The sequence below is a fragment of the Bufo bufo genome, chromosome 8, assembly GCF_905171765.1.
Source record: "Bufo bufo chromosome 8, aBufBuf1.1, whole genome shotgun sequence".
Lineage (NCBI taxonomy): Eukaryota > Metazoa > Chordata > Amphibia > Anura > Bufonidae > Bufo > Bufo bufo.
In genome coordinates this window covers 20,140,283-20,284,461 of record NC_053396.1, presented here as the reverse complement: position 1 = coordinate 20,284,461, position 144,179 = coordinate 20,140,283, and the positions used below count along the sequence as shown (strand labels likewise).

At 45.5% G+C, this 144,179-nt stretch overlaps 2 protein-coding genes, 1 long non-coding RNA gene and 1 pseudogene across 8 annotated transcripts in view; 3 read left to right on the top strand and 1 right to left on the bottom strand.

The window, feature by feature from the left end:
- Positions 1-8,943, top strand: part of ST6GALNAC4 (ST6 N-acetylgalactosaminide alpha-2,6-sialyltransferase 4) — a 14,915-nt gene extending 5,972 nt beyond the window's left edge. For both annotated transcript variants that reach the window (XM_040404978.1, XM_040404977.1), the window contains 3 exons: positions 3,648-4,057; positions 6,646-6,753; positions 7,714-8,943. In XM_040404978.1, the coding sequence (XP_040260912.1) occupies positions 3,648-4,057; positions 6,646-6,753; positions 7,714-7,900 (705 nt within the window). In that variant the 3' untranslated portion in view covers positions 7,901-8,943. The remainder of the gene's footprint in view (positions 1-3,647; positions 4,058-6,645; positions 6,754-7,713) is intronic.
- Positions 8,944-71,058: 62,115 nt separating this feature from the next.
- ST6GALNAC6 (ST6 N-acetylgalactosaminide alpha-2,6-sialyltransferase 6) lies at positions 71,059-122,733 on the top strand. 4 transcript variants are annotated; one of them, XM_040404972.1, is made up of 6 exons: positions 71,063-71,316; positions 110,757-110,814; positions 113,874-114,050; positions 114,353-114,762; positions 117,348-117,455; positions 121,781-122,733. In XM_040404972.1, exons 2-6 carry the CDS (start codon positions 110,800-110,802, stop codon positions 121,977-121,979), a joined length of 909 nt encoding a protein of 302 aa, XP_040260906.1. In that variant the 5' UTR covers positions 71,063-71,316; positions 110,757-110,799; the 3' UTR covers positions 121,980-122,733. The 4 variants fall into 4 exon arrangements, with proteins under 4 accessions (XP_040260908.1, XP_040260906.1, XP_040260905.1 ...); XM_040404971.1 differs by having other exon boundaries at positions 71,065-71,599; XM_040404973.1 differs by lacking the exon at positions 71,063-71,316 and adding an exon at positions 100,705-100,845.
- On the bottom strand, positions 100,113-100,211 carry LOC120978306 (annotated as a pseudogene).
- A 1,336-nt stretch (positions 122,734-124,069) lies between the features above and the next one.
- LOC120977175 lies at positions 124,070-127,417 on the top strand. 2 transcript variants are annotated; one of them, XR_005773838.1, is made up of 3 exons: positions 124,070-124,926; positions 124,987-125,110; positions 126,963-127,417. It is a non-coding gene; the product is annotated as an uncharacterized LOC120977175 (long non-coding RNA). The 2 variants fall into 2 exon arrangements; XR_005773839.1 differs by lacking the exon at positions 124,070-124,926 and adding an exon at positions 126,684-126,714 and having other exon boundaries at positions 124,969-125,110.
- The last annotated feature ends 16,762 nt before the right edge of the window (positions 127,418-144,179 follow it).

The following is a 144,179-nucleotide window of genomic DNA, read 5'->3' as shown; positions in this document are numbered from 1 at the left end:
GACATGGCATCTAAAAACCAGTCCAGCAAAATCTGCCTTCCAAAAACCATACGTCGCTCCTTTTCTTCTGCGCCCTGCCGTGTGCCCTTACATCAGTTTACGACCACATGTGGGGTGGTTCCGTAAACCGCAGAATCAGGGTAATAAATATTTAAGTTTTGTTTGGCTATTAACCCTCTTTAATTCTTGTGGAACACCTAAAGGGTTTAACAAAGTTAGTAAAATCAGTTTTGAGTAACTCGAGGGGTGTAGTTTCTACAATGGGGTAATTTTTGGGTGGTTTCCACTAAGTTAGCCCCACAAAGTGACTTCAGACCTGAACTGGTCCTTTTTAAAAAGTGGGTTTTGGAAATTTTTGTTAAATTTTAAGAATTGCTTCTAAACTTCTAAGCCTTCTGATGTCCTAAAAAAATAAAATGACATTTACAAAATGAAGCCAACATAAAGTAGACATATGGGGAATGTTAAGTAATAAATATTTTATAATGTATCATTTTCTGTTTCAAAAGCAGAGAAATAGAAATTTTTAAAATTGCAAATTTTTCAAAATTTTGGGTAAATTTTGGATTTTTTTCATAAATAAAGGTGAAATATATTGACTCATTTATAACTATCATGAAGTACAATGTGTCACGAGAAAACAGTCTCAGAATGGCTTGGATAAATAAGTGTTCCAAAGTTATTACCACATAAAGTGACCCAGAAGGGTGAAAACTGGCCCGGGGTAGAAGGGGTTAAGGGCTCATGCACACAAACAAATTTTTGTTTCCGTTCATTTTTTTACAGGTCTGTATGCAGAACCATTCACTTCAATGGGTCCGCAAAAAAACACGGAAATGACTATGTGTGCATTCCATTTCCGTGTGTCCGCATGTCCGTTACACAAAAAAAAGAACATGTCCTATTCTTGTCCGTTTTGCGGACAAGGACAGGCATTGTTAAAAAAAAAAAAAAAATGGATGCAATACGGATGTCATCCCTTTTTTTTTTTTTTGTGTTTTGCGGACCGCTAAATACATACAGTTGTGTGCATGAGCCTTAACAAAAATGTTGTCTTGCACCCTTAATTGCTGGCCACTAGGGGTCTCCCTTCAGGCTAAGGGCGGGTTCACATCACCGTTATGGATTCCGTTACTGTTTTCCGTTATAACATGGTTATAACTAGAGATGAGCGAATTTCCGCTTATGAAATTCGGTTCACACGTCGTTTGGTGGTAAAAGGTGAATTGCCTTATGGAATCCACTACCACTGACCGTAACGCAATTCTATGACGGAATGCCTCTAATAGAAGTCTATGGGCTGCAAAACGGATCCGTCCCGTTTCTGTTATGCAGGGGAGGACTCCTGCATAATGGAAACCAGGACGGATCCGTTATGCTGCCCATAGACTTGTATTATGAAGGATCAAAACGGAATGCCTCTTATAGGCTTCCGTCTTTTGGATTCCGTTATTTTCCATTATTACGGAAAACAATAATGGAATCCATAACGGTGATGTGAACTCCACCCCTAATTTGTGTGTGCAGTGAAGGACAGGAGCTGGAATGAAGTAGATGATGACGACGATCTGGGGGAGAGAACTGTTCACACTCCTCCATCAGTCCCCAGTCTATGCTCCCAGTATGTGCGATCACTAACCTCCGTCCCTTCTGTACATCTGTCTCCCCCAGATCTTCCTTATCTCCTTCTTTCCTGCTTACTTCAATAAAATCCTCTGAACGGCTTATTGCACACGTGTGTGTGCGCACTCCGTGGCCGTATTGCGGACCGCATTTGCGGATCCACAATACAGGGGCGCCGTTCCGTGTGCATTCCGCATCACGAATGCGGACCCATTCACTTCAATGGGTCCGCAAATCCGGAGATGTGGAACGGAAGCATTACGGAGTGCTTCCGTGGGGTTTCGTCCCGTACTTCCGTTCCGCAAAAAAAGATGGAACACGTCCTATCTTTTTGCGGAACGGCCGGATCGCGAACCCATTAAAGTGAACGGGTCCGCGATCCGCTGCGGCTGCCCCATGGTGGGTGTTTGTGCATTGCTGCCTGCAATTTGCGGGCCGCAGCACGGCCACGGGGCGTACACGTTTGTGAGCAAAAGGCCTAAAGAAGGAGATGATAAGGAGGAGGATCGGGGCTAGAGAGCTGTATAGCAGTGATGCAGTTTAGTGATCGCACATACTGGGAGCATAGACTGGGGAGTGATGAGTGAGTGGGCAAGGTCACTCACCTCTCTGCCTGTGAACAGCTCTCTCCCCCAGATCGTCACCATCCTCTGCCTCATTCCAGCTCCTGTCCTTCACTGCACACACAGCATCTGCAAAGTTAATGCACTGTGGCTGTTATCCTGACTGTAATATAGCAAAGCACATACAGGCACGACAGAGGAGAAGGCTACCGCCCTGGCACCTCTGCTGATCAGCTGTTGGAAGGGCCTGATGGGACTGAGCTGCAGTACCAAGCCCAGCCACTATACAATTTACGGCACTGTGCTTGGTATACAATGAAGTGGCTGCAGCGCTCGCCCAATCGCCATGGACCCTAAGGCTGAGTTCACACGGGCTAGTATTCCGCGCGGGTGCAATGCGGGAGGTGAACGCATTGCACCCGCACTGAATCCCGACCCATTCATTTCTATGGGGCTATGCACATGAGCTGTGATTTTCACGCATCACTTGTGCGTTGCGTGAAAATCGCAGCATGCTCTATATTGTGCGTTTTCCACGCAACGCAGGCCTCATAGAAGTGAATGGGGTTGCGTGAAAATCGCAAACATCCGCAAGCAAGTGCGGATGCGGTGCGATTTTCACGCACGGTTGCTAGGAGACGATCGGGGTGGAGACCCGATCATTATTATTTTCCCTTATAACATGGTTATAAGGGAAAATAATAGCATTCTGAATACAGAATGCATAGTACAATAGCGCTGGAGGGGTTAAAAAAATAATAATAATAATTTAACTCGCCTTAATCCACTTGCTCGCACAGCCCGGCTTCTCTTCTGTCTTCTTCTTTGCTGTGTGCAGGAAAAGGACCTGTGGTGACGTCACTCCGGTCATCACATGATCTTTTACCATGGTAAAAGATTATGTGACGGACCATGTGATGACCAGAGTGACGTCACCACAGGTCCTTTTCCTGCACACAGCAAAGAAGAAGACAGAAGAGAAGCCGGGCTGTGCGAGCAAGTGGATTAAGGTGAGTTAAATATTTTTAAATTTATTTTTTAACCCCTCCAGCGCTATTGTACTATGCATTCTGTATTCAGAATGCTATTATTTTCCCTTATAACCATGTTATAAGGGAAAATAATAATGATCGGGTCTCCGATCATCGGGAAATAATACAATCTACAGAACACTGATCCCAAACCCGAACTTCTGTGAAGAAGTTCGGGTTTGGATACCAAACATGCGCGATTTTTCTCACGCGCGTGCAAAACGCATTACAATGTTTTGCACTCGCGTGGAAAAATCGCGCATGTTCCTGCAACGCACCCGCACCTTTTCCCACAACGCCCGTGTGAACTCAGCCTTACAACTATTGATTCCCCCCCCCACCCATCTGGTACTGAAATCTGTAATGCTGCGCCACCAACCCTCCTCCTGACCTTGTCTGATCAGCATTTTCCTTTTGCTCTTTTCTGAAGCCTCTGGTCAGGAATCCCTGTAAAACCTGCGCCGTGGTGTCCAGCTCAGGGCAGATGCTTGGCTCCGGCCTGGGGCCACACATTGACCAGGCCGAGTGCGTCCTGCGCATGAACACAGCTCCTACTTTCGGCTACGAGTCGGACGTCGGCAGCCGCAGCACCTTGAGGGTTGTGTCTCATACAAGTGTACCTCTACTGCTACGCAACCAGACCTACTTCTTCCAGCACTCCCAGGACACTGTGTATGTGATTTGGGGACCCCCCAGACAGATGGACGTTGACCACGGGATCATGTATCGCGCCTTGGTACGAGCTAAGGACAAGTTTCCTGGAATTAATATCTACACGCTTACTCAGAATATGATGGCCCACTGTGACCAGGTCTTCCAGAATGAGACTGGGAAGAACAGGTACGTGTCCACCATTATGAGTTGTCTATAGATATTCATAGGCGTGACAGATATTACTAGTGGGGCCCCCATGTGGACGTGAGCCTGTCACTTCCTGAGGGGTTACCCAGGATTTTGATATTGATGGCCTATCCCTCTCTTATTCCTACTAGAAGTTTATGAATGAATTGACAGTAGTCTGCAATAAAGGTCCAGAAGGGTGTTACCAGTTGGGGTGTCCCTGCATAGTCGGACAATGGCAGCACTGATTGTATAGTATCATACTGTGCAAGGACATGACCCAACTAGTAACACAGACTGAGCCTAAAAGAGATTTATTTCATATGATAATCACCCATAAGTGTGTATTTATTTATGGGTGGTAGGTAATGGTAAAGGTAGGGTTATGTTTAGGCGCACCTACCCTATGGTGGTGGTGGTATATTAACTTTGGAACAGATTTTTTTAGGTGACAGACTCCCTTTTAAAGTGTTTTTCCGAGTGTTTAATATTGATGAGCTATACTCTGGATAGGTCATCAGTATCAGATCAGCAGGGGTCTGACTCCCAGCACTACTATGTAAGGGCACTAAGGGGGCACTCCACTGTGCGGGGAATACAGGGATCGCATGGCATACTGTAAAGTAAACTCTTGACTCCTCCTGCCAGCGTTAGTGTTATGTTTTCAGTAGGTGGTCTTGACTAGCTGTGGGAGGGGGCATCGGGGAAGGGGGGGTGGCTGAACGGTTCAAAAATTTGCTATGGGGCCATGCCGTTTCTAGTTACTGATTGTAATGCCTGGAGAGCTTAAAGGCTATGTTCACCTTCAGGGGGGCAATTTTTTTTTTTATTATTATTGCATTGTACTCATTTTGAGCTAAAAATCTTTTTTTCAATTGGTCTTTGTTAAATTTTGAGCCCCTTTCTCTGTACAGCCTTGAGATTCTTTAGTAGCGGGCTCTGTTTTTTTGCTGTTTAAACACTCATTATAGCTCAGCTCTTATCTTACTCATAAGGATGTGGCTTAAATAAGTGTTTATGACCTTTTAGTAATTTAGAGATAAGGCAAGTGAAAGTAGGATTCACGCAGCTAGACAAACAGTTAACCCTTTGTGACAGAACAGCTTATTATTTTTAATAAAGACCAATTAAAAAAATTATTTTTAGCCCAAAATGAGCAAAATGCAATCATAAAAAAAAATGACCCTCTGAAGGTGGCCATAGCTGATTGTTGGCAGCTTTGGCTGGTAGGGAGGGGCCCCAACCAGTGGACCTCCCTATGACATCCATATGCCCTATAATGGCTACATCTTTAACCCTTTCAACTGTTGCTAACTATTTATGTCCTGTGCAGTTAGCACTTATATAAACATTGGCAGCGTGGCTTTAAACAGGAGTGCCGTACCTGTACAGTGCCGAAATAAAGCTTTCCTTCTAGCAGGGGCAGGTCAGGTTCCTTAATGTCAGTGACGGTCAGGGACCCCGAGGAGAAGACAGAAGCAGTTTATTACGGCTGCTCCTTTCTCCTGTCCTCGATGCATAGTGCTCAATGAGCCGTATGCAATGAACAGAGGAAGAGGCTATGTTCTCTATTAGACCCGGCAATCACTTGATCACCGGGTGTTTCCGGTATGGCAGAGGTGCAGGGGTCTTAGCAGACCCTGATCAACTCAGCCCATGTAGAATGCCCCATGAAAGGCTGTTTTCCCCTGTAACTAGGGCTCCTTTGGATACCCCAGTTACAGTGGGAAAGTGCAAAATACTAAAAGTCCTGCATGTCCGACTTTATAGTCCGGCGGCCTCTCACCATGAACTGCCGTACTGCGCCGGAGCTCCGCCCCATCCCCATTATAGTCAATGAGGACGGAGCGGCGGTCCGGCGAAATAGCGGAAGGATGGATCCGACAGGGTGAACAGCCTGTCGGATCCGTCCTGCCGCAAGTGTGAAAGTACCCTTAGGCTACTTTCACACTAGCGTTTTTTTGCGGATCCGTCATGGATCTGCAAAAAACGCTTCCGTTACAATAATACAACCGCATGCATCCGCCATGAACGGATCCGGTTGTATTATGTCTTCCATAGCCATGACGGATCCGTTTTTCTATTGTGTCAGAGAACTGATTTTTGTCCCATTCACTTACATTGTGTGTCAGGACGGATCCGTCATGCTCCGCACCACATAGCGGACAGAAAAACTTCTGTTCGCGATGGGGACGCAACCAAACGGAACGCATTTTGGAGCATTCCGTTTAGTTGACAATGAATAGGGACAAAACTGAAGCGTTTTCTTCCGCTATTGAGACCCTATGACGGATCTCAATAGCGGAATTGCAAACGCTGGTGTGAAAGTAGCCTAATCCACAGGATAGGTGCTAACTATTAGATCGGTGGGGATCCTACTACTGGGACTCCCACCAATCACGAGAACGGGGGTCCCGTACCCCTGTTGAAATGAATGTGCTTAATCTAACCGGAATACCCCTTTAAGGTCTTTTCAGTCATGGTCATGAATGAAGAGGCGTTGGTGGGCTTCTAAAAAGCAATAGTCCTCTGTTGGTGGATGCACGTTGGTTCCATATAACCCCCTTCCCTTCATTCTGTGCCCGCAGAGCCATGTCTGGTACGTTTCTTAGCACTGGCTGGTTCACTATGATCTTGGCCATGGATCTGTGTGAGGAGGTCTCCGTGTACGGGATGGTGAGCGAGAACTACTGCAGGTAAGGAGACAGTGCGGACTGGTGCAATCCCCGTCCAGCAGGTCCCTGGAAATGAAAGGGGTATTCCGGTTATATAACGTTATCCCTATACACAGGATAGGGGGTAACCGTTAGATCGGTGAGAGTCCTACTGCTGGAACCCCATACCCTGTGGAGCCCCTTAAAATGAACCGAGCATGTGCCCTGCCGCTCCCTTCATTTCTAGGGGACTTCCGGAGATGGTTAAGTACAGCGTTCAGCTATTTCCGGAAGTCCCATAGAAATGATTGGAGCCCGACTGGCCCGCTCCACAGGGTACGGGGCTCCCGTTCTCGTGACTGGCGGTAGAATCCACACTGATCCAATAGTTATCCCCTCTCCACAGGATAACGTTATATAACTGGAATACCCCTTTAATGTATTAATGCTCGCGTGTGTAAAGAAGTCTCTGCCGAACCTTACAATAGTATTAATAGATCTGGCCCGTGTCTAGTGCAGGGCCTGAGGGGGCGGGGCATGACACTGATCTTTCCGTTGTGTTCATGGAATGCGTGTCACGCTCCGCCCCCTATCCCCCCTTCTGTTTTAGTAACTACTTGCATCCCCCATGGAATAACAATTCTGGAGCATCTATTCTTATTTTGTGCCATACCTCTATTATTCCTTCTAAAAGTTAGGAATGAATTGCTAGCAGTCTGCAATGAAGATCCAGTTGGGGGCGTGTACCTGCACACTGGCAGCACTGATTGGATAGTATCAGACTGTGCAGGGACACGCCCCCGACTGGTAACATCCATCTGGATCTTCACTGCGAACTGCTAGCAATTCATTCATAACTTCTAGGAGGAGTAATAGGGGAACGGCACAACATAGTCATAAGAATAGATGCTCCAGAATTGTGATGCACGTCGTTACTAAAGCAGACTTGTCAGGAGGGCGGACGGTTTGGCCTATAACTAATATAATGCCATCTTCCCCCAGCGACCGCTCACACCCGCCGGTGCCTTACCATTATTATGAAAAGGGGCGGCTGGATGAATGTACAACTTACATGATGCACGAGAGAGCGTCACGGGGAGCCCATCGCTTCATCACCGAGAAAGCCGTCTTCTCCCGCTGGGCCCGAAGGAGACGGATCTATTTTAAACACCCATCCTGGGAGGCTTGAGGCTGGCAGCAACCTCCTTTTTATACTGACAAGCAGACATTTTTTGTATTGGAGGCAGGTAAAGCGGATCTCAGGCGTCAGTCCCCGCCGCTCTTGGCGTTCTGTGGAAATCACAGGAGAAAAGTATTATGACAATCCTAAACCTGCTCATTTATTCGTATACTTTTTATGACTCTTTTAAGACATTTGCCGCTTGCATGTGTTTGGAGGAGGCACAGGGTAAAGGCAAGCGGGTGCACGTACATTAAGTAGGCGTTTGTAGTGAGGCCACGTACAGACGCTACTGTGCTGCTGTGACGTGCACCGAGCAGCATCATGCTGGATTTTGTATGGAACAAGCAGTATTATTTATTTATGTGGTTCTAATCATGGTTTCTGCAGTTCCTCCCAGCACCACCGGGGGGAGCCACAAACCTCAGTGTTAAAACAACAGGTTTTTGTTGGCGTAGCAAATCTTTTTAACAATTCCACTTGTGTACGGCAAGTTCTGACAACCGCAAGTTATTACAGGTACTGGGGACTTTGCTAGTATCACAGGCCACTAAAGGGGCCCTCCGGATTTATTATTTTCTGATATTTGTGCAGGGCTATCTCTGGCAGAGAGATGAATGGAGAGGCAGCGATGGGGATGAGTGGAGTGCAATAGCCTCAAAGACTAGGTTTCATTAAAGGCTATGGACACCTTTGGGGGCTTTTTTTTTTTTTTTTAGGATTGCATTTTACTCATTTTGGGCTAAGTCATTTTTTCAATTGGTCTTTTATGTTCAGCTGTTTCTGAGACACAAGGGTTAAAACTCAGTCTGTTTGCAAGCTCTTCGTGTTTTCTTTGAATCCTGTCAGCTGACAGCTCATGTGTTGCTCTTATCAGACCTATTTAAGCCATATTCTTATCAAGTTTGATTAACATTGAGCCATAATGAGCATTTAGGAGATCAGAGATAAGAGCTACTCATGAGCTGTCAGGTGACGGGATTGAAAGAAAACAGAAAGTGACAGCTTGCAAACAGACTGAATTTTAACACCTGCATCTCAGAAACGGCTAAACATTTTTAAACCCTTTTTTTTAACAAATAAAACATTTTTAATAAAGGCCAATTGAAAAAATGATTGTATTTTACTCATTTTAGGCAAAAAAAAAATCATAAAAAATATGCCCTGAAGGTGTCCATAGCCTTTAATGGGGTTGTCCTGAAGTTTAAGGCTATGTACACCTTGGGGGGCAATTTTTTTTAAATTCATTTTGGGCTAAAAATCTTTTTTTTCATTTGGTCTTCACTAAAAATATTAAGCCATTTTGTCACAAAGGGTTAACGGATTGTCTAGCTGCCTCATCTAATAACCCTTATCTCTAAATTACTGAGAGGTCATACACACTTACTTATTTAAGCCACATTCTTATCAGTAAGATAAGATCTGAGCCATAATGAATGTTTAGGAGGTCAGCGCTGCCTGACGGAAAATAGTGAAAATTCTGAGCCTGCTACTGGAGAATCTCAAGGCTGTACAGAGAAAAGGGCTCAACATTTTTAATAAAACCAATTGAAAAACTGTTTTAGCACAAAATGAGTACAATGCAATAATACAAAAAAAAATGTTTAGCCTTTAAATATTGATTAGCTATCCTCTAGAGGTCATCAATATCAGATTGGTGGTGGTCCGACTCCCACTGAACTGATACCCTATCCTGAGAGTCCTGGACAACCCATTTAAAACCGGAGATCCCCTATAAGTTGCTTTTTTTTTTTTAGTACTCCACGATATAGTTGTACTGAGGAACCCTTTGTTTACAGTAGTCACGTTTTACCTCCTTTTTGGGGGTGCTCCAGATTTTAACCTCTCTCGGCAGCACATTGGACCTTGGCTAATCTGGTTACTATTAATTGCAGTAAGTTTACATTTTCATACAGATTTATACTGTACTGCTGAATTATTGTTACGGAAGCGAGTACAAGAATTCCAAGACTAAGGGTACGTTCACACGCGGCAAAAATGCGTTGGATTTTCCTGGAAAATTCTGTGCAGAATTTCTGCAGCATTTCCATTGATGTTCATGCTGCACGCCGTCTCTTTTAGGTCTCTGTATCTGAGACTGCAGCAGTTACGGTATGTTCACACTGTGCATCTCGGCATGGATACCCGTGCTGAAATTTCACCGCTGCCTCCCACTGAAATGAAGGCAGAAAGGACACAGCTATCCTTTTGATGTCCGCTTCAAAATTTCACGAAACAAACGCAGTGTGAACGGCCCCTTATTGACGGATGTGATAAGCCGCCTAGTGAGACTGCAGGGATCAGCAACCTCCGGCACGCCAAGCTTTTGTGAAAGTATAACTCCCAGTATGCACGGTTATTTGGCTCTTCCCTGAACTTCCGTAGAAGCCAATGGAGCATGCTGGGAGTTGTAGTTTGACAACAGCTGGAGTTCTGACCCCCTGCTGCAATGACTACATCATGGAAGTACTGGGCACAGTGAGCGCTGTATACTGGTGTTAAGGCCGTGGTCAGCAATTCTGCACAATACAGAGATCCCGCCCAGTACACCTGACTGTCACCGAGCGTATTATTCGGCTGTTGAACTACAAGTCCCAGGCTTCCGGTAATAATATCTATTGTGCAACGTGACAAGTACGTCAGTTATTCGCTTCTCGTCTCTGCCGTTCCAGCATCCGTTGCTATGGATACAGACAGTATCTTTCCTCGGACTGATTTCATAAGAAGAGGACGTAATACGATGACATGTTCTGACATTAGACGGGGTTCCGTTGACAGATTTCCTAGCACATACTTAAAGTGACGCCGTCACCAATTTGAGCAGCGAATAGATTTCTTTGAATATCTGCCGCTGCCAGGTTTTGGATTGCATCACTAAATCCGATCCTCTTCTTCTTCTCCTTGACAACCGCACAGTGACAGAAATCTGCTCCGGGAGGGCTCTGCGGGCATACCCCTCCGGTGCTGAAGGGTTGCTTTGGCAACTAGACCGCCCTGACACTCCATCCATCACTCATGGTGGCAAATTTCATTGAGAGGTGTAGCAGCAGCGTCTATGTAATACCAGCAAGGCTATAAATAATAAGAAAACGGCATATTATAAAGCACCGATCAATAGGGGACTTGATGCTGGGACCTCCCCACTGAGGCCTAGAATGGAGAGGAGGCTGCACATATAGGATTGCACGCCACTAAAATCAAGTGTAGTACATCAGCTGAAGGGCGAGCACGTTTAAAGTCCATACTGTTGGCATTTACATTTATTTTGCAGTTTGCTACAAATCAAGCGAACTGTACTTGTGTGTCTCCCAAGTACTTTGAGTACACAAGGATGTACTGTTCAGCAGTAGGTATTAATGGACCCATCTGTGCCCGACTAATTTAGAATTGCACACTTCTATACACTCCAAGTACTCTACTATTTGCTTCCAGGTTGCTGCTAATTAAGGTAACTGTACTTATGCATTTCTATCAAGTACTTTGAGTGCACAAGGGTGTACCGTTCAGCAGTGTGTATTAAAGTGTTAATGAACCCATCAGGCCCCAACTAATTCAGAATATCACACTGCAATACACTGAGCACATTACCGTTGGCTTCTAGGTTGCTACGAATCAAGCTAACTGTACTTATGCATTTCCATCAAGTACTTTGAGTGCACAAAGGTGTACTATTATTTAGCATTGTGTATTAAAAAGTGTTAATGAAACCATCAGGCCTCGACTAATTCAGGATTGCACACTGAGTACATTACTGTTAGCTTCAAGGTTGCTACAAATCAAGCTAACTGTTCTTATGCATTTCTGTCAAGTACTTGAACAGTACACCCTTGTGCGCTCAGTGTGTACTAAAGTATTAATGAACCCATCAGGCCCCTACTAATTCAAAATTACACACTTTTTTACACTCAGAGTACTTGGTAGAGGTTAAATAGACCCATCAGTGTTATGCCGCCTTTTTCCACGCGGGCGCAATGCGGGAGGTGAACGCATTGCACCCGCACTGAATCCGGAACCATTCACTCCAATGGGGCTGTGCACACGAGCGGTGATTTTCACGCATCACTTGTGCGTTGTGTGAAAATCGCAGCATGCTCTATAGAAGTGAATGGGGCTGCGTGAAAATCGCAAGCATCCGCAAGCAAGTGCGGATGCGGTGTGATTTTCGCGCATGGTTGCTAGGTGACGATCGGGATGGGGACCCGATCATTATTATTTTCCCTTATAACATGGTTATAAGGGAAAATAATAGCATTCTTAATACAGAATGCTAAGTAAATTAGGGATGGAGGGGTTAAAAAAAAAATATTTTTACTCACCTCATCCACTTGTTCGCGAAGCCCGACTTGTCTTTATTCTTCTTCTTTGAGGACCTAGGAGGCAAAGGACCTTTGGTGACGTCACTACGCTCATCACATGGTCCATGGTGATGGACCATGTGATGAGCGCAGTGATGTCACCAAAGGTCCTTTTCTCCCAGATCCTCAAAGAAGAAGAAAGACAAGCCGGGCTGCGCGAACAAGTGGATGAGGTGAGTTAAATTTTTATTTTTTAATCCCTCCATCCCTAGTTTACTTAGCATTCTGTAATAAGAATGCTATTATTTTCCCTTATAACAATGTTATAAGGGAAAATAATAAAATCTACACAACACCTAACCCAAACCCGAACTTTTGTGAAGAAGTTCGGGTCTGGGTACCAAACGTGCCAATTTTTCTCACGTGTGTGCAAAACGCATTAAAACACTTTGCACTCGCGCAGAAAAATCGCGCATTTTCCCGCGCGACGCCCGTGTGAAAGAGGCCTTAGGTGACCTGCTTGTTGACAGTTTCCAGGTGTTAGAAGAAAGTTATTAAAAGTGAACTGAAAACATTTGTGGAAGAAAATGTCCTGAAAATATTACGAAGTTGTTAGATTTTACTTTTTATTTTTTATATAGCTAACTTTTAATTACTCTCCAAAACCAGATATACATTGTTTTAAAGGTTAACTGTCATGTTTTCATCAAAAAATCAGCAGCAGCATTATGCATAAAGAAATCTTTAGTTTCTTCACTTACCACTGATTTCCTTGAGATTTCCTTTCAGTTTTTCCCTTAGTTACGGCTGTTTATACATTTACAATGAGGATCTTCTCAAGATGGCTCCTCTGCCAGTTCTCAGAGGCCAAAACTGCTTTCCCTCACTTTCCATGCACACTTGCTGTAGCCAGCGGCTCCCTGCCAGCCAATCAGATCGGATTACTGAGAGACACGCCTCCTCACTCTGAAGCCTAATGCAGGCATGCAGTGTGAAGGACCGCCCCTCTGTCTTCTGTTTATACTAAAAGGAAGACAGACGAGCCCTAGCAATGGTCTTTTAAGGGAGCAGTGGAAAGGGACAGGGGACATTAATAAAAGCTGTTATTATAAGGTAACTACAGATCTTTTGACAATCATTAACAGACTAACTCCGGTATACATGCCTAGCTCTAATAAACTAGCAAATAAAATAAAAAATATGACAGTTACCCTTTAAGGGCTTGAGCCTGTGCCAGGACAGGCATTCACTTGCAGCTTGTCTGCATTTTGTATGCAGTATCCTTGCTTAGATGGCTCAACATTCGGGTTGGGCTGTTACATCACACGACAGCTTTTCCTGGACCCTAAGGACATTTACGCGTTGCACAGTGCCTTAAAACTATCATCGATATTTAATCCAGTTGCTTTCACTATATTTCGATATGGTGCCAACTTCAGTGTGGTGTCAAGCTCTCAAGAGGCTGGCCCCTTCCCTCAATAGGCATTTTATTGCTGCAGTAAATACACTCCATACTGCACAGTCATGGCAGCTCTGGCATGACTGCGCAGGCGCTGGAATAGAAGTGACTGGTGACCTCTCACCTTGATTAGTATTTGCCGGTCTACGGCGGGCTGATGGATCAGACATATCCACAGACCTCTGGATTAATGTTGTACTTTTTTTTTCTGGAAGTAGAACATGATTTCACGTGTGTAAACGTATAGTCACTTTTTTATGTTCTCTTTTAGGTTTTTATGTTTTCTATGTACATCTCAGTATTCTGCAGTGTTGACATTTTATGTGCCTTTTACCTGTGGATGATGCTAAAATATTTCGTGTGGTTTCTATTACTTTGCAGTAAAATGATGTTTTATTATTAGAGTGTGACGTGTTTTTTGTTGTGTTTTTTTTCTTTACACCTGCAGTATAGATACCACATTCTGCACTGCTCAGACTATTTAGACTCTTACACACGCCAGGATCTACGGATGAAAGGTTTCTTTTGTGAGATTTCATTTACCTCGCAGTCACCTCCATGCACTAAATAGTGCAGGGTAAAGGAAAAACAAGAACCCTGCTCTGTTACTTGTTTACTACAATGATATTAGACTGAAATATGTTTTGGTTTCACTTCTATTTAGTTTAGACTGCTGCAGTAGATGCCCTGGACAGCCCTGATTCTGCAGACCTGCTGTTGTAGATGCCCTGGAGAAGGGCAGTGACTCCTACAATGCATCTAGGATGGCAGGACTAACCCTGGTATTTGACCCAGTCAGGCTGTTGTGTGCAGCAGCGTCTATAAGTGAAGAGGACCTGCGAGTGATTGATAGATAGATATATATATATAATCTGGTCTGAGGCCTGAATTAATATTTTAGCAGTCTTGTTTGGGGTAACATAGCTTATAAGGCCGAAAAAATACATTTGTCCATCCAGTTCGGCCTGTTATCCTGAAAGTTGATCCAGAGGAAGGCAAAAAAAACCCTGTGCGGTAGAAGCCAACCTTCCTCACTTTAGGGGAAAAAAAATTCCTTCCCGACTCCAATCAGACATCAGAATAACTCCCCGGATCCCCGACCCCTCTCTAGTAGCTATAGCCTGTAATATTATTACACTCCAGAAATACATCCAGGCCCCTCTTGGACTCTTTTAGTGAACTCCCCATCACCACCTCCTCAGGCAGAGAGCTCCATAGTCTCACTGCTCTTACCGTAAAGAATCCTCTTCTATGTTTGTGTACAAACCTTCTTTCCTCCAGACGCAGAGGATGTCCCCTCGTCACAGTCCTGGGGATAAATAGATGATGGGATAGATCTCTGTACTGACCCCTGATATATTTATACATAGTTATTTGATCTCCCCTCAGTCGTCTTTTTTTTCTAAAGTGAATAACCCTAATTTTGATAAGCTTTCAGGGTACTGTAGTTGCCCCATTCCAGTTATTACTTTAGTTGCCTTCCTCTGAACTCTCTCCAGCTCTGCTATGTCTGCCTTGTTCACAGGAGCCCAGAACTGTACACAGTCCTCCATGTGTGGTCTGACCAGTGATTTGTAAAGTGGTAGGACTATGTTCTCATCACGGGCATCTATGCCCCTTCTGATGCAACCCATTATCTTATTGGCCTTGGCAGCAGCTGCCTGACCCTGGTTTCTACAGCTTAGTTTACTGTTCACTAACATTCCTAGGTCCTTTTCCATGTTAGTGTTACCGAGTGTTTTAACATTTAGTATGTACGGGTGACTTGCATTATTCCTTCCCTTGTGCATAACCTTACATTTGTCAGTGTTAAACCTCATCTGCCACAGCCTCCAATCTATCCAGATCATTCTGTAGCAGTATACTGTCCTCTGTAGTATATATACAGTATACTGTCCTCTGTAGTATATATACAGTATACTGTCCTCTGTAGTGTATATATACAGTATACTGTCCTCTGTAGTGTATATATACAGTGTACTGTCCTCTGTAGTATATATACTGTCCTCTGTAGTGTATATATACAGTATACTGTCCTCTTCCGTGTTAATTACTTTACACAGTTTAGTGTCATCTGCAAAAATGTATACTTTACTATGCAAGCCTTCTACAAGATCATTACTAAATATATTGAAGAGAATAGGGCCCAATACTGACCCCTGAGGTACCCCACTAGTAACAGTGACCCAATCTGAGTGTGTACCATTAATAACCTCTGTTTTCTATCACTGAGCCAGTTACTGACCCACATACAGACGTTTTCTCATTTTATATACTAACCTTTTATGTGGTACAGTGTCAAATGCTTTGGAGAAGTCCAGATATACGACATCCATTGATTCGCCGCTGTCAAGCCTAGTAGTTTCTTCCTCAAACTTAATAAATTAGTTTGACATGACCGCTCCCTCATGAAGCCATGCTGATATGGCGTTATTTGCTTATTTTCATTGAGGTCCTCCAAGATAGCATCTCCTAGAAAACGTTCGAACAGTTTACCCACAACAGATGTTAAACTTTCTTTTTAAGACGCCGCTGTACTTCTTCCTGGGTCAGACAGGACACTTTTAATGAGGAATCACCTTTTACATTCTGCATTTCATCTGACAGTTTATTTTCCTCAGTGAATACATTGGAGAAAAAAATATTTAATAGCTTTGCTTTCTCCTCGTCGCTCTCTGCGACTCCCCCCTCATTACTCTTTAAAGGGCCGACACCTTCAGATTTATACTTTTTACCATTTATATAATTGTAGAACATTTTAGGGTTAGTTTTACTCTCTTTGGCGATTAATCTCTCGGTCTCTAGTTTGGCTGCTTTTATTTGTTTTTTTACATATTCTATTTTTTTCCTTATAGTTTTTTGGTGCTTCCTGGATCCCTTCCTGTTTTAGTGATTTAAATGCTTTTTTTTTTTGTCATTTATTGCTTTCTTTATAGTTCTATTTATCCACATTGGTTTCTTTTTGTTCCTTAACCCTAAGGTATGTACCTCTCACAATTAGATTTTACGATGCTTTTAAAAATATCCCATTTTGTTGCTGTATTTAAATTTTTGAGGACTTTGCCCCAGTTAGGCCTATGGCCTCGCTTAGTTGGCTAAATTTAGCTTTTTTGATGTTTGGTATTTTTGTTCCTCCCTGAAGAAACGCCCGTTTGAACAATAATTGGAAGGTTATTACTTTATGGTCACTATTTCCCAGGTGTCCCTCAACCTGCACATCTGTTGTTCTGTCAGGCCTATTGGTTAATACTAAGTCCAGTATGGCCGTCCCTCTAGTCGGGTCCTGAACCAGTTGGGAGAGGTAATTGTCTTTGGTTATTGCCAAGAACCTGTTTCCTTTGAGATGTACAGCTTTCAGTTTCCCAGTCTATATCTGGGTAGTTGAAGTCCCCCATAATAACCACCTCATTATGATTTGCCGCCTCGTCTATCTCGTTTAGTAGTAGATTTTCTGTGGACTCTGGTATATTAGGTGGTTTATAGTAAACTCCTATTAGTAATTTATTATTATTTTTGCCTCCATGTATCTCTACCCATAGTGACTCCACATGTTCATGTCCCTCACTTATATCTTCTCGGACTGTGGGCTTTAGACAGGACTTTACATAAAGGCAGACTCTCCCCATCTCCGGTTTTGACGATCCTTTCTAAACAGACTGTAACCTTGTACATTAACTGTCCAGTCATAGCTATCATCCAGCCATGTCTCAGTTATTCCCACTGTCATAGCCATCATCCAGCCATGTCTCAGTTATTCCCACTGTCATAGCCATCATCCAGCCATGTCTCAGTTATTCCCACTGTCATAGCCATCATCCAGCCATGTCTCAGTTATTCCCACTGTCATAGCCATCATCCAGCCATGTCTCAGTTATTCCCACTGTCATAGCCATCATCCAGCCATGTCTCAGTTATTCCCACTGTCATAGCCATCATCCAGCCATGTCTCAGTTATTCCCACTGTCATAGCTATCATCCAGCCATGTCTCAGTTATTCCCACTGTCATAGCTATCATCCAGCCATGTCTCAGTTATTCCCACTGTCATAGCTATCATCCAGCCATGTCTCAGTTATTCCCACTGTCATAGCTATCATCCAGCCATGTCTCAGTTATTCCCACTGTCATAGCTATCATCCAGCCATGTCTCAGTTATTCCCACTGTCATAGCTATCATCCAGCCATGTCTCAGTTATTCCCACTGTCATAGCCATCATCCAGCCATGTCTCAGTTATTCCCACTATATCATAGTCCTCCTCACACATCACCAGTGTTATTAGTCAGGCTTCTGGCATTAGTATACATACAATTAAGAGGTTTATGTATATTTTTTACCCTACACCTTTCCTTCTGAACTGTTCTAGTCCCTCCTTCCATTCCTCCCCCAGTCCCATTACCTCGCCCCCGGTCTCTATCTTCCCCTCCTATAATGTAATTACCCTCCCCCCCAGTCCCCAGTTTAAACACTCCTCCGACCTTCTAGCCATCTTCTCCCCCTTCCCCATTGAGGTGCAGCCCGTCCCTACGATAGAGCCTGTAGGTGACAGAGAAGTCGGCCCCCTTCTCCAGGAACCCAAACCCCTCCTTCCTACACCAGTTCTGGAGCCACTTGTTCCCCTCCCTAATCTCCCGCTGCCTTTCTTGTGTGGCTCGTGGTACAGGCAGTATTTCAGAAAATACTACCTTTGTGGTCCTTGCCCTAAGCTTGTGACCTAAATCCCTAAAATAATTTTTAAGGACGCTCCACCTTCCTCTTTGTCATTGGTTCCGATATGGACCATGACCGCTGGATCTTCTCCAGCCCTCCCAGTAATCTGTCAACCCGATCCGCGATGTGTCGAACTCTAGCGCCAGGAAGACAGCACACTGCTCGGCGATCCCGGTCTTTGTGACAGATCGCCCTATCTGTACCCCTAATAATGGAGTCTCCCACTACCAGCACCTGTCTGGCCTGCCGTGCTCTCCTGGTCCCCTGACTGGCAGAGGAAGGGTCCGGGTGCAGCAGTGCCGTCCCTGAACTGACATCCCCTCATCTGCCAACCGTGCACACTTGTTGGGGTGTGTCAGATCAGGGCTAGCCTCCCTGGCACTCTTCCCTCTACCCCGCTTTCTAACTGTTACCCAGCTAGCTACCTCACTTTCCTGAGCCTCCTCTCTGTCACCCTTCCCTTACATCTACCCCATAGAGCGCTTGCTCAGTGAGCAGCAAACTCTTTTCCAAATTGTCAACGTTTCTCAGTGTTGAAACTCGCCCGGTTAGATACTCGATGTGCGATTCCAAACGGGCAATTTGCTCACATTTTGAACAAAGATATGCCCCCTCAGACGGCTGTTCCAGGACTGCATATATTAGACAAGATGTGCACTGGACTGCGCTGGCAATAATGGAACACATACTAAGTGGGGATTATGCAAGAAAAAGAGAAAAATACAATATAGTGCAGTGATAAGAATCTAACTTACTGTAGTCCCCGTCCTAAAGTCCCTGAATCTGAAGTCACGTAATCACCGCGGGAGGAAGATGGAAGGACGTGCGCAACAAGACAGGTGCAATCGCACTGAAGGGAAATCAAACACGCGAACGCTCACAAACTCGCTTTGTTTGGCTGCTTGTATATGTGCAGCTCTCAAACCAAACTGCTTTTTTTTCCTCTGGATTCAAAGGGGTCTGATAAATTTTAGGAGTTGGTCTGGAGTCTGATTAATTTTAGAGGGTTGCTCTATGGTCTGATTAATTTTAGAGGTCTGGTGTCTTATGAATTTTAGGAGTTGGTCTGGGGTCTGATTCATTTTAGAGGTCTGGTCTGGGGATTTATTAATTTTAGGAGTTGGTCTAGGGTCTTATTAATGTTAGAGGCCTGGTCTAGGATCTTATTACTTTTAGGGGTTGGTCTAGGGTCTGATTTTAGAGGTCTGCTCTGGGGTCTGATTAATTTTAGAAGTCTGCTCTGGGGTCTGATTTATTTTAGAGGTCTGGTCTGAGGTCTAATTCATTTTAGAGGCCTGCCCTGGGGTCTGATTCATTTTAGAGGTCTGGTCTGGGGTATGAATGTTGCGTCACTATATAGCCGTGATGGCGAACCTATGGCACGAGTGCCAGAGAGGGCTCGCAGAGCCTTCTCTATCGGCATGCGCGCCCTAGCCCATATGTATAAAGAGGAGGATCGCCGTCCCGGACTCCAGCGGACTTACATCATGTGCGCCGAACACAGAGGGGAGGGACTGGCATCAGTGCGCCGAACACAGATAGGAGTGAGAGGGGAGGGACTCACATCACTGCGCGCCTCCTGCAATCAGGAAGCAGAGAGGGCGCAACATGTGATATGGGAGGGGCGGAGGCTGTATGGGAGGTGGTAGAGGGGTCCTCCTCCCTAAGGGCCCATGCACACGACCAGTCTAAGGCTAGTTTCAGGCTAGCGTCAGGACGGATCCGACAGCCTGTTAATCCGTCCTGCCGCTAGTTCACGTGTGGCCCCGAACTGCTGCTCATCCCCATTGACTATAATAGGGGGCGGAGTTCTGGCAGCAGCGCTCGGCGAGAGGCCCTTGGACTAAAACTACGACATGTCCGACATTTAGTACGGCAGCCTCTCACCAAGTGCTGCCGCTGGAACTCCGCCCCCATTATAGTCAATGGGGATGAACAGCAGTCCGGGGCCACACATGAACTAGCGGCAGGACGGATCCAACAGGGATCCATCCTGTCGCTAGTGTGAAACTAGCCTGAGTGGGCCATATGTCCCGGACTGGTATTGATCATGTGCAGGGGAGCACACAACGTCATAAGATCTTATGATTGTAGGACATCAGTCCCGCCGGCAGCCCAACAGGCACAGCATCACAGTAACCTATGATGTTGTGTGCTCCCCTGTACACAATCAATGCCAATCCGGGATATCTGGTCCGCTCGCGTTATTTTAATGAAAAAAACGGATCTCCGCCGGTCCCCAATTATAGCGAACAGGGCCAGGTGAACTTCCGGCAGTGCACGTGGTAGTTACGGATCCGGCAGGCTGTTCCCCCACCGGAAAAGGCTGCCGCTAGTGTGAAAGTAGCCTAATTTGGGAAGTGTTCAAGTTACCATTATTTTTCCATGTGACCTATCTAGGAAGGTATATGTACTTGACTTTCTTCACATTGTTAGTTGCTTGAAAAAGACCACACATGTCGAAACGTTGCATTTTTGCTGGTGAATAAACCTTTGGACATTCAAGGCTGGAGAGTGCTGCGGTTTTCTGTACAAATGCATCTATAACTGGGGGAGTTCAGGACTGACTCCCAACACGGCTGGCACCACCACATCAAGGGACGGTATTTATCGCTTTTTCGCTGTGCTGCTACACTTAGTTTTTTTATATGTTAAATGCTGTAAGATGATCACTACAACCCAGGGAGAAGTTCAGTTACCATACCTCAAAGGGAGAATACAATTCCAACAACATATGACATGTGGAAGTAAAAATATTATATATCTACTACAATGTAGTCATCTCTATTACGTAGGCCGTACCACGCAAACACTCAGGGAACAGATGAATGAGCACCGGTCTAACGTTAGTAGAAAGGCCATCACTCGCAGTGTGTCACGTCATTTTTCACTAATACATGAGGGAAATCCCATAAGCCTTAAGGTACCGTATTTTTCGCCCTATAAGATGCACCTAGGTTTTTGCGGAGGAAAATAAGAAAAAAAAAATTTAACCAAAAGGTGTGCTTTTGGTGGGTTTTGAACTAATGGTGGTCTGTGGATGACACTATTATGGGGGATCTGTGGATGGCACTGTCATGGGGGCATATGTGGATGGCACTGTTATGGGGGCATACGTGGATGGCACTGTTATGGGGGCATACGTGGATGGCACTGTTATGGGGCATATGTGGAAGGCACTGTTATGGGGGCATACGTGGATGGCACTGTTATGGGGGCATCTGTGGATGGCATTGTTATGGGTGATCATTATGGGGCATCTGTGGATGGCATGACACTGCTATGGAGGGATCTGTGGATGACACATATATAGCATCTTATCTAATGTGTCATCCACAGATCCCCCCCCATAACAGTGTCCCTGTGTAGTGAATGGGGGCCGGCATCTTTATTCTACTACACCGGGGCCCGCTCACAGTAGTATAATCATATCTACGGTAACTTGTAGGTATTGTTAAACTATTCAAATATCATCTGAAATCCAGCGCTTTACTTACTACTAACTCCGTAGCAGTCAGGAGGCCAGTGCGGGCGCTCGCAGCGTGACTCACTACGTCACGCACCTGCTTCATTCATATAGTGGGCGGAGCAGGCGCGTGACTTAGTGAGTCACACTGCGAGCGCCCGCACCGGCCTCCTGACTGCTACGGAGTTAGTAGTAAGTAAAGCGCTGGATTTCAGATGATATTTGAATAGTTTAACAATACCTACAAGTTAGATATGATGATACTACTGTGAGCGGGCCCCGGTGTAGTAGAATACAGTGACTGCACCGGGCCCCGCTGCCATAACAGAACCAGATGCCGGCCCCCAGCCCCTCCTCCCTCTCAGCCGATACACCCAACGGCCGCAGCATTCGCCCCCATAAGACGCACCGCTATTTTCCCCCCACTTTTGAGGGGGGGGGTGTCTTATAGGGCGAAAAATACGGTAACTCTGCTTGAGCAGATCTCATCCTCCTTCCAACAACTCTGTCGAAAGGAAATGTTCTGGATTTACCCTCACACCCTACGGCCTTAACGAAACATTGGGACATGTCAATTATCAAACACATACCAATATCATCCCACCTCCCTAATTATTAGTCAGGAACTGCTTTATCTTTGGGCGATGTTGTTATTTTATTTCATTTTATTGTATTCTCCGGTGGTTTATTATTATTATATAATTCTTTTAGTGGTTTTAGTGGATATCTTAACTAGATGAACCATTCTATAGGACTCATCTATCATCTACCTTCCCTTTATTAGAGAACCCGCTCTTTATATCAAACTTAAATACATTCCTCACCACTCATCAGTTATATTGACATTTGATTCGCACGTTGTACATTTTATAATATATACAATAACCTATGCCTGTTATTTCCACACTTCAGTCAATACACACCATCACTAATACTTTTATTCCAATTCGTTAGGGCATATGAATAAAGAATATGGAATATTGTCTCTTAGGGTCGGAGTAAGAAACTCATGGATTTTTAGGTAGATTTGTATTTATATCTATATTCATACCTACAGATGTGTCCACACTTAACTGATCACTTATCTCAACATGTCCTCAGATGTGACGTTATATCTAAATTGGATAAATTGCAGTACAACGTTCAGACAGCAGGTGGCACTTTTTTTTACTGTGCAAAGATTACTTACCATATATTTGGGCCTGTGCCATTGTTCACTACAATTCTATATGCCGTATACTATGATTTAGATACACTTGGTGTCAGTATACAGTGCTAATCTAGTATTATATTTATTATATTCAAAATAACACACACCAACCACAGTATTATGCAGAGATTATTATATACTTTTAACAGTCCCATTACATGTTACAAATGTACATAATACAATTCAGCAAAAAAAAAAGGGGGGTTAGTCAGCACCTCCCAGTGCGCAGGTGCACGCCGCCATGGCAAAGACCTAGAGGAAAAAAAGAGACAATGCAGCAGCACCCTGCAAATCAGACAAAGTACAACAATGCTTACAAAAATTATGGTGCTAATACTACGCTTATTTATAAAGCGAGATGCTTGGACAATGCATTTTGTACAAAACCATCTGAGCCCGTCTGCCGCACGTCAAGGCGATCTCTGTTAGACGGGTCCTAACACTAAATACTACCTGTTATGCGCCATAATGACCGCCATAAAATTCAGGGAGTGTTGGACCCACATGCATGTTGGATCCACTTTGCCTTTTTCCATTTTTTGTGCCAAAATGGCCTCCATTACAAGGGATGCAGGTACCAACATGCATGCTGAGCCCACTCTATACCCTTCCCGGTGCTAGACAGCTTCCAATGAATGTAGTGAGAGCAGGCTACAGCTTTATACTGAAAGTAATTAAAATCAGCCTATGGGGCAGACAGGCTAATCAGGAGTGCACGACTCGCTGGAGTGCCACATCTCCAGCATTGTAAATCTGCATAATACTGTGGTACCTGTACGCCCTGTGTCCTAATGAGGTTAAAGGAACCCGTCATCAACGTTATGCTGATCTCACTGAGGGCAGCATAAAGTAGTGACAGAAATGCTGATGTCAGCGGTGTGTCACTCAGGAGCTAAAAGTAAGTGGTTGCTGAGAACCAGCATCATAATCATTGCAGCCCAGGCCTTGAAAAGAGTCACATCTTCCTGAGAAGAGTCCTGGTTATACATAATCTCCTGCTCTCTAGCCCGTCTGCTGATGATTGGCAGTTCTCTCCTAGAGAGAAAGGGAGGAAACTAGGTAGAAGCCGGTCAGTCATCAGCAGGAATTCATCGATAACCAGGACTCTTCTCAGGTGGCCGGGACTCTTCTCCAGGCCCAGTCTGCAATGATTGTGATGTTGGTTCTCGGCAACCACTTACTTTTAACTTATAAATGACAGAACCGCTGAACTCAACTCACCTGTCTCTGCTATAGTCTGCCGTTAGTGTGGGCAGCATAAAGGTGATGACAGGTTCCCTTTAAGAAATAAGCTAAATGTGGAGCACTCACCACCCAGTGGTTGTGATGTGTATTGCAGCTTTTTAGAGTTACAATCTCGCAATATGATGTTGTTTTGCTCTCAGGACAAAATTGACACCACTTCCAGTTTGGAGATCAGGTAAGAGAGGACGTATCTGTATGTATCTGCTTCTAGATGTTCCTCTTAAGATTTTACAATTATATCCCTTATTTTACCTTGGTTCTACCACTATTAGCATAGGTTTCTTTTTAAATATTATTCTTTATCAACCTCCTTTTTTGCATATTTTTTCATATGTATGCAATATTGTCTTTTAACTCATGGATTTAGATTTAGATTTTTATTTATATTTATATCCATACCTATGTATTTGTTTTCTAGATGATCCTTTCAAGATTTTACAACTATATCCCTTATTTTACCTTGGATCCACCACTATTAACATAGGATTGGTTCTAAATATCATCCTCTCCCAACCCCTTTCATGCATATTTCTTCATGTATATATTATATATTTTTTATTTGCAAGTACATGAATATCTAGATATATAGATGGTTCAAGCAATCCTACTCTAACAAGCCACTATACATGTAAGATGTCAAAGTTTACTCTATAGAATTACATTTCTGGCCAGAAGTTGCGTCGCCTCGCAAGTTCCCTGACAACCGCATTAGCATGAGCTCCAGTTTGGAGCGCATCGCACCGGAACTTCATTTCCGGATATGCGCGTAAGTCTCTGAAGCGCATCGCACCGGAACTTCCGGACATGCGCACTGGCGCCGGTGCGTTCCAGGCATCGCCAGTGGCTCTTCTTCCGGTTCTTGCGGAGCGCGCCGGCCCGCTCCTCTTCCAGACATGCACGTACAGGCGCAGATGGCGTCCTCACCTCGGCCACCCAAAGACCTTTCCACTATTTTTGGCGGTCTTTTACAAGATTAATAAGGTATATACGTCCTGTCTATGTATGTTTTATGTGAGCTTCTCCTGAGGAAGGGACCTCCTTGTCCCGAAACGCGTTTAGCCGGATTTTGATTCCAAATAAAAGAATTTTGAACAGAAGCCCCGACTGGTGTTGGCTGCCTTCATCTTCTAATACATCCTACAGGCGATCCAGGCTGGGGGGTTCAAGCTTTACTGGTGTCTTGAGTTTATCCAGATAATTCCCCCCCCCCCCCCATGAAGTGAGTAAGAGCCTACAATATATATTTATTTTTTATATATTTCTTTTACTCCATGTTATTTTAACAATTTAATTTACAATCCTCACATGTGATTTATTACCGCCTGACCTTTTTCTACGGGTACATTCTTTGGGCACAAGTACGTCTTTACCCCACACACGAGATGTCTCCATACTCCGGGTTTTAAATAACTGACCCTACGATCAATAGTGAACTGGCGCAGTACTTTGGGTTGTAGGAGCAGGTTGTATTCAGTAGGTGGTGCTGCACTCAACTTTTTGTCTCCCTTCCACTAATATTGTCCTGCTGATAGTTTGTCCGCATGGTTAACTCTTAAAGGGTTTCTATCACTTCGTATGACATAATTAGCTGTCAGACACTAGCGATCTGCTAGTGTCTGGTCTGGCCAACCATCCTAATATAAGAGCTTGTGGGGCAGCGGTTTTGCTAAAAAACTAACTTATATCTATATGCTAATGAGCCTCTAGGTGCTATGTGGGCGTCATTAGCACCTAGAGGCTCCGTCTACCTTCATACACAGCCGCCGCCCAGCGCGTCCCTCCAGCCCGCCCATGTCCTCCTCCGTGTGACGCAGCGGACGAGTTCTCGCGCATGCGCCGTGCGCGGCTGTATTCGGCGCATTTGAGATCTCAGCTCGGAGCGGTCAGACATTCAATGCGCATGCGCAGCTGTATTCGGCGCATGCGCATTGAATGTCTGACCGCTCCGAGCTGAGATCTCAAATGCGCCGAATACAGCCGCGCACGGCGCATGCGCGAGAACTTGTCCGCTGCGTCACACGGAGGAGGACATGGGCGGGCTGGAGGGACGCGCTGGGCGGCGGCTGTGTATGAAGGTAGACGGAGCCTCTAGGTGCTAATGACGCCCACATAGCACCTAGAGGCTCATTAGCATATTTATAAAAGTTAGTTTTTTAGCAAAACCGCTGCCCCACAAGTGATTATAGTAGGATGGTTGGCCAGAGCAGACACTAGCAGATCGCTAGTGTCTGCCAGCTAATTATGTCATATGAAGTGATAGAAACCCTTTAAGCAGCCTCTTCACTAGTACACTCCACCCGCACAGACCTCTCTTTGCTCGGCTTCGGCCTTGACATTTTTATAATTCCTGTCGAATGTCCGGGCCGTAACGGCACACATTCACTTTATTTATTTTTTTGTGTTCACTGGGTGCACTTTTACACGTTTGTAGTGTCCACTAGGATTTTCAGGGCTGCGGCGCCCTTATGGGTACCCCCCGAGGTCTAGGGGGTATGTGTGTGGCCCTACTGGTTCCTCACACCCCTGCCAAACCCCTTGGGTTCTCCTTTCGGGGAGAGTCCAGACCTTTGTTGAAGCTCCTGGCTGACGCCCTGGGTGTCAGCCTAGGCGAAAGCCGGGAGCGCAGACGGGCGTACCCTTGGCTTCGGCTGAGGGTTGCCATTTGTCCCAGTCCCTTGCTGGAGCTTCGGCCGCGGAGGGATAGGGAATGGTTTGTGGGGGGCCCTTCTCTTATGGAGAGGGCCTGCGATAGACCGCCACCTAGTGCACGTTTTTTGTGTGGCACGCTGCACGATTTTGTTGCACGGGGTGAGAAAGCTCGACTTAGGGCTTTAAAAAAAATAAAATAGTACACTCCACCTGCCTTTTTCCTTCCCTCCTAATATGTTCTCCTAATCCACTGGCGCCTCAAGTTTTTTTTTGTCTTCTGGATCACTTTTCCACAAGATCCGATTAACCCTCAACTTTTTTTTATTACGTATGACTGAAGGGACACTTCTATCAATATTTGTCATATTACCAATCTATATGTGAATCAAACGGTGGATGGTTTTCTGTACATCATTTTTTGAAGTCACTCCATGTATTCTACTGCCTATTCTACATTTTTTATGTGTGAACTTTTAGCATGCCGAACACTCTCACTTAGGCCTCTTTCACACGACCGTATTGCTTTTTCAGTGTTTTGTGGTCCGTTTTTCACGGATCCATTGTTCCGTTTTTTGTTTCCGTTGTGTTTCCGTTTTTCTGTTCTGTTTTTCCGTATGGCATATACAGTATACAGTAATTACATAGAAAAAATTGGGCTCGACATAAAATTTTTAATAGATGGTTCCGCAAAAACGGAACGGATACGGAAAACATACAGATGCATTTCCGTATGTATTCCGTTTTTTTTTGCAGACCCATTGACTTGAATGGAGCCATGTAACGTGATTTGCGGGCAATATTAGGACATGTTCTATCTTTCAACGGAACAGAAAAACGGAAATACGGAAACTGAATGCATACGGAGTACATTCCGTTTTTTTGTGGAACCATTGAAATTAATGGTTCCGTATACAGACCGTATACGGACAGCAAAAAATGGCCCGTAAACGGAAAAAAAACGTTCGTGTGAAAGAAGCCTTAAAGGGGTTGTGTAGGCGGTATATACTGATGGCCTATCCTCTGGATAGGTCAATATCTGACCCCAGCCAATCAGATATTGATGACCTATCGCGAGGATTGGTCATTAATATATACCACCTACGCAATCTGTTCTTCCTGAGGAAAGTCCATCAGTTTAAAAATAAAATAAAATCGGAAAACCCCTTTAAGGTTCTTTATTTTAGTGCTTCAATGCAAAAAGTTGGAAAATCCCTTTAAGAGGTTTAATGAGAGTAGAAAGTAAAGTTTTCATTTGAACATTAATAATAATAATAATAATAATAATAATATGCTATACTATGGGTGGGAAGGGGTCATTTACCTTTGCCTGCTTGGCAGGATATTGATTGTACAAATTCATATACAGTTGGCTCCCTCTAGTGGTGATAAAAATGCAACCAGAATTATTAAAGGGGTTCTGCACTTTCATTTAATTGACTATCTATCCTCTGGATAGATCCTCAGCTTCTGATCGGCGGGGGTCCGACACCCAGGACCCCCACCGATCAGCTGTTTGAGAAGGCAGAGGCGCCGCGGCCTTCTCACTGTTTACTGCCGGGCCGCCGGCCCACTGACGTCACGACTAGTATCAACTAGCGTGGGCGGGGCTAAGCTCTGTTCACTTGAATGGAGCTTAGCCCCGCTCACGCTAGTTGATACTAGTCGTGATGTCAGTGGGCCGGCGGCCCGGCGGAAAACAGGCCGCGGCGCCTCTGCCTTCTCAAACAGCTGATCGGCGGGGGTCCTGGGTGCCGGACCCCGGCCGATCAGAAGCTGATCTATCCAGAGGATAGATCATCAGTTAAATGAAAGTGCAGAACCCCTTTAAGTAAAAAAGATCCCATGAAGAGCTCCCACATACAGATATTGTACATTATGAAATTATCTTTGAAGCGTACCTCAGTTTTCAAAAAAAGTTTGCATAATGGCTGTGCTTCTTTGTACAATCAGAACTGTCAAGGAACTGGTCTCTTTTGGCCTTCCATAATATCTTTTTCTGCCATATTATTCAGTTTCAGCTGCACAGCTGGATGCATTTCACTCAGAAGCAGGAGGCGTCTCCCTTTTGTGGAATCTGCCATCACTGTACTGCTGTGACATCCTTTCCATTACTTCTCACTATGTTTGTTTTCAGATCCAGACAGGTAAGGAGGGGGAAATCACCCTTACAGAAAGGCAAGAGGCTCCTGTGATGTTCGGAAGAAGTTTAGAAGCAGTTCTTTTATCAGGCTCAGGATCTAAGCTACCTCTGACACGCCCCCATTTCCTGGGAGCTGTCGTCTGTGTCTCTAACAACAGGCAGTGGACTCCAAATTAGGTGGAAGTGAGACCCCTAGTGGCCATGACTTCATTCTTAGTTTTTTTTAGGTGGATGCAGGCATACTTTTTATATGAAGTGATTTAGAAATTTGCTCGATATACCATTCTCTAATAAATTAAATTGTGTGAAAGTACAGTGACTCTTTAATTTTGGGCCTAAAATGTAATAGTGGGTGGGGGGCATAGGGAGTTTGGCTATGGAGCTCTATGATTTTTGTGTAAATTCCTGCCTCAAGTCGTCAGAATCCTGGTTATCTTATCTGCTTTTTTATATTGTTCAGGTTTATAGTCATGTTAATAAAAATATAATGCATCTATTAAAAAAAATTATAATCAGTTCCAGTCCAAGGAGAATACAATTTTGTATGAAACGCCAGATGTATCGTAGCGCAGCAGAAGAATGACAATTTCCATAATATGCCTCAGGATTAAAAGATTAATATTCCCAAAATAGTTCTTGTCAAGAGGATGACTTTGTGCATGTTCTGCATTCTCTGCATATTCCGGATGCTGGAGAGAAATATTACAATTGAGTGTCCTCATTTTAGGCTAGGGCTACACATCCATCTTGGCCGCAGCACTGGTCGTGGTCTAGCACTTCAGCTGCTGATCTGAATGGGGTCGCAGTACAACGTGCAAATTGCTGCAACCCCAAAAATCCGGTAGTAAGCCGATTGTGCTGATCGTTCCCCCTCTGCTGTGCTGCAAGGACAATGAGCCATTACCGGCTGCACATTAAAATTAATAAGTTGTCTATGTAATGCAACAGCTTACTGGATCCTTCATACAGAGAGTCACTTGTAAGTGACCAGAAACAGCAAAGTGGGCTATACACATGTAATTAGTATATGCCTGTCAGTTATACGTGTGATCGTTCAAATGATCCTTCAGTCAACATGTCAGACTAAACTAGCCGATCAGGGAGAGGTTTTAAAGGTAGTCTGTCAGCAGATTTGTACCTATGACACTGGCTGACCTGTTGCATGTGCCCTTGGCAGCTGAAGGCATCCTTGTTGGTCCCATGTTCATATGTGCCTGCATTGCTGAGAAAAATGATGTTTTAATATATGCAAATAAGCCTCTAGGAGCAACGAGGGCGTTGCCATTACACCTAGAGGCTCTGCTCTCTCTGCAACTGCTGCACCCTCTGTACTCTGACAGGGCCAGGAGTGATGTTTTCATTGCCTGACCTGATCAACCAAAGTGGAGATGGTGTGGCAGTTGCAGAGAGAGCTGAACCTCTAGGTGTAATGGCAACGCCCTCGTTGCTCCTAGAGGCTTAGGATACCCAGAGCCACTGAGTCCTTGGTCTTTCCAAATGCAACATCTCTCAAGTGCAACTCTTAAGTGCACATACTGAATTATACCAGAATGTAATATTACGGATATGGAATCCACTTTGTCATCACTGCCTACTGACCATCACCCAATTCTCTCATCTCCAGGTATGTCTTGACTGAATAAGAAAAACACAAAGAGGCCGGGTTTGACGACCGGACCTATTTACTCCCAAAAATTGTAGTAGTTATATACTGATCCCCTAGGGGACAGAGGGGTAAAACTTAACATTTAATGTGAGCGAATCTAAAATAGGTGGACACTTGGAGGAGGAGCCTCTGCAACATATACAAACATTACAGCCCTACGGGCCTAGACTGAACAACAAACTATCAGTATGGCAAAAGATGGTAAAAATAGAAGACAGGAACGTTCTCACCCGGTTGTGGATGTGGATCAAGGGTTCTCTCAAAGGTTCTTGAGGAAGAGGACGGACCTGTGTAGATGATGCGCCATACTGGAGAAAACAGGCGTTGGTGCCCCTGTATGTAGTAGGGTGGTGGGGTCAGATAACCCTAAACAACCCTAAGTGAGGGGCAGGGGCTAGTACGCCCTACCTATCTATACGGGGAACTTGCCCCGCAAGGAGCGTCCCCGTCCGGATACCTGACCCTGTTGGGGCGGAATCCCTAATAAACCCTAAAGAGGGTGCTCCCTACGTGTCACGTTTCAATTCGTGAAGGAAAATCATCAGGGGAGAATATGGAGATAACAAGACTATGGATGGGGCTTGTATAACCATAAGAAATAGATAGTGAAGGAGGCAGTATAGTGGTCAGTATATGTCAGAAATAATCAGACAAGGGTATAGAGTCAGTCAGACGTAAGTACCCAAATGGCCACAACAAGAACCTCCTGTTTGGGATATAGCTGCACCAGTGGGTGCCAGCTATTCTGGACAGAGAATGACCACAGGATGGTCAGAATCCAGGGGGGCTGTCAGCAGAGTTTGCTCACCTGTCAGCGTCTTTTAAAGATGCAGAGAATCGCGCCAGTCTGCCCTGTACCGCTCCACTTCCGGTCATGTGACTAGGGTAAAGGGAAGTCACATGTGCGGTGGAACGCAAGGAAGTGAGCGTGCGTTCCAAGGGAGACACAGGCCGTGGTGCGCGGCGCCCAGGAGTGACGTCACGCGTCATGCAAGGATCGCATGAGCAGGAGGCTGACCAAGGGCTGTGTCGGACCAAGGAAGGAACGCCCACCGCTCGTGTCCCAGGGTGGGGACGGTCTGTAGTTTACACAGGGGGCGGGATTAAGCATCAGGCAATGATATTGATGCAAAGTGAATGCAAACCAACATAACTGCAGGAGGGACCCATGGTTAGAGGGTTCCTATGGTAACGAATAATCATTTGGTGAGCCAGACTATTAGAGGCAGGTTCTCACAGGACACCAGCCGCAGGAGAAGAGTAACTGACATAATGAAAGCGCAAGAGAGGAGAAAAGGGGAATGTCTAAATAAAACAGCTAAAATTGAGCTGTTCATTCAAACCCATGGGGGTCATGGTTTTCAGGTAGTATATCCAGCGTAGTTCACGCTGCAATATTGCGCGGTCCCAATCCCCTCCACGTTTTGGGGGCAGGATGCGATCAATCCCCATCACAGAGATGCGGGCTTTACCGTTGTGTTCACTGTGGACATGGTTGGCGACAGGGGTGTCCTTAGCTTTCGCTATGTCGCTGAGGTGTTCCCCAATACGTCTGCGGAGTTCCCGTATGGTTTTACCCACGTACCCCCTGCCACACTCACATGACAGGAGGTAGATGACCCCGTTAGTCCTACAGTTAATGAAATGGTGTATACGGTATTCCTTGCCTGTGGTCGCACTGCTGAATACTTTCCCAGTTTTTATATAGGGACAGGCAATGCAGCCACTGCACCTGTAACAGCCCTTCACGTCAGATCTAAGCCAGGTTGAGCCTGACGGAATGGGGGGCATGAATTCACTAGACACAAGTGTGTCACGGAGACTGCGTCCTCGACGATAGGTGACATGTGGGTAGTCTCCTACCGCTGCTCTCAAGTCTGGGTCTAGTTGAAGGATGGCCCAATTTCTCTGAAGGATGTTTCTAATATCAGCCGCAGCCCTGTCAAAGGTCATGATGGGGCGGATGATACTAGCAGGTGACACCTTGTCAGGTTTGGGGGAGAGTAGAGATGTTCTGTCCGAGTGTAGGGCAAATTCAAACGCCCTCCTCAGGACACTGTCGGGGTAGCCGCGCTGCTGAAACCTAGTGCGTAAATCATTCGCTTGTCTGATGAATTCCCGTTTTGTTGAACAATTTCTCCTTAACCTGAGATATTGTCCTTTGGGAATACCTCGTCTAAGTGGGAGAGGATGGCTACTCTCCCACCTAAGCAAGGTATTGGTAGACGTCGGTTTGCGATAAATCGACGTCTCCAATTCACCAGATGATGTTTTGGAGATGAGTACATCGAGGAAGGGTAACGAGGTGCCCCCAACCTCACAGGTAAAGTGCATGCCGATCTGGTTATCGTTGAGCATCCCCACCATGGAGCGGAACGAGGATTCGCTCCCACTCCATAAGATGAAGATGTCATCGATGTACCGCGCCCACATGCCAACCTGGTCCATGAGAATGGAGCGTTCATCCCTGAACACCAGGGTCTCCTCCCACCAGCCCAGGAACAAATTAGCATACGACGGGGCGCATGAACTCCCCATCGCGGTGCCCCTGAGCTTGTGGTAGAGTTTCCCGTTAAAGGAGAAGACGTTGGTGGTCAGGGTGAACTCCAGGAGAGAAATGACAAATAGGCTGTGGGCGCGGTACTGACAACCACGGGTGCTCAAAAAGTGTTCGACCGCCCCAATGCCCAAGGCATGGGGAATGTTCGAATAGAGGGCCTCCACGTCGACACTAGCCAGAATGCCAGCATTGTCGACATGAATGCCCTCCAGCTGTTTGAGCAAGTGAGTGGTGTCCCGAGTGTACGAGGGCAGGGCGGTAACGAATGGGGCCAAGACACGGTCCACATAAATCCCCACATTTTGGGATAAGTTACCTACCCCCGATACAATGGGACGTCCCTTGAGTGGACGTGTCCCCTTGTGTAGCTTTGGCAAGCAGTAAAACGTTGCCAAGCGGGGATGAGTCGGCAGCATAAATCTGTACTCCTCGTCAGAGATGATAGACGCAGTCCTAGCTTCATCCAAGATGTTCTTAAGTTGTGACCTGAATTTATTCAACGGGTTCGATGATAGAACCTCGTATGTGGATGAATCCCTCAGCAAGGCCTCACACATGTCAGTGTATTGGTCATGGTCCATGATCACAGTGTTGCCCCCCTTATCGGAGGGCTTGATCACTATGGAGCGATCAATCTCAAGGCTAGAAATAGCACTGGCATGGACCTGATCAATGTTGGAGAAATGTGAGGGACGTAAGTTCTCAATCTCCTGCGAGACCGTGCTGAAGAAGACATCCACACACAATAGCTCACCTAAGTTAGGGGGCATTTTATTACTTTTCAACTTAAGGTTGGTAAAAGGCCCCTGACCTTCCTGTTTGTCAAGCTCACCGTCAAGTCCGTACAGGAGACGGACATCTGCTAGGATGTCCAGAGGTATGCCAAGTTGACTGAAGCTTACTGCTGCACCCAACTTTTCCACAGTCTGATATTGTCCACCCCTCTCATCTTTCCTTCTAAATCCTGGTATGTCTTGACTGAACTATTAATGTCTCTTCCCCTGCTGGATTTATGGTGTATTTGTTTACATTGACTATTTCACCCTGTATCTGGTCCTCCTTTGATAAGGCCATATGTAGCCCTCTCCCCTCTTGGTCACACCTGATTGAACACTGAGTGGGATAAATTTAAGGACCTTGGTCTTTCCAAATGCAACATCTTTCAAGTGCAACTCTTAAGTGCACATACTGAATTATACCGAATGTGAACCAGAAGGGGACCACAGGTGATTACAGAAATAGTTAATGCAAACAATGTTTAAATTTTTCATATTACTCTTCCCACTTTTCCACAACCTCCTGCAATACCCGCACATCCATTTACCCAGCAAGGAACTATGCATCTCTTCCTCCATCTTATCTTCTCATCTGACCGCTTGCACAAACATGTTTGACAACATAAAACACTTCCTTCCCAAACACACACAGATACCTCATGTCCTCTCCTATTCTCACCTATTAACACTTTCTCTGCTTCTCCTTACTGCTGGTGATATCTCTCCAAATTCAGGTCCCCCCCCCCCTCAGCAAATCCCCACTATCACCTCCATGTCCCACTACAAATCTCCTTCTACAAATTTCTGCAACCCCTTAAACCTAATAACCATTCCTCTGACCCCTGCTCCTTTGGTTCCTCTTGAAGGAGCATTATGGAATGCATGTCTGTAACAAACTGTCCTACATTCGTGACCTCTTCATTTCTCACAGAAACATGGCTGACACCCTTTGACACCTCCTCCCCTGCTGCACTCTCTTATAGTGGATTTCATTTCACTCACCCCCCCCCCCCCCCCCCCCCCCGGCTGCAAACATGGTGGAGAAGTTGGTCTTCTTCTATCAGACACCTGCTCCTAAAGCCCAACTCCACTGCCACCCTCCATTACACTCACTTCATTTGAAGTACACTCTGTTCGCATCTACTCTCTCTCCAATCTTCAAGTAGCCGTCATTTACCACCCCCCAGGCCCAGCCACCATCTTTCTTGACCACTTTAACACCTGGCTACTACACTTTCTTTCTGCTGACATCCCCACTATCATCATGGGTGACTTCAACATCCCTATTGACACCTGCCACTCGGCCGCCTCTAAACTCCTGTCACTCTCTTCCTCCTTCGGCCTATCACAGTGGTCTTCAGCTCCCACCCACAGAGATGGTCACACTCTGGATCTTATCTTTACCCGCCTCTGCTCCCTATCTAACCTTTATAATTCGCCTCTCCCTCTATCCGACCACAACCTACTCACCTTCTCTTCATTGGTCTCTTCTGCTGCTCCCCTGGTCCACACACTAGCACACCCCCGCAGGAACCTGTAATGACCGGCGTCACGCACAGGGAGGGAAAAGGGAAAGCCCTGCCCAAGGGAGAGGGAAAGGTGGTGACCCCTGACTCACCTTGCGGCTGGCACCTGACTGCCCTGACGTTCCTAGACGGGTTCCTCACCCGTGCGGCGATCACGTGCCTAAACCCTGGCTTTCCCTAAAATGAGCCCTAGATAGTGAACGGGCCGGTGGGATCGCTAGTCCGCACCACTGACACTAAGAGGGAAACACCAGGGAGAGGACAGACAATACAGAGAAACACATACACCCAGGTTGGCGACCACAGCAGACCACAAAGGTCCAACAGGGATCCGGAGGGTAACGTTCTGGACCAACAACCAGAGAACGCAGCAACACAGCTCCAGAGGGTCAGTATAGAAGTCCAGGCAGGAAGCTCTATATCTGGCAACCAGAGAAGTGTGAGAGGGGAATATAAGGAGGTTGGGAGTGCTGGACAAGGAACAGCTGAGGAGAAGGAGCTACGGATCCCTGAGTGAGCCAAAAAGGGTTGCAAAGCAAACCCAGAAAGCTACCATAAGGAAACAGCCCTATCTTACATAGAGCGCGCAGCCAACCGCTGTGACTTCCTGACCCCGGGTATAACGGAGTCAGGCGTGGGTCTTGACACCCTCGTGACAGTACCCCCCTCTCTACGAGGGGCCTCTGGACACTCAGGACTAGGTCTCTCAGGATGAGAGGCATGAAAAGCCCGAACTAGCCTGTCGGCGTTTACCTCAGACGCAGGAACCCACATTCTTTCCTCGGGACCGTAACCTCTCCAATGCACCAGATATTGAAGAGAGCGGCGGAACCGACGAGAATTAACAATTTTGGATATCTGAAACTCTAGATTACCATCCAAAACAACAGGAGGGGGTGGCAGCGGTGACGGTTCTAGAGGTGGAACATATTTTTGGAGTAACGACTTATGAAAGACGTTATGGATTTTAAAAGTCTGAGGTAGCTCCAGGCGAAAAGCCACGGGGTTGATGATGGCTACAATTTTGTAAGGGCCAATGAACCTAGGACCCAGTTTCCAAGAGGGAACCTTTAATTTAATATTCCTAGTAGACAACCACACATAGTCATTCACTCCTAGGTCCGGACCTGGCGACCGTCTCTTATCAGCCATGCATTTGTATTTACCTCCCATATTTTTCAAGTTAGCTTGCACCTTCTGCCATACCGATGAAAGAGATGACGAAAACCGTTCCTCTTCGGGAACCCCAGAAGACCCCCCCTCTTTGAAAGTACAGAATTGGGGATGAAAACCATATGCACCAAGAAATGGTGACTTGCCAGTGGATTCCTGACGATGATTATTTATGGCAAACTCAGCTAACGGTAAATATGATGACCACAACTCTTGGTTTTCAGACACAAAACATCTTAGATATGTCTTCAGGTTTTGGTTGGTACGCTCAGTTTGTCCATTCGACTGAGGATGGAAAGCTGAGGAAAAGGACAAGTGTACCCCCAAACAGGAACAAAAAGCTTTTAAAAATTTTGAAATAAACTGGGTACCTCGATCCGAAACAACCTCGGAAGGGACCCCGTGAAACTTCACGATTTTACTGACGAATACCTGAGCAAGAGTCTTAGCATTAGGTAGTGCGGGTAACGCAATGAAGTGTACCATTTTGCTAAACCTGTCCACTACTACCAAAATAACTGTTTTACCCGCAGACAAAGGTAAGTCAGTGATAAAATCCATTGACAGATGTGTCCATGGTCTATTGGGAATGACGAGTGGTAATAGAGACCCTGCAGGACGTGTATGTGAAACATTTGCGCGCGCACAGGTAGAACAAGAAGACACAAAATCCAATACATCCTGACGCAACCTTGGCCACCAAAAACGACGAGACAATAGCTCCAAGGTTGCTTTACTACCCGGGTGCCCAGCAAGTGCCGAATTATGATGTTCCTTTAATAGTTCGAAACGCAGGTTCAACGGTACAAACAATTTCTCTGAGGGGCAAGAGACCGGGGCGTCCCCCTGGGCCTCTAACACCTTCCCCTCCAGAGCAGAGTGTACCGCAGAAACAACCACTCCTCTTTGAAGAATGGGTACCGGATCACTCACATTACCCCCTCCAGGGAAACAACGAGATAGTGCATCAGCCTTGGTATTCTTTGCCCCAGGACGATAGGTAATAACAAAGTTAAACCTGGTAAAAAATAGCAACCACCTAGCTTGTCTAGGGGTGAGACGCTTAGCTGATTCAAGGTACAGAAGATTTTTGTGGTCCGTAATCACAGTGACGGGGTGGACTGCCCCCTCTAAAAAGTGACGCCATTCTTCAAACGCTAGTTTAATAGCTAATAGTTCCCTATTGCCAATATCGTAGTTCTTTTCTGCTGTAGATAGTTTTTTAGAAAAGAAAGCACAAGGACGCCATTTGCCAGGAGACGGACCCTGAGACAGCACTGCCCCCACTCCCACCTCTGACGCATTGACTTCAACAATAAAAGGCTGAGAGACATCAGGTTGGACTAGTACAGGTGCCGAGGTAAACCTCTCTTTTAGAGAGGAAAAAGCAACTTTAGCGGCGTCAGACCATTTAGAAAAATCAGTCCCCTTCCTAGTCATGTCAGTAAGGGGTTTTACAATAACTGAATAATTTTTAATGATTTTCCTATAGAAATTCGCGAAGCCCAAGAACCGTTGCAGAGCTTTGAGGTTCTCAGGAAGATCCCAATCTAAAATTGCCTGGACCTTCCTAGGATCCATACGGAAACCTGACGCAGATAAAAAATAACCTAGGAATTGTATCTCCTGAACGGCGAAGACACATTTTTCAATTTTAGCATATAATTTATTCGTCCGTAGGACCTGCAGTACTTGTCTGACATGCACCTCATGTGTTCTCAGATCAGACGAATAAATTAAAATATCATCTAGGTATATTACCACAAACCTGCCGATTAGATGACTAAAAATGTCATTAACGAAATGTTGAAAGACGGCAGGAGCATTGGTCAGACCGAAAGGCATAACTAGATTTTCATAATGCCCCTCAAGGGTGTTAAAAGCTGTCTTCCACTCATCCCCCTCCTTGATACGAATCAGATTGTAGGCCCCCCTAAGATCAAGTTTGGAGAACCACCTAGCACCCGCAATCTGGTTAAACAGGTCAGGAATGAGAGGAAGAGGGTATGGGTCTCGGATGGTTATCCGATTTAATTCGCAAAAATCTAGGCAAGGACGCAGGCCCCCATCTTTCTTTTTAACGAAGAAAAACCCTGCAGCCACGGGTGAAGAAGAGGGTCTGATGTGTCCCTTAGCCAAGCTCTCGGAGATATAATCCTTCATGGCTTGTCTCTCCGGACCTGAAAGATTATATAACCTGGTCTTGGGTAATTTTGCGCCGGGAATAAGGTTAACCGGGCAATCATAAGGACAGTGAGGTGGTAACTTCTGACAACCCTTTTCAGAAAAAACGTCCTCAAAGTCCGAAATAAATGTAGGTAGGGTAGTTATGGAGGCGACTAAGCAATTGCTATTTAAGCAATTTTCTCTGCAATGCTCACTCCACTCCGATATCTCCCTGGCCTGCCAATCCACCACTGGATTGTGCGCTACCAACCAGGGAAGACCCAGCACTACCGGAGTGGGAAGCCCCTCCAGAACATAACATGAAAGCATCTCGTTATGGTGGTCCCCTACCCGAAGGTGTAAATTATGAACAATGTGGGTGAGGTTTCTCTGAGACAGAGGAGCAGAATCAATAGTGAATATGGGAATAGGTCTCTGTAGCATACAGAGAGACAAACCCATAGTGCGGGCAAAATGGGCATCTATCAAATTTACCCCTGCTCCACTGTCTAGAAAGAAGGAAATAGTCTCCGTCTTAACCCCAAAAACAATAACTGCTGGCAACACAAATTGCGATGTACGTATGGAGGAAACATATACCCCCCGGCTGACATCCTCCACACAGCCTGGGGTTAGTAGTTTTCCGACGGTCTTTTGTTTCTGAGGAAGGAAGGACAGACATGAATGAAATGACCCCTCTCCCCACAAAAAAAACAAACCCCACGCCTACGGCGAGCCTCAGGAGGACGGAACTGACGAGTAGTTCCTCCTAGCTGCATAGGCTCGTCTAAGTCTGTACAGACTAACTGCTGCTTGGGAGGGGTTACCAATTGCTCCGGTTTTTTCAACCTGTCCCTATGGCGTCTATCTATTCGGATAGAAAGGGACATAACTGCATCAAGGGAAAAGGGGGTCTCATAATGCAAGCGCATCCTTAACGCTTTCGGATAACCCAGAGCAGAACTGACTCCTGAGAGCCGGGTCGTTCCATTGGGTATCCGTAGCCCACCTACGGAAGTCAGAGCAATACTCCTCTACCGGCCGCTCTCCTTGTAGGAGTCTCCGTAAACTTAATTCAGCCAGTGCGACTCGATCAGGGTCGTCATATATGAGACCCAAGGCCCCGAAAAACTCATCCACTGACCGAAGAGCCTGGGAATCAGTAGGTAAAGAGAACGCCCAGGACTGCGGGTCCCCCTGCAGCAGGGAAATAACAACCCCCACCCGCTGTTCCTCATTACCAGAGGAGTAAGGGCGCAGTTTAAAATATAATTTACAGGCCTCACGGAATGTCAAAAACTTGTCCCTTCCCCCAGAAAATCTGTAGCAACCGCTGGGCTTGCGGTCAGTTGTAATTGCTGCTGTTGCTGGAGGACCGACGCCTTCAATCCTGCCACCTCCAAAGACAGGCCATGAAAATGTTTGGACAGAGCAGCAATTGGATCCATACTGGATTCTAAGTAGGTAAAAAAAAAATTTTTTTTTTTTATCTACACAAAATAAGGGCCAGATATAATGTAATGACCGGCATCACGCACAGGGAGGGAAAAGGGAAAGCCCTGCCCAAGGGAGAGGGAAAGGTGGTGACCCCTGACTCACCTTGCGGCTGGCACCTGACTGCCCTGACGTCCCTAGACGGGTTCCTCACCCGTGCGGCGATCACGTGCCTAAACCCTGGCTTTCCCTAGAATAAGCCCTAGATAGTGAACGGGCCGGTGGGATCGCTAGTCCGCACCACTGAACTAAGAGGGAAACACCAGGGAGAGGACAGACAATACAGACAAACACATACACCCAGGTGGGCGACCAAAGCAGACCACAAAGGTCCAACAGGGATCCGGAGGGTAACGTTCTGGACCAACAACCAGAGAACGCAGCAACACAGCTCCAGAGGGTCAGTATAGAAGTCCAGGCAGGAAGCTCTATATCTGGCAACCAGAGAAGTGTGAGAGGGGAATATAAGGAGGTTGGGAGTGCTGGACAAGGGACAGCTGAGGAGAAGGAGCTACGGATCCCTGAGTGAGCCAAAAAGGGTTGCAAAGCAAACCCAGAAAGCTACCATAAGGAAACAGCCCTATCTTACATAGAGCGCGCAGCCAACCGCTGCGACTTCCTGACCCCGGGTATAACGGAGTCAGACGTGGGTCTTGACACCCTCGTGACAGAACCTTAAAGGGGTATTCTCATTTGATTAATCATAGTTTATTCTATTAAATGTCCCCCAATAAACTTTTTACTAAATATACATATTTAAAAAAAAACTACTATTCTTCTTATAATTGAAATTTGTTGTTGATCAGCGGTGCCCATGGATACGGCCACCGCTCGCCGGCCGCATCCATGGGCCGCGCTTGCGCACATTATTCCCTGGTGATCTAGTGCCGGCCTCCATTCTCCTTGAGATCACGCACGTCGCCGGCCGGCCGTGCATGCGCAGATCTATTTTCCTTTGAGCCGCGTTGAAAATAGAGCTGCGCATGCGCGGCTCCAACGCAGAACAAAGGAATAGATCTGCACATGAGCGGCCGCCCGATCAGTTCGTGGAAGGAAGTAGTGCAGACGGCGTGGGAGGGACAGCGGGGTGAGTATTTGTTATATATGCGATTGGGGGCTGATGGGATATTTGCGATTGGGGGCAGATGGAGGCACTTGAGGGGGCAGATGGAGGCACTTGAGGGGGCAGATGGAGGCACTTGGGACAGATGAGGGCATATGGAGGCACTTGGGACAGATGGGGGCAGATGGAGGCACTTGGGACAGATGGAGGCACTTGGGACAGATGGGGGCAGATGGAGGCACTTGGGGGCAGATGGAGGCACTTGGGGGCAGATGGAGGCACTTGGGACAGATGGGGGCAGATGGAGGCACTTGGGACAGATGGGGCAGATGGAGGCACTTGGGGGCATATGGAGGCACTTGGGGGCAGATGGAGGCACTTGGGGGGCAGATGGAGGCACTTGGGGGGCAGATGGAGGCACTTGAGGGGGCAGATGGAGGCACTTGGGGACACTTGGGGGCAGATGGAGGCACTTGGGACAGATGGGGCAGATGGAGGCACTTGGGACAGATGGGGGCAGATGGAGGCACTTGGGGCAGATGGAGGCACTTGGGGGCAGATGGATGCACTTGGGGGCTGATGGAGGCACTTTGGCTGCTGATGGAGGCACTTTGGGGGCTGATGGATGTAGCAGAGCTGAATATGCTGCTGTTCAGACATAGTTCGAGTGGGGAAGGGAATAGACAGATGTCAATGCTGGTGAAAGAGAGAAACAGATGTAGCAGAGCTGTATATGTGGAAGGTAAGCATCAATGCTGGTGAAAGAGAGAAACAGATGTAGCAGAGCTGAATATGCGGGTGTTCTGACTCAGTGCTGGTTGAAGAGAGAAACAGATGTAGCAGAGCTGTATATGTGGCAGGTCAGCATCAATGCTGGTGAAAGAGAGAAACAGATGTTACAGAGCTGAATATGCGGGTGTTCTGACAGTGCTGGTTGAAGAGAAAAACAGATGAAGCAGAGCTGTATATGTGGCAGGTCAGCATGAATGCTGGTGGACGAGAGAAACAGATGTAGCAGAGCTGTATATGCGGCTGTTCTGACACAGGTCTGGTTGAAGAGATAAACAGACAGATGTTGCAGAGCTGTATATGAAGCTTTTCAGACACAGTGCTTGTGGGGGAGTAGAATAAAAATGTAGCAGGGCTGTATAGGAAGCCATTCAGCCAAAGTGATGTTAGGGGACTGGAGAAGACACATGTAGCTGAGCTGTATATGCATCTACAAAGATACATAGTGTAAGGTTTATACACAACTAGAGTGCAGTTGTAATGGAAACAAATCTGCATCAGTGCTGGTGGGTGGGAGTTGGTCAAGCTTTTGAGCTAATGTATGATATGGAATTATAGTTTTTGATGCACAGAATGGGTTTGTAAAAGATCAGACTGAGATTTTGTGTGTAAAACTGCAGAACAGCCACGTGTTACTGTACACTGAGCTCACTTCACATGGCTCTCTGAGTGACCATTCCCCTCACACACTCTGCAGGCTGCCAGACTGATGAGTCATACTTTTCACATGAACTAGCACGCAGGACTCAGCTCTCAGTGTGATGTCATAAGGAGGCAAGGCCGGCCTTCACTCTAGCTGCCTAAGCCCGCCCAGCCTTAGCTGCAGAAAACCAGGAAGTGAACAGCTAGCTGGCAGCAATTGAGGATGAAGTAGCAAGATGAGAATACCCCTTTAAACATCTCGACTTTCGCTTGCTTTCTGACTCTATTCTCCCACTCTCTACCATCTGTTCCCTCCAAGACCCAGATGCTGCTACCACCCTATATAACACCACAATAAGTACAGCTCTGGACACTGTTGCCCCCCTCACACACAACAAAACCTGAAAAATTAACAGACAACCCTGGCACACCAACCTGACCAAAAAACTCAGACAAGCTTCCAGGGGTGCTGAGCGGTGATGGAATAAATCCCATTCTAAAGATCATTTAACCGCATACAAGCAATCCCTCCTAATATTCAAATCCTCACTCGCTGATGCAAAACAGGCCTACTTCTCATTTCTCATATCTTCCCTGTCCCACAGCCCTAAACAACTTTTTAACACTTTTAACTCCCTTCTCCGTCCCCCAGTGCCCCCACCCTCTCCTCTCTTCTCAGTTGAGGACTTTGCCAAATATTTCAAACAAAAGATAGTCAACATCAGAGAAAGCTTCACTACACATTCCCCACAGACCCTCTACACAACTGCTCAGTCCTCTTCTCCCAAAACCCGCTTCTCCACCATTACAGAAGAAAAACTTTCGACTCTACTCTCCAAATTTCATCTGACCACCTGTGCACTTGACCCAATTCCATCCCCCCTCATTCCTAACCTCACCACAGTGTTTATCCCAGCCCTAACTCATCTCTTCAACCAATCACTAACTTCTGGTGTCTTCCCCTCTGCTTTTAAACATGCTACCATTACACCCATCCTCAAAAAGCCTTTACTTGACCCATCTTCTTTGTCCAGTTATCGCCCCATATCACTTCTTCCGTATGCCTCAAAGCTACTTGAACAACATGTCCATTCTGAACTGTCCTCTCACCTCTCCTCCTGCTCCCTCTTTGACCGCCTACAATCTGGCTTCCGACCCCACTACTCGACTGAGACTGCCCTTACCAAAGTCATCAATGACCTACTAACAGCCAAAACCAAGAAACAATACTCTGTCCTCCTTCTCCTTGACCTGTCCTCTGCCTTCGACACTGTTGACCACTCCCTTCTTTTGCAAACTCTCTCATCTCTTGGCATCACTGACCTGGCCCTCTCCTGGATCACATCATACCTCACAGACCGGACTTTTAGCGTCTCCCACTCCCGCACCACCTCCTCGTCTCATTACCTCTCTGTTGGTGTCCCACAAGGCTCTGTCCTAGGACCCCTGCTCTTCTCTATCTACACTTTTGGCCTATGGCTTTCAGTATCACTCCTATGCTGACAACACACAAATCTACCTCTCTGGTCCAGACATCACCACCTTACTATCAAGAATCCCACAATGTCTATCTTCTATATCATCCTACTTCACCTTTTGCGTTCTAAAACTTAACATGGATAAAACAGAATTCATCATCTTTCCCCCATCTTGCTCAACCACCCCAACAGACATATCTATCACGATCAATGGCTGCACACTCTCCCCGGTCAACCAAGTCCACTGCCTTGGAGTGACCTTGGATTCTGCCCTTTCCTTCCGACCACACATCCAAGCCCTTTCCACCACCTGCCGCCTCGAACTCAAAAACATCCCCTTTCCTTAACTTTGACTCTGCGAAAATGCTTGTACATGCCCTCATCATCTCCCGCCTAGACTACTGCAACACTCTCCTCTGTGGCCTTCCATCTATCAATCTCGCACTCCTCCAATCTATCCTCAACTCTGCTGCCCGACTAATCCACCTCTCACCCTATTACTCCTCTGCCTCTCCCCTCTGCCAATCCCTTCACTGGCTCCCCATTGCCCAGCGAATTCACTTCAAAGTACTAACAAATACATACAAGGCCGTCCATAACCTGTCCCTTCCCTACATCTCTGAGCTACTTTCCCGATACACCCCCACACGCACTCTCCGATCCTCACAAGACCTGCTTCTCTCCTCTCCTCTTATCGCCTCTTTCCACAATCGACTCAAAGATTTCTCCCGTGCATCCCCCATACTCTGGAACTCGCTACCCCAGCATATCAGACTCTCACCTACAGTGGAATCATTCAAAAGAAACCTGAAAACCCACCTCTTCAGACAAGCCTACAACCAGTGACCCTGCTGCCTCTATACTGCCATGACCAACTTCACCCGCACCTACTGTGTCCTTCTCCCATACCATGTAGATTGTAAGCCCTCACGGGCAGGGCCCTCTCTCCTTCTGTACCAGTTTGTAACTTGTCTTGTTTATGATTATTGCAATTGTCTGTATTATGTATGTATACCTCTTCTCATATGTACAGCGCTATGGAATGAATGGCGCTTTAATAATAAATAATAATAATAATAATGTGCATTTCCGATCACCGCCGCACGGCGGGCAGTGATCGGAACTGGGTGCCTGCTCAAATCATTGAGCAGGCACCCTGGGACAATGCGCCGGGGGGGAGAGGGGGGGGTCCTATTAGGTATCGCCGCGTCTGTAAGAATCTGCTCTATAAAAATACCCCATGACCTAACCCCTCAGATGAACACGGTAGAAAAATAAAAATAAAAACTGTGCCAAAACAGCAATTTTTGGTCAAATTTTTCATTTTAATCAGTTTTTTTCTAGTAACAAAGCAAGGGTTAACAGCCAAACAAAATTTAATATTTATTACCCTGATTCTGCAGTTTACAGAAACACCCCATATGTGGTCGTAAACTGCTGTATGACCAAACGGCAGGGCGCAGAAGGAAAGGAACACCCTATGGTTTCTGGAAGGCAGATTTTGATGGCCTTTTTTTTGGGCACCATGTCCCATTTGAAGCCCCCCTGATGCACCCCTAGAGTAGAAACTCCATAAAAGCGACCCCAAAATCAGTTTTGAATACCTCGAGAGGTGTAGTTTCTAGAATGGGGTCATTTTTGGGTGGTTTCTATTATGTAAGCCTCACAAAGTGACTTCAGACCTGAACTGGTCCCTAAAAAATTTTTTTTTTTTTAATTTCTGAAAAATTTCAAGATTTGCTTCTAAACTTCTAAGCCTTGTAACGTCCCCAAAAACTAAAATCGCATTCCCAAAATGATCCAAACATGAAGTAGACATATGGGGAATGTAAAGTAATAACTATTTTTGTAGGTATTACTATGTATTATAGAAGTAGAGAAATTAAAACTTGGAAATTTGCACATTTTTCAAAAGTTTTGATAAATTTGGTATATTTATATAAATAAAAATGATTTTTTTTTACTTCATTTTGTCATGAAGTACAATATGTGACGAAAAGACAATCTCAGAATGACCTGGATAAGTAAAAGCATTTTAAAGTTATCACTACATAAAATGACACCTTAAGGTGAAAATGAGCCCGGTCCCTAAGGGGTTAAAACCTCTCCCTTATCGGCTAGTTTAGTCTGGCATGTTGACTGAAGGATCATTTGAACGATCACACATATAACTGACAGGCATATACTAATCACATGTGTATAGCCCACTTTGCTGTTCCTGGTCACTTACAAGTGACTCTCTGTATGAAGGATCCAGTAAGCTATTGCATTACATAGACAACTTATTAATTTATATGGGATCAACAGCAGCCATGCGCACTTGTGACGGGTCAGCCAGTTTCATAGACACAAAACTGCTAACAGATGCTCTTTAAAAGAAAAATGTGAACAGAGTGGGCTTGTGCATGGTGGCAAATGATTGGTCGTATTCGGGCCGTCATGACATATGTACACATGTAAGTTTCTTCCCTCCTAGGTATTCCATCACCTGTGAGCGGTATTATTGCAAAGTTGGAAGAGTTTAAAGGGCTTCTGTCACCCCACTAAAGTGATTTTTTTTGGGCTAGTTAAATTAGTTATATTGCGATATATGAAAATATAATGGTGTTACTTACTTTGATCCAGCAGTTTCTTCCAAAAACGAAGTTTTATAATATGTAAATTAGGTCTCTACCAGCAAGTAGGGCGGCTACTTGCTGGTAGCTGCTGCAGAAAACCGCCCCCTCGTCATGTTGATTGACAGGGCCAGCCGGGATCTCCTCCTTCGGCCAGCCCTGTCGGCATTTCAAAAATCGCGCCTGTGTTCATTCGGCGCAGGCGCTCTGAGATGAGGAGGCTCGTCTCCTCAGAACTCCCTCAGTGCGCCTGCGCCGATGACATCACCGTAATAGAAGACGTCATCGGCGCAGGCGCACTGAGGGAGTGCTGAGGAGACGAGCCTCCTCATCTCAGAGCGCCTGCGCCGAATGAACACAGGCGCGCGATTTTTGAAATGCCGACAGGGCCAGCCGGAGGAGGAGATCCCGGCTGGCCCTGTCAATCAACACGACGAGGGGGCGGTTTTCTGCAGCAGCTACCAGCAAGTAGCCGCCCTACTTGCTGATAGAGACCTAATTTACATATTATAAAACTTCGTTTTTGGAAGAAACTGCTGGATTAAAGTAAGTAACACCATTATATTTTCATATATCGCAATATAACAAATTTAACTAGCCCAAAAAAAAAATAATCACTTTAGTGGGGTGACAGAAGCCCTTTAAGACCCACAGCAGCTCACCTACGAAGTGGAGACTACGTAAAGTTACAGATCGGGGTTGCCAAGTGCTGAGGAGCATAGTGCATAAAAGTCACCAACATTCTGCTGACTCCATAACTGCAGAGTCCAGACCTCTTCTGGTATTAACATCAGCACAAAAACTGTGCTGTGCAGGCAGCTTTGTGGCATGGGTTTCCAAGGCCGTGTGGCTGCGTGCAAGCTTAACATCGCTAAGCACAATGCAAGGCGGCAGATGAAGGGGTTTAAAGCTTGTCACTACTGGAATAGTGCAGGGTCCCAGGGTGAAGCACAATAAGCTCTTTCGCAAATCCTACAAGCATTTGCTTTTTCTCTCTTTACTTCTTATTTCAGGGGATATCTCACCTAACCCCAGCCCACCCTCTTACATTGTCAACCACGTCCCCACCTCACATAGAAACCCTGCTAACCTCATTAACATTTGTTGTCCGCCTTCTCTTACCTCTTTTAATTGTGCACTCTGGAATCCACGTCTGTGTGTAACAAGCCCCCTACATTCATAACTTCTTTCTTACTAACTTTCTTAACCTGCTGGCCCTCACTGAAACCGAGATTCCGGAATCTCACACGGCTTCCCCTCTGCTCATTTCTACGGTGGCCTACACTTCTCCCACACCCCCAGACCTGAGATCATACATGGTGTTGGAGTCAGCATGCTTTCCAGGTCACCCCCCCCCCCCCCCCCCCCCCCAGTTCCATCACTCTCATTCCCTTATTTTAAGGTCTAGACTCTCAGGCTCTTCCATCACCTCTCCCTCGGAGTTGCGGTTGTATACCGTCCCCCTGACTCACCCACCAGGTTCCTGGATCACTTTGCTGCCTGGCTGCCACACTTCCTGTCCTCAAAAATACCAACCCTTATCTTGAGAGACTTCTATATCCCCATAAACAGACCCATCTCCCGCCTGCCTTTAACAACTTTCTAACTATCAAACACATACACGTCACCTGGTCTTCTTCTGGCTCTATTCAATCTCCAACTTTTAATAAATCATCTCTTCCGCTCTCTGACCACGACATCCTGTCCTTCCGCCTAACAAATCCACACCCATTCCAGCACACTCCTACTTATTACACATACAGAAATCTACAGGCCGTTGACCCTCATACACTTACAGACACTCTTCACTAATCATTGTCCCCAATCTCTAACATCTCTTGCCCTGATCTGGCTGTAAATCACTATAATGACACCCTCGAAGCACCCTAGACAAAGTAGCACCCCCCACCCTCAGAACCTCCAAACACAGACCAAAGCAGCCCTGGCTTAAACCGCAATCTCGCTTTTTCCAGTGTTGCTCCAGGAGTGCAGAATGCCTATGAAAAAAACTCACACACCAGAAAATTTCCTACATTACTAATTCATGCTAATAACCTATAACTCTGCTCTCCACCTCGTTCACTACCCTAATCTCTGACTGTCCAACAACCCAACAAAACTCTGACACTTTTCATTCCCTCCTCAGTCCTAAAGTGCAGACGCCTATCACAGACCTCTGTGCTAAAGATCTGGCTGCCTACTTCACAAAGAAATTAGAGAACATCCAGCATGAAATCTGCTCCCAGCCACTAAGTGTCATCGATCCCCTTCCCCCAGCATCTCCTGTGGCTCACTGTCCAAGTTTGTCCCAGTCACGGAAGAAAATGTCTCCAGGCTCCTCTCTTCTTCTCATCCTACCATGTGCACTTCTGAGCCCATTCCTCACACCTACTCCAGTCTCTCTCTCCGGCCATCACCACTCACCTAACAAAAATCTTCAACCTCTCTCTCTATTCTGGTATCTTCCTCTCCTTTTTTAAACACTCCATTATTACTCCATTATTTTTAAAAAAACAAAAATACTTTAAAAACTAACTACAGACCAGTCTCCAATCTTCCCTTCATCTCCAAACTCCTGGAGCGTCTGGTCTACTCTCGCCTCATCCGCTATCTCTCTGCTCACTCTCCTTGATCCATTAAAATAAGGTTTTCACACCCTACATTCTAATTAAACTGCCCTCACCAAAGTGACGACCTCCTAACAGCAAAATACAAAGGTGACTAGTCTCTGCTCATTCTCCTGGACCGCTCTTCAGCTTTTGACACTGTAGGCCACCATCTCCTACTCACCTGCTCCAATCTATCAGCCTAAAGGACACTGCCCTCTCCATGTTTTCTTCATATCTCTCTGACCGATCTTTCAGTGCATCATTCGCTGGCTCCACTTCTTCTCCTCGCCCTCTTGCAGTTGGGGTTCCTCAGGGTTCAGTCCTTGGTCCTCTCCTCTTCTCTCTCTACAAAGCCCCAGTTGGACAGACCATCAGCAGATTTGGTTTCCAGTACCATCTTAAGTCGATAACACCCAAATATATACTTCATCCTCGAGATCATCCCTGCTGTATTACAAAACACCAGTGACTGTCTGTCCGCTGTCTCTCATATCATGTCCCCTCTCTGTCTGAAACTGAATCTGTCAAAAAATGAACTTCTTGTGTTCTCTTCATCTACAAACCTGCACTAACCTGATATCTCCATCTCAGTGTTTGGCACTACTATCAGGCCTAGGCAGCACACCCACTGTCTCGGTGTTATGTTTGACACTGATCTTTCCTTTAATCCCTTTATTCAATCTCTCGCCCGTTTATGTCGCCCACACCTCAAATACATCTCTAAAATCTGCCTCTTTCTCACTGAGGAAACATCAAAATCTGTCATTGTTGCCCTGATCCATTCCTGCCTCAATTACTGTAACTCACTATTAATTGGCCTCCCCCTCACCAGACTTTCCCCTCTCCAATCTATCCTCAATGCAGCAGCCAGGGCCACCTATCTGTCCGACCGCTTCTCTGATGCCTCCGCCCTGTGCCAGTCATTACACTGGTTGCCCATACAGTCCTTACCCACAAAGCTCTCCACAGTGCTTCCCCCCCTACATCTCCTCCTTCTTTTCTGTCTACCCCCCTACCCGTGCTCTACGCTCTGCAAACGACTTACGACTGACAACCATCATAATCTGAACTTCTAACTCCCGGCTCCAAGACTTCTCCAGAGCTGCACCATTTCTCTGGAATGCCTTACTCCCAAGCAATTAGGTTAAATCACAATATATACAGTTTAAGGCGCTCCCTAAAAACACATGTTTTTAGGGTGGCCTATCCCATCCCCTGACCTAACTCCTCTCCATATATTGACCATTTATAATCATTTCCCAAACCTGATCCTCCACCAAACTCTCCCCTGCACCCTGAAGCACTACAGAAATCGGCTGGTGATGGCTCATGCAGCTTTATATATACTCCCCTATTTTCCAAAGATCCATTGCACAAAACAAGCACTTTTACCTTGTGTCACCCCTTTCCTCTCATAGATTGTAAGCTCTTGTGAGCAGGACCCTCATTTCTCTTGTTCTAATTATTGACTTGTCTGTTGCTATGTTATTTATGACTCTACATGAACCCCTGAATTGTAAAGCGCTGCGGAATACGTTGGCGCTATATAAATCAAGATTATTATTATTACTATGTTGTCAGTGTCTGACCTCAAAAATGTTACTCTGGATTAATGAGCAAAAATCCCCACAGAGAGCCTCCAAAATCTTGTAGAAAGCCTTCCCAGAAGAGCAAAGGAAGAAACAACTCCATATTAATGCCTATAGATTTAGAATGGGAGGTCATAACAGCTCCTATGAGTAGGTGTCCACATGCTTTTGCCTATATAGTGTAGCTTTAGACCAGTGCTACATTTTTGTGCTTTTTTTGGCTTCCAGGGTTCCTGGAGAAAAGTTCTCAAATTTCCAGATTTTATTTTTTGCACTTAATTTATGAAACATCGGGAGTCGGCGCCTTCTTTTTGACTCTTGCCTTTGTTCGTTCCTTATTAGAGCGTCGTGGAGTGCTGCCTGAGCACAGCTGCATCCTTCCTCTGTTAATCATCTGCATCTACTCTGCTTTAAAACCAACGAAAACAGGACATCCTGTGGCCGTGAAGCATCGGCAGCAGCGGGAGATGAGTGTGCTGCTCTTGTGAGAGGAAGTATAATAAGGCGATTATGTGTGCGGCACGGGTAGTGGGGTGAAGTGAAAAGGGCGATGGCAGCAAACGAGAGAGTATAGACTGCGTATTAGAGAAGGTAGGCTAAGGAGCAACAGCAGCACAGAGTATTTGAGGAGAATGTATACTACACCAGACCTCATGGGGTCACTGCCACAGAAAGGGCACTTCCGATGATGTCACCCCCCCCCCCCCCTTCTCCCCCTGTGAAGCATTTATATCTATAACAAGTGTGCATAGTCATGGCTGGTAAATATAGCAGCCATCCACAAGGACAGCAAACAGATCCTCAGTGTCTGGCAGCACATAAGTGTTATTTGACTCGATATCAAATTTAAAGAGGCCATGTGTAGATGGGGTAGATGTGGGGTAGGGTGGTAGCATGGAGACTCAGGAAAGTGAGGTAGGTAGCTGGATAACAGTTAGAAAGTAGAGTAGAGGAAAGAGTGCCAGGGAGGCTAGCCCTGATCTGACACACCCCAACAAGTTTGCAAGGTTGGCAGATGAAGGGGATGTCCGTTCAGGGAGAGCACTGCCGCAGCCAGACACTTCTTCTGCCAGTCAGGGGAATGTCAGCTCCAGTAAGGAGAGGACCAGGAGAGCAGGGCAGACAGGTGCTGGTAGTGGGAGACTGAATTATTAGGGGTACAGATAGGGCAATCTGTCACAAAGACTGGGATCGCCGAACGGTGTGTTGTCTTCCTGGCGCTCCATTCAGACATATTGTGGATCGGGTTAACAGATTACTGGGAGGGGCTGGGGAAGACCCAACAGTCATGGTCCACACTGGAACCAAAGACAAAGTTAGGTAGGTGGAGGATCCTTAAGGCTCCATTCACACGTCCGCAATTTCATTCCGCAATTTGCGAAACGGAATTGCGGACCCATTTATTTCTATGGGGCCGCACTTCCGGGTCCGCATTTCCGTTCCCGAAAAAAATAGAACATGTCCTATTCTTGTCCGCAATTGCGGACAAGAATAGGCATATTCTATTAGTGCCGGTGATGTGCGGTCCGCAAAATGCGGAACGCACATTGCCGATGTCCGTGTACAGTACGGATGTGTGAATGGAGCCTACAAATTGGGTTGCTTAGGTCACAAGCTCAGGCCAAGGACCTCAAAGGTAGTGTTTTCCGAAATACTACCTGTACCTCGAGCCACACCAGAACAGGAGATTAGGGAGGTTAACAAGTGGCTCAAGAACTGGTGTAGGAAGGAGGGGTTTGGGTTCCGAACTGGGCCGACTTCTCTGTCGGCTACAGGCTCTATCATAGGGATGGGCTGCACCTCAATGGGGAAGGGAGAGAAGATGGCTAGAAGGTTGGAGGAGTGTTTAAACTAGGGACTGGGGGAGGGTAATTACAATATAGGAGAAGTGTAGAAACTACCTTTCCCAACTGGTTCAGGACACGACTAGGGGGATGACCATACTGGACTTAGTACTGACCAATAGACCAGACAGAACAACAGATGTGCAGGTCGGGGACACCTGGGAAATAGTGACCATAAAGTAATAACCTATCAATTGTCATTCAAAAGAGGGTTTCTTTAGGGAGGCACAAAAATACCAAACTTCGAAAAAGCTAAATTTGACCAGCTAAGGGTACTTTCACACTAGCGTTTAATTTTTTTTGACAATGAATGGGGACAAAAGTGAAACGTTTTTTTCCGGTATTGAGCCCCTATGACGGAACTCAATACCGGAAGAAAACTTTTCACTTTTGTCCCCATTCATTGTCAATAAGGACAAAACTAAACTGAACAGAACGGAGTGCTCCAAAATGCATTCCGTTCCATTTAGTTGCGTTCCCATACCGGAGAGCAAACCGCAACATGTTGTATTTTGTTTTCCGTCCTGGGATGCGGAGCAAGACGGATCCGGCATTACCCCAGTGCAAGTCAATGGGGATGGATCAATTTTTATTGCCATAATAGAAAACTGATCCATCCACTATTGACTTTCAATTGAGTTCATGACGGATCCGTCTTGGCAATGTTAAAGATAATACAACCGGATCGGTTTCTAACGGATGCAGATGGTTGTATTATCAGTAACTGAAGCATTTTTTGCTGGACTCTCCCGGATCCAGCAAAAAAAGCTAGTGTGAAAGTAGCCTAAGAGAGGCCACTGGCCTCAACAACTGGGACAAAGTCCTTAAAAATAAAAATGCAGCCACAAAATGGGATATTTTTAAAAGCATCCTACACTCTAATTGTGAGAGGTACAAACAGTGGACATAAAAAGTCTACACACCCCTGTTAAAATGTCAGGTTTCTGTGATGTAAAAAAATGAGACAAAGATAAATCATTTCAGAACTTTTTCCACCTTTAATGTGACCTATAAACTGTACCACTCAATTGAAAAACAAACTGAAATCTTTTAGGTGGAGGGAAGAAAACAAAAAAAAAACTAAAATAATGTGGTTGCATAAGTTCAACTAAGGATGTAGCTGTGTTCAGAATTAAGCAATCACATTCAAAATCATGTTATATAGGAGTCAGCATACACCTGCCATCATGTAAAGTGCCTCTGATTAACCCCAAATAAAGCTCAGCTGCTCTAGTTGGTCTTTCCTGAAATTTTCTTAGTCGCATCCCACAACAAAAGCCATGGTCCACAGAGAGCTTCCAAAGCATCAGAGGGATCTCATTGTTAAAATGTATCAGTGAGGAGAAGGGGACAAAAGAATTTCCAAGGCATTAGATATACCATGGAACACAGTGAAGACCGTCATCATCAAGTGGAGAAAATATGGCACAACAGTGACATTACGTCCCACCAAAATTGATGAAAAGACGAGAAGAAAACTGGTCTGGGAGGCGACCAAGAGGCCTACAGCAACATTAAAGGAGCTGCAGGAATATCTGGCAAGTACTGGCTGTGTGGTACATGTGACAACAATCTCCCTTATTCTTCATATGTCTGGGCTATGGGGTAGAGTGGCAAGACGAAAGCCTTTTCTTACGAAGAAAAACATCCAAGCCAGGCTACATTTTGCAAAAACATATCTGAAATCTCCCAAAAGCATGTGGGAAAAGGTGTTATGGTCTGATGAAACCAAGGTTGAACTTTTTGGCCATAATTCCAAAAGATATGTTTGGCGCAAAAACAACACTGCACATCACCAAAAGAACCCCATCCCCACAGTGAAGCATGGTGGTGGCAGCATCATGCCAAGGGGCTGTTCTTCTTCAGCTGGAACTGGGGCCTTAGTTAAGCTAGAGGGAATTATGAACAGTTCCAAATACCAGTCAAAATTGGCACAAAACCTTTAGGCTTCTGCTAGAAAGCTGAACATGAAGAGGAACTTCATCATTCAGCATGACAACGACCCAAAGCATAAATCCAAATCAACAAAGGAATGGCTTCACCAGAAGAAGATTACAGTTTTGGAATGGCCCAGCCAGAGCCCAGACCTGAATCCGATTGAAAATCTGTGGGGTGATCTGAAGAGGGCTGTGCAGATCATCAGTTAAAACAAAGTGCAGAACTTCTTTAAGTACCTTAAAGGCTGCTTGTTGAACACTCCGAAAACTTATGCTGTATGAAGACTGTATTGTTACATTATGAATATTATGTGGTACTTATGTTTATATATTTTTTTTTGCAGGTTTCTAGCCACTGGTGAAAATTATTCCAGTCTTCATTTTCAATTTCGACTCGGAAAATCTACAATTTCGTACATAGTTAAAGATACCTGCCGGGCAATATGGAATCTTCTGCGTGAAGAATTTATTCCCCCTCCAACTTGCCAGCAGTGGGTCAGCATAGCCGACAAGTTTTTCAAGGTCACTTAGTTTCCCAATTGTATTGGTGCAGTGGATGGAAAGCATGTAAAAGTCTCGAAGCCCCCACGTAGTGCATCCTCTTTTTTTAACTCTAAAAAGTATTTTTCTGTGATATTAATGGCAATTGTGGATGCACAATACAAATTTGTGGCTGTCGATATAGCAGCTTTTGGATGAACAAATGATTCTCGTGTTTTTAAAAATTCTAATATGGGAAGAAGACTTTGATACACCTGAGCCCAGGCCTTTACCTGCTACTACAAACCCCGCTCTTCCTTTTGTTCTTGTTGGAGAGGAAGCTTTCCAAATGTGTGGATATTTACTGAAGCCATATGCTAGCCGTGGTCTAGACTAGCGAAAAAGAGTATTCAATTACAGATTGATTCGCGCCAGAAGAATGGTAGAGTGTGCTTTTAGCATATTGACTGGAAAAATTGTGAATATTCACTCGGGCAATACAATAAAAAATAGATACTGTGGATGACGTAATAAAAGCATGTGTTGTGTTGCACCATTATGTACTGACCAAAGGGCTTTTGCTTTTAGACCCCCTGTCGGTAAATACATTATATTTTACGACTGTCATTTGTTTGATGTTTCTAAATTGAGCGTAGAGTCGACCAGTGGGCATCGGTCTACCTACATTTATTGCCTTGGTTTCTCTATAGAATTCACCACAAGGTAAGCAATGCGTCTCCGACCATCATGTTATCTGTTTGTCCCCTTTTTTGTGTTTCGACTGTATTCATATTTTCGTTCAGACATGCCGACCAAAAACAATAAAATATTGAACATAATGGATACAGAGAAAGTATCTTTGAAAAACAAAAAGTATTTATTAAAGGAATACTTTTTTATAAATATATTTTTATACTTTTACATTCTTGTTCAAAAAATGTAAGTTTACAAATCTTAAACCTTCTATAAATGCACACAGCCCACCGCAATGGGACTAGATATCACATTTGGTAGATAGATAATAAAATGGAACAGAAATACGATTTTTTTTATAAACAGTATCTATGGTATGTGACAATATGCCCTACCTGATAGAACTTATAGGGTTCTTTAACACAAAACAGTCCATTGTGAAAATCTTGCTCTATCTGTGACTGTGATCCTCCTTTCTACATGATGTGAGTGCACACCATTATCATGATTGCTCCTGCTATCTGGTAGCTTCATCATACCGAGTTCAGAATTATCACACTACAGTATGCACTGCGAGACATGTGTTCCTTGAGTGGGCCATATGTTCCGTGGCGGCATAGAACGTGCAAACGGTAGTGCACAGCGTCATAGATTTCAATGATTCTATGCACGTCTTTCCAACCGTGGGGCTATTGTTCCTCACTAATATTATCATATAAGTGCTTAACTATAGCCATGCGGGTGGCACAACATGCACAGAATCATTGTGCCCATGAAAATTAAAGCAACAGGTCACATTGTTGGCTGACAAACCGCATGTCTCGGAGGGTGTATGGTCTTGTGCATGAGCCTTTATTATATTTAAGGACCTAGTAATGACATATGCCATTCCTAGTCTTGTTAATGCTACGTTTTCCAGCAATTGTACAATGGAGGATCATGCTAGAGAGCGAGACTATTGCAATGGAACAACAACTGGTAAACAGGCCAACAGTGAACAAGTCATCAGCTTTGTGCAGACCTCGCAATGTGGATTTGTGCAGTGTGTCACTCATGAACTAAAAGTGGTTGACAAGAACCCGCATCATAATCATTGCAGCCCAGTACTTTAAAAGAGTGGAACCTACTTGAGAATAGTCATGGTTATTGCTAATCTCTGGCGCTCTCATCCATCTGCAGATGATTGGCAGTTCTCTCCTTAATAGAAAGGGAGAAAACTAGGTAGAATACGGTCGGTCATCAGCAGGTGGGCAGGAGAGCAGGAATTCATGAATAACCAGGCCTCTTTTCAGGTTACAGTAACTCTTTTCGAGGCCCAATCTGCTATGATTATGATGTTAGTTCTTGACAATCGCTTCAATGACCGACCGCTGAAATCAAACCACCTGTCTCTAGTTTATTATGCAGTTAGTATGGGCTTCATAAAGTTGATGACAGGTTCCCTGTAATGATGAGGTAAGGATACACAACCCAATAAGTTCCTTAAAAGTAATCTAAAACTTTAAAAGTAGAACACTAATTAAAAAATGTAAGATCATTAATGATTAGTTGTGGACCCAACATCTTCAGCACTTTGGTCTAGGAGTGATTGCATGAACGACTCTTGAGGTCTGAGATATTCACCCTGCTGGTGGTGTTGTGGAGTATGAATGGGATAGGATTCTAAACCCGATTGGTGTGGAATAGATTGGTTTGAGACAGGGGTATTAAAAGCGGTGGGAGTTGGAAAAATGGAGGGAGAAACACCTTTGTTTTGAGAGATTCTAGATGTAGTCGACGTAGAAGTCAGATCAGGACTAGGTGTCTCTAGTCGAGTATGAGAACCACCACTGGTTTGGGATTGTGAAGGTGTTTGTGAAGAGACATAGGAAGGTAGCTGAGATTGTGATTGGCTTAACGACTGAGGAACTCGAAAGGTTGATGCAGGTTGATAGCTGTGGGATGTGCTATGGGTTTGAGATGGTGGAAATGTGTGAGACATTGGGTATTGGTGGGATGTAGGTTGTCTTTGGGACGGGGAAAGCTGTGGGATGGTTGAAAGTTTTGTGACATGGGAAAGGTGTGGGACTGGGGGAAAGGTGTGTGACTGGGGTAAAGGTGTGTGATGGGGGGAAGTTTTGGGACTGGGGAAAGTTTTGGGATTGTGAAAAGTTGTGGGAGGGTGGAAAGATATGTGCCACAGAGTAGGAGTGAGCAGGTGCAGAAGTCATGGATGTTGAGTAGGAGGTGGCTGGGGGATATGACTGTGATGGAGGACAGGACTGAGAGTCACTCTACAATCACAATTCTGCTCTGGAGTCATGTTGTCCATCCAATGACTTAACGTTAAGAGAAACTGCTGATTAGGGTTAAGGGGTTCAGGACGACTAACTACCTCGATCTGCCAGATCATGGTAGTTAACTCTTGCTTATACCGAGTTTGCTGTTCCTCTACTTTTAATAAAAAAATCTCTAAAGATTTGTGCGAGATCCTCAAAGACTCTATGTTGTCTCCGAACTGGTCTCGGCCTACTTAAAACTCCATCAAAGGAAGAAGAAATGAACTGTCAAGTATCATCAATCTGAGCACATGTTTCAGTTTGGCGACCGTGGGACTCTAGAGCAGAATCCTGTGACTGAGACGGTACAGAAGTTTGATCGGTAGATGGTCCAGACAGTTGTTTGGTTGAAACACCATGTTCAAGAGGTTCTGCTTCAGGAGGGAGTGTGCTTGAATGAGTCCTAAAATATATATGAAAAACAAAAAAAATTCTATAATCTCTCTAGTAATTATTGAATATTGCTTCCATTTAGGATATTTCACTCACGTGCGCGGCTGAAAACAACGTCGAAGAAATTGAAGATGGGGTGCATATTGGTATGGTTTTCTCCTAGAAGCCCCAGAACCACTTGGCGCTGTTTGTTCATGATTGAGGTCGCGCATAAACCGATCACGAATTGACCTCCAGCGTGTTATGGGACTCTGACCCAAGTTCCTCCTCGGTTATGGGACTCTGACCCAAGTTCCTCCATAGTTCCTCCCGAACTAGGGTGTCCAGGGCTGAGGTCCAGGATATTCTCTGCAAGCTGTCCGTGGACCGCCATCTGCGGGGGATAATTTGCCTCATGGCCTGAATAAAGATTCTAAGTGTCCCTCTTTTTATCTGTTGGGGGCGCCCCGGATATATGTACAGTAAGGCAATCAATGGTGAGGGTGTGACGTTCGGGTGATGTAAAGCATTGTATCGGGCAAAAACATCTGACCATAAAGTAGAGACTCCTGGGCACTCCCACCATATATGAAGCATGGTGCCCACCGCTGCATTACAGCGCCAGCATGTGTCGGGGACCGAAGGGTAGAAACGGTGAACCTTCACTGGAGTTCTATACCATTGCATGAGTATCTTATAGTTGAGTTCCTGCAATCGACAAGAGACAATGGACTTGTGCGTGTACAGAAGTGCTCTTTTCCACTGATCATCAGATAATGTGGTTTTCAGTTCCCTCTCCCAGTCAGTCGCAAACTTAGCATCCGCGATTTGGGACTTAAGTGATCCGTCTCCAAACTCCCCAGCGCCCAACAAGCCGTATACTAAAGAGATAGCATGTCCCGGACAGGAGTCTGCTAGGCAGAGCTTCTCAAAGTCAGTTAAATTGGCCGAAAGCTGAGATCCGGGGGCCAGGGAACAGAGGAAGTTGCGGAGCTGGAAGTAGAGAAGCCATTGCCCTGGGGATCTTGGTAATATGTGTGATAGGTCAGCCACAGGATGTATACCAGAGTTCCCAAAGAGGTCTCGTATCTTGATCACAGGTAAAGAAGTGGCATGGAAGGATGGTAGGTGCCCGATAGCCACCGGCAAATTAGGACAGATGTTAAGGACCGTTAAGGGGCCATAGGCTGTGATCAGGTTGAGTTTGGTCGCGAACTTACCCCAGGATTTAGCGAGCATATAAAGGAGGGATGGGCGATTGGGGTCCAGTAATTATTTCTGGTGTGTTTGTGGCAACCAAAAAATACCAGTCGCCAGGGAAGGATCCAGTTCATGGACCATATCCACCCACAGCTTCCCCTTCTGGTTGTGGATAAGATCTAGGACACAGTTTGCTATAGCAGCTCTATAATAAGAGCTAAAATTGGGCAGACCTGCTCCTCCCAAGGATTTGGGGCGAGACAAGATGGTGTAACTAAGCCTGGCTCTGGACCCGGCCCATATAAATTGCATTAGTGGGAGGACGCACGGGACCGTCTGAAACAAATATAATAGCTTGGGGAGGATGTCCATCTTGAGAGCGTTAATCCTCCCAAACCACGAGATATGGAGGGGGGACCACCTCTGTAAACTGGTTGTAATAGAGCTGATAGGTTTATAGTTGAGTTTGTATAGGTGTTCTGGATTGGCAGGCAAGTAAATCCCCAGGTGTTTAATGGCGGGGGTAGTCCAGCGGAACGAGAAGGCGTCTCTGATGTGGGCGACCTCCCGCTGCGGAAGAGTAACATTCAGGATTTCGGATTTTTGCACGTTCACCTTGAAGTTACTAAGGCGACCGAATGTTTCGAATTCTCGGAGGACCGAGGGCAGCCAGGGATTCCATACACAGAATGTATAGGAAAGGGGAGAGTGGGCAGTCCTGACGTGTCCCATTTCGTATCTCGAAGGGGCTGGAGAGCATTGCGTTGACTCGTATTTGGGCCGAGGGGGAGGTATACATCGCCATAATCCTACCTATCATCTTAGATCTCAGTCCTATGTGTTCTAATGTTCTAGAGAGAAACTGCCAATTGACCCTATCAAATGCCTTCTCGGCATCGACTGAGAGAAGACACAGTGGTGTTGCGGATTGTCTCGCCTTGTATATAATGCCAATCGACTTCAGGGTATTATCGTGCGCTTCCCTGCCAGGGACGAATCCGACTTGTTCCCTGTGAACGCAGCTGGGAATATACAGATGCAGCCTCAGGGCCAGCAGCTTCGCATAAACTTTCAAATCTACATTAAGCAGGGATATCGGGCGATAGCTGGCGCATAGGGAGGGGTCCTTTCCTGGCTTAGGGATCACCGTGATGTGGGCACTAAGGGTTTGGCGAGGAAAGGGGTTGGCTCCGGAGATATGGTTGAATGCCCGCAGTAGAACAGGGGACAGGACTTCCCCCAGTAGCTTATAGAAATGAGGGGTCAGGCCATCGGGCCCTGGGCTTTTCCCTGATTTGAGATCTTTAATAACGTATAAAAGTTCGGAAGCCGTGAAATCATCTTCCAGGTCCGAGGCTGCAGTCTCCGCGATGCGTGTTGGGCCGAATTGCTGCAAGTACTGCTGCATGTCAGTTAAGTCCAAGTCTGATTCGCTGCCTCTCCCTGAATTAAGATTGTAGAGTTTCTCATAGTATGTCCTAAATTCAGAGGTGACGTCTGACGGGGCACTAACCAGGCCTCCAGTGTGTGAGTTTATGGAGGACACATGGGTGAGGGGTAGTTGGGGATGTAAAGCCCTTGCCAACCATTTTCCACATTTATCGCCGTATTCAAAGAAGCCATATTTGATCCGGTCTTGCACGCAAATCGATTTTTGATCGAGAGTCCTAAGGATTTGTTGACGGGTCGAAGATATATCAGCTTTAAGCTGATCTGAGGGGGAAGTTTTGTTTAATGATTCTCTACTATCCAGCTCCTCAAGAAGGGTGGCAAGTTTTTGCGAACGCTCCTTTTTTAGTCTGGCTCCATGTGATATGAACACACCCCGAAGAACACACTTCAGGGCCTCCCACTGTATCGGTGGGGAGGTAGTATCTGACTGGTAGATTTGAATGAAGTCTGCAATAGCAGAGCGGATGTCCGATAGACAGACCAAATCGTTAAGCAAATTATCATTCAACCTCCAGGTAAACGAGCGACGTCCCAGTGGTGACGGGCTCAGAAGGCCGTATACAGGGGCGTGGTCAGACCACAGGAAGCCATCCATGGAGCATCTGGGCCCAGAATCCAACAGCTGGTGTGAGACAAACAAATAATCTAGCCTGCCGTAGCTGTTATGAGCTTGAGAATGGAAGCTGTAGTCCCTGACCCCCGGATGCAGTACCCTCCAAAGATCAACCAGGCAGAGCGATGCCAGGTCAGCCTTAAACCTGTTGTGGGACACTAGGGAGATCGAAGACTTACCGGTAGAGGAGTCCAGGGAAGGGTCCAATGCCATGTTGAAATCGCCTCCAAGTATGATAGGGGAACCATCTGTGAAGCGTGAGAGACGTCTGAGTACTGTCGTACCAAAGGGAACCTGCCCCTGATTGGGAAAAAAGACATTAGGAACTGTGTATACAGAGAGGTCCACGGACAGCTTGAGGAAAACAAATCGCCCTTTGTGGTCAATATCAGAGGATCGTACCACTGGTGAAAAGCAATAGATGCACCCCCAGCTTTTTTCGTAGGGTGAGGGCTATGATACCAAGTGTTGTAGTAGCCATGTGTGCATTTAGGTATCGATTGGGCCTTAAAGTGGGTTTCCTGAAACATAACTAACATGATGCGCTTGCGGTGGAAGCGGTGTAGGATCTGATTCCTTTTCTCTGGCTTATTGAGGCCTCTAGCATTGTATGAACAGAAGGAGAGATGGGACATTGTGGATTACAACCGGACGCCCAGACAACTAGGCGTGAAGTAATTCTGAGCTAAGGGGGGTCAAGGGGGAAGAAACACTTGGACAGCAAGAGGGAGGGTAAGGACACGTAGACAAGCTCCTATGGGAGCAAGCCAAATGAGGCTCAGCTAAACTAAGGGGAGACAAAAGTCACAGATGACACTAGGTGTCGCGATCCCTATGTGGGAGGTGAAGAGGCCAAGGGCCAGCGAGCGGCCTTACTTGTCTCCGGTCATAAAACATAACATGTTTTAAAGTAAACAGGGCAGAATACAGAACAAAGAACTGTAACACAAATGACGCGTCAGACAGTACGAACATGGGAGCAGGGGATACCAAGTCCCGTAAAGGATCGGCGACCTCAGTCTGCAGGTTTCTGGTATCGTCTAGAAGACGTCTGTGGCTTCGGGTCCGCGACCTGCCAAGTTTCTCGTCTCTGGATGGGAGGCACAACTGACGCACGGGGCCAGTCAGGTAAGTCCATTACTCGGATGTCAAAGGTGGATACTTCGGGAGGTCCGCAGGTGATCTGAAGACTGCTGATTTCCCTTGATTCCTGGCGATCAGTTGAAACGGGAAGCCCCATCTATAGATAGCGTTTTCTCGCAGAGTGTTCAGGAATGGTTTCGTGGCTTTCCTCAGCATCAGGGTGCGCCGGGCAAGATCCGGCAGAATGATACAGTCAAAAGACATGGCGGAAGATTTTCCTGCTGCCCTGGCAGCTCTGAGAATAGCTTCTTTCTCTTTGTAGAAGTGGATCCAACATATAATGTCCCGTGGACGGGCAGGGTCCGCGGGTTTCGGACCTAGTGCTCTGTGTATACGGCCTATTTCTATAGGCCTGTCGTTTCCTTTGTTTAATAGTTTGCTAAAGTAGCTCTGAGCCCACGGTTCTAGGTCAGGCGCTTCAATGGATTCAGGAACCCCTCTGATGCGGAGGTTATTTCTCCTGTTCCTTTTTTCAATATCTTCCAAGTGTACCAGCACGTCTTGCAGCTGGGCTGCTTGCTCATTTATAGCTGTTCGGTGTGCATCCAGCGTTTTAAAGATACACTCTTGAGTGAGCTCAACCTCCTCCACTCTGTGTCCCACGTGTTTGATGTCCTGATGGAGCATGGCTAGGTCCTGCTTATGTGAGGCCTCCATTCTGCTCAGGAGGGCATCCAGTTCGTTTTTAGTAGGGAGGGCTCGCAGGTGGGATTTCCAGTCCCACTCCTCTGTCTGGTGGTGGGAAAGAGGCGACCCTCTGTGCTGGGGCGACATAGTGATGGATGGGGTCTGGCCTGGAGAGGAACTAATAGATGTCCCAGTGGCTCTGGAGGGAGCGGGGGAAGAGGGTCCCACGGACCTTGGACTCACCGCTGCCGCGTAGGTGATTGGAGTCTCCTTGTGCTTTCTTTCGTCCCATGAGGTATGCTGTGTGCCTGTATGCGTCCTGTAATGTCGGATATTGCCGGAGATGTTCAGGAGCTCTGGCGGTATGCTGCTCACTCCGCCATTGGCAAGCTCCGCCCCCCCCCCCAAGATTCAACAAGGGTTTAGAGGGGGACTATGCAAAAAACTAAATATTTTTAACATTGCTCCTCAGGTCAGTACAATAAGAACCCCTATGTAATTTGACTTTAGCTGACGACAACAGACCAGACCACACCTCAGATCAGTCAACAATGTGAATGACCCACAATCAGACCGCAGATAAGAGCCCCATGCCTCTCATCCAGCCCACAGTAGCCTAATAGCATCCCCCAGTAACCAAATAGCATCCCCCAGTATCCTAATAGCATCCCCCAGTATCCTAATAGAATCCCCCAGTATCCTAATAGCATCCCCCAGTATCCTAACAGCATCCCCCAGTAGCCTAACAGCATCCCCCAGTAGCCTAACAGCATCCCCCAGTAGCCTAACAGCATCCCCCAGTATCCTAACAGCATCCCCCAGTATCCTAACAGCATCCCCCAGTATCCTAACAGCATCCCCCAGTATCCTAACAGCATCCCCCCCCAGTAGCCAAAAATAAGGTTCTGTGGAACTGATCAAAGTAAACTTTTCCATTGCATCAATTCATACCCTTTTCTTGTCACTTTCTCAAACTTGACCATCTGCATCCAGAAATGGCGAGGAGTAGCGCTCACGTCACATGACACTCCCCGTTTTCCTGTCTTCGTTTGGAAGTTCCTGTTTGTTCTGCGCATATTCATAACCCCAAAAACGTACGATATAAACGTTATGCATGAAAAGGCAATATTTTTTAAACCTGTCTCTCATTGACTACAATGAACGTGCAGGGACGCTCAGTCATGAATCCGCTTTTTTGAACGTGCAAAAAAATCCTGCAGATAGGATTTTTTTTTTTCGTCCTAAAAAAAACAGATTCAGAACGTATTACCAACTAACGGACACAAACGTATGCATACATACGTCAATTAAGGTCTATGGGGGGTTTGAAGGGATACGTTTAAAACAAAAAATGTTTTACTTCCGGACGGACAAAAGGAACGGAGAGCTTGAACGATGATGTGAACATAGCCTAAGACATGACATCATTTTATGACTGACCCTGAGAATGAAGGGGCTGCAGCGCTGGGGTTGCTCTTCATCCCATCCCAATGTGGTGACAAGTGGTGACATACAGTGGCGGAAATAATTATTTGACCCCTCACTGATTTTGTAAGTTTGTCCAATGACAAAGAAATGAAAAGTCTCAGAACAGTATCATTTCAATGGTAGGTTTATTGTAACAGTGGCAGATAGCACATCAAAAGGAAAATCGAAAAAATAACTTTAAATAAAAGATAGCAACTGATTTGCATTTCATTGAGTGAAATAAGTATTTGAACCCTCTAACAAAAAAAGACTTAATACTTGGTGGAAAAACCCTTGTTTGCAAGCACAGAGGTCAAACGTTTCTTGTAATTGATGACCAAGTTTGCGCACATTTTAGGAGGAATGTTGGTCCACTCCTCTTTGCAGATCATCTCTAAATCCCTAAGGTTTCGAGGCTGTCTCTGTGCAACTCTGAGCTTGAGCTCCCTCCATAGGTTTTCGATTGGATTAAGGTCCGGAGACTGACTAGGCCACTCCATGACCTTAATGTGCTTCTTCTTGAGCCACTCCTTTGTTGCCTTTGCTGTATGTTTTGGGTCATTGTCGTGCTGGAACACCCATCCATGACCCATTTTCAGTTTCCTGGCAGAGGGAAGGAGGTTGTCGCTCAGGATTTCACGATACATGGCTCCGTCCATTTTCCCGTTTATGCGAATAAGTTGTCCTGTGCCCTTAGCAGAAAAACACCCCCAAAGCAAAATGTTTCCACCCCCATGCTTGACGGTGGGGACGGTGTTTTGGGGGTCATAGGCAGCATTTTTCTTCCTCCAAACACAGCGAGTTGAGTTAATGCCAAAGAGCTCTATTTTGGTCTCATCAGACCACAGCACCTTCTCCCAGTCACTCTCTGAATCATTCAGGTGTTCATTGGCAAACTTCAGACGGGCCTGCACATGTGCCTTCCTGAGCAGGGGGACCTTGCGAGCCCTGCAGGATTTTAATCCATTGCGGTGTAATGTGTTTCCAATGGTTTTCTTGGTGACTGTGGTCCCTGCTAATTTGAGGTCATTAACTAACTCCTCCAGTTCTAGGATGCTTTTTCACCTTTCTCAGAACCATTGACACCCCACGAGGTGAGATCTTGCGTGGAGCCCCAGAGCGAGGTCGATTGATGGTCATTTTGTGCTCCTTCCATTTTCGAACAATCGCACCAACAGTTGTCACCTTCTCTCCCAGCTTCTTGCTAATGGTTTTGTAGCCCATTCCAGCCTTGTGCAGGTCTACAATTTTGTCTCTGACATCCTTGGACAGCTCTTTGGTCTTTCCCATGTTGGAGAGTTTGGAGTCTGCTTGATTGATTGATTCTGTGGACAGGTGTCTTTTATACAGGTGACTAGTTAAGACAGGTGTCCTTAATGAGGGTGACTAATTGAGTAGAAGTGTCTAACCACTCTGTGGGAGCCAGAACTCTTAATGGTTGGTAGGGGTTCAAATACTTATTTCACTCAATGAAATGCAAATCAGTTGCTATCTTTTATTTAAAGTTATTTTTTCGATTTTCCTTTTGATGTGCTATCTGCCACTGTTACAATAAACCTACCATTGAAATGATACTGTTCTGAGACTTTTCATTTCTTTGTCATTGGACAAACTTACAAAATCAGTGAGGGGTCAAATAATTATTTCCGCCACTGTATGCCAGCAATAGATGGGAATACCCCTTTAAGGCATGCGCTGGTCTTTGCATTTCCGCCTCCGGCAGCAGATTCAATCCTGAGTGGGATGAGGAAAATTCTGGGAATTGCTTCGAGAGCTGTTACAGAACATTACTGAAATTGTGCTTCATTTTCACCATCATCTCTGCAAATCAACGTGATTCTGAAAAAGAACAAGTGCACAAGTGATATCTCAAGTAATCGCCTGCTGCTTAGTCACAGCGAGCAAATGCCGTATCTGCGCCAGTTGTGCGCCTGTGAGAACCCGCAACTGTAATGGGTTACAGAGGGGAAGATGATACATTGCTATATGTGTATATGCTGTATATATGTACATAGCCCCGTTTAAAGGGATTATCTGCTTTGGATAATCCCTTTTAGCAGAGTCCCTTAAGGGCCCTTTACGCTGGCCGAGAATCCGACAGATAATCGCTAACAAACGTTCATAGGAAATATCTGGCGGTGTGTAGGTGCCCCCGATTACCCGATGAACAAGTGTAATGTTTGTTTGTCGGGTAATTGGATCGTTTCCCTGCAGCAGATCGCGCTGCTGGCAAACAATGTTTCTGTACGGGGACGGGCAATGGCGACTGCTCCTTCCCAAACCGTGCATGTAAATACAGAGGTCTCCTTCACTGACTTCCTTCCGACAATAGCCCGCAAATTTTGCCCTTTTGAAAATAGCTAACACCTGAGGGAGAACCTGGCGGCAAGTGTTCGATTCCTCTGCAGTGCCTCCACAGGAGAAATGAAGCATTACACAGTTCTTATTGAAATCAATGGGCTGGTTCCTCCAAAACAGACTTAAAGGGGTCCTCTCACTTCAGCAAAAAGCATTAATCATGTACAGAAAGTGAATACCAGGCACTTACTAATGTGTTGCGATTGTCCATATTGCTTCCTTCGCTGGCTTCATTCATTTTTCCATCACATTATACACTGCTGGTTGCGACCACTCTGCAATACAGCAGTGGTGGTCGTGCTTGCACACTATAGGAAAAAGCATCTGCCTCTCTGGTGGCTGGGACTGTGGGAGATGACATAGGCATGCACGCGCAGCGGTGGTCTGCCCTGCAGCGGTGGTCTGCCCTGCAGCGGTGGCCGTAACCCCTGAAGATGAGCGGTGTATAATGTCATAAAAAAAGTGAATGCAGCCGGCAAAGGAGGCAATATGGACAATCACAATACATTAGCAAGTGACTTGTATTAAATTTCTCTACATTGACATTAGGTTGCCCAAAAAATGGGGTTAAAGGGGGTTGTTCCACTTCAGCAAATGGCATTTATCATGTAGCGCAGGCATGCTCAACCTGCGGCCCTCCAGCTGTTGCAAAACTACAACTCCCAGCATGCCCGAACAGCCTACCGCTATCAGCCAACAGCAGGGCATTGTGGGAGTTGTAGTTTTACAACAGCTGGAGGGCCGCAGGTTGAGCATGCCTGCGCTACATGATAAATGCCATTTGCTGAAGTGGAACAACCCCCTTTAACCCCATTTTTTGGGCAACCTAATGTCAACAAGGAATATTTGAACCGGCCAACCCGAGAATCCTCCACCCAGACCGGCACCCATGGGAGTCATTACTGGGTGAGACCATCAGGAGGTGGGACTTTTAAGACCATTACATTACCAAATCTACAACTTACAACTTTTGGGGTACCTCCACATGGGGCGTATACTGTGGCAGAAAATCCGCCCACGGATTTTGATGTGAAATACCCTACGCTACAATGAAGTACACGGAGCTGCATATTTTCCACGGTGGAAAACCTGCAGCATATACGTCCCGAGTGGATGAACCCTTAGGGCGGATTTTGGAGCCAGTGGCGGCTGCGTGGTGTCCGCCTCCCATCGTTTTCATTGGGAGGTCGGGCTGCCATTCGCACAGGCGGCGGTTTAAAGGACGCGTTCTTTCTTAGACACTGCTGTGAGCCAGGACTGGTGTTCTTTTGCGGTTTAGCTCCATTCAACGGGGGCGACACCACAAACGGGTCCGCGGCATTCAAAGTGAAAAAACAGCGGTGTGAACATGCCCTTACATAGAATGTATATCATGATATCTAAATGTTTTTTTTTTTTTACCATTTTAATAAGAAAATCTGGGGCCGTTCACTGACATGCCATGATGCCTGGAGAATGCCAGATTGATGCCGCAATTATCATATCATGTTCGAGCCGTCCCTCTGCATGGGAGACGGATCTAGAGAAAAAAAAATAAAAGGGAGACAGATGGTATCCATTAGCATTTTAATACATAGTGCGCTTCCCTCTAAAATCACCACAAAATATAAATCATCGAGTTGTCGGCTTCTGACAACCTGCTGAAAGTTAAATTCGGCCACATCTTACACACAGTTGTCGTCGCCATGCCTTCCCAGACTCCTGAATGGAAGAATAAATGTATCACTGCATTGTGTGCGTTCACTAGAGTATTCCAGGTCGAATTCGGAATGAAAACCACGGCAAATCCGCATCGCCGCGCCTAGGGCCACAGATTTTTTATTTTTTCCGTAGAAAGTCTTGAAATCAGCATGAAGAAGAGACATCTCCCTTCTTGGCAGGGTTTCCATGCAGAAGCAACGGCACGACAGACTACAAATCCGCGGCGGAAAACCTGAGCCAATACACGTTGGGGAGAACATACCACGGGATGTAAGCCTGGGAAAGCTGGGTGACAACTGCTGTGATGGTTACCATATTGGTTGTCAACCGGCTTATCCAGAAACAGATTTAACTTAATAAAGTTTTATTTTTTTCTTTAACGAGTCAAAGACTCACGTTCTATATTTTAAAATTAAAATATTGACAACATAGAAGGAGGTCTCCCGCTCATAGCTCCCCACCCTATGAATCACACTGCAGTGGCCTTGATACATTCATATGAATGACCGCCATGTAATACTACATTTCGCCTACAGTGGCGCTGCTCCTTGCGATATGCCACCAAAAGGGTTCTCCGCTAGAAGGGTCTCTCGACAATACGCTGATCACAAAGTGCCGAGACCCCTAGCGATCAGCTGTAATCTGTGGCAGGAGGAGGTGTTCATGTTTCCCTGCAGCGCCGCCGCAGGAGAAATGAAGTATTACAAGTGCCTATTCAAATCAATGGGCTGTGTGAGTAATGCAAGACAGGATGTGTCCTCCAGAGGGAGAGACGCTCTTTGTAACTTCTCGCCAATCTGGCCAAGAGATGAGGGTGCAAAACGGACCCCAAAACAGACAACCCCTTTAAGCAAAATAAAATCGCCAATTTTATACATGATGGCCTCTTTCCAATCTGGCCAAGAGACGAGGGTGCAAAACAGACCCTGTTTTTCCAAACCAGACAACCCCTTTAACTAAAATAATCGCCAACTTAATACAGCGATCAGCTGTAATCTGTGGCAGGATGTGTTCATATTTCCCTGCAGCGCCACCGCAGGAGAAATGAAGTATTACAAGTGCCCACTTAATTCAACAAGGTGTCTGAGTAATTCTGGACAGGACGGGTCCTCCAGAGAGAGAGACGCTCTTTGTAACCTATCTGGCCAAGAGATGAAGGTGCAAAACAGACCCCGTTTTTACCAAACCAGACAACCCCTTTAAAGTAAAATAATCACCAATTTAATAGAGGATGGCATGTTTTATGCCACAACACACCTCTGATCAGATTTGCAACTGCTGGAGTGGTTCTTTGGGGGGAGCTTTTGGCTGGAAAATCAAGGGGTATAAAGGGTAACGCCACGCTTGGCGGGCAAAGTCCATACTCGACAGTAAGGTACAAATATGGAACGTGGCGTTACAAGCTAATCTCTCTGCCCTACACGTCGCTATCACCCAGATACCAGACATTCCTAATTTAAAGAGCAAATGAGATGTGAAGTCATCTTTGCCCTATAGAAGACGAAATCAAGAAGTAATGCACATATGTAAGGCACATATATGTATATGTAAGGTATGTTCCTCATGCACTGGCACCTGCAGCCCTGTAACGATGAAGTGATTTCAGCACCACTGTACACAGCTGCGGGCACTAGGACCCTGCTATCGGATTCGCTGCCTTCCACCGCTTCCATGTAGCAGCTGCAGACTTTAGCAATCTGCAGAAAGGGGAGAGACCCTCACACCGAGACAAGAGACCCTCATACACCAAAGGCAATGAGATCACGGAGCGACTGGACGGAGAGAGATGACTTCAACGTGACGGACCGACTGCCTAGGTGGATGTAAGAGCCCCCCCTTATTTTGAAATCGGGAGGCCTGGCTATAGACGGAGGTCCTCAAGCTGGAAGGCGAGAAGAAGAGGTAAAATGCTCTCTGGGGGGAGAGAAGAGAGGATACCCCAAATGTAGAAAGATTGGACCTTATGTTGCACAGAGGAGGGACGCCCCCCCACCTCTAATGCTTAAAGAGACGGTTTCATAGGTACTGTAGATGCCTAGGGATGTGATGTGAGTCGGAAGAGAAGGATCGAATCAAGAAGGGAGAGAGCGTGGAAGAACGAGGACCAACGTGACAACCGGCAAGACGGGAATCAAGGACCAGGCCTGGTGACCGGCGGGGACATCTGACTGCTCTTATGGCCCCGGTGAGTGCGGGGGGGGGGGGGGGGGCTGCAGCGACAGCTGTTCTTATATAACGAGTCCAGATCATCGCCCCCCTTGTCCTGTATTGTCAGTGGGTGCCAGCTGGTCACCGCTGCCCTCATAAAGCTGTTGCAGAATTTACTGGATAGTGACCGAAATCGTGTCGAAATCTCCTGTGATTTTCCACCTAACGAGGTGTCCTGATGGTCCTCGGTGGTCCTAAACAGGTGTCGTTTTGGGTGGCCTTGCACCGTGGGATTGTATATTTGCTTCGCTTTGATCATAGCAGAGGAAGGAAAGCATGGTAATGGAGGCATGAAGGGTACACTTCTGCCCCTCCACTAGGGGGCACCAGTCATAAATAATGCAATGTTTGTACCCTCTTACGTGTTCGGTAACTCTTAGGTCGAATAGTTAGAGGTTCTCGCGCTACAGACATTGATGACCTATAGTCAGCTGGGCGGGGGTCCGACACACACACACACCTATCAGCTGTTTCAGGCAGCGGAAACTAAGTTTATGGATGCTGCCCACTCAGTTGAATGGGAGCTGAGCTCCAGGATGTATGCTTCCTTTCGCAGGTCTGCCCCCCCAAAAGGTGCACAAACCCTTTAAAACCTTTTCCAAGACGTTCGAGGAACAAGACCCCCTTGTATTTTTACTTTTACATTTCTATTGTTTGGAAAACTCCATCGACATTTACATTAAAGGAACACTCCGGGCAAAACTGAAACCCTGTGGCACGTGTCATGCAGAGCTGAAAGGGGCGAGACCACCGGAGAGCATCTTGGTGTCATGCTCCGCACCCTATCAGCATGCATACTACAGTTTATAGTTTTTTTTTCCCCTAGAGTGTTGCTTTATCCCTAGGGGTTAAAAAGACGTCTTAGCAAACTGAACGCTAAATATCACGCGCTTAATGGCAAACGCTTTGAGTTAACTCTTTCATTCTCTCTCTCTCCTATGGAAGTTTTGTGGACGCTAGAATAATCTTACTCTGAGCTCTATGTCATCAGTGATAGATTTGGGGCTAGAGAAAACCTCTGGTTATGAATCTGGCAGGTCACATTTAGGGCTCATGCACGTGAACGTGTGCCGACCATTCTGTGCATCCCCAATGGACGGGCACCATCCGTGCGGTTGCCACAGACGGATTCAGACCCATTCAACTTGAATGGGTCCGTGATCCTTCCGCACCGTTCTATTTTTTTTTTTTACAGTGCGGAGGCACGGACCGAAATCCCACGGAAGCACTCCGCAGTGCTTCCGTTCTACACCGCTCCTTCCGGATTCAAGTGAATGAGTCCGCATCCGTGATGCCGTGTGCATAAGCCCCTCTGGTCATCCTGCTTACGTTTCATTTTATGGACGTCGGGTTATTATTATTATGATTATTTAGCAAATCTCTCTAAGGCCCCATTCACACAACCATATTTTTGGTGCGGATCAGATGCGGATCCATTCATTTCAATGGGGCAGCAAAAGTTGTGGACAGCTCCCTGTGTGCTGTCCGCATCCGTTTTTCCGTTCCGTGGCCCCACAAAAAAGATAGAACATGTCCTATTCTTGTCCGTTTTGCAGACAAGGCATTGTTACAATGGATCCGCATCCAACACAGGCGTCACAAGTATTTTTTGTGGACTGCAAAATACATGCGGTTGTGTGAATGCACCCTTAGGGGCCGATTTTTAGATGGATTGATTAGAACGTTTCATGCCTTAGGGTGCATTCACAAGACCGCATTTTTTGCGGATAGGGTGCGAACCCATTCATTTCAATGGGTACCTATGTCCGTTCCGTAGCCCGGTAAAAAAGACGGAACATGTCCTATTCTTGTGCGTGTTGCGGACAAGGACAGGCATTGTTACAATACATCCACAAAATAAATCGGATGCAACACGGATGTTTCACAGATGGCAGATGTGGATCTGCGTTTTGCGCAGTAAAATAAATACGGTCATGTGATTGCACCGTTATTCAAATATAAATAATGGTCATCCAGTAAAACGCCATGAAGCTGACATTCTGATCATCCGGCATGAAGTTTCGGTGCCCTATGGGCGACCTTAAGTAGTTAAAGGGGTTCTCCGGGTTACGGATATGCTAAGGGTACTTCATCAATATCAGACAGAGGGAGAAGACACCCGGCACCCCCACTTATCAGCTGTTTTGGGCAGCACTGGAAGCTGTACAAAGCTGGGAGCAGACAGCGCCGCACACTGTGTAGTGGCCGTGCCGGGTACTACATTTCAGCTCCCAAGTGAACAGTAGCTGAGCTTTCATATACCGGCACCAGAATAGACACCATGTATCAGAGCTGATCTGATACAGATGCCCTATCCTGAGGTTAAGTTATCATTATTTGTAGCCCGGAGGACCCCTTTAATGTTAATGCATGGGGACTACATAAATACATATATCATGTTTATTTTTTAACTACCCTCCTGCAAGAAGGTATTTTGCATGTATTGTTCCTCATTTTCTTATTCTGCAGCATCACGTTGTTCGCCTTCTCTGTTACTCCTCATAGAAATGTATAAATGAATGGACAACTGGGTGTTACCAGTTGGGGAGGGGGGGGGCTGTTCCTGCACAGTCTGATGCTGTCCAATCAGAGCTGCATTATGAGACTCTGTAGGGACACACCCCTTTGACAGGGGGAATGGTAGCACCCAGCTGTCCGTTATTCATGAATTTTTTAGGAGGAATAACAATGGAATGGCACAACACAGTTATAACAAAATATACTCCAGATTATTATTTTCTTTATGGGTAATTCAAGTAGTCATCGTAGTAGACGTCATGAGAGGCGACAGGGGCCCGCTGAACTGAAGGAGGGGCGGGTTTTGGCGCTCCGTGACACAGTGAATAGCGACTATTGTTGGCAAGGTGGAGACGCAGGTCATAGCTGCCGGCTGACGGAGTAATGAGGCAGCAAACAAGGAAATTAATAGCAAGTATCCATTACGCAGAGATGGCGCCTTACACATCCTCCTTAAGACAGCGAGAGCGTATTCGCCTTAAGTAATAGATATTATGGCAAATCCCCATTGCCCATTAGTGCCCCCTGAGAGATGGCACCGCAGAGAAATAGTTGATAATGAATCATAAAAAGGCAGCGGGAGTGTTTCTCCTGGATTTTTTATTTTTTGGGAGGGGGGTGGGTCATACAGGACAACCCCTAAGATCTGCAAATCCAATCCACCATCGGTGACACAAACCTGAAACCTCTAGGACATGAAGGTGACTGACCTGACGAGCCAGGGTTTCATTTGTTTGCACAGTTTTTTTGCTTCCCTCCGCCGACTGCTCTGTCCTGATTTGCTCTGGTCGCTTGCTTTACAATAATGGTCAAGGTAGTCCATGCTTTCTTGTTAGACTGATGGCTGGAACACGTGTATAGTCACTGCAGCCGTACAGGTATCCCTCACAATTTTTTTAAGCAATCTGCTCCCCAACGCTCCGGTCCTCTGCAATGCCTCCATTGTGTGCATGTTCCGGTCCCCTGAGTGTTTACATCCGGCGCTGCATGGGCACGGTCACATGCTACACAATGACTGGCTTCAGCAGTGATGCGCTGCTTCTGGCCATGTCACTGCTGAAGCCAGTCATTGGCTGCAGCGGAGCATGTGACCATGCAGCACCAGATGTAAACAGTGCGGGAACAAAAAGATGGAGGAAGCAGATATATATATTGCCAGAGAACCCCTTTAAAGAGGACCTGCCCCCTCTCCTGACATGTCTGTTTTAGTAACTACTTGCATTCCCCATGTAATAACAATTATGAAGCATCTATTCTTATGACTATACGATGTGCCATTCCTTTATTATTCCTTTTAGAAGTTATAAACAAATTGCTAAAAATTTGCAAAGAAGGTCCAGTTGGGTGTTACCATTGGGGGGGGGCAGTCTGACACTGGCAGCAAAGATTGAATAGTGTCAGACTGTGCAGGGACACCCCCCCCCCTTTCAACTGGTAACACCCATCTGGACCTTCACTGCAAACTGCTAGCAATCCATTCACAATTTGTAACAGGAATAATAAAGGAATGACAACACAAAGTCATAAGAATAGAGGCTCTAAAATTGCTATTGCAAGTAGTTACTAAAACAGACATGTCAGGAGAGGTGACAGGTGCTCCAATTATAACTTCTTTTTTTTTTACACTTTTATAGTTCACATAGGGAACTATAGCAAGCAATCACTAGATTGCTATTCTCATAGACTCAAACGCATTAGCAATGGAGTCTATGACGATTTTACTATGTTCCTATTACGTCACATGTCAGGAATGGGTTACATTAAAGGCTATGTACACCTTTGGGGGCAATTTTTATTATTATTATTATTATTAATATTGCACTGTATTCATTTTGAGGTTGAGCTAAAATCCATTTTTTAAATTGGTCTTTATTACAAATGTTGAACCCTTTTCTCTGTACAGGGCTGAGATGCTCTAATACAGGGATCTGAATTTTCTCTCTGCTCCATCAGCCAGCTAATCTGACAGCTCCTTATCTCTGCTCTCTGACATTATAAGCACTCATTATAGCTCAGCTCTTATCTTACTGATTAGAATGTGGCTTAAATAAGTGTTTATGACCTCTGTGATAGTCAGTTATTTAGCTCACCTTTCCAGAGGTGAAAAGGTAGGGGGATTAGTCAGATTATTTCGCACAAGGAGACCTCAGGAGACAGAAGTGCATTTCAACTGGCGTCCTGCCAGCTTTATTTCACAGGTTGCATTAAAACACAAAACATAAACGGAACACCTAGCCTTGTCCAGGCTCTAACTAAACAATAGGTCCCTCTCTAGGACGTGGCTGAGCTATCCTCAGTCCACCCGTAATAAGCACGCTGTCTGAACAGCAACCTGTGATACTTGCAGTTTGCAGGCTCTGGACCTTCAGGGTCCCTCAGTGAGATGTGGCTTCTCTCCCTCCCAGGAAGTTCTGAGCAAGTGTGTTATCAGCCCAGTTATCTAGCAACTCCCCAGGTGCAGCTCATCAGGACCCAGGCTTAGTTTTTTTCAACCCTTTCCTAAATTACTTTCTTCAGCATATGCTAAGAAAATGGGAGACACATTTATACCCTCAATTACTTCACCCTGTGAGACACCACATCCCCCCCCCCCTTTGCATTAACCTATGGGTTGGGGCACCCTGGCTAGACAAACAGTAAGTACGAGACAAACCATCTACATTTCCCTGGAGGCTGCCTGCTCGGTGCTGTACTGTGAACCTAAAAGGCTGGAGGGACAGAAACCACCTGGTAACCCTACTATTCTTTTCCTTGTTATTCTGCATCCACTTTAGGGGTGCATGGTCTGTGATGAGGGTGAATTCTCTGCCCAGTAGGTAGTATTTGAGAGCGTCCAGGGCCCATTTAATGGCCAAAGCATCTTTCTCTACAGTGGCATACCTCTTTCCATGGTCATTCAGCTTCCGACCTTTGTATAAGACAGGGTGTTCTTCCCCATCAATTATTTGTGATAACACTGCTCCTAACCCAGCCTCCGAAGCATCGGTTTGCAGTGAGAAGGGTTTATGAAAATCCGGACATACCAGTACCGGCCGGGAATACAGGGCTTGTTTCAAGGATTGGAACGCCCTCTCGGCCTTTGGGGTCCATTTTATCATCACCAAATTTTTTCCTTTTGTAAGATTGGTTAAGGGAACCTCCCTAGATGCAAAATTAGGGATAAACCTTCTGTAATACCCTGCAATTCCCAAAAACGACCTCACTTGCTTCTTGTTTAGGGGTCTAGGCCAGTTTTGTATTGTGTCTATTTTGTTTAGCTGGGGTTTGATCAGACCTCGCCCAATGGTGTATCCCAAATACTTGGCTTCTTCCAAGCCGATGGCACACTTTTTAGGGTTTGCGGTGAGACCCGCCTGTCTTAGTGAATCCACGACCACCTGCACTTTTTGTAGGTGAGACTCCCAGTCGCTACTGTAAATTATTAAATCATCCAGATATGCTGATGTATAACCAATATGTGGCCTTAGGATCCTATCCATCATACGCTAAAAAGGCACCGGGGCCCCGTGGAGGCCAAATGGCAACCTAGTGTATTGGAAATGACCGCTGGGTGCAGAAAAAGCTGTCTTTTCCTTGGCCCTTTCAGTTAGTGGAATTTGCCATTACCCTTTAGTTAAGTCCAATGTTGTTAAGTACCGAGCACTACCCAGCTTGTCTATTAGCTCGTCTACTCTCGCCATTGGGTAGGCGTCAAACTTTGAGACAGAGTTTAACTGGCGATAGTCATTACAGAACCTAATGGAGCCATCAGGTTTGGGAATTAAAACGATGGGACTAGACCACTCACTTACGGACTCTATTACCCCTAGGTCTAACATCTTGTTAATCTCTTGGGGAATGACCTCGCGCCTCGCCTTAATCTTAACACTGAGTGACAATATCATGTTTTATCACATGAGTGAGGTCTGGGAGTTCTGAGAAGAAATCGTTATTTCTCGTAATGAATTCCTGTGATTCCTGTTTTTGATGGGGAAACAGGGACTCAGCAATTCTAACCTCAGGTACGGTGTAGCTTCGTGGTGCTGAGTTTACCACCAGAGCTTCCCTATCTTTCCAGGGCTTTATCAAGTTAATATGATAGTTCTGTTCGGGTTTTCTCTTCCCGGGCTGATGAACTAGATAGTTCACCTCGCTTATCTTTTTAATAAGTGTGAAGGGCCCTTGCCATTTTGCTAAGAATTTGCTCTCTACTGTGGGTATTAATACAAGCACCCGGTCCCCTGGACTAAAATGACGCAGTTTCGCATCCCGGTTATATATTCTACTTTGGGCCTGTTGGGCTTGCTGTATATGTTCTCAAACCAAGGCCATGACTGCCTTGATCCGGTCCTGTATCTGTGACACATGCTCAATTATACTGCGGTACGGGGTAGATTCGTGCTCCCACGTCTCTTTAGCTATGTCGAGTAGCCCTCGGGGCTGCCTGCCATACAGAAGTTCAAAGGGTGACAACCCCGTAGACGATTGCGGTACTTCTCGTATGGCAAACAGTAAATAGGGAAGTAGGTAATCCCAATCCCTACCATCCTTGGCGATCACCTTTCTCAACATGTTTTTCAGGGTTTTATTGAATCTTTCCACCAATCCATCCATTTGCGGATGGTAGACTGAGGTTTGGATATGCTTCACCCTGAATAGCCGACATAATTCTTTGGTCACCCTGGACATAAATGGGGTGCCCTGATCCGTTAAGATCTCTTTAGGGATCCCAAACCTAATGAACACCAGGACCAACTCCTTGGCTATGGTCTTTGCGGTCATATTTCTTAATGGAATAGCTTCTGGATATCTGGTGGCGTAGTTTAGGATCACCAGTATGTACTGATGTCCGCGAGCTGATTTCATCATAGGGCCTACCAGATCCATAGCTATTCGGTCGAATGGCACTTCCACAATGGGTAAGGGTACCAATGGGCTTCTAAAGTTAGGGGAAGGAGCTGTATATTGGCACTCGGGACAAGACGCACAGTAATCTCGTACCTCTGCTACTAGCCCTGGCCAAAAGAAACGCATTAAAATTCGTTCTTTTGTCTTTTCCATCCCCAGATGTCCTCCCACCATTGACCATGTGCTAGATCCAAGACCATCTTCCTAAATGGCTTGGGAACTATTAGTTGTTCTACGATGTCTTCACCTTGCTTGTCTACCTGATACAGTAAGTTATTTTGCATCGCGATATGGGGATAAGCAAGCGTGACACCTGGGTAAACCAGAACTCCATTTATTATTTTTACATTTTCCCCGGCCCGAACCAAAGTAGGGTCATTCAGCTGCGCTGTGGCAAAATTGTCGCGTGAAACCTTTATATCCGCTAAGACATTGTCAACCCTCTCCTCTGGCTCCCCACTTACATCAGTGGTTTCGGTGTTCCCTGACATTACATCAAAAGGAAAAACGGCCCTATTAGGAGATGACAGAACCTCATGAAGAAGCTCAGGTTCTGTGACTCCTGTTGCCCTTTTTCCAGAGATCGTAACCCCTGTTAGAAAATCCCTCCCCAGTATTACGTCATACATGAGAGTGGGTATTATCGCTACCTGATAGGTTACCGGTTTGAGCCCAGTTCCTATGGTAACCCGTGCCGTATTATACTCGAGAGTTTCCCCATGAATACAGGTGACCCCTACTGACTGGGTCTGTAAGCTATCAGAGTTTACCAAACTGGCTTTGACTAACGTGATCATACTGCCAGTATCCAGGAGAGCCTGCCCCTCTCTCCCCTCGACCTTTTCAGGGGTCCCAATAAAACAAACATCGATTTCATATTTGGCATAGCACTCAGATCACACTGCATGGGTTCCGAGTTTAACGGACAGTTAGCAGCAATATGTCCTGGTCCCTTACACCGGAAGCATTTGATAGGTTCTGTTCTCAGAAAGTCAAACTTGGACCTTTCGGAGCGTTCCGGCCAGAGTTCAGCTTTGGACCTTGTGTCCCTTTTAGGGGCCCCACCCTTCGCAGGAGCACCCCCCCTGCCGGGCACTTTCCTGGGTTAGGCGGGGCTTTTGTAGCAGGTCCTTTGCCGCAGCATATCTTTCCACTAGAGAGACCAACTCATCTGTTAGGGTCACCGTTGGTAACCCACTTGCATATTTCCGGTGGAAGGGCTCTAAGATATCTGTCCACTAGCACACGTTGGACAACCTCTGGAGCCGATAGAACATCTGGTTGTAACCACTTCTTGGTTAAGTGTACCAGGTCGTACATTTGGGAGCGAGCTGGTTTGTCTGCCTGAAAATCCCAATGGTGCACTCTTTGGGCCCGAACCGACAAAGTAACTCCCAAACGGGCCAAAATCTCAGCTTTCAGTAATCCTGAGCGTCGGCCGGATCCAAATCATAATAAGACTTCTGAGCCGCTCCACTCAGAAAGGGGGCTATCAACCCCGCCCACTGATCTGGTGGCCACCTTTCACACTCAGCGGTGCGCTCAAAGGAATTCAAATAAGCCTCCACATCATCCGTGGCAGCCATCTTTTGTAGGTAGTTCCCAGCACATATGTCCTTCTTCCACAAGGGACCACTTTCAGTCGACCCAGGGGTCTGGTCTGCAAAGCGCTGCACCACCTCAGTCAAAGCAACACGATCTTTGTTTTGCATCTCGGTTAGAGCGGTAAGTTGCATTGCCATAGACCGCGCCAGATCCTCTGTCTGCCGATTAGCTCTATGCTGCACTTTGTTTGCATGTTGCTGGGCTGCGGTGGCTTGCAGCAAAGCTTTTAACATATCCTCCATGTCAGGAGTCTCTCTTTGCAGCAACGTAGCAGGTTTTACCCAGGACATAAACCTGTTACCAAGTCCAGAAACAATTCGTATGCAGCCGTTACCCTTAGCAACCAGCTGCTCAAGGACCAGAGGAATTTCCAGCAGCAAGCCCCCTTTAACTCCACACTCCACTTTTTTTCTTTTCTTTTTTTTGCAGTATTCAGCAGCACCTGTTCCACTGAGCAAACAGGCTTCTGGCCCTTTAAGTTCCCACACAGCACTGCAGCATTCAGCTGTTCTGAGGTGTCGTTGCCCGCATCCTCCACCAGTTGTGACAGTCCGTTATTTAGCTCACCTTTCCAGAGGTGAAAAGGTAGTGGGATTAGTCAGATTATTTCGCACTAGGAGACCTCAGGAGACAGAAGTGCATTTCAACTGGTGTCCTGCCAGCTTTATTTCACAGGTTGCATTAAAACACAAAAACATAAACGGAACACCTAGCCTTGTCCAGGCTCTAACTAAACAATAGGTCCCTCTCTAGGACGTGGCTGAGCTATCCTCAGTCCACCCGTAATAAGCACGCTGTCTGAACAGCAACCTGTGATACTTGCAGTTTGCAGGCTCTGGACCTTCAGGGTCCCTCAGTGAGATGTGGCTTCTCTCACTCCCAGGAAGTTCTGAGCAAGTGTGTTGTCAGCCCCGTTATCTAGCAACTCCCCAGGTGCAGCTCATCAGGACCCAGGCTTAGGTTTTTTTTAACCCTTTCCTAAATAACTTTCTTCAGCATATGCTAAGAACCTGGGAGACATATATACCCTTAATTACTTCACCCTGTGAGACACCACACCTCTTAGATAAGGTTTATTAGATGACCGGCACAAAGTGAATGTACCGGTCACACAGCTAGACAAACAGTTAACCCTTTGTGACAGAACAGCTTAATATTTTTAATAAAGACCAATTGAAAAAAAATATTTTTAGCCCAAAATCTTAGCTTTCAACCTCCTTCACAGTATCCCCTCAAATGACTAACAAGAATTTTTCTTATGAATTGGTAGTGGAGATATCATTAGTCAGCTCTGCGCCGGCTGCTTGGTGAAATGCGCAGCAGAAAGACTGTGTAGAGTTTCAAGTCCCAGTTTGAGGTATGTTTGTTCCAGACCGAGCGAGTCTCTCAGAACAGCATGAAGGCGCAGAGTCCAATATCTGTAGAGGAGGCCTGCTGCTTTGTGTAGGGGACAGGCCATATCCACTCTTTACAAGCATGTCAGGTGCAATCAATAAATAACTCAAAAGTCTTTAAAAAGATGAATTACAGCCGTACAAAAAAGGATAAACATGGTTGTCATAGGAAAACTTTGTACCCAGCTTACGTGTTGGGCAGTGACAAAGTGACGGAGATAGTTCTCTAATAGCTGACTGATCCTGAAAAAAAGTCTAATTTAGGGCTTATTCACACAGCCGTTGTGGTACCGTTCCGTGCATTGGGGACCGCAATTTGCTTCCGTGGGGTTCAGATCTGTGTTTCCGTTCCGCATCTCCGTGATTGCAGACCCATTCAAGTATGCGGGCCACAATACGGCCACGGAACCACAACGGCCATATGAATAAGCCCTTAATCTCAAGCAGCAAGGACAAAGTCCTCCAGAGCTTAGAGATAAACTGGACTCCACGACCAGAAACTGTGTAGGAGGAAGTCCATGCAAACTGAATATGTGCTCTACAAAAAATCCGGATAAATGGACAAAAAGTGAGCCATCTTGGAGAACTGGTCCACAACCCAGATAGCTGTACATCTGGCAGAGGATGGAAGGTCGGTAACAAAGTCCTTGGCAATGTGTTGCCAGGAGGCATCAAGGTGGTTTGGTCCTGGAGACTTTATTCTGAACACAGACATACCGGACGTACATCTATTGGAAGTAGTGGCGTGATAAAAGAGCTAAAGTCTTGCGAATTCCTGGATGACCAGGCAGTTTAGAGTCATGCCTCCAAGCTAGTATACATCTTCTCTTGGCAGGTGGCACGAATATCTTCACAGAAGAAATGTCTTTGACCAGGAGAGGAGCCACAGTGATCAAGCAAGCTGGATCGACAATGTACAGAGGTTTCTCTCGTTGGTCGAAGGAACCAAATGACCGAGAGCATCCATCTCAATATTCTTCTCAGCTAAGCAAAAGTAAAGCTTAAAATTGAAACAGGAAAAAAAGAGTGCCCATCTGGCTTGCCGTGGATTCAAATGTTGGGCTGTCTGCATATAAGTAAGGTTTTTGTAGTTGGTGAAGATTACCACCGAATTTTGGTGTCACAATCAGTGTGGGGGGGAAACTCCACACTGAACACAGGAGGGAAGGGGAACAGCAACTGGGCCTGGAAACTAGGGAAGAAACAGGGCACCTCCTAGACAACCCTAATCCGGGCCCTGTCTACCTAACAATATGAATAGACCTTGAAGGTAGGAATATTCAGAATACCTAGGCCCTGAATTCACTATAAGGCCCTGGAAGAAGTATAGGGCCAGAGACAACCCATTCCTCCCCGGATGGACGAATGGAAGTCTCTGTATCAGGCCCAGATACAACAACAGGGAATATAACAAACGCGACCCTTAACTTCTGTAGAGAAGGAAGAACAGGAAAACCAGAAACAACCTCGCACCAGCTCAGCCAAACCCAAATGAAGCTATCTACCGCATAGTTAGAAGGGTGGGGTCAGACTATAATGGTAGAAGTGATGACCACTGAGCAACAGCTGAGAAAAGGGAAGTGTTCATTAACCCTATCAACACTGAATAAAGAGAAATCAAGGAGGCAGTTAGATTTCTCAATGCTCAGCCAGTCTCTCTGATCTCCTGACACCAGTCAACTGAGGGACCGTGACAGTACCCCCCCTTTTACGGGTGACCTCCGGGCACCCAGGACCGACCTTGTCAGGATGGGCTCTGTGAAAGGCCTTCACCAGACGATTCGCATTAACATAGGCCGCTGGAACCCACATCCTCTCCTCTGGTCCGTAACCCTACCTACAGAATAAAGTGGATGATTTGAAAAACAGACTCTGCAGGAATAATCTGCGACTTGTGGGTGTACCAGAAAAAGTGGAAGGCACAAATGCCGCCATTTTCTTTGAGCAGTGGCTGATTGAGAAATTTGGAAAGGACTCTTTCCTGTCTAATATGTTTGCTATTGAAAGGGCCCCTCCAAGACCTATCCTGATGAAGCTGCTTCATTTCAAAGACAGAGATGCCATCTTGAGAAAAGCCAGAGACCATGAGGATTTGTTAATAAATGGCAGAAAAGTGCTTATATTCCCGGACTTCTCGGCAGAAGTACAGAACGAACGGGCGAAATATCTAGAAGTGAAACGCCGCCTGAGGGAGCGTCAGCTACCGTACGCCATGTTATATCCTTCCAAGTTGAGAGTAGTGGCAGAAGGAAAGGTTCACATCTTCGACACGGCCGCTGCAGCCGCACAATGGCTGGAAGCTACAAATCTACAGCCTTGAGCCATCTTCAGGATGATCTTCAGATGCTGAGAGGAAGAATGAAGCCGGATCTGGTGTCAGCTGCATGGACTCTTTGGACGATGAGTATACTAAGGGGACCGGGGCACCAGCTTACAAGGCGCAAGGGAAACATGGGACTCTGAGTTTCTATTACGCTAGCTGAGGAGTCTTTATGGGGAAGGAACGGCAGCTAAAAAGTACTGTAATATGTTATGGTCTATTGTATTCAGTAAAGTAAAATAGGATGCATATCTGTTTACTATGCAAAATAAGTCCGGGAGGAGAGTGTAAGGAGAACAGGAATAGTTGGGGGAAACTGTTGTTATTCTGTATCTCAGAAAGTATATACACTCACGTTGCCTAAAGTCGTTGGGTATAGTTTGGGTTATAGACTAAATCCCGGCGTTGCAGGGGGGAATGTGTTCATGTAATTGTATTACGTTTGTAAGTTTTGGGGAACCGCACCATGACCGCAATACTGTCACTAATTATACTAATAGAATTCTCGCTAGTGGTAATTTAGAAGTGGGGAAAGCTGTGTGGACTGGGAAGAGAATCCGGGGAATGATATCTGTGGGGTTTAATGATGGGGGTTAATGTGATAGCCTGGAACGTGAGGGGCCTCGGGGACGCATCCAAAAGATACGCAGTATTGAACTCCCTTAGACAATACCAACCCGCTGTTATATGTTTGTCGGAAACGCACCTGATAATGGAATCCATAGCCATGCTGAAACGTGCATGGATAGGGCACGTGTACCATTCGGTGTATTCTAGTCATGCTAGAGGAGTCAGTGTATTTATACACAAGCAGATCCCATTTCAGTGCACAAGGACAGACGTAGACCCTAACGGTCGATATGTATGCCTGGAATGCACGGTATTTCCATCCACAATTATGACAGTGGCGATATACAGTTCTGCCCATAATTATTCATACCCCTGGCAAATTTTGACTTAAAGTTCCTTTTATTCAACCAGCGAGTAATTTTTTGACGGGAAATGACATCGGTGTCTCCCAAAAGATAATAAGACGATGTACAAGAGGCATGATTGTGGGAAAAAACATTTCTCAGCTTTTATTTACATTTGAGCAAAAAGCGTCCAGTCCAAAATTATTCATACCCTTCTCAATAATCAATAGAAAAGCCTTTATTGGCTATTACAGCAATCAGACGCTTCCTATAATTGCAGAGCAGCTTCTTGCAGGTCTCCACAGGTATTTTTGCCCATTCATCTTTAGCAATGAGCTCCAGATCTTTCAGGTTGGAGGGTCTTCCTGCCATCACCCTGATCTTTATTGTTCAATCAGTTTTTATTAGAAATAAAGGAGAAATAAGATGCACAATATATGAGCCAAATATGTTGAAGAATAGTGCAGCAAATGCTCGTGTCCAGCGTCTACTTTACATATTAATAACAAAACAAGTAATGTGCTTATGAAATCATGACTCAAAGATAGCAACAAAAAACACAAACAAGACAAAAGACAAACAATAGACTAGGGGAGGGAAGAGGGTAGGGTAGGAAAGGACAGGAGAAGGGGAATTGTAGAAGAAGTATCAGGAACGTCATCAGGTGTAACCACCCGTGTCCAACCAAATTTGGAATCGAGGAGAACCCCTAAATTGCAGCCAAGGTTCCCAGGTCCGTGTGTAAATTTGCGTTTGATTATGGGCCTCAGCCCCTAATTCCTCCATTCGGACCAAGTCGTCTAAAGCATGTACCCATGTGACTCTCCGTAGGCTGTCTGATGATTTCCACTGGCGCGGTATAATCTGCCTCATAGATTAAACAAACGTTTTAAGAGCCCCTTTTTTGACATGCTTAAATCATCACCTTGATCTTTAGCTCCCTCCACAGATTCTCAATTGGATTCGTCTGGACTCTGGCTGGGCCTCTCCAAAACGTTAATGTTGTTGTCCGCTAACCATTTCTTCACCACTTTTGCTGTGTGTTTTGGGTCATTGTCATGCTGAAATGTCCACTGGTGCCCAAGGCCAAGTTTCTCTGCAGACTGCCTGATGTTGTCGTTGAGAATCCTCATGTATTGCTCTTTTTTCATGGTGCCGTTTACTGTGATTAGGTTCCCTGGTCCATTGGCTGAAAAACACCCCCAAAGCATTAGGTTCCCACCACCATGTCTGACAGTGGGGATGGTGTTCTTTGGGTTGAAGGGTTCTCCTTTTTTACGCCAAATGAAGGAAACATCATTGTGACCAAACAATTCAATTTTTGTTTTATCTGACCATAACACAGAAGACCAGAAGTCTTCTTCTTTGTCCAGATGAGCTTTTGCAAAGGCTAAGCAAGCTTTTGTGTGCCTTATTACTTGCTGGTTGAATAAAAGTAACTTTAAGTCAAAATTTACCAGGGGTATGAATAATTATGGGCAGCACTGTACGTCCCACCCCCATATACGGGAGAGGTAGTGAAACACGTACTGGCATTTGTGGCTGCGTCTCCGGATGTCCCCACACTGATTGTTGGAGATTTCAATATGATGCTTGATTATAACATGGACAGACACCATGGGGTCGCTAATCCTGGGGAATCCTGGGGAAGTACGTTTATCCAATATGGCAAAGGTATTTAGGGAAGCAGCACTCAGCGACATTTGGAGAATTCGTAACCCACAAGTTAGACAGTTCTCCTGTCACTCTAGCTCTCATAATACACTATCACGAATCGACCTAGCAGTAGAGAACCAACAGATACTGAGACTTGTGCGAACAGTGGAATAAGTGCCCAGAAGTTTCTCAGAACATTCCCCCATTAGGGTTGAATTGAGTTTGGATTCAAATGAGAAAGCACCGGGATCGGATGGGAGCTGTTAAAAAAAAAATACAAAGATCTCCTGCTACCACAACTTCTATCAGTCTTTGAGCAGGTGGAAGAGTTAGGCAGATTGCCTGAGTCCATGGAAGAGGCAATAATAATAGTACTGCCCAAGCCTGGTAAGGATCTCAAGCGCCCGGAGTCCTATCGGCCCATATCCTTGTTATGCACAGATGTCAAGTTACTGGCCAAAGTTTTGGCCAATAGGTTGGCAAAGGTAATCCTTAGTTTGGTCCATGGGGGCCAAACCGGATTTATGCCGGGCAAATCTACAGCCATTAATATTAGACGATTGTTCCTCAATTTACAGATGTCTAGGGAGAAGACGAGACGCCGCGCCATTCTTTCACTTGATGCTACGAAGGCTTTCGACAGCGTCGAGTGGAAGTTCCTTTGAGGAGTAATGGAGGCCATGGGGTTTGGCCCTAAATTTATGTCCTGGGTAAAATTATTATATGGAAGACCGAGAGCCCGGGTACGCGTAAATGGTTTATTATCTGAAACCTTTACCTTAGAGAGAGGTTCACACCAGGGCTGTCCCCTGTCGCTGATGCTTTTCGCTTTGGCTGTGGAACCCCTGGCACAGATAATACGCACTGATCCCAAAGTGACAGGTTTAGTATATGGAAGTATAGAAGAGAAAATTGCACTCTGTGCAGAAGACATGCTGCTTTTTTTGGACAAAATAGACCAGTCTATACCCCATGTAATGAAGCTTATTGAATATTTTGGTACCTATTCAGGTCTCACCATAAATGCTTCCTCTGGACTCTGTACCAATGTCGCTCCAGAATAAGATAGTCCCCTTACAAATAGCCACAACTTTCAAATACTTAGGAATACAGGTGTCATATAGATTACAAGACTACATTAATCTAAACTTGGCCCCACTACTGGACAGGAGTACTAAAATAGTGACTAGCTGGTGTAGGTTGCCACTATCAATTATTGGAAGAGCTAATCTAGTTAAAATGGTACTAATGCCACAATTTCTCTATGTATTGGACAACAGCCCAGTATGGATACCAATGCGGCATTTCTATAAAATACAGGGCTTATTCAGGTCCCCAATATGGAATAAGCAGTCTCCAAGAATCCATTCAGAAACCCTACAAAGGGAGAAAGATAATGGTGGACTGGTGATACCCAACCCATGGTTGTATTTTTTGGCGGCACAGTCTCAGCAAGGGGTACAATGGGTACCTCGGGCTCAGTGGGCGCGTTGATGTCTCAATTGATGGGAGGGAGGCCCCCGGGTTATATATTAGAACTTGCCTCAGTTATTTGTCCCCCATAATATGTCCCGAGCGTAAACTTACTTTGTAAAGTATGGAAGAAATTGAAAGACATCACCAAAATTTCGGGGTGCAATGCCCTTACACCTCTTTGGAACAATCCCAATCTCCCTGAACTAATTAAGCTAATAGGCTTTGGTACTTGGGAAACAAAGGGAATATACTGGGTATCACATCTTTATACTAAGGGGGTTCTCAAAAGCTTTGAACAATTGAAGGAAGAGTTTAATCTCACCAATGTATATTTATACCAGTGTTTACAATTACGGCACGCCTTGACAGTGCAGGGAAAGACAATGGATTTGACTGCACTGGCGTCTATGATAGCGAAACAAATTAAAACGGGGCGGAGAAACCACGGGAGTGATTTCAGTATTTTACAAGTTATTGCTCTCATTCTATCAGGACCGTTTTCCTTTGGGAGAAGTGGTCCCGAGAGGTAGGCCCCCTAACTGATGCATAGTGGACGGAGGTGCTGTCTAAGAGCCCCATGCTATCATTGTGTGAGACGCATAGACTCTCACAGCTGTACCTAATACATAGGGTATACAGGACATCCATGTTTCTTCATAAGCCGGGTATACGTGCTACATCTAACTGCCCCAAATGTGGTATTTATGAAGCACATATACTCCACATGTTTTGGGAGTGCACTGCTATAGGCCCTTTTTGGCGAGTGCTACTGGATATCATTTTTGAGGTATATAAAATCATACTTCCAACCAAACCGTTGATATGTATACTGGGCCTATTGCAAGACGATTCCACAAAGGATATTAGTATTGGTATAAGTAGATCATTATAACAGGCTAGGAAATTGATAGCCAAATATTGGATAAGCACTACAGTACCGACTAAAGAGGAGTATATTGCACGTATGAATGTGATAATTGCATTAGAGAGGAGAGTGTACTATAAAAGAGGAACGATTAAGAAGTTTGAGTCTATCTGGGGACCATGGTTATGGACGCCAGGATTGCCCTCCAGACGCCTTCTAACCATGCAACTGGGGTGACCTGCTAGACAATGAACTAATGGGAACACTATTATATAGCTCTATCGACAGGCAGGACTAGACTATAACACCACAAATTGAGGAAAAAGGGAAGGATGTAATGTCAACATGGCATGGTGCGGGTTAGGGTAGGGAGGGGGGGATGGCAAAAACACAGAAATATAGTGGCAATACTGGAGGAGCTGCTCAACCCCTAACACTGTAGCGTGTTTTTCATTGGGGGAGCAGCCCCACCGCATGTGGACCGCAGCAAACGACTATCCCCAGCAAAAAATGCATACGGTGGAGGATGTCGGCGCGGTCCACATGCACCACAAGGGCATCCTACACAAAACGGAGCATTGTGCGGATGTAAATACAATCATATAACAGAAAAAATGCACCACATGGATATGCCACTGACTATACTGGCTAGTCATAAATGCAGATATTAAAAGCTGAGACTTTTGCCAATATATTCCTGTCAGGAAAATATCGGAGCCCTTCATGCACCACGTCACGGTCACTCAGCATGGCAAAGGGTCCTACCACTACGCTAACTATGGTGTGAACAAGGTCTGAAGGTGATGTAATCCAGCTCACAGCCAGGCTTCCACACAAACGCCTAGCAGGACAACTAGTGCAATGTGAACAAAGCCAGACTTCAAGCCACACCCATATCAGACCCTGTGATGGAGGTCACCAGGTGCAAAAGAGTGTTTGAGTGCCAGGTAAAGGCACATACACTACATATAAAACAAGACAAAAACACAGAAATATAGTGGCAATACTGGAGGAGCTGCTAAACCCCTAACACTGTAGCGTGTTTTTCATTGGGGGAGCAGCCCCACCGCATGTGGACCGCAGCAAACGACTATCCCCAGCAAAAAATGCATACGGTGGAGGATGTCGGCGCGGTCCACATGCACCACAAGGGCATCCTACACAAAACGGAGCATTGTGCAGATGTAAATACAATCATATAACAGAAAAAATGTACCACATGGATATGCCACTGACTATACTGGCTAGTCATAAATGCAGATATTAAAAGCTGAGACTTTCGCCAATATATTCCTGTCAGGAAAATATCAGAGCCCTTCATGCACCACGTCACGGTCACTCAGCATGGCAAAGGGTCCTACCACTACGCTAACTATGGTGTGAACAAGGTCTGAAGGTGATGAAGTCCAGCTCACAGCCAGGCTTCCACACAAACGCCTAGCAGGACAACTAGTGCAATGTGAACAAAGCCAGACTGAAAGCCACACCCATATCAGACCCTGTGATGGAGGTCACCGGGTGCAAAAGAGTGTTTGAGTGCCAGGTAAAGGCACATACACTACATATAAAACAAGACAAAAACACAGAAATATAGTGGCAATACTGGAGGAGCTGCTCAACCCCTAACACTGTAGCGTGTTTTTCATTGGGGGATGTTTTTCATTGGGGGATGGGGTTATATAACTGTATATGTTTAGTCTTTGACTATTGTTGCACCCAAATTGGGTCTATGTCTGTTCATTCAAATGATTATATACTAGAGTAGCTATTTGTGTGTATAAAATTGAAAAACTCAATAAAAATGATTTGATCAAAAAAACAGCGACCATCTGGCCTGCCTTGGATTCAGTCATTTAGTCGATCCAAGAGAAGCCAGATTTTTGTGATCAGTAATTACCGTAATAGGATGAATTGCTCCTTCCAACCAATGGCGCCATTCTTCAAAAGCCAACTTAATGGCCAGCAATTCCCTATTACCCACGCCATAATTTCTTTCAGCAGTCGAGAGTTTTTTTAGAGAAAAAAAGCACATGGGCGCCATTTACTAGGTGAAGGACATTGCGACAAAACTGCTCCCACCCCTACCTCGGATGCGTCAACCTCAACCTTACAATGATTGGCTGAGTCACGTCCGGTTGCACCAGAATAGGGGCTGAAGCAAAACATTCCTTCACAGCAGAAAAGGCTTGTAATGCCGCCTCAGAACAAACAGAGAAATCAACCCCTTTCCTAGTCATGTCTGTTAAAGGTTTAACCACAGTTGAATAGTTCAAGATGAATTTACTGTAGAAGTTGGTGAATCCCAAAAACCGCATAAGCGCTTTCAGATTTTCGGGTCGATCCCAGTCCAACACCACACAGACTTTATCGGGATCCATACGGAAACCTGAGGATGAGAGCAGGTAACCCAGGAATTGCACTTCCTGAACAGCAAAAACACATTTTTCCATCTTCGCATACAATTTATTCTCTCTTAGGATCTGTAACACCTGTCTCACATGATCCTGATGAGTCTCCATGTCTGGAGAATAAATTAGTATGTCATCCAGATATACAACAAACCTCCCCACCAGATGATGAAAGATGTCATTGATAAAGTGTTGAAAAACCGCTGGAGCATTGGTTAACCCAAAAGGCATGACCAGATTCTCAAAATAACCCTCAGGGGTATTAAAGGCCGTCTTCCATTCGTCCCCCTCCTTGATCCTTACCAGATTATATGCCCCCCTCAGATCCAATTTTGGCACTGACAATTTGATCAAACAAATCCAGAATCAAAGGAAGTGGGTACGGATCACGGACGGAAATACGGTTGAGCTCACGGAAGTCCAGACATGGTCTAAGGGTACCATCTTTTTTTTTTACAAAGAAAAATCCAGCCGCCACTGGGGATTTGGATGGTCTGATATGACCCTTCGCCAAGCTCTCGGTGATATACTCTCGCATGACCTTTCTTTCGGTCTCCGAAAGATTATACAACCGAGATTTACCACTCTCAGAAAACACATCAGAAAATTCAGAAATGAACGAGGGTAGTTTTAGTGGTGACCACAGAGAAAGACGCATTGTCACATGTAAAAATCACTCCAATTGAGAATCTGTCTCGCTTGCCAGTCGATGTTAGGGTTATGTTTGCTTAACCATGGTAAGTCCAACACCAACGGAGCAGGCAGACCCTCCAACACATAACAGGAGATAGATTCCTGATGGAAATCACCCACTCTTAAATAAATGTCATTCACCACCTGCGACAGGCATTTTTGGGTAAGAGGTGCAGAATCAATAGCAAAGACAGAAATGCTTTTCTCTAGTGCACTAGTAGTCAACCCATGAATACGAACAAACTGTCCATCAATCATGTTAACCCCAGTCCCACTGTCGATAAATACCTCGATTTCCACAGTTTTGGACTCTAGCACCACCTCGGCAGACAGGAGAAATCGGGTACTACCAATAAATGACAAAAGTAGTTTTTCTTGCTCCCCACCCACACCACCAATAGTAATTTGGGGATTACGCATTTTTCTTTTGTTTGTACCTTGACGCTGAATGTACGGACAAATATTCATGAAATAGTGATAGTAGGGGCTGAGCACTCACCACTCGGACGATAGAAGACGAAACGCTTGAAAGAAACTAGGTGGTTTAATGGTTAAAAAAGGGCACAATCTGTGCAACAAATACCCAATAGCTAGGCAATACATAAAAAACATTGGAAAATATTATGGTAAGTACATCATGTGAAAGAAGAATAAAAATAAAAATTTTGCATAAAATCTCATGCAGTGGAGATATATATATATATATATATATATATATATATCAAAAATTATGCAGTCACAGGTTCGTGAGATGTAATCTTCATACAGTAATTTGCATAAACGATGTAAAATGTGTAAAAAGGATCGTATATTTAGAAACACCGGTAGAGAATGGTAGAACGGTTAAAAGAGGCAATATGCAAATAATATCATGCACAGATAATGTGAAAGGCATAAATGTTCAATGCTGTCCGATCCAGAGGATGTGGATTATTTGGCGTCTAAAGAAATCTCTCAATCATTCATCACATTTGTAGGTCCTGATATATTCACTCCCGTAAATGGAGAACAGCCTTGCTATAGTAGTGTTTGTATTGTTCTATATGTACATGGCACGGAGATAATATGTATTCATATGCTGCCCAGTAGTAGTAAGACTCGACTTTAGGCACACATGCTATTTGTATAACCTCATCTATCAGGTAAATACAATGTTGCGGTATTTGACCTGTGCTTGCAGTGGCGTCCCACGTGGCTGCAGTGTTCAATAACGAAGTACCTGTCCTGGAGTTATCAGCTGCTTCTGCGCTGTAATCATAGTTGCTTATCTCCGCGCTTTGTCACTTGAGTGTGCCGCTATCTCTGTCTGGATGATCTCCGGCCACTGTAACTGCTTGTATGGCGTCTCCACGTGTGTCCAGTGGGGTGTGGAGCTGATATCTGTTATTGAGGACTCTGCATGAGGAGTAGGTAAATGTAAAAAAAAACTGAATTATACTAAAGGGTATGAGTCCATCAGCTGGTGTGCGGGTATCCTAGAACCAGATGCGTTTCGGGGTCTATTCCTGGCCCCTTCCTCAGTCAAAGTGGTGAGTGCTCAGCCCCTACTATCACTATTACATAACTTTTTTTTTGACAGGGTCACTTAGGCTTTTCAGCACCCGCTTCTCTATTATTGCCAGGGTGAGACACCATACTCTCTAAAAATATTCATGAAATGTCCCTTTTTTCCACAACAAAAACAGACTCCCTTCATATGACCAGAGCTCTTACCAGCAGTCCCAGGAGTAGCTCCCCCCAACTGCATAGGCTCATCACAAGGCGTAACCACAGGTGTCTCTTTGCCATAAGTGTCAAAGGAAGCCGCCACCTTATTTGACAGTGCGTCCTGAGGGTGAGGACCCTTAGATCTCGCCCTCAGGCATCTATCCAGACGTACAGCAAGGGACATATCTGCTTCCAATGACTCAGGTTTTTCATGAAAGGCCAACGCGTCCTGCAGCCTCTCAGATAGACCCTGACAGAACTGGCTACGGAGGGCAGGATCATTCCATAAGATAAGATAAGATGCCTTTATTGTCACTGTACAATACAATGTAATACAATGTACAATACAATGAAATGTTGTTTGGAGCAATCCTAGATGCCATGGACAGAGGAACAAGAACTGACATTTAAACTAAAGTATTACACTAGAAAAAAAAAAAAAACATTGCACTAGAAAGCATTACTATTCACAGTTCACAGCATATATACAGTACAGACCAAAAGTTTGGACACACCTTCTCATTCAAAGAGTTTTCTTTATTTTCATGACTATGAAAATTGTAGATTCACACTGAAGGCATCAAAAACTATGAATTAACACATGTGGAATTATATACATAACAAACAAGTGTGAAACAACTGAAAATATGTCATATTCTAGGTTCTTCAAAGTAGCCACCTTTTGCTTTGATTACTGCTTTGCACACTCTTGGCATTCTCTTGATGAGCTTCAAGAGGTAGTCCCCTGAAATGGTTTTCACTTCACAGGTGTGCCCTTTCAGGTTTAATAAGTGGGATTTCTTGCCTTATAAATGGGGTTGGGACCATCAGTGGCGTTTTGGAGAAGTGAGGTAGATACACAGCTGATAGTCCTACTGAATAGACTGTTAGAATTTGTATTATGGCAAGAAAAAAGCAGCTGAGTAAAGAAAAACGAGTGCCCATCATTACTTTAGGAAATGAAGGTCAGTCAGTCAGCCGAAAAATTGGGAAAACTTTGAAAGTAAGGGCTATTTGACCATGAAGGAGAGTGATGGGGTGCTGCGCCAGATGACCTGGCCTCCACAGTCACCGGACCTGAACCCAATCGAGATGGTTTGGGGTGAGCTGGACCGCAGAGTGAAGGCAAAAGGGCCAACAAGTGCTAAGCATCTCTGGGAACTCCTTCAAGACTGTTGGAAGACCATTTCAGGGGACTACCTCTTGAAGCTCATCAAGAGAATGCCAAGAGTGTGCAAAGCAGTAATCAAAGCAAAAGGTGGCTACTTTGAAGAACCTAGAATATGACATATTTTCAGTTGTTTCACACTTGTTTGTTATGTATATAATTCCACATGTGTTAATTCATAGTTTTGATGCCTTCATAGTCATGAAAATAAAGAAAACTCTTTGAATGAGAAGGTGTGTCCAAACTTTTGGTCTGTACTGTATATAGCAAGAGCAAAGTAGGAAGTGCTTATGAGTATATATACACACTGATTCAGACACCACTGCAGACAAGAGATCATCATGGGGTCATGAATACAGCAGTCACTTTCAGTTTGTGGTAGTTTCTATCCTAGGAAGGGGCAATAGTCTCTGAGCATTTAGGAGACTGATTGCTTTGGGGTAAAAGCTGTTCTTCAGCCTAGTGGTGCGGGCATGTAGGGCTCTAAGACGGAGGGTAGGGGAATGAAAAGGCTGTGGCCGGGGTGAGTTGGATCCCCGCAAATAATTTTTGCCCTGTTGCTGCAGCGTGCAGTGAAGATGTCCTCCTGTGATGGTAGCTGATGTCCTCCAGTGATTCTGCCATTCTGATGATGCGCTTGAGGGTCTTCTTGTCCTCAGAAGAGCAGCCGGAGGACCCTACTGTAATGCAGTATGTGATAACAGATTCTATGGTGCACCTGTAAAAATTGACTAGCAGCTGTTTTGGGAGTTGTGCTTTCTTCAGACTCCTCAGAAAATAAAGCCTCTGAAGGCCTTTTTTGGTAATTTCTGTTGTCCATGACAGGTCCTGACTAATATGAACTCTCAAGAATCTGAAACTTTGAACTATCTCCACGTTTCCACCATTAATGCTAATGGGATGGTGTCCATTTCGTTTCTTCTTCCTAAAATCCAGAATTAGCTCCTTTGTTTTCTTGGTATTGACTATGAGGTTGTTGCTCTTACTCCATCTCTCTAAGTTCTCAACCTCTTTCCTATCGGCTGTTTCATCATTGTTGGAGATCAGGCCTATCACGGTCGTGTCATCTTCAAATTTTATAATGGTATTGGTATTGTGAATAGGTTTACAGTCATTTGTGAAGAGGGAGTAGAGGAGAGGGCTCAACACACAGCCTTGCGGTACCCCAGTGTTTAGTGTTAAGGATGAAGACAAGTGCTTGCCCATGCGTACGACTTGTGGTCTTTTTGTAAGAAAATCCAGTATCCAGTTGCACAGGTGTGAGCTGAGACCCAAGTTGTTCAGTTTCGTTGCCAACTTGTTGGGAGGGATGGTGTTAAAGGCCGAGCTGTAATCAATGAACAGCATCCGCACATAGCTGTCTCTCTGCTCCAGGTGTGAAGGGTAAGTGAGACAGCATCCTCAGCCGACCTATGTGCTCTGTAAGCAAACTGGTATTGGTCCATGGAGGTGCAGATCTTGCTCTTCATGTGCCTGAGGACAAGTTGTTCAAAGCACTTCATAGCAATAGGAGTGAGAGCCACCGGGCGATAATCACTTAAGGTCTTCACCCCTGCCTGTTTTGGAATTGGGACAATTGTGGAGGACTTCAGGCAAGTGGGGACAATGGCCTGCTCTAGTGAGCTGTTAAACATACTGGTAAACACTGTTTTCAGCTGTTTAGCACAGTTTTTTAGGACTTTTCCAGGAACTTCATCAGGGCCAGCTGCTTTGTGGGGATTAATGTGGTTTAAGGCCCATTCTACCTCATGTGCTCTCAGCATCAGGGAACATGATGGAGCCTCTTGCTGGGCTAATTTGATGATAGGCAGCTCATTGTCTTTGTCAAATCGTGCAAAAAAATTATTTAGGTCATCAGGAGAGAAAGAATTTCCAGTGTTGATAGAACAGGTGTTTCTCTTATAATTCGTAATGGACTTGATACTCCGTATCCGTAGCCCATCTCCTAAATTCAGAGCAATAGATTTCTGCGGAGAGCTCTACATGCCGTAAACCACATAACTTGGTCTCAGCCTGAGAGATCCGATCCGGGTCATCATAAATAAGACCCATGGCTCTAAGAAATGAATCTACAGACTGGAGGGATGGTGATCCGGTCGGCAGAGAAAAAGCCCAAGACTGTGCATCATCCTTAAGCAAAGAAATGATCATACCCACATGTGGACACTCATCCCCAGAAGAGTATGGACGCAGCTTAAAGTACAACTTACACGATTCTCTGAACCAAATGAAATTGTCACTACCCACAGAAAATCTGTCTGGGAGGGAAACCTTAGGTTCAGGGCAGGCCTGGTACTCACCATCGGAACCAGCCGTCTGTGGTCTCGGAATCCGTAAGACTGTCGCACGGAGGTCAGCTACCTCCAATGACAGTCCCTGCAGCTGTTCGACCAGTGCAGACATAGGATCGATAGCTGCGCTGACCTGAACGAAATGGCGTTTTTTTGGGGCGGTAGATAATGTTACGATCAGTGTGGGGGGGGAACTCCAAACTGAACACAGGAGGGAAGGGAAACAGTAACTGGGCCTGGAAACTAGGGAAGAAACAGGTCACCTCCTAGACAACCCTAATCCGGGCCCTAACTATCTATCAATATGAATGGACCTTGAAGGTAGGAATATTCATATGCAGGATACCTAGGCCCTCATTTACCTATAAGGTCCTAGAATAAGTTTAGGACCAGAGACAACCCATTCCTCCCAAGATGGACGAATGGAAGTCTCTGTCTCAGGCCCAGATACAACAACAGGGAATATAACAAATACAAACAAACGCGACACTTAACTTCTGTAGAGATAGAAGAACAGGAAAACCAGAGACGACCTCACACCAGCTCAGCCAAACCCAAATGAAGCAATCTACCGCATAGTCAGAAGGGTGGGGTCAGACTATAAAGGTAGAAGTGATGACCACTGAGCAACAGCTGAGACAAGGAAAGTGGTCATTAACCCTATCAACACTGAATAAAGAGAAATCAAGGAGGCAGTTAGATTCCTCCACGCTCAGCCAGTCTCTCTGATCTCCTGACACCAGTAACCTGAGGGACCGTGACAGTTGGGCCCCTTCAGGAAGTGGCAATCCATTTACGGAAGCCACTGACAGAGGTTTTTAAGACAGATAGTTGGAAGCCTGTACTATTGAACTAAAGCTTGCTAAATGAAGTTACCGGCTGACCAAGAGTCCAAGAAAGCAGACAATGTAACTCCCTCATAAGAGAGAGTCACCAGAGGACCACCTCTCCAACTGATCCTAGACATTGACGTTTTCTGGTTTCTGTGGACAATTACACACAAAGTGGCCTTGCCTCCACAATACAGACACAAGTTCTCTGCACTGTAGCCTAGATGTTCCTCGGAGATGCTTTACTTGCATGGGCTCTTCAGAGGAAGAACCAGCTTCTGAAAAGATGGAGCCAGGCGAAGTGGTCTTCTGGTGCGCACTAGCACCTTAGAAGGTTCCCTAAATCACATATCAATTCTTGTGGCCGTCATTCAGAGTGGACGGATGATCGCGATCAGCGAATTCATTTTTAATTCGGTCAGAAAGGCACTCCCAGAACACCGCCAGTTGAGCCTCAACAAGTCTTTGGATCTTCACAAAGTTGCACACAAGTGGCACTCGAATCCAGGCCCACAGGTACGGAAACTTCAGAGGAGCAACGACTGGTGACCCTGCAGTACCTCGGAGATGGCATCCAGGCAGGCAGTGATATTATGCATGAACTGCATCAGGATTTCCTGGCATTCATTTGAAAGTCTTATCTCATACATCCGTTCCTGTACAGCAATACTGTCATGAACCAGCGGGTGTGAACCCACTGTGCCACGTGACCAACCGCCTTTAAGGGCATTGTCTAAGTGAACCCTCGTTCTTCACAGTACCCCAGATGGTCGGGACAGACTTTACTGTGGGGAACACCAGGTCGCTACCTCTTGAGGTCGATTGGGACATGAAGCAGCTGGTCCAGGTGGACCAGGGGGTACCAGAGCAAGGTACCAAAGGTACAGTCGTAGTCAACAGGGCGAGTTGTAACCAGGAGCAACAGTGCAGGACCAAAGGATGAAACAGAGATGAAGTTGAACAAGCAATGGATTAGGGCAGGCGGACAGGTACAGGTCAGGCAATCCGAGTCGGGAACAGTAGAGGAAATAATGATCAAACAGGAAGGAAAGTCCAGAATACAATAATCACAGTCAGAAATGCAGTAACACAGACATTTACAACAGCAACCTTTGCACCTGGGAAGAGGGCTTTTATTTTATTAGCCCCGGGAGCGTGCTTTCGTCACCCGTGCAACAAAATCGTGCAGATTGCCACACAAAAAACGTGCACTAGGTTGAGGTCTATCACAGGCCGGCCCTCTCCGTAAGAGAAGGGCCACCCATAAACATTTCCCAGTCCCTCCAGGCAAGAAGGCACCTGCAAAGGACCAGGACAAAAAGGCAATCCATAGCCGAAGCAGGGAATACGCCCATGGCACCCCTTAGCAGAAGCCAAGGGTACGCCGGTCTGTGCTCTGGCTTCCACCTAGGCTGCCACCCCAGATGTTGGCCTGGAGCTCAACAATACTAGGTTTGGACTCTCCCCGGATGGAGAGCCCAAGGGGTTTTGCAGGGGGAGGAGAAATCTAATGGCCACCCCCCCCCCCCCCCCCGCTAGACCTCAGGGGGTTGCCCATAATGTGCGAAAGTGAAGTGTGTGCAAATATGCCATCACTCAGTGGGCTTCCACCCCCAGTAAGTTAAGGCACCCCAAGGTCACCACTCCTGAGACACCTCGGACTTTCAAACACATCTTAGCCCCTGCCTTCTATATGGCAGTCCATTGGTCACCTACCATATGGCACTAATGGCCAAAGGCGTACACCCTAGGAATGCCGTGTGGTTCTGTTCTACATGATGGTAGTCCGGAATATACCACCAAGACCTGATAAGAACAGATACTACACTTGATCTTAGCCAAAAGACCGAGAAGCGGCTGGGAAGAGTGCTGGACCACTTAAAGAAGTGTAATATGGCTGGGACTGGTCAAAAAGGTCACATGTGCGAAACCTTAAAATCACAGCAAGTAACATGTGTCTGCCCTTAAGGGTCCATTCACACGTCCGCAAAATTGGTCCGCATCCGCTCCGCAATTTTGTGGAACAGGTGCGGACCCATTCATTTTCAATGGGGCCGGAATGTGCTGTCTGCATCCGCATTTGCGGATCCGCACTTCCGTTCCGCAAAAAAAAAAAGAACATGTCCTATTCTTGTCCGCATTTTCTATGAAAGTGGCGGCACTGTGGTCCTCAAAATGCAGAACGCACATTGCCGGTGTGCATGTTTTACGGATCCGCAAAACACATACGGACGTGTGAGTGGACCCTAACGAGGTGGCAGAGGGAACATGCTGGAAGGCATGTTGTGTTCAGGACTGGAAAGAAACCAAGAAGCGGATTACAGGAAGGACGACCCCTGCAAGGACAGAGCCCAGGACCGCAGAAGTGAATGGGAAGACACCAGCAGCAGATAACCGCAGCTACCTGCCCCGCAATCCAGCTGGAAGCAGACAGCGATGGAGGCGGCCAGGAGGACAGAGCTTTCCCGAAAATGGAGCCCAAGACTGCGGTGGTAAGTAGGGGAACATCAGCAGTCAGCAACCGTCGTTACAGGCTGAAGCACACAATCCAATATGGCAGCCCACAGAATCCCTAAGGGTCTGTATTACTGTCAGGCACTTTGTGTGCTGCCATATGATACCTTCATGAGGTACTTTTTCCCTATTATGGATCTCCTATTTTTTTTTTAACTATACAAAAAGTTATTTTTTTCATCCCTTCCATAGTGGTAGAGAGACTATAAGACGCACCCAAGGTGTCATAAAAGGGTAGGGGACAGTGCAGCCTTGTGCTCCTCCCGCGCCACTGTCCCTACCGACTTGCACGATCAGTCTCCTAAATGACGGCCCACAATTGGACGACATTCCCTTCTTAGCTAAATGCAGAGGCCTAAACTAAAATGGAAAAAGAGTAGTAAGACAGAAAGAGGTGAAAAACCAGACAGGCAAGACCAGGACCAGATCAGGAAACAAAATAAGATACAAATACACAGCAAGAGAAACTAAGAAAAACGTCAGAGATAACGTCAGTAGGCAAAGGCAAGGTCACTAGTCAACGAGTCAAATACCAGGAGCTCATGTCAAAGAAGGCAAAATTAGTAATTAGAGGCAATGTCAAAGAAACAGGCAAAAGTCAGTGATCCAGAGTAGCAAACACACAACTAGCTAGAGAGGCTTATAAAACCCACAGGTACCTGTGGTCAGTAGCTGGGTTTTCTGAGATTTTAATACTGATGACCTATCCTCATAGGTCATCAGTATCGGATTGGTGTGGGTCCGACACCTGGGACCCCCGCCGATCAGCTGTTCGAAAAAGTATTTACGCGGCCTACTCTCAGCTGACTTCACGTTCTTCCGTGACATGGCCTAGGCACAGCTCAGCCCCATTGAAGTGAATTGAGCTAAGCGCAATACCAAGCACAGCCAATATACGGCGCTATGCTTGGTGAGCACGGAGAAGGCACTCACAGGAATGCCGGTGCCTTCACAAATAGCTGATCGGTGGGGGTACCGGGTGTCAATCACCCACTGATCAGATACGGAGGCATTACAGTCACCGCTCCCCATACCTCCTGCCTACTAGTGAGTGCCTCCATAATGGAAGTGCTTACTAGTATTCGCTTGCTATTTTCCCCCAACTTTTTTGGGGAAAAAGTGTGTCTTATAAAGAGAAAAATATGGTATATATCTATTAGGGATCGACCGATATTGATAATTTGTGAACTTTCAGGCCGATAGCCGATAATTTATACCGATATTCTGGGAATTTTCATTTTTGAGAAAAAAAAAAATTTCCTACACAAATCTGCTGAAAGTTAATATGTTTATTGTTAACGTGTATTATTATTTTTTTTGTAAATCTTTTTCATTTATACTTAAAATTTTTGTGTTTTTTTTGGTTGTTTTTTTTTAACTAACTTTTAGCCCCCTTAGGGACTAGAACCCTTGTCCCATTCACCCTGACAGATCTCTATCAGGGTGAATAGGAGCTCGCACTGTCCCTGCTGCTCTGTGCTCTGTGCACACAGCAGCATGGAGCTGAACATGGCAGCCAGGGCTTCAATAGCGTCCTGGCTGCCATGGTAACCGATTGGAGCCCCAGGCTTACACAGCTGGGGCTCCGATCGGAGGAGCAGGAGAGAGGGGATCCTGTGGCCACTGCCACCAATGAGTAATACTGGGGGGGGGGGGGGGCGCACTGCGCCATCAATGTTTTTACTATTGGGATTGGGATGGGGGTGGGGGGCGCACACTGCGCCACTAATGATTAATACTGGGGGGCTTGGGGGGGGGGCGCACTGCACCACCAATTAAGATAAGTCTCTCAATCATTCATATACAGGAGGCGGGAGCTGGGTGCAGAATCACATAGCCGGCTCCCGACATCTATGAGCGGTAGCTGCGATCCGCGGCACCTAAGGGGTTAACTACCGCGGACCGCAGCTACCGCTCATATAGGTCGGGAGCCGGCTATGTGATTCTGCAGCCAGCTCCCGCCTCCTGTATATGAATTAATGAAAGGCTTATCTTCATTGGTGGAGCGGTGGCCACAGCCCCGCCCCTTCTCTTATCTTCTCTCATTGGCGGCAGCGGCAGCAGCAGCACAGGGGGAGGAGACACTGCTTCCTTCTCCCCTGTACTGCGGAGGGAACACAGAGAGCGCTGAGAGCAGCGCGTTCTGTGTTCCCAATATGTTATCGGTATATCGGCAAAATAGATGCCGATACCGATAACGTTCAAAATCCTGAATATCAGCCGATAATATCGGTAAAACCGATAATCGGTCGATCCCTAATATCTATCCAGATTCCAACAATATCTTCTTGCTAAAAGACCGGAAGGACACACTGTACTAAGTGGGCTTGTGAATAAGTGGAGTTTAAAGAACTGGAGTTTAAGACAAGGAGCAAGAAACTAATGTTTGATAGATTTTCCTTGTGTTGTTGGCTTGATTCTAGCTCGTCCTCCAACTACAGCAGACAGGGTCCAATTCTAACTCCTATTTACTGTTTTCCTTCTTTACTGTTCATCCCCATTTAAACATGTGCTCCATGAACAATGCCACTAAGTGTGTGTCCTGTGTAATACCAGATAGTCTCTATTAGACCAGGTACGAACGCATGATTCAACTTCAAGTGGTATATATTTTTTTAAATTTATTTATTTTAACCCCTTCTCCTCTTACCCTCCCACTCTACCCTCTCTACTTTCTTCTTATCTATGATATGAAACACAATGAAATTCCAGCACTCACGATTTTGGTAGCTAAAATCTTCGTCTTTTATTCGGGCAGTAGACAAATTAGACAGGACATCCACCCACAAGTGTAGCAACTTTTGCAAAAGTTGCTACACTTGTGGGTGGATGTCCTGTCTAATTTGTCTACTGCCCGAATAAAAGACGAAGAATTTAGCTACCAAAATCGTGAGTGCTGGAATTTCATTGTGTTTCATATCAAGGATATATAGGCTCACCAGCCTTTTCCGCGCACGCAGGTGTTTGGATAATTGGGTGAGCTGGACTTTTCTTTCTTCTTATCTACTCTTATTCACCGGTTAATTATCTTTTCCTCTCTGCCGGTGACTTACACATCTGAGTTATCAAGATGACATACGGTACTCGTCAGATAAATTGACACGGTGTCTTACTCAGCCAACTGTATTATTAACATGCTTTGTTAAGACTATTTGTATTTACATAGTCAACATGCTTGCATGGATCTTTTGTATGCACATTTATTCTTTTATGACTTATGAAAAAGTTCAATAAAAATAGTTTAAACATAATTATATTCCCCATAAAACTATAAGAAGCAAACTGTCAGGCAGAACAAAGACACTGAATTTAAAAAAGGCTAATTTCCCTGGGTTGAGGGCAGCATTTCAGGGCATAGACTGGGAGCAGCTACTGTCCTATAATAATACTGAGGATAAATGGGAGAGCTTCAAATCCACATTGAGTAATTGCACTAAAAAATGTATTCATTTAGGTAACAAGTATAAACGGCTAAAATTAAACCCCCCCCCCATGGCTTACAGCTACTGTAAAAAGGGCAATAAAAGACAAAAAAAGGGGATTTAAAAAATACAAATCTGAGGGGTCAGCTGTAGCGTTTTTACAAAGGGCCTAATAAAATCTGTATAAAGGAGATAAAATTAGAAAAAATACAAAACAGGTGGCAAAAGAGAGCAAAACAAATCCCAAAAAATTCTTCAAATTTATAAATGCTAAAAAACCAAGGTCCGAGCAGGTAGGTCCCCTAAATAATGGGAAAGAAGGGGGGGAGGGGTAGTCACTGAAGATAAGGAAAAGGCAGAGTTATTAAATGTTTTTTTTAGCTCTGTATATACGAAAGAAGAGAAAGGAGCTGATATCTGTGGTGCCGGGGCTGTTAGTACATCAAGTGATATACTCAATAGGCTAACTGTAGATATGGTCCAAGAGAAGGTAAATAAGGTCCAGATGGATTACGCCGAAGAGTGCTTAAAGGGAGTCTTTCACCAAATATGACCATTACAGACCACTTAGATCAGGTTCTCCATTACTTTCCCCAGATCACTATGGTATCTTTCATATTGCAGTCCATCTCTCGATTTGCTTCAAAAACCACTTTTATACCATATGGTAATTAGGCCCTGAAGGTGCCCAGGGGCGGCGTTCATGCGGCCGGTGCCCAGGCCCCTCTGCGCTTTGCTTACCAAACCCCTCCTCTTTCACCCCTCTGGCCCGCCCTTGTTTAATCTGATTACCTTCTCCGCTCCGTCTGAGATCTGATATTATTATTATACACAGTGTACAGAGAAGGAGGCGTCTATATATACAGTGTACAGGTAGGACACATACAACTACGGTATATACTGTTTATAAGGTACCGGTGTACACTGTTAATGTGTGACCCCTGTATACTGCAAATACTGATTTGTGCCCCCCCCCCCCCACTGTACATAGAGATCTGTGACCCCTCTACAATGTATACAGTGATGTGTGACCCCCTGTATACAGAGATGTGAGACCCCCTATATACTGTATATACAGATGTGTGACCCCCCCCCTATACATTGTATATACAGATGTGTGACCCCCCCTGTACACTGTATACAGAGATGTCTGACCACACTCATTTCTCTTTTTCCCCAGGTGAAGGGTAATCATATATTCATAGATGATTTCTAGGCTTGGAGCAAGTCATAAGGCTTAGGAAAAATTCAGTTTGGGATTCGGTCCCCACCCCATTCCTTGGTTGAACTTGAAGGACAGGTCTTAAACCGTATCAACTATTTAACTATGTAAAGCTAGAAGGAAGCAGATGGACAAAGTTCTCTAGAAATGTATGCCATAGGGTGGATTCCATGGTAGGGGCTGAGACAGAGGAAGATCTAGTCTGTGTGAAGCCTGAGGGCTCGCTCTATTTCCTGCCAACCTTGGGTGAAGATCACTTACCCCAGGATCAGGTTATCTGACGTGGACGCTCTCTGGGTATGTATATAAATATAATTGCCCAGTAGACTTTCTTAGGGGGATTTATCGAGATTGGTGGAAAGGAAAACTGCCCATAGCAACCCATCAGATCAGTCCTTTAATTTTCCAAAGATAAATTTCTCTGATAAGTGAAAGGTGGAATCTGATTGATTACTATATGGACAACTAAGCCAGTTTCCATTTGCACCAGTTTTGATAAATCTTTGATATTAGCAGCCTGTACTGGCATCCCATTTACCTGTAGGTCTGTGGATTCTGTGGACGGTGTGTTTATGGATGTATGTGTATATATATATATATATATATATATATTGCTCTTTATGTATGAGTCTCTGTTTGTACATGTACTAATAGGTATTGGATGTGTGTTGGACAGAAATGTGGATCTAATAGATGGTATATTGTTGGAATCTGGATAAATATACACCATATTTTTTGCTTTATAAGACGCACTTTTCGCCCCAAAAGTGGGGGGAAATAGCATTGAGTCTTATAAAGCGAATACTAGCCAGCACTACCATGATAGAGGCACTCTCACTATTATGCAGGAGGCGTGGGGACCTGTGACTACTGCTGATAGTGCTAGCTGTACTCACCGTTCCCTAGTCTTCCTCCACCGACCTGGAGAACACCAGGGAGCGGTACGTGCAGGAGAGACGGCGAGGGGCAGCAGAGCAGGAAAGGTAAGTTCATTTATTTATATTATCTCTGATGGGGTTCTGACATGAGGGTTTGATCTAAGCTCTGATGGGGGTGCGATCTGAGATCTGATGGGTGTCTGATATGGGGATCTGATCTGAGGTCTGATATGGGGGTCTGATCTGAGATCTGATATGGTGGTCTGATCTGAGATCTGATATGGTGGTCTAATCTGAGGACTGATATTCTGATATGGTGTTCTGATGTGGGGTCTGATATTGTGGTCTTATCTGCGGTCTGATATGGAGGTCTGATCCCAGATCTGATGAATTTTTTTTATTTTTTATTATCAGGTATGTCTTATAAAGCGTAAAATATGGTGTATACGGTAGATATTGTATTTTTTACTTTATAAGACACACCTGATAATAAAAAGCACCTAGGCTTTAGAGGAGGAAAATAAGAAAAATATATATAGTACAGGAAGGGCAAGAAATGAGGCAGCTGAGTGTGGCCGTGTCCTCTACGTAATGTATTTCTATCTTTAGAAACATAGAATATGTCGGCAGATAAGAACCATTTGGCCCATCTAGTCTGCCCAATATACTGAATACTATGAATAGCCCCTGGCCCTATCTTATATGAAGGATGGCCTTATGCCTATCCCATGCATGCTTAAACTCCTTCACTGTATTTGCAGCTACCACTTCTGCAGGAAGGCTATTCCATGCATCCACTACTCTCTCAGTAAAGTAATACTTCCTGATATTACTTTTAAACCTTTGCCCTTTGTCTATTTGCTTTGTCACCTCTATGTTATCAGTAAGGGGTTTTCTGGTTCTTGATCCTTGGTCTTCAGGATAGTCCATCGGAGCTGATGGGGAACAGCGGTGCAGTAACCAGCTCCATGCACTACACCATGGATGGAGCCGTGTAGTTCCAGAGCTGGAGCTGCTTTGGAAAAGCCCATTAGCTGAGGTGCCGATCAGATTGTGATGGTCTATCCTGAGGATAGGCCATCAATATTACAGTACTGAAAACCCCCTTTAAAATTTCTCCCAGGAAATCAGCTCTAGATGGGGACATTGTCTTCTTAAAGCGAGGTCTCACCATAATTCGGAACATAATGAAACAGTACATTACCATAAGGCCAAAAGCCGCCCATGGGCAAAGTATTACCGACCTGTGTGGGACGGATCTGTAACATGGCAGTGTGAATGATGCCTTGCCATTGTCCTCCAAAAAAGGCAGCCATTGCTGGTTTTCTGGTTCATTTTCAGTTCTGTACCCTACACGAGGGTGAGATTGAGAGAATTTTCGGACTGTAAGATGCCATATTATCGGACGTTTACTATATTTGCAGCGCATGAATTAAAACGGCCGCCATGGATGTTATTTGCAGCTATGCAGTAGGTAACATTGGTGCCGAGAATGACTGTACACAGTCGAGAAACTGGGTTTGACTCTATAACCCTGTCCTCAATTGTGCAGCATTACATTAACCCCATTTAGTAGGGCTGCAAAATAAAATGAGTTTTTGTCAGGTTGTCAGAAGAGAAGGTGCTGATTTACCTCCGCTTAGTATTCTCTTACCTCTGATGTTGATTTGCATGCTCGTTACTTCTACAAAAACAAGCCGCCCCCCCCCCTTCCCCCCCGAAATCCTCTCATCTCTGAATCATTAGACACCACTCTGAATTATATAAACTACACCCTCAGCATCTCACTCCCCTCTTCTACTTGCTTCATTTCCATTGCTCTCCCACCCTCACCGTTCCCTCTCGTCTACTTCAGGAGAGGAGGAGGGGGTGCAGACTTTCAAACCCTCCGATTCTGTTACCATAGAAACACTTTCAGCTTCTGCTAACCCAGTATGGGGCTCTAGCGATACAATAAGAAAAGTGTTATAATGAGGTGGGAACAGATCACTGCATTGCAGAAATGGGGTAGGGAAGGGTAAGTGAGAGTACCTTCCCTGTGCCGGAGGGGTTTCGGGGTACAAGAGGCACATTTCATTGGGGTGTGCACCTAGCGAATGATTTTAGAAAATTATTTTATATATAATAATCTATACGACTTAGATTAGACTTTTTTTTCAAGGGTGCATATTATTAAGGCGATGTCCACATGGGATTTGTGTCCCGCTAACCTGCAATGGGTTACAGAACCAGCAAAGTGGAGTAGATTTTGATATTTTAAGAAATATCGTCCACATGTTGCAAAAAAAATCTGGGGTCAATTTTCAGCCTTTGCAATACGGATAAATCCATAGCAAGATCTGCTGCAGAATTTCAGATGGCAAAATCCGTAGCGGAAATTCTGCGCCATGTGGCCGTACACTAAAGGGGTTGTCAAGGATTAAAGGGTTTTTAGACTGATGATCTATCCTCAGGAAGGGTCATCAGTATCTGATTGGTGGGGTCTGACACCCGGGACCGCCACTGATCAGCAGTTTGAGAAGTCCACGGCACTCCGGTGATCGCTGCAGCCTCTGCGCAGCTTCACAGGATAGTGGTTGGGTTTCGTATAGCTGCTCAGTTCCCTTCACTTGAATGGGACTGAGCTGCACAAAGGCCATGTGACTGATGAACCATATCCGGCTGTTTGTTTCGCTGCCCCGCAAAAAAGATAGAACATGTCCTACTATTCTTGCGGACAAGCAAAGGATGTTTGCAACGTGCCGGTCCGCAGGGGAGAACACGTGAGGTTCACGGTGGGCCGAAGGGTACAACAGTTTATCAGGTACTCACGGTTAGCAGATGCCTCCCTGGGCCAGCAGTGCAGTGAAGAAGGGGAGAACAGCACAGGAATTCTCTGGGGCACACTCTGATATGAGGGACACAGGCCAGACGGTGGCTGAGGTGCCCTTGGTAGTAACTTGGCTTTGTGTGCTTATGGCTAGGTCTGGTTAGTCGTGACGCCAGTAACGTTGTGGTACAACAATGGTGAGAGTAGTAGTTGAATTAAGGAGTAATCCAACTCACAACTTTTACTGTTTTGCTGATTCTAATTAGCAATGACATTCACAGATAAGTCTCTCTTGTATGCAGAGGTATGCAGAGAGTAACACACTTTTTGTAGATCAAAACTTCAGATTAAAGTTCAGTTATGTTAGTTATTCTAATCCCAGTAACGGTGGTTTCTGATCCTTCCTTCCACTTAAGGGTGTGTTATTGAAAACAAAAGAGACCTTGTCCTGCGCGATTTAGCGCAGGGCAAGGGAGCGCATTGGAGCATGAGATGCTCCGATGCTAGCCTCAGGGCGGCTGCCTAGGTGAAAAGAAGGGTATGTCCGGGTTCAGCTCTGAACCCAGACAACCCCTTTAAGTTACATAACAGATTGGCCTTTCTGTCTTCTATATACCGGTGGGGCTGCCTGTAGCTAGATTGTCCTACACCGAATTCAAAGGAGCCCATAAGCCTAATTAGATGGCTGTTATCTTCCTTTGTCTCTTTTGTAGTCAAAACACAATTTTTGCTTGTCCTCCCGGAGGGATAGACTGCAGAAGGAGGTCTCACCTTAGCCTTGCTTCTTGGCCTAAAACTTGGGAAAAGATCACTTGGCTCCTCTGGACCGTGGGGCCTCAGAGAGAGAGCGGAGAGGAGGGGGGCCTCTTCCCTTCCCCCTGCTCCTCACTCCAGCGACTCCATCTCCTAACTACTAACTTCTTCTCCACTTGAGGTATATATATCCTAGTGCTATCCCCATCTAGTGGTGGATGTATGTACTGCACCTAACAGCCTGCTAACAGGGATCTTACATAAAGTTACATACAGCAGGACATAATATGAAATATGACACAAAACACAATATGATAACTTTGCAGTGCCCACGCTCACTAGTGGGACGCTGCATGTTTCTATAGGGGTTTTTAAAAAATGCAAACCCTAAAACAGATACGGTCGAGTGTATGAGGCCTCATAGTGTTCCCGCATACCCCCTGCCTATATAGGAATGCCAAAAATAAGGCTTAGTGCAATAGACTGGATATTGTTATGAGGGATGCCCTCAACTCAGGTTAGCCTCATCTACCTTCCTTATGGGCGGTATAAACCTACACACTGGTTGGCTTTTTGACAGGCACCGCACCAACGATCATGCTTCCCGTCCTACAAGGCATGGGATGAACGGACTCCATGTCCTCCCCATTGGAGGCTGCCGTCAGCCTGAACCCTACACTAAAGATATATAAGATATATAAGAAAATGGAGCCTCAATTTCTGACTGCTCCGACCCAAGCTGTAGATACTGACCAGTTCATTCAATAAGCTTATATGTTTATACTATGCATTCTCTTTCCTGTAGGTACAAGAAGTAAGAAAAGGATAGACGTCAGCCTGCGTGGGAGATGCCTAATACCAGTGTAATATTCCATACATACAATAACCTATAACCTCACTACATAAAATACACCAATTTCCATTATACCTCTCGAATGCAGACCTTAAAGGGAACCTGTCACCTGGATTTTGTGTATAGAGCCGAGGACATGGGTTGCTAGTTGGCCGCTAGCACATCCGCAATACCCAGTCCCCATAGCTCTGTGTGCTTTTATTGTGTAAAAAAAAAACAATTTGATACATATGCAAATTAACCTGAGAGGAGTCCAGCGTAAAGGAGCCCAGCACCGCCCCGCATCCTCAGAATTTCCTCCTCGCTCCCCGACGTCAAAACGCTAGAGCGCCGTAATCTCGTGATGCGCGAGCTAGCGCATGCGCAGTTCGTTCCCTGAGGCTGAGCCAGCACAGGGAAAGGAACACTATGACGACACTGTTCCTTCACGCTGGACTCATCTCACATACCGGACTCATCTCAGGTTCATTTGCATATGTATCAAATCGTTTTTTTTACACAATAAAAGCACACAGAGCTATGGGGACTGGGTATTGCGGATGTGCTAGCGGCCATCTAGCAACCCATGTCTTCAGCTCTATACACAAAATCCAGGTGACAGGTTCCCTTTAAAGAGGACCTCTCTTCTCTCCTGACGCTCCTGCATTCCCCATGTAATAATTCTGGAGCTTCTCTTCTGATGACTCTGCGTTGTGCCATTCCTCTTTTATTCCTGCTAGAATTTATGAATGAATTCTTAGCACCTTGCAGTGAAGGTCCGGATGAGTGTAAGGCTACTTTCACATATGCGTTTTGCATTCTGGTTTTCAGATCCGATCTCAAAACCAGAGCGAAACGCTTCAGTTCCATTTAACACCTCCGTTCGGAGGCGGTTGTATTAAATCGAAACTGAACAAACCGGATGGTGCCAGAACCAGTTTTTTCAGATCCAAAAAAAATTAATAAATATCTGGATCTGGCACCATTGACTTACATTGTCAATGGTGCCAGCTTGCAGCGGTTTTGTCCCCAATGACAATAAGTGGGGACAAAACGGAAGCGTTTCGCTCAGGTTTTAAGAGCCTCCGCCGGATCTCACAACCGGAAAACAAAACGTATATCTGAAAGTAACCTAAACAGTTGGGAGTGTGTCCCCTGCACAGTCTGGCACTATCCAATCAGTGCTGCCAGTGTCAGACTGTGCAAGGACACCCCCCCAACTGGTAACACCCATCTGGACCTTCAGTGCAAACTGCTAACAATTCATTCATAAATTCTAGCAGGAATAATAAAGGAACGGCACAACATAGAGTCATAAGAGTAGATGATCTAGAATTGTTAATACATGAGGAATAGCAAGTAGTTACTAAAGCAGACATGTCAGGAGGAGTGATTGGCCTTCTTTAAATGCAGAGCTGTGTCCATAGCTGAAGCTCAGTAGCCTTTGTATTATCTCCAATGACACTTTGCCCTTATTCTCGATGAGAAGTAAAACCATATGACAACATTACACCGCTATAGGGCAGCACAAGAACATCGCCCACTGGCTGCCCATTGACGAGTGCCTACAGAGTAATTCATTATAATGCATTACCTTCTAATGTGACCAATATCTAGCAATGACGTCCCATCCATGGTGACTACGCGATCGGTTATGAGTCCGATTTTCGTCTATTGCAGTCATTGTCCTAGCATATAACTCTTGCTAAAGAATATACCTTGTTAGCAAAGGCAAATACCCGCCAAGGGAAATCATTCAAAGTGTCTTTTACGTATGAGTCGAGTCAGCACAAACGATCCATTAGTGGAGAAAAATACTGGACGGGTTTTACATCTTCAGGGGATGTCATCCTATGAATATCTAATAGGGAAATGGATGTCATAGACGAAGGAATGGGGTCTGCTTGGGACAACCTTAAATTAGCCAGAAAGGAAAGCCGCTGACATGGTCTGCCGTGCATATGAATCGCCGCCATATAGTGCTGCATTTCCCCAGCAGCAGCCTCCAGGGAAAATGTATGACCAGCCACAGCTTCTGCCTGCAAGACCTGCAGATTGCCAGGGATTTCTGATGCAGAATATGAGGGCTTCAGAAATTTACAAAAAAAAGTGGTTGTCCGAAGGGTCCCATTCAACGACGGAGGTCAAAAGAGTGTCCAGTAAAGAAATGGACTCCTATAGATAAAAACATTGGGAAGTTCTCCTGGCATATATGGTTTAATAAAAGTATGAAAAGAGCCCAACCATAAATTTTGAAATCAGGGCAGACGTGAATGTCCGTGTGGTTCCCAGCCGCATCTCGGTGTCTGCTACATGGGACCCTAAGTAAACAATAGTGGAAAAATAACCTATTCCAAACATGACAGCGCCCCTAGTGGCCAAATGTTTATAGTATAAGATACTTCCAAAATTGTGGCTTTGTAGGGGGCAGTTCATCCTATCTGAAGGACTATATGGTGCCCTACATAATCCTGCTTCATTCTTGGTCATCCTATATATCAGTTTAGGCTGCCTTATGCCCCAGCTGCCGGGTACGCCATGTTGCGGTCACGTTAGATAACACATATAGTGCAAGAAAAGGCTCTCCTACGGGGGCTAGGGCTGTGCTCAGATGCTGCTTGAGGTCATGTAAAGTTGTCATAGAGGCGGCCTAGAGATGCAAATAGAAGTACTGAAAAGGTGAGCTGTATAGACATAACATGATAACCACCTCCTCTTAAGATCCTCCACCGCAGATTCCAGCCCAAAAAAAACTCAAAATACTACTGCATTGCGGTATACATACATACCGTAAACCTGACAGATCGGTGGGGTGCTGCATCTGGCAACTCAAGCTGGCCTTGGACATAGCTTCTCGTCAGCAGATGAAGCCACTGATGATCTAATGTCTATGGGTCCTACAACACCATCTGCCGGTGAAAACCATGATCCAATCCTTCCTCAAACAGCACCCAAGCTGCCTGGCAGCCCCTTATCACTCTCCATTGAAATATTATGCATGTTTGGCCAGGCCAAAGAGGGAAATTGACCTGGTTATTTGGCATGGTATCTCCATGTACCTCCATTCACCCTTTCTGCTATTCTCCACAGGGTCGAACGGCTGCCCTCCTACTGATCTTCGCCCTGGTGACCTTCCTTATAATTTTGAGTTCAAATAACTATGAGGAACCGTTCAACTACAAGGATCTGAAAATCAAACATCACAATCCGTCGAATATTAGAAAATGGGAGCTTCAAGATAGCTACATCCCTGTGTCTGGAAACAAGGTGAGATATGAAGACGTCTCCCATTGTAGATGTTTTTGGGTGACGTATTAAAAATCCAATGGGTTTGCAGTCCATGGAGGTCCATCCAATACCTTCAAAGTATAAAGTTTTACTAAAAACATCCAGGCCTCACTCCAGAGATCTGCACAGTCTTCTCGAAGGGTGGCCTTACATCCACACCTTTGACAGAAATGAATTACCTTGGTCATAAAATCTGTTGTACTTGACTAAAAAAAATTAAAAAAAAATTTTGGCCTCGAGTTGTCATGCTTATTTTACAATGACTTCCGATCTCTTTGTAGACCCTTCACAACAAGTGCGGCAGTTGTGTCCTGGTCACCAGCTCAAGCCATCTGCTTAATACTGGCCTAGGCCCCACGATTGACCAGTCAGAGTGCGTCATCCGCATGAACGATGCCCCCACCACGGGCTACGAAAAAGACGTGGGCAACAAGACGACCTTCAGAGTGGTCGCACACTCCAGCGTGTACCGGGTACTGCGGCGACCTCAAGAATTCTTGAGCCGTGCTCCAGGTCAGACCCTCATATTCTGGGGGCCTCCCATTAAGATGCAGAAGAACAGCAAAGCTAACCTGTACCATATCATCCAGCGAGCCAGCTCCGCATTCCCCAACATGACCGCTTTAGTTGTGTCTCCTCAGAACATGGCGCGATTCGATGAGCTTTTTCAGGCAGAAACAGGAAGAGACAGGTAAAAAAATATATATATAATACCTAGAAAATGGTAATGTAGAATTAATATACAGTACAGACCAAAAGTTTGGGCACACCTTCTCATTCAAAGAGTTTTCTTTATTTTTATGACTATGAAAATTGTAGATTCACACTGAAGGCATCAAAACTATGAATTAACACATGTGGAATTATATACATAACAAACAAGTGTGAAACAACTGAAAATATGTCATATTCTAGGTTCTTCAAAGTAGCCACCTTTTGCTTTGATTACTGCTTTGCACACTCTTGGCATTCTCTTGATGAGCTTCAAGAAGTAGTCCCCTGAAATGGTTTTCACTTCACAGGTGTGCCCTGTCAGGTTTAATAAGTGGGATTTCTTGCCTTATAAATGGGGTTGGGACCATCAGTGGCGTTGAGGAGAAGTCAGGTGGATACACAGCTGATAGTCCTACTGAATAGACTGTTAGAATTTGTATTATGGCAAGAAAAAAGCAGCTAAGTAAAGAGAAACGAGTGGCCATCATTACTTTAAGAAATGAAGGTCAGTCAGTCAGCCGAAAATTTGGGAAAACTTTGAAAGTAAGGGCTATTTCACCATGAAGTAGAGTGATGGGGTGCTGCGCCAGATGACCTGGCCTCCACAGTCACCGGACCTGAAACCAATCGAGATGGTTTGGGGTGAGCTGGACCGCAGAGTGAAGGCAAAAGGGCCAACAAGTGCTAAGCATCTCTGGGAACTCCTTCAAGACTGTTGGAAGACCATTTCAGGGGACTACCTCTTGAAGCTCATCAAGAGAATGCCAAGAGTGTGCAAAGCAGTAATCAAAGCAAAAGGTGGCTACTTTGAAGAACCTAGAATATGACATATTTTCAGTTGTTTCACACTTGTTTGTTATGTATATAATTCCACATGTGTTAATTCATAGTTTTGATGCCTTCATAGTCATGAAAATAAAGAAAACTCTTTGAATGAGAAGGTGTGTCCAAACTTTTGGTCTGTACTGTATATCAAGGTTCCACTGTCTCCAAAACAGGGATTGATGGTTAGCCAGTCACGCAAGTCCCAAATTTGAAGGGCCTGTCCCTAATTTTCAGAGGCAATCCTGGCAAATTTGGGTTGTGCTGGGTCAAAAATGGATGGGACTTATGTAAGCCCCAGTTAATATAGGCAGTCTCAGGGCGGGGTTTAAATGCCCCAAATTTACCAACCAGAATGTTGATACTGCATGTTGTTGGTGAGCATAGCTGGCCATGGTGCATGCCTGCACGCTTTCTGCGGACTGCATCATGCCGGCAAAAAATCCTTATATTTGGGACCAATCCCCAGCACCCTCAGTGTAAAGACAACTTAGGGAAGCTGACTTTATAAGTACATTGTTTTTCTGTTCCCAAAGTGAAAAGGGTTGTCCAGTAGGATAAATGGGGCACAATGAGTTAAAAAAATAAAAATTGCATTACTCACCGATCCACAGCCACTGCTTTTCCTAACACTTCCCAATTCCCCTGCTGGTCTCTACATCTTGGTCCCTGACCACTCAATCAGCGATACAGCATGATGCTATCCAATCAGTGCTGCCAGTGTCAGACTGTGCAGGTACCCATACTTAACTAGTAACACCCATCTGGACCTTTATTGCAGACTGCTGGCCATTCATTCATAAACTTTTTGTAGGAATAATAGAGGAATGGCACAATAGTTATATGAAAAGATGCTCCTGAATTAAAGGCGGAATGCAAGTAGTTACATGTCAGGAGAGGAGACAACTTCTCGTTAAAGGTGTTGTCCAGCAATTTTTATTTTGTATTTAAATTTGCATCCCACTTGTGGGAAAAATCCATAATCGCTCACTTTTTGCTGCTCTGTTCCGGCTCCTGGGCTCACTCTCCTGGTTCCCATCTGTCAAATTCTGCCGCATGCATCACCGTAGCCAATGACTGGCCTCAGTGGTAACATGTCCCAGCGGTGACGTGCTGCTTGAAGATATGCCACTACTGAGGCCAATGATTGGCTGCAGCAGTCATACTTCCATCAACTAACTATCCCCTATACTGCCTGACGTGCTCTGACAGATGGCTGGCTACAGAGGCATTGCATTGCTTCTATGCGATAATTATTCTAAAGGAAGCACCATACACCGCCATATGGTGTGTCTTCATCTATACAGTATGGAGCAACAGTGCCTCCATACAGCCTCCTGCGCACGCACCCTGTTGCATAGGTGTCATCAGAAATGAAATGTAAATGATCAAAGTTTGGGATTTTTTGTTTCAAGGATGATAGCCAGAAGACCCCCCCCCTCCCCCCCCCCCAGATTAAGAGGGTGCGGTAAACATCTCAGAATCTGGCAAAACTCAGGCATCCATTACTATCACTGGTAACCCACCAATTTCAATAGGTGTCGTGTAATACAACTGGCTTTACCTGTAATGCCGGTCTATACCGTACTGTGTTGTCTATACCTGTACTGTCAGTCTATTGCGGCATTAATTATATTTGCACCTTTGAAAGATGAAAGACCAGCAGTACTACCCCACCCACACACGAGTGCACCCATATAACAGATTTTCGGTGACAACTAATGTATTGTTTTCCCGCAGGAAGAAGTCCCATTCGTGGCTGAGCACAGGTTGGTTTACCATGGTCATTGCAGTGGAGCTGTGTAACAAAGTCCACGTGTACGGCATGGTGCCCCCCAACTACTGCAGGTAATGGCGCCCTTGTAGTGTCAGATTACCCTTGGGTTAATGTCAGGTTTCAGCTGTGACCTCAGGGTAGATTTATACTGTAGATGTCAACTACTATACAAGCCACCATACTGGAGCTGTAGACACCGTAGAGCAGCAAAGATTTACAGAAGCCAATATTCATAGAGGTGCATGGAGGAAAAGACCGGGCAGTCACTTGCATACAGGGGGCCGGGGTGGTGTGAGCAGCCGTTCATGGGCATGTACTGTATTTTAATCAGTGCATCACCCTTGGCTGGTAGGGATCATGACAGCAGGTATAGGTGTGTTATAAAGTGTATCCTTTACACCACACATTATACAGTAATCTGATGGTGGAAAAAAAACCTGTCCCATTGCATTCCAGGAACTTCTAGGCCATGAACACTTTTGGAGGTATTATTGCATTGTACTCATTTTGAGCTAAAAATCATTTGGTCTTTATTAAAAATGTTGAGCCCCTTTCTCTGTACAGCCTTGAGATTCTCTAGTAGCAGGCTCTGTATTTTTACTGTTTCCTGTCAGGCAGCTCAGCTGACGGCTCCTTATCTTTGACCTTATAAACACTCATTATACCTCAATTCTTATCTTACTAATAAGGATGTGACTTAAATAAGTGTTTAATAATTTAGAGATAAGATTTATTAGATGACCGGCACAAAGAGAAAGTAGGATTTACACAGCTAGACAAGCAGTCATTTGTGACAGAACGGCTGAATATTTTTAATAAAGACCAATTGAAAAAATAATTTTTAGCCCAAAATGAGTAAAATGCAAATCTTGAAAAAAATGAAAATTTGCCCGTGAAGGTGTACATAGCCTTTAAAGAGGTTGTCCGGGTTCAGAGCTGGACCCGGACATACCTCCATTTTCACCCTGGCAGTCCCCCTGACTGGAGCATCGGAGCAGTTCATGCTCCGATGCTCTCCTTTCACCTGCGCGATTAAAGGCATTTTTTGAAGATCCGGTGACGTACCGGGGCTCTCCATGGGGCTGCCAGGAAGCCCGGTGACGTCACCGGCACTGATGGACGGGATTTAGCACTGCCCTAGCCAGTAAAACGGCTAGGGCAGCGCTAAAGCCCGCCCATCAGAGCCGGTGACGTCACTGACCACACTGACGGGCGGTGTTTTATTGAAAACGAAAGAGACCTTGCCCTGCGCGATTTAGCGCAGGGCAAGGGAGCGCATCGGAGCATTAGCTAGCCTCAGGGGGGCTGCCTGGGTGAAAATAAGGGTATGTCCGGGTTCAGCTCTGAACCCGGACAACCCCTTTAAGCTTTTAGGAACGTGTCAGTCTAAAATCTTGCTGTTTCCAATAGCAATCAGCAGACTAGTAAGGGGTTATTTATCATTCTCATCCGTCTTTTAGAGTGCAATTAGACTGGTGCAGTGGATTAGCCTGCCAAGTATTTTGCATAGCTTTTATAAAGAGTCACACAGCAGGTGATAGAATTAGGTGAGTTATCATTTTATACATCAGCGCTCAGGTGGATCGCGTGCAATCAGACTACTCGTTGGCCGGCTAACAAATGAGTTTATCTTTGTGAAAAGGAGCATACCTTTGAAATAAAACTGTTGCACAAAAAGCTGACGTACAAGACCACGCCAACCCATACTATAAAAGGCGCACCTGCTTAAATAAAGCTGAAAAGAAAAACATCACTCAACCAGCCACACCCACAAAATCTGCTCACACCTTGAAATTGCCTGACAAGTCTAAAAAGAATCCAACACAAGTGCATTGATTAGTAAATGTGGCTAAGGCCGAATGCACACGGCCGTGTGCATTCGGTCTAAAGCAAATAGACAAAAGAAAAATTACACAAAAACAGGGGAAAACCACTATAATAAATGACCCCCAGTGACGGTCACTCTGGTCTATAATACAGGCTGTAATTCCAGTGTAGTATAAGTTACTCTGACCTTTTATGTAGAATACATAGTAACATAGTACATAAGGCCGAAAAAAGACATTTGTCCATCCAGTTCGGCCTGTCATCCTGCAAGTTGATCCAGAGGAAGGCAAAAAAAACCTGTGAGGTAGAAGCCAATTAATATATAATACATTAATATATAAACCCGATAGATGTATAGATAGATATGAGATAGATAGATGATAGATAGATAGATAGATAGATAGATAGATAGATAGATAGATAGATAGATAGATAGAGAGACACCCTATAAATACACACACATTTATCCCAGATGGATTTGGACACTGAGCAACATTTAAGAGCTAAGGGGGACAGTTATCAAGACTGAAGGTTTACGTGCCGATCTTGATCTCTCCACTTTTTGCTTTAGATGCACCGTAATTATTAAGAGGCACGCGCATCTTTGCAGGTCCATGCGACAAACCGGAGATCTACTCTAGACCAGCAAGGGAGCGGGTCTGCATCTCCGCTATAATCTAGGCTAGTTTCCTGGCGTAGATTATAATACATGTGAAGGACCACCGCCTACTCCAGCCCCTTTGTGGCGAGCGGTGAGTAAAACTCCCAAAAAGTAATTTTTTACAACAACAATTCTGGACTATTATCAGCAGTAATACATGAGTAGCACTGCACATAAGGAGTCCAGATCGCCACCTTGTATTTTCCTAAGTTCCTATATTGTTCCTCCCTTCCTCTCCCTATACTGCTTTCAAACACATACATATGCACATTAAATATATATACGCTGTGGGGATTCGCTCTGTTAGATAGGGTAAGCGGACGCAGTACAGAGGAAAAATACAAGTTCTTAACCAAACTTCAGTGTTTATTCACACTTGCGGAAGTTGCACAGAACAACATGTCACTTTGCAGTCTTTCGTGTTAATCCACACACAATGGAAAGTTCATGATGCACAAGTCACCTTGTTGGCAGTAGTCCACAGCAGGCTTTAGGGTGCCTGTTCCCCCTGCACATGGGTCTCAGCCCTCCAGTCCGGCACAAAACCTCAGATCCCAACACTGAGACTCAGCTGCTGAGTGTCACGGACGTTCCCATGGCAGGTACTAGGAGATCAGAGAGACTGGTAACATGTGGGTTAAATTGACAAGTTACTTGTGAATCTTATTGTGTCTGTGTTTTGGTGAACGCCACACCCCTTGCTTAAGGTGTTGCTTGTTGGTAATTTACCTTCCCCACAAGTAGTCGCTTCTCACTCTTGGAGGTGCGGTTCATAGATTTTCTTCCTGTCTTCTTACTAGCTGGTCGGTTGTACTCTGTGGTGCTTCTGGAGTTGCCAGTTTTCTACTTTAATCTAAGTCTTGTCTTTTCTTATTGTATTGTGTTTGTTATATTCCCTGTTTGTATCTGGGCCTGAGACAGAGACTTCAATTCGTCCATCTGGGGAGGAATGGGTTGTCTCTGGTCCTAACCTTATTCCAGAGCCTTATAGGGAAATAAGAGCCTAGGTATCCAGCATATGAATATTCCTACCTTCAAGGTCTATTCATATTGATAGGTAGTTAGGGCCCGGATTAGGGTTGTTTAGGAGGTGACCTGTTCCTTCCCTAGTTTCCAGGCCCAGTTACTGTTCCCCTTCCCTCCTGTGTTCAGTGTGGAGTTTCCACCCCACACTGATCGTGACACTGAGCCCAGCTGCCTATTTAAGGACAGCCAGGTGCTGCCAAAGCCAGGACTGGCACTTAAACTCCAGTCCGGTATTTGACCTCACCTGGCTGGAAACCAGCCCAGCCGCACATGTTGGGAGGAAAATACCTGCCTTCTCAGACAAAACCCCTCGCTGTGTCACAACACACACACTGTGATCACCTATGTACACAATACACACATACATGCACAATACACATACCTTTCATGACTTACTTGCCCTCTTCTGTACATTGCTGCTTGGATCAAGTTACAACAGTCAGAAAGATCTCACTGCTGTAACTTAAAGGAACACAAAAAGGAGACAGAAGGCAGGATCGGCAGACACCCTCATCCTGTGTCCTCTGCACAGGCCTATCCAACTATGCCATGGGAAATTGACAACTTACAGCAGCATAAGAAAGAAGGATTATATGACAGAAGTGATACCGTCTTGTAAATGCTAAATGATGTAATTGAGCTAGATGTAACTGCATCTCTATACAAATGAATGTATTTTATAACCCATAGGTTTATTTAGCATTATATCGCATTAGATGATAACAGCATTTGAAGTCATTAGGCGGTGACGGGGCCAGGTATGGCTTTCGGACCAAGTTCCATGCTTTCAATGATCGATATCCAGTCTTCATCATGACACCACTGGTCTTAATAACAAATCATGTTGAGGTGATGATAGCAGATTTATTTTTCTATTTCCAGTAAACAGCAGCACAAGATGCCATATCACTACTACGAGCCAAAGGGTCCAGATGAGTGCACCACCTACATTCAGAATGAACGCGGGCAAAGAGGCAATCACCACCGCTTCATCACGGAGAAACTGGTTTTTGCCCGCTGGGCACCTGTATATAACATCTCCTTCTCCCACCCTGAGTGGTTCAAAGATCCAGACAACTAAAATAGTGGTGTTTGTGTCCTGTCTGTCCCACTTCACTGGTCTCCCGCTGTGGAATGAAGTCCTTTAGACAAAACTGGGTCTAGAAAGGACGTAAAAGACAGTACGTGTCACCAAGTAAGATGTCTGAACGATGGACCCGGTGGTTTTGTGTAGGCTGGTCCATGGGCAACACATACAGAGCTATGGAAAACTGCCTATGCCTGTGAAATCGGAATGGGCTTGGCTCTCTTTCACGCAGCGGATTACCCGCACGGCATCCGCGTGTGTGAAAGAGCCCCAAGCGTTGCTTTCTTCTGGTCCTCAAATATGGACAGTTCGAGGCTTAGGACTAGGTCCGGTCATTTCTGAAATGCTGAATGGTCATACAGATGGTAGTATAAGCTTTGACAGTGTGTACATCCTAAAATGAGAGATCTACTCACCTTCACTGATCAAGATCTTACCTTAAGAACATACTTGATGGAGGCTTGACTGCCACGGACCTGTGAAGAGCGCAAAGATTTGAGGCCCATGTGTGAAGTTCTTGAGTAGATACACGTTCACATGTGCCACAGACACTTGCATTCCCCCCACAGGTTGAAGCACAATTCCCTTCAGCTCCATACGTCCCAACCTGTGGAGACATTTTGCTGTAGCTCAGGTGTCCTCCATATCGTCATGTCTGGTTTCCCAGGCCCATTACTCAAAAGGATGCTCACCTAAACATAGATTTTCCTTTGCGCCAACTGCACATTAAAAGAATATTTTCTATATTGGTCAAGACAGGTAATGGTTACATACAAGGTCTGTGGATGCTACATACCAAAGTGGCTTGTATGCGCGAGACGTGAACTTTGGAAATATAGGGTGGTGCTGGTAAACTGCTCGGTAATGTATGGATGTTTCATACTGTGTGTAATATACATGATTGCAGTTTTTTTTCCAGCCGTGTCTAACTTATCTTGGTTTTTGCAAACACGTTGGCTTGAGCCTGGGTGGTGAGACTGCCAGGGCGTTGGGTTTAGTATCAGGGTAAGATACATACTTGGTGAGGTCAAATACATCAAGTAAAACTCGTTTATAGGAATTTCCATTCTGTAGGGGCAGGTGTTCGTTTGTTTGACTACAGACGGCTACCTGTGCATGTCATGGCTTTCAAGGGCTTCTTGATGAACGATATTATTTGTACAGAACCCATAATCCATTCACTTGTCGCATGCCATTTGTGGGTTAAAATTTGCGACATTTCCCACAGAAAAAAATGGGGTGCGGAGTGGGAGGGGAAGCGGGCCACCCGGCAGGCCCGTCTCATTTATCATTTTCCACGCCAGTTAATGGCATCACAAATGACTTAAATCTACGCCAGCAATTGAGCTGGCGTAGAGTTAAGTCTGTCACATGGCGTACTGGAGGAAGCGCCAATGATCATATGTGGCCGCTTGGCTGAGAAAAATGATGCTTTGCTATATGCCAATGAGTCTCTAGGAGCAATGGGGGCGTTGTCATTACACCTAGAGGCTCTGCTGCACTTTGATAGACCGGGCTAGACAGTGAGAATGTCGTCACGTCTGGACCTGCCAATCAAAGTGCAGAGGGTGCGGCAGTTGCAGAGAGAGCAGAGCCTCTAGGAGTAACGGCAACGCCCCCGTTGCTCCTAGAAGCTCATTTGCATATATTAAAACATCATTTTTCTCAGCAATGCGGACACATATGAACATGGGACCAACACAGATGCCTTCAGCGGCAAAGTGCACATGTAACAGGTCAGCCAGTGTCATAGGGACAAAACTGCTGACAGATGCCCTTTAAGTCCATGGTGTTCAGTACATTATGCGGTCAGTGCAACTAATGCTATACCTTAAGTCATGGAGAGATCCTCTTATACAGACATTACTTCTAATCCACACATTTGAGGGGCTGCGTCTGATGACGGCACCCAACTGTGCATGGGGGGGGATGGTTGCTGTATGAAAGGGGACTGAGAGACACACAAAAGGAGGCACAGTTCAGGAAATCAGGTTGATGAAGGGCATGTCAACGCCCATCAACCTCCAATGTGCCTATTCTAGAACATAGGCTCTTCTGTACGCAGGCGCTATCGGACAAGACAGGCAGGATCAGGATGGGTACATTACAAAACTGCACCCCTGTCCCTACGTACATGCTGCATATTTTTTACCAACCCGAAAATAATTTGTTCTAAAATTGTGTGTTGTGAATCTACCATGGAGATATGTAATTGCCTGCGTGCAGTTTAGTAGAAATGGGATGTCCGATCTGTGCCAAATAAGCGGTTTGCCCCGAGGTTTGAATGTCAATGTACGTCTATACGGTATAGTTAAAGGAACGCCAATCCTAAAGTCGGCCACTTACGGTATATAGGCCAGCGTGTGTAAAGGGCTGCGGATTTCTATCACTGATAATCAGATGGTCGGAAGGAAGTACAGACAGATAAGTGCGATAACGTAGTGAGTGGGTCGGTGGGAGGGGTGACGGGCAGACATTTCGTTGACATCTTTAAAGGGGTTTCCCGAGATTTTAATACTGATGACCTATCCTCTAAAGCAGGGATGCCCAACCTTCGGCCCTCCAGCTGTTGTAAAACTGCAACTCCCACCATGCCCTGCTGTAGGCTGATAGCTGTAGGCAGTCTGGGCATGCTGGGAGTTGTAGTTTTGCAACAGCTGGAGGGCTGCAGGTTGGCCATCCCTGCACTAGAGAGTGTATGATCAGCTTCAGAGCGAACCCATGGTTTCTGAAATAGCTGCTTACAGACACCAGATAGCATTTAAAGGAGTTCTCCGGGATATTCATATTGACGACTTATCCTTAGGATAGATCATCAATATGAGATCGGCAGGGGGTCCGACCTAACGCCCCCCCCCCCCCCCCCCCCCCGATTAGCACAGCAGTGTACATTGTGAGGGATGATGATAGGCGTACGTCTATATGTGAAGGAGGATGATAGGTGTACGTCTATATGTGAGGGAGGATGATGGGTGTACGTCTATGTGAGGGAGGATGATAGGTGTACGTCTATATGTGAGGGATGATGATAGGTGTACGTCTATATGTGAGGGAGGATGATAGGCGTACGTCTATATGTGAGGGAGGATGATAGGCGTACGTCTATATGTGAGGGAGGATAATAGGTGTACGTCTACAGGGAGTGCAGAATTATTAGGCAAGTTGTATTTTTGAGGATTAATTTTATTATTGAACAACAACCATGTTCTCAATGAACCCAAAAAACTCATTAATATCAAAGCTGAATATTTTTGGACGTAGTTTTTAGTTTGTTTTTAGTTTTAGCTATTTTAGGGGGATATCTGTGTGTGCAGGTGACTATTACTGTGCATAATTATTAGGCAACTTAACAAAAAACAAATATATACCCATTTCAATTATTTATTTTTACCAGTGAAACCAATATAACATCTCAACATTCACAAATATACATTTCTGACATTCAAAAACAAAACAAAAACAAATCAGTGACCAATATAGCCACCTTTCTTTGCAAGGACACTCAAAAGCCTGCCATCCATGGATTCTGTCAGTGTTTTGATCTGTTCACCATCAACATTGCGTGCAGCAGCAACCACAGCCTCCCAGACACTGTTCAGAGAGGTGTACTGTTTTCCCTCCTTGTAAATCTCACATTTGATGATGGACCACAGGTTCTCAATGGGGTTCAGATCAGGTGAACAAGGAGGCCATGTCATTAGATTTTCTTCTTTTATACCCTTTCTTGCCAGCCACGCTGTGGAGTACTTGGACGTGTGTGATGGAGCATTGTCCTGCATGAAAATAATGTTTTTCTTGAAGGATGCAGACTTCTTCCTGTACCACTGCTTGAAGAAGGTGTCTTCCAGAAACTGGCAGTAGGACTGGGAGTTGAGCTTGACTCCATCCTCAACCCGAAAAGGCCCCACAAGCTCATCTTTGATGATACCAGCCCAAACCAGTACTCCACCTCCACCTTGCTGGCGTCTGAGTCGGATTGGAGCTCTCTGCCCTTTACCAATCCAGCCACGGGCCCATCCATCTGGCCCATCAAGACTCACTCTCATTTCATCAGTCCATAAAACCTTAGAAAAATCAGTCTTGATGTTTCAGCTTGTGTGTCTTGTTCAGTGGTGGTCGTCTTTCAGCCTTTCTTACCTTGGCCATGTCTCTGAGTATTGCACACCTTGTGCTTTTGGGCACTCCAGTGATGTTGCAGCTCTGAAATATGGCCAAACTGGTGGCAAGTGGCATCTTGGCAGCTGCACGCTTGACTTTTCTCAGTTCATGGGCAGTTATTTTGCACCTTGGTTTTTCCACACGCTTCTTGCGACCCTGTTGACTATTTTGAATGAAACGCTTGATTGTTCGATGATCACGCTTCAGAAGCTTTGCAATTTTAAGAGTGCTGCATCCCTCTGCAAGATATCTCACTATTTTTGACTTTTCTGAGCCTGTCAAGTCCTTCTTTTGACCCATTTTGCCAAAGGAAAGGAAGTTTCCTAATAATTATGCACACCTAATATAGGGTGTTGATGTCATTAGACCACACCCCTTCTCATTACAGAGATGCACATCACCTAATATGCTTAATTGGTAGTAGGCTTTCGAGCCTATACAGCTTGGAGTAAGACAACATGCATAAAGAGGATGATGTGGTCAAAATACTCATTTGCCTAATAATTCTGCACGCAGTGTATATGTGAGGGAGGATGATAGGCGTACGTCTATATGTGAGGGATGATGATGGGTGTACGTCTATATGTGAAGGATGATGATAGGTGTATGTCTATATGTGAGGGAGGATGATAGGTGTACGTCTATATGTGAGGGATGATGATGGGTGTATGTCTATATGTGAGGGATGATGATAGGCGTACATCTATATGTGAGGGATGATGATGGGTGTACATCTATATGTGAGGGATGATGATGGGTGTACGTCTATATGTGAGGGATGATGATGGGTGTACGTCTATATGTGAGGGAGGATTATAGGCGTACGTCTATATGTGAGGGAGGATGATAGGCGTACGTCTATATGTGAGGGATGATGATGGGTGTACATCTATATGTGAGGGATGATGATAGGCGTACGTCTATATGTGAGGGATGATGATAGGTGTACATTTATATGTGAGGGATGATGATGGGTGTACATCTATATGTGAGGGATGATGATGGGTGTACGTCTATATGTGAGGGAGGATTATAGGCGTACGTCTATATGTGAGGGAGGATGATAGGCGTACGTCTATATGTGAGGGATGATGATAGGTGTACATTTATATGTGAGGGATGATGATGGGTGTACATCTATATGTGAGGGATGATGATAGGCGTACGTCTATATGTGAGGGATGATGATAGGTGTACGTCTATATGTGAGGGAGGATGATAGGTGTACGTCTATATGTGAGGGATGATGATAGGTGTACGTCTATGTGAGGGATGATGATAGGTGTACGTCTATATGTGAGGGAGGATGATAGGTGTACGTCTATATGTGAGGGATGATGATAGGTGTACGTCTATGTGAGGGAGGATGATGGGCGTACGTCTATATGTTAGGAAGGATGATAGGTGTACGTCTATATGTGAGGGATGATGATAGGTGTACGTCTATATGTGAGGGAGGATGATAGGTGTACGTCTATATGTGAGGGATGATGATAGGTGTACGTCTATGTGAGGGAGGATGACGGGCGTACGTCTATATGTGAGGGAGGATGATAGGTGTACGTCTATATGTGAGGGAGGATGATAGGTGTACGTCTATGTGAGGGAGGATGATGGGCGTACGTCTATATGTGAGGGAGGATGATGGGTGTACGTCTATATGTGAGGGAGGATGATAGGCGTACGTCTATATGTGAGGGAGGATGATGGGCGTACGTCTATATGTGAGGGAGGATGATGGGTGTACGTCTATATGTGAGGGAGGATGATAGGTGTACGTCTATATGTGAAGGAGGATGATAGGCGTACGTCTATATGTGAGGGAGGATGATAGGTGTACGTCTATATGTGAGGGATGATGATAGGTGTACGTCTATATGTGAGGGAGGATGATAGGCGTACGTCTATATGTGAGGGATGATGATGGGTGTACGTCTATATGTGAAGGATGATGATAGGTGTATGTCTATATGTGAGGGAGGATGATAGGTGTACGTCTATATGTGAGGGATGATGATGGGTGTATGTCTATATGTGAGGGATGATGATAGGCGTACATCTATATGTGAGGGATGATGATGGGTGTACGTCTATATGTGAGGGATGATGATGGGTGTACGTCTATATGTGAGGGATGATGATAGGTGTACGTCTATATGTGAGGGAGGATGATAGGTGTACGTCTATATGTGAGGGATGATGATAGGTGTACGTCTATATGTGAGGGAGGATGATAGGTGTACGTCTATATGTGAGGGAGGATGATAGGTGTACGTCTATATGTGAGGGATGATGGGCGTACGTCTATATGTGAGGGAGGATGATAGGTGTACGTCTGTATGTGAGGGAGGATGATAGGTGTACGTCTATATGTGAAGGAGGATGATGGGTGTACGTCTATATGTGAGGGATGATGATGGGCGTACGTCTATATGTGAGGGATGATGATGGGTGTACATCTATATGTGAGGGAGGATGATGGGTGTACGTCTATATGTGAGGGATGATGATGGGTGTACATCTATATGTGAGGGAGGATGATGGGTGTACATCTATATGTGAGGGAGGATGATGGGTGTACGTCTATATGTGAGGGAGGATGATGGGTGTACATCTATATGTGAGGGAGGATGATGGGTGTACATCTATATGTGAGGGAGGATGATGGGTGTACGTCTATATATTAGGGAGGATGATGGGTGTACGTCTATATGTGAGGGAGGATGATGGGTGTACGTCTATATATTAGGGAGGATGATGGGTGTACGTCTATATATTAGGGAGGATGATGGGTGTACGTCTATATGTGAGGGAGGATGATGGGTGTACATCTATATGTGAGGGAGGATGATGGGTGTACGTCTATATGTGAGGGAGGATGATGGGTGTACATCTATATGTGAGGGAGGATGATGGGTGTACGTCTATATGTGAGGGATGATGATGGGTGTACGTCTATATGTGAGGGACGATGATGGGTGTACGTCTATATATTAGGGAGGATGATGGGTGTACGTCTATATGTGAGGGATGATGATGGGTGTACGTCTATATGTGAGGGATGATGATGGGTGTACGTCTATATGTGAGGGATGATGATGGGTGTACGTCTATATGTGAGGGACGATGATGGGTGTACGTCTATATATGCGATACATGAGGTACTTTTTTAAAATCTGAGAGATGCAAATGTTTTCCTGCATTTTTGTAAAACCCTAGAGTATATATAGGAAAATGAGTCTTCATGATCAGACACAGGCTCCTGCCGTGTATATTCCTTCCTCATATCTTGTCCCAAAAATTCTCAGTCATCTCAGAGGACGTGAGGCATGTCAGAGAGCAGACTGCTCAGAAACTTTTTAAATCAAGGCTATAAAATTGTGACAAAAATAAATGAGGGCAAATAAACGAAGTGCTGGATTTCAGAGAAGAAATATAATAAATCTAATTTTAATATCAATTCTGGTCGTCTTGTGTTTGTGATGTCATAGTTATTCCTATATTGAGGGGCGCATGTATTCAGGGTCAAACGGCCTGCTAGAGGATCCTCTAAGGGGCTCAGGCTCTGCCATATTAATGGGCCCCTAATGCCACAGGGTCCGGTGGATGACACTGCTCTAGGAAAGTGCTTCTTGTGTCAAATTTAGGAAGTATGAGGCTAATTTTTTGTGAAAATTTCAGGATTTCAAGATTTATGAATTTTTGGCTTTTTTTTTTTTTTACATTTTCCATGTCACGTCTAGGTAAAATTTATAAAATATATATTTTTAACCTTTATTAAGGTAAAACAATTACAATTCAGATTTTAGTACAATATCAGAATTCAATATTATATTTTTCTTTCCCCCTAAACCACCACCGCCCAACCTCCCCCCAGCCCTGTGATACGTCTCACATCTCGCTATCACTCAAAGAAACAAAGAAGCAAAAGGGAAAGATACAGGAACTAAAAATATAGCGTCAGGGTTTTAAAACCTCCAGGCCTCCCATATCTTGATCCACTTCTCTTGAGCATTTATTTGCTTAGGCTACTTTCACACTAGCGTTCGGGTGTCCGCTCGTGAGCTCCGTTTGAAGGGGCTCACAAGCGGCCCCGAACGCAACCGTCCAGCCCTAATGCATTCTGAGTGGACGCGGATCCGCTGAGAATGCATCAGTCTGCCAGCGTTCAGCCTCCGCTCAGTGAGCGGACACCTGAATGCTGCTTGCAGCGTTCGGGTGTCCGCCTGGCCGTGCGGAGGCAAGCGGATCCGTCCAGACTTACAATGGAAGTCAATGGGGACGGATCCGCTTGAAGATGACACCATATGGCTCAATCTTCAAACGGATCCGTCCCCCATTGACTTTCAATGTAAAGTCTGGACGGATCCGTTCAGGCTACTTTCCGACTTAGTTTTTTTTTTCAAACTATAATGCAGACGGATCCGTTCTGAGCAGACATCAGACGGACCCGCTCTGAACGCTAGTGTGAAAGTAGCCTTATATAGGATAGTCTCATAATTTTTTACCTCGTTGACCAAATTTATCCAGGTATTCACATCTGGGGTATATCGTGAAAACCATATCTGAGTAACCAAGAGTCTGGCCAAGAATAGTATTCTACCTAGAAAAATCTTTTGATATTTATGACTACTTAGAGAGATCACTCACTATACCTTCAGTTTATGGATAAGAAAGTTAATAATACCATTCCAATATTCTTTTAGTTCTGGACCAAAACATGTGTAGGTGATCCGCGGGCACCCAGAGCTCTTAGCCCATAAAATACATTTAACAAAGAAAATAAAAATCAAATAGGTCATTTTGATGAGACAATTTGTCAGACTGCTGCTGACAACCGAGAGATTTCATTGCGTGAAGAAAGCAGACTTTGTATAGTAGAAACCGTGCTTTCCATGGTGCTCGCCTCCATGAAGTGTGGGCATGCTTTCCGCTATTTTGGCTGAAGGCCCCTTTGAAACATGGCCATGCTTTTCATGGTGCTGGCCTCCATGCAGTGTGAACCCGCTTTCCATGGTGCTGGCCTCCATGCAGTGTGGACCTGCTTTCCATGGTGCTGGCCTCCATGCAGTGTAGACCTGCTTTCCATGGTGCTGGCCTCCATGCAGTGTGGACCTGCTTTCCATGGTGCTGGCCTCCATGCAGTGTAGACCTGCTTTCCATGGTGCTGGCCTCCATGCAGTGTGGACCTGCTTTCCATGGTGCTGGCCTCCATGCAGTGTGGACCTGCTTTCCATGGTGCTGGCCTCCATGCAGTGTGGACCTGCTTTCTATGCTTCTGGCCTCCATGCAGTGTGGACCTGCTTTCCATGGTGCTGGCCTCCACGCAATGTGGACCTGCTTTCCATGGTGCTGGCCTCCATGCAGTGTGGACCTGCTTTCCATGGTGCTGGACTCCATGCAGTGTGGACCTTCTTTCCATGGTGCTGGCCTCCATGCAGTGTGAGCATGCTTTCCATGGTGCTGGCCTCCATGCAGTGTGGACCTGCTTTCCATGGTGCTGGCCTCCATGCAGTGTGGACCTGCTTTCCATGGTGCTGGCCTCCATGCAGTGTAGACCTGCTTTCCATGGTGCTGGCCTCCATGCAGTGTGGACCTGTTTTCCATGGTGCTGGCCTCCATGCAGTGTGGACCTTCTTTCCATGGTGCTGGCCTCCATGCAGTGTGAGCATGCTTTCCATGGTGCTGGCCTCCATGCAGTGTGAGCATGCTTTCCATGGTGCTGGCCTCCATGCAGTGTGGGCATGCTTTCCATGGTGCTGGCCTCCATGCAGTGTGAGCATGCTTTCCATGGTGCTGGCCTCCATGCAGTTTGTGCATGCTTTCCATGGTGTGGACCTACTTTCCATGGTGCTGGCCTCCATGCAGTGTGGACCTGCTTTCTATGCTTCTGGCCTCCATGCAGTGTGGACCTGCTTTCCATGGTGCTGGCCTCCATGCAGTGTGGACCTGCTTTCCATGGTGCTGGCCTCCATGCAGTGTGGACCTGCTTTCCATGGTGCTGGCCTCCATGCAGTGTGGACCTGCTTTCCATGGTGCTGGCCTCCATGCAGTGTGGACCTGATTTCCATGGTGCTGGCCTCCATGCAGTGTGGGCATGCTTGCCATGGTGCTGGCCTCCATGCAGTGTGGGCATGCTTTCCATGGTGTGGATCTGCTTTCCATGGTGCTGGCCTCCATGCAGTGTGGACCTGTTTCCATGGTGCTGGCCTCCATGCAGTGTGGACCTGCTTTCCATGGTGCTGGCCTCCATGCAGTGTGGACCTGCTTTCCATGGTGCTTCCTCTTCTGAGCCAAGTTTGATCACCCGTTGCACGATCCAGAAGAGGAGACCTGGCTGCAGAAAGGTTTGCTTGTCCGTTCTATCCAAAATGGAGATGGGTTGTTTCTATATGGTCTAAACCCTATTGCATCTAGCCAGTCCTATCCATTAGAGCATCAAAAATCCATATACACTCACCTAAAGAATTATTAGGAACACCTGTTCTATTTCTCATTAATGAATCTAATCTAGTCAACCAATCACATGGCAGTTGCTTCAATGCATTTAGGGGGGTGCTCCTGGTCAAGACAATCTCCTGAACTCCAAACTGAATGTCAGAATGGGAAAGAAAGGTGATTTAAGCAATTTTGAGCGTGGCATGGTTGTTGGTGCCAGACGGGCCGGTCTGAGTATTTCACAATCTGCTCAGTTACTGGGATTTTCACGCACAACCATTTCTATGGTTTACAAAGAATGGTGTGAAAAGGGAAAAACATCCAGTATGCGGCCGTCCTGTGGGCAAAAATGCCTTGCGGATGCTAGAGGTCAGAGGAGAATGGGCCGACTGATTCAAGCTGATAGAAGAGCAACGTTGACTGAAATAACCACTCGTTACAACCGAGGTATGCAGCAAAGCATTTGTGAAGCCACAACACGCACAACCTTGAGGCGGATGGGCTACAACAGCAGAAGACCCCACCGGGTACCACTCATCTCCACTACAAATAGGAAGAAGAGGCTACAATTTGCACGAGCTCACCAAAATTGGACTGTTGAAGACTGGAAAAATGTTGCCTGGTCTGATGAGTCTCGATTTCTGTTGAGACATTCAAATGGTAGAGTCCGAATTTGGAGTTAACAGAATGAGAACATGTATCCATCCTCTGATGGCTACTTCCAGCAGGATAATGCACCATGTCACAAAGCTCGAATCATTTCAAATTGGTTTCTTGAACATGACAATGAGTTCACTGTACTAAAATGGCCCCCACAGTCACCAGATCTCAACCCAATAGAGCATCTTTGGGATGTGGTGGAACGGGAGCTTCGTGCCCTGGATGTGCCTCCCTCAAATCTCCATCAACTGCAAGATGCTATCCTATCAATATGGGCCAACATTTCTAAAGAATGCTATCAGCACCTTGTTGAATCAATGCCACGTAGAATTAAGGCAGTTCTGAAGGCAAAAGGGGGTCCAACACCGTATTAGTATGGTGTTCCTAATAATTCTTTAGGTGAGTGTACATCACCCATGTACAGTACCCGTATACATCACCCCTTTGAATCCAGAGGAAAAAAAGCAGTCTGGGTTGAGAGCTGCACATATACAAGCAGTCAAACAAAGCGAGTTTGTGAGCGTCCGTGTGTTTGAGTCCCAGTGTGTGTTTGTATTAAGTGTGTGACTTTAGATTACATGACTTGAGATTCAGAGACTTTAGGACGGGGACTACAGTAAGTTAGATTCTTATCACTGCACTAAATTGAATTTTTCTCTTTTCTTGCATAATCCCCACTTAGTATGTGTTCCATTATTGCCAGCGCAGTCCAGTGCACATCTTGTCTAATGTATGCAGTCCTGGAACAGCCGTCTGAGGGGGCATATCTTTGTTCAAAATGTGAGCAAATTGCCCATTTGGAATCGCACATCGAGCATCTAACCGGGCGAGTTTCAACACTGAGAAGCGTTGACAATTTGGAAAAGAGTTTGCTGCTCACTGAGCAAGCACTCTTTGGGGTAGATGTAAGGGAAGGGTGACAGAGAGGAGGCTCAGGAAAGTGAGGTAGCTAGCTGGGTAACAGTTAGAAAGCGGGGTAGAGGGAAGAGTGCCAGGGAGGCTAGCCCTGATCTGACACACCCCAACAAGTTTGCACGGTTGGCAGATGAGGGGATGTCAGTTCAGGGACGGCACTGCTGCAGCCGGACCCTTCCTCTGCCAGTCAGGGGACCAGGAGAGCAGGGCAGGCCAGACAGGTGCTGGTAGTGGGAGACTCAATTATTAGGGGTACAGATAGGGCGATCTGTCACAAAGACCGGGATCGCCGAACAGTGTGTTGTCTTCCTGGCGCTCGAGTTCGACACATCGCGGATCGGGTTGACAGATTACTGGGAGGGGCTGGAGAAGATCCAGCGGTCATGGTCCATATCGGAACCAATGACAAAGTTAGAGGAAGGTGGAGCGTCCTTAAAAAGGATTTTAGGGATTTAGGTCACAAGCTTAGGGCAAGGACTTCAAAGGTAGTATTTTCCGAAATACTGCCTGAACCTCGAGCCACACAAGAAAGGCAGCGGGAGATTAGGGAGGTTAACAAGTGGCTCAAGAACTGGTGTAAGAAGGAGAGGTTTGGGTTCCTGGAGAAGGGGGCCGACTTCTCTGTCACCTACAGGCTCTATCGTAGGGACGGGCTGCACCTGAATGGGGAAGGGGCAGCTGTGCTGGGGGAGAAGATGGCTAGAAGGTCGGAGGAGTGTTTAAACTGGGGACTGGGGGAGGGTAATTACGTTATAGGAGGGGAAGATAGAGACCGGGGGCGAGTTAATGGGACTGGGGGAGGAATGGAAGGAGGGACTGGAACAGCTCAGAAGGAAAAGTGTAGGGTAGAAAATATACATAAACCTTTTAAATGTATATATACTAATGCCAGAAGCCTGACTAATAACACTGGTGATGTGTGAGGAGGACTATGATATAGTGGGAATAACTGAGACATGGCTGGATGATGGCTATGACAGTGGGAATAACTGAGACATGGCTGGATGATAGCTATGACAGTGGGAATAACTGAGACATGGCTGGATGATAGCTATGACAGTGGGAATAACTGAGACATGGCTGGATGATAACTATGACAGTAGGAATAACTGAGACATGGCTGGATGATAGCTATGACTAGGCAGTCAATGTACAGGGTTACAGTCTGTTTAGAAAGGATCGCCAAAACCGGAGAGGGGGAGGGGTCTGCCTTTATGTAAAGTCCTGTCGGAAGCCCACAGTCCGTGAAGATATAAGTGAGGGACATGAACATGTGGTCACTGTGGGTAGAAATACATGGAGGCAAAAACAATAATAAATTACTAATAGGAGTTTATTATAAACCACCTAATATACCGGAGTCCACAAAAAATCTGCTACTAAACGAGATAGACGAGGCGGCAAATCATAATGAGGTGGTTATTATGGGGGACTTCAACTACCCAGATATAGACTGGGAAACTGAAAGCTGTACATCACATAAAGGAAACAGGTTCTTGGCAATAACCAAAGACAATTACCTCTCCCAACTGGTTCAGGACCCGACTAGAGGGACGGCCATACTGGACTTAGTATTAACCAATACACCGGACAGAACAGATGTGCAGGTTGGGGGACACCTGGGAAATAGTGACGGACTGAGTGCGCAGGCGCGGGATCTCGGTGAAACAAGAAGTAGATGGGCGGTCAGAGGGAAAGGATGGGCGGGGGGAAGCGATTGCTCATAAAGGTAACGTTTTTATTAACTGTAAGGCTGCTAGAAAGCTATGGGAAGGGTTAAAAAGGTGAAACTTTGATGACAGACTCCCTTTAATTGCCAAAGAGAGCAAAACTAACCCTAAAATTTTATACAATTATATACAGGTGAAACTCAAAAAATTTAGACTATCGTGCAAAAGTCCATTTATTTCAGTAATGCAAATTAAAAGGAATTGCATTAATGCAGCTTAAAATTAGAATTTTGTGAAAAGGTTCAATATTCTAGGCTCAAAGTGTCAGACTCTAGTCCGCTAATTAATAAATATCCCCTGAGCAAAGGGGACCTCAAAATTGTGACTGGGATTTCATAAGCCTGTAATGAGTCTACCTCATATGTTAGTTTCACCTTTTAAGTTGCATTACTGAAATAAATGAACTTTGCACGATATTCTCATTTTTCGAGTTTCACCTGTAAATGGTAAAAAGTATAAATCTGAAGATGTCGGTCCTCTACAGAGTGATGAGGGGTGAGTTGCAGAGAGTGATGAGGAAAAGCAAAGCTATTAAATATTTTTTTCTCTCCACTGTATTCACTGAGGAAAATAAACTGTCAGATGAAATGCAGAATGTAAATTCCCCATTAAAAGTGCCCTGTCTGACCCAGGAAAAAGTACAGCGGCGTCTTAAAAAGATTGAAATAAACAAATCGCCAGGGCCAGATGGCATACACCCCCGTATCCTAAGAGAATTAAGTAATGTCATAGCCAGACCCTTATTTCTGATTGGAACATAGCAAATGTGGTGCCAATATTCAAAAAGGGTCCAAAATCAGAGCCCGGAAAGTACCGTATAGGCCGGTAAGTTTAACATCTGTCGTGGGTAAACTGTTCAAAGGTTTTCTAAGAGATGCTATCTTGGAGTATCTCAATGAAAATAAGCAAATAACGCCATATCAACATGGCTTCATGAGGGATCGGTCATGTCAAACTAATTTAATCAGTTTCTATGAGGAGGTAAGTTCTAGACTTGACAGCGGTGAATCAATTGATGTCGTATATCTGGACTTCTCCGAAGCATTTGACACTGTACCACATAAAAGGTTAGTATATAAAATGAGAATGCTCGGACTGGGAGAAAACGTCTGTATGTGGGTAAGTAACTGGCTCAATGATAGAAAACCGTGGGTGGTATTAATGGTACACACTCAGATTGGGTCACTGTCACTAGTGGGGTACCTCAGGGGTCAGTATTGGGCCCTATTCTCTTCAATATATTTATTAATGATCTTGTAGAAGGCTTGCGCAGTAAACTTTGTAAAGTAATTAACACGGAAGGGGACAGTATACTGTATATATACACTACAGAAGACAGTATATACTGTATATATACTAAAGAGGACAGTACACTGTATATATACTACACAGGACAGTATACTGTATATATACACTACAGAGGACAGTATACTGCTACAGAGGGATCTGGATAGATTGGAGGCTTGGGCAGAGAAGTGGCAGATGAGGTTTAACACTGACAAATGTAAGGTTTTAAAAATGCAAAGGGAAAGTAGTGGATCAACCAATTTGATAAACGATGGGTTGGTACACCCAATGTCATTGAGAAATAATAGTAAATGAGTTAATGATTGGGGGGCAATCAGCTGGTACTAAATGGACATAAGCAAGCATAACTATTAAGAAATTACATTAAAAGTTTATTCAGCCGTATATTACATAAAGTAGACGTATATTATGTGGATATCTGGCAAAATATGGTTGGCCTAATGTAGCCGAAATTATCCACTCAATATACCTCACACTACCATCAAATACCAAACATTGGAAAATTCATCACGATAAATAAGTAAAAATAATAAATGTTGGGGGCGTGGCCTGGCTATGGAGGAGTGAGGACACACGCTGCTCTAGCTCCTGCCCTGGACCCGCTGAGAGACCTGAAAATTCAAGGCACACCGTTTCCTACACACAGAATGGGACCCAAAAAGAAAAGGATCACATCCCTGTCCCTCAGCCAGCCCGACTCCTCACCCGCACAAGGCATTGCGCGATTCCTGGCTCCCGGCCCGCACAGCACAGCTCCGGCGCCATCTTGCTGCACACCACTCCAGGTCGGCTACGAGGAGGACAGCAGTGCTTTACCTGCACCCGCAGGAATGAAGACCCAGGCGTCGGAGGCCTCAAAGAGAACACAGGAGGGGTGCAGGCCATGGGGGAGTCACTGGGTAACAGGGGTGCATGCCATGGGGGAGTCACCTTCTCCCCCGCACAACCGCCATAGTCCAGAAAGGCGGGAATCCGCCATCACTCCTGCCGCTGCAACCATACGGGAAGAGGGAGACTGGGAAGTCTCCCTGGAACAAAGCCGCCAGGTATCTACCCCATCACCACCTCTGGCACAATATGTTTCTCCCTCTCCGCCTGCCATATTAATACATGAGGAGAACAACATTGCAGCGCCCTTGACCTCTTAAAGCTACAAGATTTGCTGGCTAAATTGTCGTCTATCCCCACCAAAGACGACATGGAAACATATTTCCAGACTGGAGCTGGGATTTAAAACAGAAATACATAATATCAAGAATGAGTTACTTGCCCTGAACGAGAAAGTAACAGAGATGGAGGGTTCTGTGACACATTTATCTGCAATCCAAGACAAACAGGGCTCTGAAGTTGAGGCCCACTCTTTTCAATTACAATATATGGAGGACATGCTAGACGCTGCCGAGAATAGGGGACGTCGTAACAACATACGTGTTAGGGGCCTGCCCGAATCCATACTTGCAAAAGACCTGGACTCCACCTTGCGGCACATTTTTAATGACCTCCTACAGGTTCCCCGAGACAGTCCCTTGGAGCTAGATAGGGCGCACAGGGCCTTGGGGCCCAAGCCGGACAACCCAGATAGAACCAGAGATGTTATATGCCGGGTTCACAGATATCAACTCAAAGAAGCCATAATGAAACGCGCCAGGGAAGCCGGTCAAGTATCATTTAATGGGTCACAGCTCCAAATTCTGGCAGACTTATCTCGGCTCACATTGCTCAAGAGAAAGGCGCTTCGGCCCTTACTATCCGTCCCTCAGCAACGTAAAATTGTATACACTTGGGGTTTTCCTTTTCGCCTGCAAGCCCGCATAAATGGCCGGACAGTGATACTTCGCCACCCCAGAGACGTCACATCCTTCTCTGCAGCCCTAGACATTTCGCCGGTGAAGATACAGGATTGGCCATCTTTACCAACTGGCCCAATGGTTGAAACCAATCCACTACCTCAAAGGGCGACTAAACTTCCTAGACAAAGGAATCGCCCCGCTACTGGGAACCCAGAGGGAGCCGACGACCATTCCGCAGGCTAAAGAGGACCGGACAATTTGATCCTACCTCGGGCGAGGTTAACAGAACCTATCCTCGTAATGCCCCATTCACAGACTGGCGGCAACTACTGATCTGCAAAGGTTTGATCACTGGATACCCAGGGACTCGCGTGTCATTCTGCTTTTCTGTAACCGCAAGGAATTGAATCAGCATCTAGTTAGTATCATTCTGCTCCTATGTAACACCATGGTGTGTCCACCATACGATTATTCAGTTACTCTCACAGTTTTTTTTGGTTTTTTTTCTCTTTTTCTGTGTCTCTCATTGTTAGTTCAGGGGGAGCGGCTTCTCTGTAGAAAGTCCGCTTCCGCACAGGGTACACGTCCCTTCTTTTGTGGATACTACTGTCTTTTTGGTGTCCACACTAGACGTGTCTACTACCCTCAACTTTCTTCTCCACCTATTTTCTGTTCTGACTGCTCTACTTTCTTTCTCTTGGTCCTCCGTCTCACCCCTTCTTGGTCTCCTACTTCCCCGTCCCTTCCACCCCCTGGCAGATCTTAAGACAATGGCAGCGATAAAGCTGGGGTCTATGAACGTAAGGGGCTTTAGCACCCCGCAAAAACACTCCCAGATCCTTTATCACATGCACAAGCAGAGAGTATCAATATTATTGTTACAAGAAACATATTTCAAGAGAGGCCACCTACCCTCTCTCTGGGACCGATATTATACACAGTGGTACCACAGCCCAAGCTCAGATTCAAGGTCTAAAGGAGTTTTGGTGGCTGTCCATAAGACTTTCAGGGGAGAGGTGGCCAGTATAGAAGCAGATGGAGAGGGGCGCTACATTTTTATTAAGCTGAAGATACAGGGGATCATGTTCACTGTGGTCAACTGTTATCTACCCAATCATAATCAGATTTCTACTTGCAGATCTTTTCTAGAACGCCTGTCTGACTTTACGGAAGGTCAGGTGCTGATCGGCGGGAACTTCAACTTCACAATGGATCCTGCCGTGGACTTGACTGCTAACTCTGGTAGTATACCTAGTAGACAACTGAGGTCTCTTCGATCTTACCTTCACTCTTTTCAGCTTATTGACGTCTGGAGAATTCTGAACCCTCAAGGTAAAAATTACACATTCAATTCTATACCCCACAATTCTTATAGTCGCTTAGACTTGTTCCTAGTTAGCCATCACACCTTAGCCTGGAGTCCGGAAGCCACCATCGGTAATATTTTATTCTCTGACCATGCCCCAGTATACCTCTCGTTTGAATTGCCAAATTCGACCTTCAAGCTCTGGAATTGGCGTTTGAATGACAATCTCCTTAAAGATGCGGTATGCGTAGCTGACATTCAACAGACCATTAAGGACTTTCTGCTTGACCATTCCTCCGATGACACATCTACCCCAACACAGTGGGAAACACTAAAATGCGTCCTCAGAGGAGATTTTATCAAACATGGGTCCAGACTCAAAAAAGAGAAAGCCCACAAACTAACAGCATTACTGACAAGAGCCCATACTTTAGAATTACAACACAAACGGACCTTAGCACCTGACGTCCATGTAGAATTGATGACAGTTAGAGACTCTATTAAGTCGTTAATAGATCAGAAATATAAAAGCTTTTTGGATAGAGCGAAAAGATTCTTCTATGAATATTCCAATAAATGTGGAAGACCCCTGGCCCGAGCTCTCCACCCGAGGACAGCACAAACTTTTATCCCACGAATACGGACCTCTACCGGTCATATGACTCATAATCCCATACACATAGTGGAGGAGTTTCGCTCTTATTATTCACAGTTGTATAACATGAAGGGACAATATTCGGACCTTCCTGCCTCCTCCTTAAATTCCTGAATTGAGAAGTACATTTCTGATACGGCTCTCCCTACCATAGTTGATACTGGTCCAGGACTCTCCGTCCGGAAAAAGCCCAGGCCCCGATGGCTTCACACCGGCCTTTTTTAAGCATTTTAAAGACATTATTTCTCCTGTCCTGACCAAGGTTTCCAATAGTATTGACGCAAACTCACGTTTTGTCACCGAATCACTGGAAGCCCACATCAGTGTAATCCCAAAGCCCGGAAAAGATCACACTCTCACATCAAACTACAGGCCCATATCCCTACTTAATATAGATATTAAACTGTATTCCAAGCTGCTCGCTGACAAGCTGGCTCCTCTACTCCCACGGCTCATACATACTGACCAAGTGGGATTTGTTAGAGGTAGGGAAGCTAGAGACAATACTTTGAAAACTCTCCTGCTAACCAATGCGGCCAAACACACTAATTCTCCTTTATGTCTACTATCAATTGATGCTGAAAAGGCATTTGATAGAGTACAATGGCAATTCTTAGATTCCTCCCCAAGACAAATTGGGTTGGGCCCTAAATTTATGGACAGGATACGAGCACTATACTTTACCCCCACGGCCAAGGTCAGGACTAACGGCATATTGTCACATGCTCTTCCCATATACAACGGCACGAGACAGGGGTGCCCTCTCTCCCCTCTGCTTTATGTAATAGTAATGGACTATTTGGCTATTGCTCTTCGCATGAACCCTTCAATACAAGGCATTAAAATGGAAGGAACACACTACAAAACTGCATTGTATGCAGACGACCTCCTTTTATACGTAACTCAACCGCGTCGTGTCTCTATCCCCTCCATTCTGAAGGAGTTCAAACGTTTTGGCCACCTCAGTAATTTTAAAGTCAATTATTCTAAATCTGAGATCCTCAACGTATCCATTCCTCAGAGAGAATTCACCAATATACTTACCTCCTTCCCATTTAGACACCAACCCTCTTCTCTAAAATATTTGGGAATCCAAATACCGGCAGATATCGACCTTTATAAACTGAATTACCTCCCCCTCCTAGACCGCACCTTAAAAGACCTAAATAATTACAGCAAAATCGGGCCATCTTGGTTTGGCAGAATGAACGTTTTAAAAATGGATGTCCTGCCAAAGTTCTTATACATTTTTCAGACTGTCCCACTAACCCCACCCGCCATATTTTTCCGTGCCATAAACTCTAAGACTCTCAGGTTTATCTGGGGCCCCTTAAACCCCAGAGTTGGTCTATCCACCCTCCATAAAGCTAAGTCCAGCTGAGGGGCTGGTCTTCCGGATTTCAGGCTTGATCACTCAGCATCCATTCTTACGCGACTTGTGGACTGGCACTTTCATCATACCACTAAACAGTGGGTTCACTTGGAACAATCCCTATATCCTATCTCACTTAAACATGCTCCATGGATTGAACCGGAAGTACGCCCACGAGTCACCAAACTCAACACAATGGCCCGACAGTCTTTAAAATTGTGGGATTCGTTCACTAAAAAAGGGATTGGCTCCAGGAGGCATAGCCCCCTTACGCCGATATTCCATAACCCAGCATTTACAGCTAGCGCCAACAAGGTCTCTTTCTTAGGATTACAAGCATCTACAGACCCCCGATTTTCTCATTTGCTAGCGGGTTCTCCACTGCCCTCACTTTCTGAACTCACCGTTAAATCTCCTACAGCCCAGTTGTCCTGGCTAGAATACCAGCAGATGAAATCGTGAATTTCTTCAAAAGGGGGACAAACCTTCTTCAGTTCTTCCCTATCTGAGATGGAGAAATTGTTTCTCTTGACATCCCCGCCGACACACCTGATCTTCGCATTATACCAATGCCTGTTAGAAGGTACGTACAAAGGTTCTCCTGGCTTCTTGAAGGGATGGGAGAAGGAATTAGGGTCCCCTTTGACGACCGCGGATCAGCAGAAGGCGTTTATTTTTACACACAAGCTATTCATGGCTTGCTCTGCCCAAGAAAAAAATTATAAAAGCTATTCCGCTCTGTGTCTGACACTTGTTGGAGTTGTGGAGTAGCTGAAGGTACAATGCTTCACGTCTGATGGGCCTGCAATAAGGTCAAACCTTTTTGGGAAAAGGTTTTTGAGATTTTTAGATCTATTACGAAACAAACAGTTGCAAATACCCCCCAAGTGGCGCTCCTCTCCATCTTACCGGGCTCTATTGCCTTTCAAAAGAAAAGTATCTTGAGATTTTGTGTCTCGGCGGCAAGGTCGGTGATCCCCCGACATTGGCGTACATCCCATGAACCCTCCATCAGAGAGTGGTATCAAGAAATGCTATATATAGCAAGAATGGAAGAAGTCTCTGCTGAAAGCTCCGGACAATCTGCCAAATACCATCGGATTTGGTCTGACTGGATGGATTTCCAGCGGTCACCAGATTCCATTTCCATGCTGTCTGTCTGAGCCATTACAGAATATCCCTATCCCTCCCCGCCTGTCCCTTCTTTCTTTACTCTCTTTCTTTTCTTTCTACTTTCTCTCTTGCTATCCTCTCCAGTTTGTAGCGAGTTGAATAGCGAAATTGGAATTTGTATTTAAACTACGCATGTCTAGGTAAATTGCCTTCTCAGATCCTTGTAAACTGACACTGTACGCGATTTATTTTTGTCTACACTTGTTAATATTCATATAAAAAGTTTAAATAAAACAGTTTAAACATAAAAATAATAAATTATAAAGATCATATATACATAATATAAAAGGACAAAAAGAGGTTCACTTGCAAGGTTGCATATTGTCTCTGCATGGTAATTTGCGTGATTATATGCAAAATTGCAACTATTCATAATCCGATAACAAATCAGAAATCCGTAAAGTGTCTCTATAATCCACTAGAGTGATCCAAGATTAATTGTTACTACACCAAATGAACAAAGGGACACACACATAAAATAATCGCACATTTTAATAAGTAATAAACATTACAAAAGACATGAAGAAATAACATTAGCAGCAGCAATGCAGACTAGCGCTGTGACAAGCAGCTCATTTGCCTACTGGGTATATAAAACTATAAAAATCCCTACTGGGTATATAAAAACTACACTAATATGAGCCAGTATGAGGGCCAAATACAAAGCACCTCCAAAAGAAAATCCCATA

What these genes read in the sequence shown, in the direction of transcription:
- ST6GALNAC6 (XM_040404972.1), top strand. An exon ending in TCCCTGTGTCTGGAAACAAG is followed by an intron (nt 114,051 to 114,352) that starts GTGAGATATGAA and finishes ATCTCTTTGTAG; the next exon opens with ACCCTTCACAACAAGTGCGG. An exon ending in GCAGAAACAGGAAGAGACAG is followed by an intron (nt 114,763 to 117,347) that starts GTAAAAAAATAT and finishes GTTTTCCCGCAG; the next exon opens with GAAGAAGTCCCATTCGTGGC.